The 144,179-nt window shown below is 38.7% G+C and overlaps 1 protein-coding gene across 1 annotated transcript; it reads right to left on the reverse strand.

The window, feature by feature from the left end:
• Window positions 1-43,386: 43,386 nt before the first annotated feature.
• LOC126069864 (eukaryotic translation initiation factor 2 subunit 3, Y-linked) lies at window positions 43,387-108,267 on the reverse strand. Its single transcript, XM_049873498.1, has 12 exons — window positions 108,199-108,267; window positions 107,544-107,607; window positions 106,066-106,193; window positions 105,854-105,975; window positions 101,968-102,062; window positions 100,418-100,576; window positions 99,281-99,415; window positions 96,441-96,535; window positions 95,914-96,058; window positions 91,713-91,882; window positions 90,026-90,198; window positions 43,387-43,818 (listed from the first exon to the last, which is right to left on the reverse strand). The coding sequence occupies exons 1-12, from the start codon at window positions 108,265-108,267 to the stop codon at window positions 43,755-43,757; spliced, it is 1,419 nt and encodes a 472-aa protein (XP_049729455.1). The 3' UTR covers window positions 43,387-43,754.
• Between the last annotated feature and the right edge of the window lie 35,912 nt (window positions 108,268-144,179).

The raw sequence follows: 144,179 nt of genomic DNA on the forward strand, positions 1-144,179 counted from the left end.
TGAACTGACGTGATTTTCCTATGTGATGTAAATCCTACCTCTATGATGTTAATGAGGCTGGACTAGTGGCAGTTATATTAATGAGGCAGGACTTGGTCTACAATTTCGGATTGTATCTTCAATCAGTCTCTTTTGAGATATAACAGAGAGGCGAGCAGAGAAACAAGAGCCAGGAGAATAGCACATCCTTTAGACCAGAGTCTCTGTACTTAGAAGCTCCTAGACCGGGGAAGACTGATGACAAGGATATTCCCCTGGAGCTGACAGAGACAGAAAGCTTTCTCCTGCAACTGGCACCCTGAATTCAGACATCTAGCCTCCTAGACTGTAACAGAATAAACTTCTGTTTGTTAAAGCCATCTACTTGTGGCATTTCTGTTAAGCAACACTAGATAACTAAGACAATCTTTGTACAGGTTCTGTGTGAACACAAAGTCTGGAATTCACGTTCTTTGCATTTTTATCCAAAATTTGTTATGATCCACAGAGTCGAATGTCTTTGTATAGTCAATAAAACACAGAAAAACATCTTTCTAGTATTTTCCGCTTTCAGCTAAGCTCCAACTGACTTTAGCAATGATATCCCTCATTCCATGTCCTTTCTGAATTCAGCTTGAATTTCTGGCAGTTCCCTGTCAATGTATTGTGGCAACAATTTTTGAATTATCTTCAGCAAAATTTTACTAGTGTATGAAATTAATGATATTGTTTGATAATTTTTGCATTCTGTGGCATCACTTTTTTTGGAGTGGGCACAAATATAGATCTCTTCTAGTCAGTTGGCCAGGTAGTTGTCTTCTAAATTTTTTGGCATAGATGAGTGAACAGTTCCATCATTGCATCTGTTTGATGACACAGCTCATAAATCCGTGGGGCCATTTTTTTTACCAATGCCTTCAATGCATCTTGGACTTCTTCCTTCATTACCATCAGTTCTTGTTCGTGTGTTATCTCCTGAAATGTTTTAACATCAGCCAATTCTTTTTAGAACAGTCACTCTGTATTTCTTTCATCTTCTTTTGATGCTCCAGCATTGTTCAGAATTTGCTTATAGAATCCTTCAATATTGCAACTCCAGGCTTTGATTTTTTCCCAAGCCTTGAGAAATGCCAGTTCAAACTAAAACTGAAGAAAACTAGAAAAAATTCACAAGAGTCAAAGAAGACCTTGAGTATATCCTACCTGAACTTAGAGACAATCTCAAGAATAGATTTGACACATTAAACACTAATGACCAAAGGCCAGAGGAGTTATGGGATGACATCAAGGACACATACAAGAAGAAAGCAGAAGGTCATTTAAAAGACAGGAAGGAAAGAAAAGACCAAATTGGATGTCAGAAGAGACCAAAGCTTGCTTTAAAAAGTAGAGTAGCTAAAGCAAATGGAAGAAATGGTTAAGTAAAGAACTGAACAAATGATTTCAAAGGGTGGCTCCAGAAGACCAAGCATTATAATTAATTTGTTTAGTGTTGGTGAAAGAAACTGGAAAAATATATCGAGAAATGTATACAATTTGAAGAATCTAACCAAAATCACTGGATTTTATGTATAGGAATTGTTGAATTTGTGTGCATTTTGTTTTGTATATCTTCAACAAAATTAATTTTTTGAGTTAAAAAAAGGTAAGAAACTGTCTCATCACTGTCATTTTAAATAGGCTTTTGTCATTATTTTAGATGCGTAAGAAAGATTAACTTTGTAGGAAGTGAAGAAAGGATAACATTGATCTATCAACTGTATCAAATAAACTTTTTAAAGCCCAAGAAAGATTAATTTCAAAATGATTTTACAGATGAGGTCAACTATATATTTTTTGAGTTTTCTTAAAAAAAAGGGAAAGTAATTTGTACAACAAATCCATTTATGGAAGTCCATAAAAACCAGAATATGGTTTAAAAATAAAATTCTACTAGCAATATACCAGTAAATAAATAAAACCACTGCTGTCTAGTTGATTCATGACACATAGCAACCCAATACAGCAAAGCAGAACTGCCACCTAAGTTTTCCAAGGCTGTAAATCTTTATGGAAGCAATCTGCCACCATCTTTCTCCTGAGGAGCAGCTGGTGGGTTTGAACCACTGACTTTTTGTTTAGCAGTCAAGCACTTAACAACTGTACTGCCAAGACTCCTACTAGCTGTATACTTAACTAACACTACAAAATACCATGATAAAGTAGGCACAAAGCCTGAAGAGCAAAGATCAGAAAATGTTTGATAATATAATAAAATGCAAAATGTGTTTTATTAAAGTAGTCACAATAAGACCTTGGGTACACCTAACATCACTGAAAACATTTGGTAATCAAGCACTGGGTGATTAGGCATCCTACACTGCCCGTAAAGGACCTAGTACATTCCTATCTTGTGTTGATATTATTATGACTGTTTTAGTATGTGAAGACTGTGGAATTCTAAGCACAGGTGGTAACAAAGATGTGAGGCTCCATGTAGAGTGCTTTAATTTTCTCAATTAAAGAAATACACTAAAGGGAAAATTAACTTAAGACTATTGAAAGGAAAATATTATAAGCATATGCTATGAATACAAAGTTAAGAGGTGTAGAGGTGGTGTCTGACATCCTCCAATTTCATAAAAGGAAGGAGAATCAAGATCAACAACCCAAGGCTGATTCCTGTGGGATGGAGATCAGACATGCCTCCTCTCCGTCTTTACCAATTCTGACACTGAATACCCGTACCACGGCACTCTGTGCTTTTCTCCTGGTTTTGGTAATTCATTGCAATGGCCACACAGAACTCAACAGACAATGCTCGTGATTATGGGGATTATCAGGGAAGTACCTATTAAAAAATAAAAAAAGAACACCGTTAATGCCAAGTTGATTCTGACTTATAACAGGTTGCAATTCAGACTTAGGAACACTCAGGATGCAGTTCCTCCACCAGGATAGCCTCTTTTCAGCTGTGCTCATTGGCACACCTCTCTCTGGTCCTGGGCCTCTTCCTTGCTCAGACAAGTGCTACAAACCCTGCCAGTAAGTGCCCAGAAGCACCCCCCCCCCGCCCCCCGCCAGTAAACCTCATCCCGAAGGCACTTACTTTTCTCACTCCATGGGCCAGGAAGCCCACTGTGTGGTTTCCTGCCAGTATCTTCTGCTACCACTTCTTGAGAATTACAGCTTGCTCTGTCTCCTGAGTCCAGGAGCTTCTCAACACAGCGATCCCACATCCAAAGGATACACTCTCCTCTCCTGGCTGTCCTGCTTTGATGGAGGTGGGATCTTCTATTTCCTGCCTCTGGGGTGGCCCATTTCAAGCCCATCAGGATGGCAAAACTGACCAATACCTCTGGTAGGCCACAATTACCCTATTTGCACAGTCCTATCCAGGCACTTCGGTGGGAGTTACAAGACTATGGTGAGAGAGGCCACACAAAAGCAATCCATCACACCACAATGGGCTTCAAAGCAGTCAAAGGGATTTGATTCTGTACTAAAATGTGTCGGTTCCTTCAAAGCTATTAATGTGAATCACATAGTTATAAGTTCAGAGATATCCAGGCTTTGATACAGATTTTTATCCTATTTATTTAAATTTTTAAGGTGGTAAAGTATATATTAAAAACAGTTTGGTGACTTTAATTAGGCTTACCATGTTGTACAACCGTCATCACATTTTGTCATCTCCCCATCATAAACTCAGTACCCTATAAGTGATACCTTATTTCCCCACAACCTGCCCCTGGTAACCACTAATAAACTTCAGTCTGTACGTATTTATCTGCTCTAGGTATTTCAGATTAGTAGGATCATTACACACTTGTCCTTTTGTGTCTGACACTTCACTAAGCATAATCTTTAGCCCCTCTTTTCTCTTTATGGCTGAGTAGTTATCCATTGTATGTAGATACCATATTTTGTTTATCCATCAATCTTTTGATGGACATTTAGGTTCTCTTTCTCCCATTTCGTTCTCCTACCTACATAGCTCTGTGTGCCATCTCTGCCCCTTCTTGATGCGCTGTGCCACACCACTCAGCTAGAGAGTCACTGGCATAGGCACACAGACTCCCTGGGTCCACACCACCCCTACTGGCAGTCTCCTTCAATGCATTTGTTCTTCCTTTTGTTTGTTTTTGCTTTTGTTGTTTCTTCTCTCTCTCTCTGTCTTTCCAACATTCCTTTCTCCCACCCACCCTGTCCTTGAGCCACACCACCCTTCTTGATGGGCTATGCTGTACTAGGCAGCTGGAGAACCTCTGGTACATGGCCTCCCCAGGTCTGCATTGCCCCCACAGGCCACCTCCCTCAGCACTGTATTTTTTATTTTTCTTTCCCTTTCTCACTTTTCCTTCTCCCTCTCATGTAGGCCCTGTGCTGCCTCCACCCCTACCCAACAGCCTATGCTGCACTGCTCAGTGAGAGAGATACCGGCTCACCAACATACCAATTCCGCTGGCCCCCAATGGTGAGCTCCCGCAGCACCACATTTTTGTTGTTTTGTTTTTTCTTTCTTCTCTTCCCTTTCCCTCTTTCAGCACACCCATTCCCCTTCTTGAAAGGCTGAGATGTACCACTTGGCTAGAGAGCCCCTGGTACACAGCCTTGCTGGATCTGCCCTGGCCCCCCAAGCAAATCCCACTGTGCCATCATTTTATTCACTTTTTTTTTTTCTGTTTTATTTCTTTCTTTCTTTTTTTTAACTTCTGTTTCTCCCTCTTCTTGCTAATCCACTTCAGTCCAAACAGTACATCTTTCCCTTCCCTCCTGTGTATCTGCATCATGTGCTGAGTACCACACCCCTGAGCAGCATGTGCACAAACCATCAGACCCCACCCTGCATTGCCCCTGGCTCCACCCTGTCAGCCCTAGTATGTGCCACAAATGACCCATGCCTGCTCCACCCCCTCCACTACCCTACCCTGCTGCACCATATCTGAGCAGATGGTCCTGTCAACTTGGAAAAGGTGGTGAGAAGTATCATGCCCAGGAATGAGCAAGCAACAAAGCATACCAAACCCCCACCCATATACAACCAAATGAAACTAAAAATCAGGACAAAATAAATAAATCTACAATCAATAAATGAATAAAGTAATTCCTGAATGTCCTGAAGACAGCAGACCACATCAAAATGTATTTTTAAAAAGGACAGGATGGCTCCAGAAAGTGTCCAAAAGAAAATACCAGGTTACCTTCCTGTAGAAGAGGAGGCAGTGGAACTACCTGATAGGGAATTCAAAACTCTACTATTCAGTGCACTTCCAGAGGTGAAGGAAAACACAGACAAAAAAGGAAAAACAGACAAAATCATGGAAAAGACAGACAAACCAATGGAAGAATTCAGGAAAAACATGTCAAAATAAACAACTAGAAATCATACAAAACAGTAATTAGAAATCCAAAAGAAAAAACCATAAGATTTCAGAAATGGGCAATGCAAGGGAAGGTTTTAGGAGCAAATCTGAAACAATGGAAAACATGATCAACAAAATTGAAGATAAATCCTTGACTACCACTTTGTTTCAGGAAAAATCAGACAAAAGAAGAAAAACAAAGAAACCCTGAGAACAATGTGATATACAATCAAAAGAAAAATTTGCATGTGATCAGAGTTACAGAACAGGGGGAGAAAACAGAAAACACAGAGAGGATTACCAAAGAGCTGCTGACAGAAAACTTTCTTAATATCATGAAAGATGAAATGCTGACCATCCAGGAAGCTCAATGAATCCATATATGATACAGCCCAAAAGAAAATCACTAAGACATATCATAATCACACAGTCCAAAACAAAACACGAAGAAAGAAACCTGAGAGCACCTTGAGAAAAACCAAAAGTCACATACAAAGGGGAAACAATAAAACTAAGCTCTGATTACTCAGCAGAAACCATGCAAACAAGAAGGCAATGGGATGATATATATAAACTTCAAAAGAAAAAATTGCCTACTAAAATGTAATATATCCTGCAAAACTCTCACTCAAATATGATGGCAAGATTAAGACATTTCCGATAAACGCAAATTAAGAAAATACGTAAAAACCAAGCCAAGCATTCAAAAATTATCAAAAGAAATCCTTCAGTTAGAGAATGAATGACATCAGACAATAACCTGAATCTAAGACACAGGACAGCATCAGTGAGATATCAACCTACATAATCAACTCTCAAGGATAAAACAAAACTAAAAGATATAAAACAGGGAACCAGAGAGGTCAATCTATAAATGCCAACATTGTCAGAAAAATAAAAGAGGGAATAAATGGTGTAGGTATAAAAACCAAAAAATCAAACCCACTGCCTTCGAGTTGATTCCAACTCATAGCAACACTATGGGACAGAGTAGAACTGCCTCACAGAGCTTCGAAGGAGCGCCTGGTGGATCTGAACGGCTGACCTTTTGGTTAGCAGTCCAAGCACTTAAACACTACACCACCAGGCTTTCCAGTGTTAAGTATAGAACTGTCAAATACAAAGGAAGTCAAGGCAATATCAACTAATAAAATCCTGGTTTAAACTTAGGAAGAGAGGGGTAAATTTCAAGGTAACCACAAGGAAAGTTAACAAACCTGCTCATCAAAATAAAGAAGAAAAATATAAAGTGCCAGTAAATGCAAAATCTACAAAAACAAAAGAAAAGAAAAAAAAAAAATCCACAAACAAATGGAATTCACCGCAGGAGAGTAAGAGGAACAAAGAAAATATCAGATCACAAAAAAAGCACTGTAAAATGACAACAATAAACTCACACCAATCAATAATCACACTAAACATAAATGGCTTCAATGCACCCATAAAGAGAGGATAAAGAATGAATAAAAAATCGGGACTTATCGATATGATGCCTGCAAGAGACACACTTTATAAACAAAGACATGAATATATCAAAAATCAAAGGATGGAAAAAAATACACTGAGCAAACAACACACACACACACACAAAAAGCAGAAGTGGCTCAACTAATGCCAGATAAATTAGACTTTAAAACAAAATCCATCATAAAAGATAAGGAAGGACATTATATAATGATTAAAGGGACAATCCACCCTGAAGACAAAACCATAATAAATACATGAAACAAAATCTAACCGTACTTAAAAGAAAAAATGACAGTTCCACATAAACTCTCAGTAAAGCACAGAACTTCTAGAAAGAAACTCAACAGAGATATAGATGATCAGAAGGCCACAATTAACCAGCTTGACCTCAAAAACATATACTGAGCACTCCACCCACCAGCAGCAAAATATACATTATTTTCCAACATACATGGAACATTCGCCAGAGCAGACCACAACTTAAGCCACTCAGCAACTCTCAACAAAACCCAAAACACTGAAGTAATTATAAAGCATCTTCTCCTATCACAACACTATGAAAGTAGAAATAACGGGAAGAGCAAGGGAAAAAAAAAAAAAAGAGATACATGGAATCTTAAAAACCAACGGGAAATAGAAGAAATCAAAGATGGAGTTAAAAAATTCCTAGAATCAAATAAGAATGAAAATACCACATATCAAAACCTTTGGGACACAGTAAAGGCAGTGCTCAGAGTCAATTTATAGCGATAGAAGCACACATCAAAAAAGAACAAAGGGACAAAATCAAAGCATTAGCAACACAACTCAAAAAAAATAAGAGAACGGCAAAAGAAGCCCACAACCACCAGAAGAAAGGCAATAATAAAAATCAGAGAAAAAATAAATGAAATAGAGAACAGCAAAACAACAGAAAGAATCATCAAAACCAAAAGTTGGTTCTTACAAAGAATCAACAAAATTGACAAAACATTGGCCAAACTGACAAAAGTAAAACAGGAGAGGAAATAAATAACCCAAATAAGAAATAAAATGGGGAACATTACAACAGGCCCAACTGAAATAAAAAGGATCATAACAGAATGCCATGAAAAACAATACTCCTACAAATTTGAGAGCCTAGAGGTAATGGACAGATTTCTAGAATCATGCAACCTACCTAAACTAACGAAAAACTGAAGTCAAAAACCTGAACAAACCCATAACAACAGAAGAGATTCAACATGTAATAAGAAACAACAAAGAAAAAACTTCCAACAACAACAACAACAAAAAAGCCCTGGCCCAGATGGCTTCACTGGTGAATTCTACCAAACATTCACAAAAGAGTTTGTACTGGTACTACACAAGCTATTTCACAGCATAGAAAAGGAATGAATATTTCCAAATCCATTCTATAAAGCCAGCAAATCAGCAATACAAAAACCAGGGAAAGACACCACAAAAGAAGAAAATTACAAACAAACCCTCGTGAATGCAGATGCAAAAATTCTCAACAAAATTCTAGCTAATAAAATCGAGTATATCAAAAAAATAATACACCAGCACCAAGTGGGATTTATATTAAGTATGCGAGGATGTTTCAATATTAGAAAATCAATCAACATAATCCACCTCATAAATAAAAAAAAAGAACCACATGATTATATCAGTCAGCACATAAAAGGCATTCAACAATGTCCAACACCCATTCCTGATAAAAAAAAAAAAACTCAATAAAATTCATATAGAAGACAAATTAAGCAACATAAAAAAGGGCATCTATACAAAAGTAACAGCCAACATCATTCTTAATGGAGAGAGGCTGAAAAATCCCCTGTGAGAACAGGAACAAGACAAGAATGCACCACTACTATTTAACATTGTGCTGCAAGTCCTAGCTAGAGCGATACAGCAAGAAAAATAAATAAATAAAGAGCATTCAAATTTGGTAATGAAGAAGTAAAATTGTCCCTTTCTGCAGATATGATACTATATGTCAAGAACTCAAAAAACCCCACAAGAAAGCTACTGGAACTAATAGATTCAATGGAGTAAGCAGGACACAAGACAAACATACAAAAATCTGTTGGATTCCTATACACCAACAAAGAGAAGAAAAGAAAAACAGGAAAGCAGCTCCTTAAAAAAAAAAAAAGTTATAAATCTAACCGGGGATGTAAAAGACCTATACAAAGAAAATTACAAACCACTAACGCAAGAAACCAAAAGAGACCTACATAAATGGAAAAACATACCATACTCATGTAGTGGTAGACTCAGCATTGTCAAAATGTCAATCCTACCAATAGCGATCTACAAATATAATGCAATCCCAATGCAAATACCAAATAACATTCTTTAATGATATGGAAAAACTAATCATTAACTTTACATAGAAAGGAAAGAGGCCCTACATAAGTAAAGCATTACTGAAGAAGGACAAAATAGGAGGCCCCAAGCTACCTGACCACAGAACCTACCATACAGCTGTAGTAGTTGTGATGGTTAAGATTGTGTATAAAATTGGCTGGGCCATGATTCTCAGGGTTTACATGTGATCACTCCCATGATGGGATCTGCTGTGAGTAGCCAATCAGTTGAAAGGGAGTTTCCTTGGGGGTGTGGCCTGCATCTGAATATAAGCAGACGTTCTGGCTTTTTGCCATTCTGGATCCTACAGCCGCCTCCTGTTCATTTGACCTCCGGTTCTTGGGACTTGAGGTATCCACATATCTGCCAATCTTAGGATTCATGGATCTTCACGGCCTGTGAGTGGAGCCTTGCTTTCTGACCTGCCAATCTTGGGTGTGCCAGCCCCTGCAGCTGTGTGAATCAGGAGAAGAAGCCTTGTGTTTTGCCTGGCAGTTTTGGGACTCCTTGATATTCATAGCCCATGAGAAATAGCCCTGATTTCCAACTGCCAATCTTGGGTTCGCCAGCCCCTGCAGCTGAGTGAACTGGGAGAAGCCTCTATCCTAAACCACGGACTTTAGAGGTTCCAGCCCCTACAATCGTGTGAGCCATTTCTTTGATATAAATCTCTCTCTATATATCTACATGCTTTACTGGTTTTGCTTCTCTAGAGAGCCCAGCCTAAGACAGTAGTCAAAATAGCCTAGTATTGGTACAACGGCAGAAATCGGAAAACGGAATGGAGAACTCAGATGTAAATCCATCACCTGATCTTTGCCAAAGGCCTAAAGTCCATTAAATGAAGAAAAGACAGTCTTTTTAAGAAATGGTGCTAGCAAAACTGGATGTCCATCAGTAAAGAAAGAAACAGGACCCATACCTCACACTATACCAAAAACCTAATTCAAAAGGGATCAAAGACCTAAATATAAAACCAAAAAGTATAAAGATCATGGGGGGAAAAAATAGGGTAAATGCTAGGGGCCCTATTATGCCGCACATATAGGATACAAACCATAACTAACAATATACAAATACTAAAAGGTAACTGGGACCTTCTAAAAATGAAACACATCTGCTCATCAAAAGACTTCACAAAAAAAAGTAAAAAGAGAACCTACAGACTGGGATAAAAATTTTGGCTACGACTTATCTGCCAAAGGTCTAATCTCTAAAATATATAGAAAAACCTCCCAAAATGCAAGAAAAAGACAAATGATCCAATTAAAAAATGGGCAAGGGATATGAACAGACACTTCACTAAAGAAGACATTCAGGCATCTAAGGAAATGCTCTCAATCACTAGCTAATCAAAACTACAATCACACACCACCTCACCCCAACATTATCACTAATAAAAGAAAACAAACAAACAAAAATGGAAAACAACAAATGGAGAAGCTGAGGGGAGATTGGAATTCTTGTGTACTGTAAATGCACTGTAAAATGGTACAATCACTTTGGAAAACGATATGGGCTTCCTTAAAAGCCTAGAAATAGGAATTCCATACGATCCAGCAACTCCACTTCTAGGAATATATCCTAGAGAAATAAGAACCATCACACAAAGAGACATATGCACACCTATGTTCACTGCAGCATTATTCACAATAGCAAAAGACGGAAACAACATAAGTGCTCATAAACAGATGAATGGATAAACAATGGTACATACACACAATGGAATACTATGCAAAGATAAAGAACAATGATGAATCTTTGAAACATCTCACAACATGGATGAATCTGGAGGGCATTATGCTGAACCGAATAAGTTAATCACAAAAGGACTAATATGGTATGAGACCACTGTTAAAAACTCACAAAAAGGTTTACACACAAAAAGAAACAATTTTAATGGTGATGAGGGAGGGAAATGGCAGGGAGGGAAAAACACTAAACAGACAATACATAAGTGGTGACTTTGGTGAAGGGTAAAACAGTACACAGTACTGGGGAAGCCAGCACAACTTGACCAAGGCAAGGCCATAGAAGCTTTGTAGATATATCCAAACTCCCTGAAGGACCAAATTACTAGGCTGAGGGTTGGGACAATGGGATCCAGGGACATCTAGCTCAATTGGAATAACAGTTTATAAAAAAACTATTTGAGACCCTCCTTTGGTGAGTTATGTCTAGGGTCTTAAAAGCTTGTGTGTGTCCATCTAAGATCCCCCACTGGTCCCACTCCATCTGGAGCAAAGGAAAATGATGAAAACCAAAGACACAAGGGAAACATTAGTCCAAAGGTCTTATGGACCACAGCTACCACAACCTTCACCAGACTGAGTCCAGCACAACTAGATGGTACCATTTACCAACTGCTCTGGAAGGTATCACAATAGAGGCTCCTAGACAGAGCTGGAACTAAATGTAGAACAAAATTCTAACTCACAAAAAAAGAAGAGCAGAATTACTGCCCTGACAGAAACCGAAGAAACCCTAAGAGTATGGCCCCTCACACCCTTTTAACTCAATACTGAAGTCCCTCCTGAGGTTCATCCTTCAGCCAAAAATTAGGCAGGCCCATAAAACAAATAAGATTTGATAGGCACACCAACCTAGGGGCAAGGACAAGAAGGCAGAATGGGATAGGAAAGCTGGTAATGGGGAACTCAAGGTTGAGAAGCGCAGAGTGTTGACACATTGCAAGGTTGGTTGGCAACCAATGTCACAGAACAATATGTTTATCAATTGTTTAATGGGAAAGTAATTTGTTCTCTAAACTTCATCTAAAGTGCAATAAAAAAAAATTACAACTCTTAAAAAAAAACACTAAATATAGTGGAAATTTCATACCACACCTTCTGACAAAAAAAAAGAAAGGAGGGTGGGAGGGAGAGAAGAGGGAAGGAAAGAAGAAAAACCAAATGATGTACTGCACTGAGGAAATGTGCTCTAAAACATCTTTAAAGTATTTAAAAACCAAAGATGTCACTTTGGTGACTAAGATACATCTGACCCAAGCCATGATCTTTTCAATCGCCTCATATCAATGAAAATATTGACATTGAAAAAGAACACAGAAAAAGAATTGATGCCTTTGAACTGTGAGCTGCCAAAGAATGTTGAATATACCATGGACTGCAAAAATAACAATCAAACCAGTTAGAAGAAATACAACTAGAATGCTCATTATAAGCAAGTATGACTAGGCTTCCACTGGCTTACTTTAAATACCTTATCTGGAAAGACCAATTGTTAGAAAAGGGCATCATGGTTGGTACAGGGTTTGCAAAAATGAAAGAAACCCTTCATGAGGTGTATTGACACAATAGTTTCAACAATGGACTCAGCATACCAGCAATTATGAAGATGGCAGAGGATTGGGCAACATTTCATTCTGTTATATACAGGTCACCATGAGTTAGAGCTGACTCAAAGGCAACTAACAACAACAAATGTTTTCATGGTTCATCCATGTATCAGAATTTCATTTCTCTTTATGGCTCAGTAATATTCTGCTATATGCAATTACCACATTTTATTTATTCATTCCTCTGTTGATGGAAATTTGGGTTTTTTCCCCTTTGGCTGCCTGAATAATGCTGCAGTGAACACTGATGTAAGAAGTATCTGTTTGAGTCCTTGTTTTCAGGGCTTTTAGGAATATGTCTAGGAGTGAAACTGCTGGGTCATATGGTAATGCTATGTTTGTCTTTTTGAGGAACGACTGATCTATTTTCCACAGTGGTGGAGGAGGGCCAAGATGGCAGAGTAGTTAGATGCTTTCAGTGGTTCCCCTGACAACAAAGGCCCCCCCAAATAAGTGAATCAATTGTGTATGACTATCTAGGAGCCCTTAACATCAAAGGAAAGTTGAGGAATTGGACCAAGCTGCAGGAGGAGGGAGAAACAGTTCAGAAGCAGTGAAGAGTTGCCAGAACTGACCCAGTGGGAACCAGGACCCTGCAGGCTAGATTGGCTGGGATGTGTTGTGATGAAAGCAGTTGTGCTTGGGAAGCATTTTCCACATCAAGAGAGACTGAGCGGCGGTCAGTCTAGTCAAGCCTCCAGTACCAGCGAGAAGCAACACTCAATCGGCAAAGGATAAGTAGTAACTTATCACACAGATCAAAAAACACCCCTTTTGGGTAGAATCTCTCTCCCATTACGTGCTCCCTCCTCACTCTGCACCACTGCCAGGATGGCTTCAGCATTTGCCATGTCCCCTGGGCTAGAAGTAGGGCTCATCTCACACCCTGAACCATTCTCCCAGCTTTGGACAGGGAGCTAGTTAACAACAAGAAAAATAATCTCCCAGCTCCCCTAAGCCAGGAAATCAGGGCAGGCACAGCCCCTTTGGCTAGGCACAGGTATAAGGCATTCACAGACTTTGAATGGTTTTCACCCCTGCGTAGGCCTGTGTGGACCCATTTCAGTAGCATAGGCCCTCAATAGCACAGTACAGCAGAGTATACACCTGAAGCCTATTTTAAACTGTATTAGCTATAAGGTGGAGTAGCAGATTTGTGACGTTTGACGCTGCTTTGCACATTAAGCAGGGTCCTCATCTAAGCACATCAGGGGCAAAAGGGCTGGTGACTCCACCCATGTCACCTAGCCACCCGTGACAGGGGTCCAAGGATAATGGTACCTCGCAGTCTTAAAACCAACAGCATTGGGTGCTCATGGTCCAGCCGCAAAACTCACCCATCTATGTGCTCTAGGGAACAGGGACACACTTGCCTCCCAGACACTCAGGGGCAGCTGTCAGCCCCCTGCCTTGGTCAGCACCTGACCCCCTACTGCAGCCAGATACCTGTGCCTACTCCAATTACCCCTGCCCCTCTAGGGCTGTAGGTGAGAGACGCATCACACACTTGGTGATCGACTACCTGGACCCCTGAGCTAAATCCATACAAGAAAAGTAAAAGGACTCCGGGACTCAATATCTAGTAACATGTCTAACTACTTGATGACAGGACATGAGAGCTTCAAAAGAGTCAACAGTCAAACTAACCCATACCCCTAGCCTATTCGGGTATATCAAAACCAAACAAAACAAGAAGCTAGGACACAGTAAGCAAACATATTTTCCACAGTGGCTATACCATTTTACAGTTCTGTCAGCACCTGATGAAGCTTCCAATTTCTCCATATCCTCATCAGTATTTGTTTTCCATTTTTCTGTTAACAGCGATTGTCTTAGTCATCTAGTATTGCCATAACAGAAATACCACAGTGGATGGCTTTAACAAAGAGAAATTTATTTCCTCACTTTACAAGTAGGCTAAAAGTCCAAATTCAGGGCATCAGCTCCAGAAGAAGTCTTTCTCTGTCTGCCAGCTCTGGAAGAAAGACCTTGCCCTCAATCTTCCCATGGTTAAGAAGCTTCTCAGGCTTAGGGGCCCCAGGTCCAAAGGATGTGCCCTGCTCCTGGTGTTGCTTCCTCGGTAGCATGAGGTCCCCAGCTCTCTGCTTGCTTCCCAAGGTGGTGCAGGCCACACTCCAGAGAAACTCCCTTAACCTTAGATCAGGGAGGTGACCTAAGGACGGGATTATAATCCCACCCTAATCCTCTCAACATAAAATTACAATCACAAAATGGAGGACAACCACACAATATTGGGAATCATGGCCTAACTAAGTTGATATACACATTTTTGGGGGGACAAAATTCAGTCCATGACAGCCATCCTAGTAGGGTCATTATGAGTTGGAATCAAAAGCAACAGTTTTTATGGGTTAGTGGGGGTGAAGCGGTATCTCATTGTTATTTTATTTTTATTGTAATAAAATAATCCAAACATTTATCATTTCAGCCATTTATTATTTATACAATTCAGTGACATGAATTGGGTTCATTGCGTTGTGCAACCATTATCCCTTTCCATAATTTTCCAACACCCTTAATAAAAATTCAGTGCCCCTTAAGCAATGACTGCTCCCACCACGGTAATCTCTAATGAACTTTGGTCTCTATACATTGTCCTTTTGTGACTGCCTTATTTAACCAGCACAATGCTTTCAAGGTTGATCCATATTGTGGCATGTATGAGGACTTCATTTCTTTTTTATACCACAGACTGGCAGAAGAACTACAAATCTGTCTTAGAAGAAGTTCAGGTAGAGTGCTTCTTAGAAGGAAGAATGGTGAGACTTCATCTCACATACTTTGGGCTTGTTATCAGGTGGGACCAGTCCCTGGAGAAAGACATTATGCTTGGTAAAGAGTCATTGAGAGAAAGGAAGACCCTCAATGAGCAGGAATGACACAGTGGCTGCAATGACAGGCTCAAGCATAGCAACCTTTGTGAGGTCCTTGTCATCAATCTTCCCTGGTCAAGGAGCTTCTAGTCCCAGGGACCCTGGTTCCAAAGGATGTGCCGTTCTCCTGGATCTTACTTTCTGGTGGTATGAGGTTCCCATGTCTCTCTTCTCACTTCTTTTTTATTTCAAAGGAAATAGGCTTAAAACATAACCTAGTCATGTAGATTGAGTCTTGCCTCATTAACATAACTGCCTCTAAGCCTGCCTCATTGACTTCTGCTGGTAGAATTTACAACACATAGGAAAATCATATCAGATGACAAAATGGTGGACAATCACACAGTACTGGGATCCATGGCCTAGCCAAGTTGATACATATTTTGGGCGGACAAAATTGAATCCATGACACATAAAAAGTTGAGAATTGGCTTTTCCATTTCTGCAAAAAGGCTGCTGGAATTTTAATGAGGATTGCATTGAATCTATAGATAACTCTGGGTACTATTGATATCTTAAAAATATTGTCTTTTAATTCACGAACACAGAATAGCTTTTCATTTATTTAGGTCTTCTTCAATTTTTCTCGATAATGTTTTGTAGTTTTCAGTGTACACATCTTTCATTTCTTCAGTTAAATTTATTCCTAGGTACTTTGTTCTTTTAGATTTATTATAAATAAAATTGTTTTCTTAATTTCCTTTTGTTTGTTCATTGCTAAAAACCCTGGTGGCATAGTGGTTAAGAGCTATGGGGGCTAACCAAAAGGTTGGCAGTTCGAATCCACCAAGTGCTCTTTGGAGGCCTTATGGGGCACTTCTACTCTGTCCTTTAGGGTCACTGTGAGTCAGAGTTGACTCGATGGCAAAGGGTTTGGTTTTACTTTTATAGTTTTGCCAATCCAGAATGTCGTATTTGGAATCATACAGTATACAGCTTCTTCAGACTGGCTTCTCTCACTTAAAAACATTCATTTAAGGTTCCTCCCTGTCTTTACGTAGCTTGACGGTTCATTTTTTTTTTTTTTTATTGCTGAATATTCCACTGTATGGATGTATCAGTTTATCCATTTACCTACTGACAACTTGGCTGCTTCTAATTTTTTGCAATTATGAATACAGCTGCTATAAACATTTATGTGTAGGTTTTCATATGAACATACATTTTCAGTTGGGTAAACACCTAGCTGCATGATTGCTAGACCATACAGTAAGCCTTTTTTTATCTTTGTAAGAAACAGCCGGACTGTTGTCAAATAAAAACAAACCCAGACTTAGATAGGAAAGGGTATTATTCAGAAAGAAATATCACCATAAGGGAGGAGCGAAGCTACAGGTAGTCCCCAACTTACCATGGGATTCCAGTTCTGAGGACTCCATTATAAGTTGGTTCTGACATAAATTGAATACCTCATTTTTTTTTTTTTTGGTTTTCATTACTATAGCCTTTTATTATCAGTATCGTTGTAAATCATAATATTGAACATCTGTGAGTGAACATCTGACAAAGACAAATCAACAAATTACATGCTGCAACACAGTATGTACTACATATTACTACAATACCAAAAAACCCATTACCTTCTAATGGATTCCAACTTTATAGCAACCCTATAGGACAGAGTAAAACAGCCGCTGAGGGCTTCCAAGCAGTGGCTGGTGATTTCAGTCTGCTGGTGTTTTTCTTAGCAGCCAAGTGCTTACCCACTGTGCCACCAGGACCCCATTACTACAGTAGTCCCCCCTTATCTGTGGGGCGTGTGTTCCAAGATCTCCATGGATGCCTGAAATCTCAGATAGTACTGAACCCTATATACGTTTTGACCTATACATACCTGTGATAAAGCTTAATTTATAAATTAGGCACAGTAAGAGACTAATAACAGTAATGAATAGTAAAACAGAACAATTATATAGCTCCTAATTATAACAACATACTGTAATAAAAATTATGTGAATGTCGTTCCTGGGTGGGACAGAGCTGGACGGTGTGAGATTTCATCACGCTACTCATTTAACATTTTCAGTGCACTGAGGACTGCCAGTAACTGAAGCCTTAGAAAGTGAAACTGGGATAAGGGGAACTACTGTAATGATAAGGTGTACAAAACAAAAACACGGTCATAAGTGCAATTGTCATAACTCAAATACGTCATAAGTCATGGACTACCTGTACATCGTAGTGAAAGACTTCCAATGCAATAGTGTGAATGTTCTGACCATGATTTCAGCTAGCATCTTAATAGTTATGGCAAATGAGTTTTTCCTTTATAGAAACAAGAGTAAATAGGGCTGGAAAGCCAGGTACATGAAAGTGGGATATAAGAGAAAGCCAATCAGATTATAAATCAGAGAATGTTTAATGCTTAAATCAGCTTATTCTCTGCGGTTATATGCAGTTCAGGCTGAGGATGGGCCAAAGTTCAGGAACTTGGGGGAAGAGAGAAGTTTTGTTAACAGGCATTTTGTTTCTGACTGAGCAGGGACAGCACTTCGGTTAATCATTTATGTTGCAGAGAAAGGGAATTTGGAGGGTCTGTGTCTGGCCTTGTCATAGGTGAACATGGGATCATCTGTGCATCTTATCTAAGTTATATGAAAAGGGCGGTTACCTGCAGCAAGTTGTTTTACTGAACACAAAGGTGGAGAGTTTTTTTTTTTTTTAACTATTACTATTTGTTAGGATGATAGGGTTCAGGCAAAATTCAACATTGTCACTGCCTTCCAAAGTGACTATACCACTTTGCATTCCCACCAGTAATGAATAAGACTTTCTGTTATATATACAGAACAAACCATTGTCATATTACCACAATTCACTGATACTTAACATAGTAGGAGGATACACATTTCCTGTAATACTGTTAATCTGCAGTAAGCAAAACAGCATGGTACTGGTATAAGGATGAACATATAGACCAGTGGAATAGAACTGAAAGTCCAGAAATAAACCCACAGATCTTTTAATAAAGATGCCAAGCACATGCATTGGAAAAAGAACAGTCTGTTCCACAAATGGTGCTGAGACAACTGAATTTCCATGTGCAAAAAAATATAGAATATATAACTAACTCCTACAACTGAACAATAACAAAACCACAGTAAAAAATTCGGCAATGGACTTGAACAAACATTTCTCCAAATAAGTATATAAATAACCAATGAAACATGAAAAGATGCTGAACATCATTAGTCATTAGGGAAATACAAATCAAAACCGTAGTGAGATTCCATTTCACCCCCACTAGGTAGGTAATAAGTGGCCCTGGTAGTGCAATGTTTAAGCACTTGGCGGCTAACTAAAAGGTTGCTGGTTCAAACCCACTGGCAGCACTATACAAAAGACCTACTGATCTTCTCCCATAAGATTACAGCCTGGGAAACACTATGAGGCAGTTCTACTCTGTCGTACAGGTCGCTATGAGTTGGATGTGACTCAATAGCACACAACAACAACAGGATGGCTGTCATCGCAAAAGCAGAAAATAAAAAGTGTTGGCGAGCATGTCATAATACTGGTACCCTCATTCACTACTGATGGGATTATAAAATGGTGCAGCCATGTGGAAAACAGTTTGGCAGTTCCTCAACAAAATAAACATAGATTTACCACATAACCCAGCCACTCCACTACTAAGTATATACCTGTCTTGGTAACTGAGTGCCGCTATAACAGAAATACCACAAACAGATGGCTTTGACGAACAGAAGTTTATTCTCTCACAGTCTAGGAGGCTAGAAGTCCAAATTCAGGGCATCAGCTCTGGCAGAAGGCCCTTTCTGCTCTGGAGGAAGGTCTCTGTCATCAATCTTCCCTTGATCTAGGAGTTTCTCTGCACAGGAACCCCAGGTCCAAAAGATACACTCTGCTCCCAGTGATGCCTTCTTCATGGTACGAGCTGCCCTTGTCTCACTGCTTGCTTTTCTCTTCTATATCTCAAAAGAGATTGGCTTTTGACACAATCCAAGCTTGTAGACTGAGTCCTGCCTCATTAACATAACTGCCTTAACACCATCTCATCAACATCATGAAGACAGGATTTACAACACAGAGGAAAATCACATCAGATGACAAAAGGGTGAACAATCACACAATACTGGGAATCATGGTCTAGTCAATTTGAGACACATTTTTGGGGGACAAAATTCAATCCATGACAATACCCAAAAGACTTGAAAGCAAACACTCAAAGAGATACATGTATATTAATGTTCCATATAGCATTATTAACAATAGTCAAAAAGTGGAAACACCCAACTGTCCACCAACAGATGAATGGATAAACAAAATGGGGTTTTATATGGACAATGAAATATTATTATTCATCCATGAATAGAAATTAATTTCTGATTCACAGTACAACATGGAGGAATCTTGAAAACATGCTGAGTGAAGTGAGTCAGAAACAAAAGAACACACATTCAATGGTCCCACTTATGTGAACTTCTAGAATAGGCAAATATATAGAGACCAAAGTTTATTAGTGGTTACCACGGGCTGAGGGAATGGAGAATGGACATTGCTGCTTATGTAGGGTACTGAGTTTCTGACTGGGGTGATGAAAATTTTTGCAAATGGATAGTGGTGATGGTACATAACATGATGAGTTTAATTACTGTACAACGAAAAAATGATTACAGTGTCAATATTTTGTTATAGATATTTTACCAGAATACAAATTTTTAAAAAGGTCCAGATTTCAATAAAACATAAGCAAACTAGAAAATTAAAAAGTATGGCCCATTCACAGGAGAAGCAGAAAATACCCCTGATAAACACAGACACTGGGCTCACTAGACAAAGATTTTATATCAACTGTCATAAAGGCGCTCAAAGGGTTAAAGAAGCCATGGGCAAAGAATTTTTAAAAAAGAAACAGAAGAACAATGTCTGACTAAATAGAAAATACCAATAAAGAGATACAGATTATAAAAAGGAACTAAATACAAATTCCAGAGCCAAAAAGTACAACTGAAGCTAAAAAGTACAAAAGAAATAAAAAACTCACTAAAGGGGTTCAACAGCAGAGTTTCAAGCAGTCAGAAGAAAGAATCTATAAACTTGTATACAGGTCAAATGAAATTATGCAACCTGAGGAGCAGATAGAATAAAAGAAAAATGAAGAGAGTCTAAGAAATGGGAGGGACACAATCAAATGTACCACCTTCATGCATGATAGGAGATCTGAGTGAAGACAAGAAAGGGGGGCAAAAAGGATATGTGAAAAAATTATAGCTGAAACATTCCAATTGATAAAAGGCATTAATCTATACATTTAAGAAGCTCTATAAACTCCAAGTAGGATAAATGCAAAGAGATTCACATTGAGACACATTGTATCAAAATATTGTAAAGCAAAAACAGAGAAACTTGAAAGCGGCAAGAAAGAAGTGACTCACCATTACACAGACCCTCAATAATATTAACAGCTGATTTCTCATAAAAAGCAATGGAAACCAGAAGTGGGAAAATGTGTTGTTGGGAGGGGAAATGCAGGAATTTAACAAAAATTATTCAATTTTATTTTTATTAAAAAATAAAGAGGAAATTGTGACATACCACATAATAGCAGGTAAGGAAGTATGACCTACCCTAGAAGAATAATTTGAAGCCATATAAAAATGAATGGAGCTGTAATAGTTGCAGAATTTTTTTATACTATTAAGGATAAATTCGTATTTATTCAAAATAGATTGCAAAAGGCTTAAGATATTGATTGTAAACCTCCAGGAAAACATTTGTACATTTGTGGAATGTAAGGAGTATGAATCTAGGAAAATTGGAAATCATCAAAAATGAAATGGAACACATTAACATCAATATCCTAGGCATTAGGGAGCTGAAATGGACTATAGTGGTTTTTAATCAGACAATTGTAAGGTCTCCTATTGCCAGGAGTAACAACTTGAAGAGAAATGGCGTTGCTTCATCATCAAAAAGAACATTTCAAGACCTATCCAAAAGTACAACGCTGTCAGTCATAGGATAATATACACACACCTATGAGAAAGTCCAGTCAATACAACTATTGTTCAGATTTACACACCAACCACTAAGGACAAAGGTGACAACACTGAAGATTTTTTACCAACTTCTGCAGTCTGAAATTGATTGAACCTGCAATCAGGATACATTGATTATAACCGGTGATGGCAATGCGAAAGTTGGAAACAAAGGATTGCTACTTGGAAAATATGGCCTTTGTGACAGAAATGATGCAGAAGATTGCATGACAGAAATCTGCATGGCCAGTGACTTCTTCATTGCAAATACCTATTTTCACCAACATAAACAGTGATCATACATGTAGACCCTGCCAAATGGAATACACAGGAATCAAAATGACTATATCTGTGGAAAGAGACAATAGAAAAGCTCAATATCATCATCAAAACAAGGCCAGGGCCTGAGTGTGGAACAGACCATCAATTGCTCATATGAAAGTTCAAGCTGAAAATGAGGAAAATTAGAACAAGTCCACAAGGGCCAAAGAATGACCTTGAGTATATCCCACCTGAATTTAGAGACCATCTCAAGAATAAATGTGACATAATGAACACTAATGACCAAAGAGCAGACCAGCTGTAGAACGACAACAAGGACATCATACATGTAGCAAGAAGTCATTAAAAAGACTGGAAAGAAAAAGACCAAAATGGATGTCAGAAGAGATTCTGAAACTTGCTCTAGAATGTTGAGTATCTAAAGGGAAAGGAAGAAATGATGAAATTAAAGAGCTGAGCAGATTTCAAAGGACAGCTGAGGAAGAAAAAGCAAAGTATTATTATGAAATGTGATAGGGTGGAGTTAGAAAAACAATAGGGAAAAACATACTCGGCATTTCTCATGCTGAAAGAACTCAAGAAAAAATTCATGCCTCAAGTTGCAATGCTGAAGGATTCTACTGGGAAAATATTAAACAATGCAGGAAGCATCAAAAGAAGGTGGAAGGAATACACAGACACTATACCAAAAGAAATGGTCAGGGGTCAACCATTTTAGGAGGTACCATATCATAAGATACCTACAGGACTGAAGGAACAAGTCAAAGCTGTACCAAAGACATTGTCAAAAACAAGGCTTTAGGAACTGTTGGAATACCAACTGAGATGTTTCAAAAAATGGATGCAGCACTGGAAGTGCTCACTCATTTATGCCAAGAAATTTGGAAGACAACTACTTGGCCAACTGACTGGAAGAGATCCGTGTTCATGCCCATCCCAAAGAAAGGTGATCCAACAGAATGCAGAAATTATCGAAGAATATCATTAATATCACATGCAAGTAAAATTTTGCTGAAGATCATTCAAAAGTCCCTGAAGGAGTATAACGACAGGAAACTGCCAGAAATTCAAGCCAGACTCAGAAGAGGACACAGAACCAGGGATACCACAGCTGATGTGAGATGGATCCTCGCTGAAAACACAGAATACCAGAAAGATGTTTAGTTGTGTTTTATTAACTATGCAAAGGTATTCCACTGTGTGAAATCATAATAAATTACGGATAACAGAAGAATGGGAATTCCAGAACCCTGAATTGTGCTCATGAGGAATCTGTACATAAATCAAGAGGCAGTCCGTTTAAAAGAACAAGGGGATACTGCATGGTTTCAAGTCAGAAAAGGTGAGAATCAGGATTGTATCCTTTCACCATACCTATTCAATCTGTACGCTGAGCAAATAATCTGAGAAGCTGAACTATGGGAAGAACCGGGCATCAGGATTGGAGGAAGACTTATTAGCAACCCAAGTGATGCAGATGACACCAACTTGCTTGCTCCAAGTCAAGAGGACTTAAAGCACTTACTGATGAAGATCAAAGACCACAGCCTTCAGTATGGATTATACACCAACATAAAGCAAAAATCCTCACAACTGGACTAACAAGCAACATCATTAAATGGAGAAAAGGATGAAGTTGTCGAGGATTTCATTTTGCTTGGATCCACCCATGGAAGCAGCAGTTAAGAAATCAAAAGATGCATTGTATTGAGCAAATATGCTGCAAAAGACCTCTTCAAAGTGTTAAAAAGCAAAGATGTCAACTTGAAGACTAAGGTGTGCCTGAGTTAAGCCATGATGTTTTCAATCACCTCATATGCATGGGAAAGTTGGATGATGAACAAGGAAGATCAAAGAATTGACGCCTTTGAATTGTGGCATTGGTGAAGAATACTGAATACACCATGGACTGCCAAAAGAACAAAGAAATCTGTCTTAGAAGAGGTACAACCAGAATGCACTTTAGAAGCAAGGATGCTGAGACTTTGCCTCACATTCTTTGGACATGTTATCAGGAGGTATCAGTCCCTGGAAAAGGGCACCATACTTGCTGAAGAAATTGAGCAGATAAGAGGAAGAGGCTTGAAATGGACTGACACAGCTGCAACAATGGACTCAAGCATAAAAACAATTGTGAGGTGGGCTCAGGACCAGGTAGTGTTTCATTCTGATGTACATAGTGTTGCTATGAGTCAGAACCAAATCAATGGCATCTAACAACAACAGGAAAACACTAAATAAAAAAAAATGTAGAAAAGGAGAACATAAAGCTACACTACAAAAAGATAAAATAAAAAACAATGAAATTTAAGAGAAGAACGCCTGGAGAATCTGAAGAACGGAAAAGATACAACATAAAGAAAAAAGTAAAATGGCAGATTTAAGCTCTTTCCTATCAGTACTTACATTAAATTTAATGATTTATTCTAATTAAATTGCAAAAAGGGGTTAAAATACATGCTGTAGATATATTCTGTCTATAAGAGAGACGCTTTAGTTGCAAACACATAAAGAAGTTCAAAGAAAAAGGATGGGAAAAGATATTCCGTGCCAACAGTAACCAGAGAGAGATGGGGGATTTAAAGGAAGGACACATAACATGAATATCAGACAAGATAGACTTTAAGTCAAAAACTTCTATGAGACAAAGGAGAATATATTGATAAAACAGCCATTCATCAAGAAGATGTAACAATTATGGACACATACACACCTAACAGAGCCCAAAACAGATGAAGTAAAAATTAAGTGGAAATAAATAATTCTACAGAATTCAGTAACTTTCAATACCCTAATTTAATGATGAATAGAAATACCACACAGAATATCAGTAAAAGAAGTCTTGAATAAAAGTTTATACCAACCAGATCTAACAGACACATACAGAAAACCCTACCAAGAACAGCAGAATGTACTTTCTTGTTAAGTACATATGGAATGTTCTCCAAGATAGACTGTAAGTTAGGTCACAATAAGAGTGTCAGTAAGACTTCTGGTCAAGATGGCACCACACACAGAAGCACCATGCCATCCCTCCACAGCAAAGACCCAAAAACTAAGTAAAACAGAGACAAACGTCATTCCTGGAACATGAAGCGGCAAATGAAGAGATAAAGAACTCAGCCAAACACTGAATGGAATAAGAAACTGACAGAGGACAGAGTGCAAGGAGAGGTATGAAGCCAGCATAGCCTTGATACCAAAATCAGGCAAAGACCCCACAGAAAAAGAAAATACAGACCAGTATCTCTATAGATGCAAAAATTCTCGACAAAATTCTAGCCAGCAGAATTCAGCGTTGTATCAAAATAAATAAATAAACAAATAATAACAATACACGATGACCAAATATGATTCGTACCAGGTATGCAAGGATGGTGTAACATTAGCAAACCAATCAACGTAATCCACCAAACACAAAAAAGGAAAGAATCACACGACCATCTCAATCAATGCAGAAAGTGCATTTGACAAAGTCCAACATCCATTCCTGACAAAAACTCTCAATAAAATAGGTATAGAAGGGAAATTTCTCAACATAATAAAGGACATCTATGCAAAATGAATGGCCAACATCATTCTTAGTGGACAGAGGCTGAAAACATCCCTCTTGAGAACAGGAACAAGACAAGGATGCCTTTTATCTCCACTCCTATTTAACATCATGTTGGAGTCCTAGCTAGAGCAATAACAAAAGACACAGAGATAAAGGGCATTCAAATTGGTAATGAAGAAGTTACGCTGTCCATATTTGCAGATGATATGAAAACCCAAAAGACTCCATGAGAAATCTACTGGAACTAATAGACTCGGCAGAGCAGCAGGATACAAGATAAACATACAAAAATCAGTTGGATTCCTATTCACCAATAAAGAGAATGATGAAGAGGAAATCAGGAAAACAATGCCATTTATAATAGCCCCTAAAAAAAATAAAATACTTGGGAATAAATCTAACCAGTTGTAAAAGACCTACATAAAGAAAACTATAAAAATCTACTGCAAGAAACCAAAAGATATCTACATAAATGAAAAAACATAGCATGCTCATGGGTATGTAGACTCAACACTGTGACAATTCTACCCAAAGCGATTTACAAATACAATATAATACCGATCCAAATACCAACAACATCCTTTAAAGATGGAAAAACTTATCATAAACTTCATATGCAAAGGGAAGATGCCCCAGATAACTAAAGCACTACTGAAGAAGAATAAAGTAGGACTCGCACTACTTGACTTCAGAACCTACTATGCAGCTACTGTAGTCAAAACAGCCTGGTACTGGTACAATGACAGATACATTGACCAGTGGAACAGAATTGAGAATCCAAATGTAAATCCATCCACCTACAGTCACCTGACCTTTGACAAGGGCCCAAAGTCCACCAAATGAGATAAAGATGGTCTTTTTAACAAATGGTGCTGGCAAAACTGGATGTTCACCTACAAAAAAATGAAACAGTACCCATACCTCACACCACATACAAAAACTAACTGAAAATGGATCAAAGACTTAAATATAAAGCCTAAAACCATGAAGTTCATAGAAGAAAAAACACAATCAATACTAGAGGCCCTAATATACAGCATTAACAAGATACAAACCACAACCAACACAAACGAGCTCCAGAGGATAAGCTAGATAACTGGAATCTCCTAAAAATTAAACAGCTTATCAAAGACTTCACCAAAAGAACAAAAAGAGAACCTACAGACTGGGAAAAAATTTTTTTGGCTATTACAAATCAAAGTTGTAATCTCTCAAATCTACAAGAAAATCCAACGCCTCTACAACAAAAAGACAAATAAGCCAATTAAAAAACTGATAAAGAAAATCAAGTCACTTCACCAAAGAAGACATTCAAATGGCTAACAGACACATGAGGAAATGTTCATGATCTCTAGCCATCAGACAAATGCAAATAAAAACCACAATGAGATTCCACCTCACCCCAGCATTACTGGCACAAATCGATAAAACAGGAAATAACAAATGTTGGAGAGGCTGCAGCAAGATCAGAACTCTCATGCACTGCTGATGGAAATGCAAAATGATACAACCATTCTGGAAAATGATATGGCACTTCCTTAGAAAGCCAGAAACAGAAATACGTTATGATCCAGCAATCCCACTCATAGGAGATATGTCCTAGAGAAATAAGAGTCATCACATGAATAGATATATGTACAGTCATGTTCACTGCAGCACTGTTCACAACAGCAAAAATATGAAAACAACCTAGACGCCCATCAACAGATGAATGGATGAACAAACTGTGGTACATACACACAATGGAGTTTTATGCAACGATAAAGAACACTGATGAATCTGTGAAGCATCTCATAACATGGATGAACCTGGAGGGCGTTATGCTGAGTGAAATAAGTCAACCACAAAAAGATAAGTATTGTATGAGACCACTGCTGTAAAAACTCATGAAAAGGTTTACACAGAAAAAGAAACAATCTTTGATGGTTACAAACGAAGGGAGGAGTAGGGATGGAAAAACACTTAATAGACAAAAGACAATAGACTTTGGAGAAGGGTAAGACAGTACACAATACTGGGGAAACCAGTACAACCTGTACAAAGCAAGGTCGTGGGAGCCCCACAGACACAATCAAACTCCCTGAGGTACTAAACTGTTGGTCTGAGGGCTGTGGGACCATGGACATGCAGAACATCTAGCTCAATTGGCATAACATCATTTATAAAGAATATGTTCTATATTCTACTTTGGTGAGTAGTGTCTAGGGTCTTAAAAGCCTGGAAGCGGCCATGTAGGATACTTCACTGGTCTCAGCCCTTCAGGAGCAAGGAAGAATGAATAAAACTAAACATACAAACGAAAGATTAGTCCAAAGGGCTAATGGACCACAACTACCATGGCCTCCGCCAGACTGGGTCCAGTACAACTAAATGGTGCCTGGCTACCATCAGTGGATGCTCTGACAGGGATCACAATAGAGGGTCCTGGACAGGGCTGGAGGAAAATGTAGAAGAAAATTCTAAACTCAAAAAGGAAGACCAGACTTGCTGGCCTGACAGAGACTGGGGAAACCCTGAGAGTATGGACCCTGGACATCCTTTCAGCTCAGTAGTGAGGCCACTGCTGAGGTTCACTATTCATCCAAAGATTGAACAAGCCCATGGAACAAACAAGAATAAAGTGGTGCGCCGGCCCTGGGCCAGGGACTGGAAGACAGGAGGAATAGGAAAGCTGGTAACAGAGAATCCAGAGTTGACAAGGGAGAGTACTGACACATTGTGGGGTTCTTAACCATGGGGTTGTTAGCAATGAAAGTGTAATGTTTGTGTCATCAGAGTCCCAAAAGGATAGGAAAAAGGGAATGGGGCTGAAAAACTATCTGAAAAAATACTGGCTTAAAAGTTCTAAAACTTGGCGAAAGCCATAAACCTATAAATTCAAGAAGCTGAGCAAATTCAAGCAAATAAACCTGCAGAAATCCACACCAAGACATTTCATAATTAAATATCTTAACATGAAAGACAAAACAAAAGAAATTCTTAAAAGTAGTGAGACAAAAACAATTCATTAATGATAGACAAACAAGTATTCAGAAGACAGTTTCTCATCAGAAATCATGGACACCTGAAGGAAGCGACATATTTTCAAATGCTTAAAACAAAAACACAAACAAGAATCCTTGTCAACTCAAAGTTTTACACCCAACGAAGATATCTTTTAAGAATGGAAATAAAACCCAAGCATTCTCAGGTAAAAGAAATGAAGATGATTTACTGCAAACAGACCTACTTTAAAAAGAACTGCTAAATAAAGTTCTTCAAACAGAAACGGAAAATTTAAAGAAAGAAATGTGAAATATCAGGAATAAAGAGATAACAAAAGAACGGAAATATGGATAAGTAAAATAGATACCCTTCTCTTCCCAAGTGCTCTAAATGATGTCTGAAGAATGAATCAAAATAATAACTGTCTGATATTCTCCGTGGATGTAAAGCAAAATGACTACAGATGGTAAAATAATAACTATATCAGTGTATGGTTGGTGCCTGTTATATTAATTGATATAATACGTATAACAATAACACCACAGCAAGGGGAATATGGAATAGAGCTCTGTACAAGCATGGATAATATATATCAACAGAATTAAGTTAGTATAAGTCTGGAGCTGATTCTAATAAATGAAGAAGAATACTGGCTTCACTAAAAGTGAAACAAAATACAGAGAAAATATATTAAATAAATTTAAAAGTTACATTAGAAAATACTTAATGTAAAATAAAGCATTAAAAACAAAAACACATCACGTAGAAAAGAAGCAGAATGTCAGACTTAAAATCAACTATATCAATAACATTAAATGTGAATGGGGTAAGCAATCCAATAAAATGCAAAGATTGTCAGACTGGTTAAAAACACAATACATTTAAAGCAGTAAAACTATCTGTATGATATTATAATGGCAGATACAAAACAGCAATTGTCGAAACCTCTATGTTTTAGTTCTCTAATGCTGCTGTAACAGAAATTTAGTCTTGTACAGTTCAGGAGGTTAGAAGACTGAATTCAGGGTGCCAGCTCCAGGGAAAGGCTTTGTTTCTCTCTGCTCTGGGGGAGGTCCTTGTTACCAATTTCCTGGTCCAGAGCTTCTCAGTGCAAGGAACCCTGAGCCCAAAGGACACGCTCTGCTCCTGGCTCTTCTTGCTTGGTGGTAATGAGGTCCCACTCCTCTCTGTTCACTCCTATTTTGTATTTCAAAAGATATTGACTCAAGATACAATGTAATCCTGTAGACTGACGCCTGCCTCATTAACATGAACTGCCTCTGACCCTGCCTCATTAACATCATACAGGTCAGGATTTACAATCAGATGACAAAATGGTGGACAACCACACAAAACCAGGAATCACGGCCTAAACATATTAACATACATTTTGTGGGGGTCCCTCAAAATTCATGTGCTTACCACATGTAATAACACATTGACTCCATCATAGCACCCCAAAAGTCTTAAATTGACTCCAAGTCCAAAATCCAAAAGTTCCTCTTCATCTGTGAAATCTAGAATACTAGTTATCTGCTTCCAAAGTACAATGTTGGGATGGGAATAAGGTAGAAATCTCCATTACAAATGGGAGAAACTAGAAGGAAAGAAGGGATCACAGGCACCAAGCAAGTCACCAAAACCAAAAAAAAATACCCTTTGCCATGGAGTCAATTCTGACTCATAGCGACCCTATAGGACACAGTAGAGCTGCCCCACAGAGTTTCCAAGGAGCGCCTGGCAGATTCAAACTGCCAACCCTTAGGTTAGGAGCTGTAGCACTTAACCACTATGCCAGCAAGTCAGCAGAACATACTATATTACTCTCAGGGCTTGAATATAATCCTCTGTTCTCTGAGACCATTTAGGCAATGGCTATGTCCTCCAGACTCTGGGTGTTGGCCATACTGTCTGGATTCTCGGCAGTCCACGGTACGTTCAATATTCTTTGTCAACACCATAATTCAAAGGCATCAATTCTTCTTTGATCTTCCTTATTCACTGTCGAGCATTCACATACATATGAGGCGACTGAAAATATGGCTTCAATCGGCACACCTTAGTCTTCAGGGTGACATCTTTGCTTTTTAACTTTAAAAAGGTCTTTGCAGCAGATCTGCCCAGTACAATGAGTCTTTATATTTCTTGACTGTTGCGTCGATGGGTGTTTGTTGTGGATCCATGTAAAAGGAAATCCTTGACAACCTCAATCTTTTCCCTGTTTATCATGATGATGCTTATTGGTCCAGTTGTGAGGAATGGTTTTCTTTATTTTGAGCTGTAATTCATGGTCTTTCATCTCCATCATTAAGTGCTTCAAGTCTTCTTGATTTTCAGAAAGCAAGGTTGTATCCTCTCCATACCATAAGTTGTTAACGAATCTTCTTTGAATCCTGATGCCACATCATCTTCATATACTCCAGCTTCTCAAATTATTTGCTTAGTATACAAATGAAGTATGGTGAAGGGATACAACCCTGATGCACACCTTTCCTGACTTTAAACCATACAGTATCCCCTTGTTCTGTTTGAATGACAGCTTCTTGGTTTTTGTATATGTTCCTGGAACACTATTAAGTGTTCTGGAATTCCCATTCTTTACAATGTTATCCATAATTTGTTATGATCTACACAGCTGAATGCCTTGCAGAGGCAATAAACCACAGGTAAACATATTTCTGGTATTCTCTCCTTACAGCCAGGGTTCATCTGACGTCAGCAATGACATCCTCATTCCACGTCCTGTTCTGAATCTGGTTTGAGCCGCTGGCAGTTCCCTGCCAAGGAACTGCTGCAACTACTTTTGAACTATTTTCAGCAAAATTTTACCTGTGTGTAATATAAACGATATTGTTGGATTATTTCCACATTCTGTTGGATCACCTTTCTTTGGAATAAGCGTGAATGTGGATCTCTTCCAGTTGGTTGGCCATGTAGTCATCCTCCAAATTTTGTAGCATAGACAAGTGAGCACCTCTAGCATTGCATCTGTTTGTTGAAACAGTTCAAATCCTGGAATCTAGAAAATCTGAAGTCGTCAAAAGAGAAATGAAAAGTCTTTTCACATCTTAGACATTAGTGACCTAAAATGGACTGGTATTGGACATTTTGAATCAGACAATCATATAGCCGACTATGCTGCGGAGGACAAACTGAAGAAGAATGGTGTCACACTGTCAAAAAGGACATTTAAAATCTGTCCTGAAGTACAATCCTGTCTGTGAAAGGATAATATCCATATGCCTAAAAAGACCAGTTAATACGACGATTATTCAAATTTATACACCAACCACTAAGACCAAAGATGAAGAAACTGAAGATTTTTACCAACTTCTGCAAAATGAAATTGGTCAAAGTATTACAATGAGATGTGCAAAGACCTGCAGTTAGAAAATCAAAAGAGATGAACACACTCACAATTTTTCAAGCTGAAAGAAGGGAAGAAAAAAATTCAAGCCTTAAGTTCTATGGGGAAAACATTAAACGATGAAGGCGCATCAAAATAAGATGGAAGGAATAGAGTTCCTGTACCAAAAAGAATTGGTCTACGCTCAACCATTTCAGGGGATAGCATAAGAGCAAGAACTGATGGATCATCTTGCTTGGTGGTAATGAAGCCTCCTCTCTAGTTCTCTCTTTTATATCTCAAAAGATAGTGACTCAGGATACAACCTAATCCTGTAGATTGAGGCCTGCCTTATTCACATAACTGCCGCTTCTTGCTGTCTTCAGGGTTAAAGCTCGCTGTCTTTCTCCTGCGTCCAGAAGCTTCTCAGTGCAGAGATCTCCTGGATGTGCTAGCTCCTGACTGCTCTTCCTTGGTGGTGTTGGGATTTTCTCTTCTCTCTCTTGCCTCTGGAGTGGCTCATTTCAAGCCCAGAGGGATGGCAAAACTGATCAATCCACTTGAGGGGCCACACTTACCCTATCTGCATGTCCTGCCCAATAACCTGGATGGGAGTTACAACACCATGGGAAGAAATGCCACATAAAAATGTTCCATCACATTGAAGGCTGGAATGTTCCACGTTCATGACAGAGGTTTCTCTTGTCAAACCACTAAGAATCAAGGTCCCGCAAAGTTGACACAAAGCCTTAATGATCACAGGCCACCCCTTGTTAACTTGGCACCTGTACGCATCACCTTAATCCAGACATAACCTCTGAATAAAAACAATTATAAAGTCATACTTGTACCTAACGTGATACAACCAAAAACACACTAGCCCGGTTTATATATTTTATGTGAAGAAAACAAAAATATTTGATGCACACATGGAAAGCAGGAATACTCATAACGATTACAGACCTCATTTCTGAAAACTGGTCACATATTCATAAGTGCCATTTAGAACTACCTTCTTCAATACCATATATTGGACACCAGTTTGGAGGACACTCAGCCTCCTGGAGAACATTGCCCCAACTTTTTAAGGTATTGCCATCACATTGCTCTATGAAGCCAGCTGCTTCAGGGTGATGGGTGACACGGTTAAGACCAATGAATTCCATGCTCATAGGTACACTGCTGTGCTTCATTTGCTGTGAAGTCCCTTGATCTATCTCAGCACATCCCATATACTGAACCCCTAGAAATTTTACTGAAGTGGATGGTTCCTGAATTTCTGTCAGATTTTCCACTCTGTAGCACACCAATGTCCAGAGATATTGAAACTTCTTCCTTACTAAGTCAGTCAGCATGATGTCAGCAATCTAATGGACCAGTGTGACATCTTGTGGAAGGGAAAGGCAATCAAAGTCCCTTCAAACTAAATTATGACATAGGTTTGGAGAGTTGACATAGTCCTGAGGTATGACACTGAAGATGTATTGCTAACCTTGCCAGCTGACGGCAAACCTTCAAAACAGGTATGGAGAAAAAAGCGTCAGCCTGATCCACAGCTGCATACCAGGTACCAGATTTATTAATTTGCTCATGGAATGAAACTACATCTGGAACAATTATCCACTGTCATTCTCCAAGATCCATCTATTACTCGCACAGGCCAAACAGGCAAGTTGAACGAGGATATGTTGGGAATCACTATTCTTGCATCCTTCAAGTCCTTGATGGTGGCGGTAACCTTTGTGATCCCTTCTTTTGGTTTACTATTTTCCTAGGTAATGACAGTTCTAATGACGTTCACTTTGCTTTCCCTACCACAACAGCCCTTACTCCATATGTCCAGGATCCAATGTGTGGGTTCTGCCAGTTGCTGAGCATATCTCTTTCAATTATGCACTGTGGAACTGGGGAAGTCACTACAGAATGGGCTCAGGAAGCTAGTAGACCCACTGTTAGACAGATATGGGCTAAGACTGAACTAATAACCTAACTTCCATATGCCCGCACCCCGACTGATGGGCCACAGTGATGTTTTGGGTCTCCTGGAATTAATATCAGCACCCAGCAATCCCTGAAAAATCTAATAGTTTCCTTTTCCCCAGTGGACAGTCACTCTCACAAAAGGCCATAGATACCTTTGGGGAAATTAAGGAAAAGATTAACAGTATCAATTTTTGGCAGTGTATTGGAGTCCTTCCTCAAGGGTATCTGGTGTCCCCTTCATTCAAGGGGCTGTGAGTCTGTAAACTCGCTCAAGTCTAGAAATTGATTGAGAGACCAGGATTCCATTCCAGCAATTCAAGATACCATGTTGTTCAATTGATGTAGAATTCTTCCACTCGCATAGATCAAATAAGTATTTATAAGACTTCCCAACTATTTCACTCCTAGGGACATCATGACTAAGTAGCAAATCCCGTGAGTTCAGACATATGAGTCAGACTATTGAGAATACGGCTTTGACCCTGCTATCATTACAGTAACCACACCCACCTTGTTTTTGTCTACTGATTGTCACTACGTGTCCCCTAACACCACAGGGTCCAATCAACCCCATTGCAGTTAGGTGTCTTAATTCAGGGCAGTTCCCACTGTCAAATCTTAGTTACATAAAAGAGCAACCACAACAGTCTTCAAGGATGCTGGGCCTCCCTCCACAAATTCGTTCCTCATGATTGTGGTAAAAGGTGTGTCCTCTGGGCACTCCATGAGCAGGTTTGTGCGTGTAACCTGATAAATCCACTCTAACATGCCAATTTCCTAAGCCCTTGGGTACCTTCTCCTACAGTATATCAAGGCACATCTGGTACTTTAACTCAATTTTGCATAGGCCGCTGCGTAATACATGCTTCAGCGACCCAACCAAATAAACTATTAGATCCTTTCCTAGTCTCTCCAGCTGAAACACTGAAGAATTTGTGCTTAGTAGCCAGTATCGATAAACTCAGACTGATTCATCTCTACGTTACTTACACCATTATCCCACATCCATAACAGCCATTACCACACATATTCCCCAGGTTTCTAATATAAACAGGTTTCTGTTTATATTAGAAAAGTCAAACAGTTCTTTTGGAGGGTGGCATACGTCCTCCTGGGTCACACTTTTTACTTCACCTTTTGGGGCTGACTGGGACTTAAGTCTAGACTTACAGGTCTATAAGCCAAAATTGGCGGAGTGAATGTTTTGAGAACATTCAGCATTTTCTTGCAATGCATCTGCCTCAGGATATGTCCCAGGCAATGACTCAAAGGCTCTTCAAACACTTAATATCATTAAGTAGGAGTGGAGGGGATAATGGCTTTACTAGAGAGGGTGGCTTAGCAGGCAAACATGGAGAAATCTCTTCAGATGGGAGTGAGAAATCTGATTTTATTGGTGGGAATGAGTCAATAGAATTCAGCAGCTCAGTGTCTCCAGCTTCCTGATTATATACCCCCCCATGTCCCCATCCCAAGTTTCAGGATTCCATTTTTTCCCCAATCAATGCCCTCAGTTTAACTTCAGACACTACTTGAGGGTGAGAACTGAGTTGGTGTTGTACCTCAGCAACTCCTATGATAAAGACTCTGGGTTTGGTTTTTGGCTATATCAGCTTGTTATTATAATAAATCTTTCTTTCAAGGCAGAAGTGGAAACGTTGAGGTCATTTATTTGACTCTGAAGCCCTGAGCTCATCTCTTTTTTTCCCCACTTTGCCTAGCAAAAGCAGGATCCACTAACCAGCTTCCACCTATTCCTCATTATTACAAAAATGTAGAAAGGTATCAAACATGCAATCATCCAGAGCCTTGCTTCTCACCAATACCTGATCTATTGGTGGTAATTTTGTGTATTTCCATTGCCACTTCATGCCATGGATTAGCAATGCCCTCTTTACTGTGGGAAGCGCAGTCAGCAACACCTTTCAGACTAACCAAATTTGAGAATCAATTTTAAAAACTCACCCTTATAATTTTTTTTTTTCTCTAGAACTATTCTCAGCACCAAATGTCTTAGGCTGAGTTCTCTAAAGAAGCAAAACGAGTAAAGCATTTAAGATTTATATCAAGGATGTAGCTCATGTGGATGTAGAGGCTGGAACGTCTCAAGTCCCTAGGTCTGGCTGCAGGATTCTCCTGATGTATGCCGCTGCAGGGGCTGGTGAACAAATGGTAGCTGTGCATGCGGTGCACTAGTCACACACCAGGGCTCTTGCTTACAGACTGTGAAGACTGACAAACCCCAGACTGGCAGGGAAGATGGAAGGTAAGATGCTAGCTTAAGTCCGAAGAACCAGAGGTCAGATGAACAAAAGCCAGCTGCAGGATCCAGAGTGAGAAAAAGTCCTTGAACCCTGCCAGAAAGTCCAAAACCTCAAGAAAACTCCCTTGCAATTGACTGGCTACGCACAGCAGATCGCATCATGGAGGTGAAGACATTATATCAAATCTCATCATGGAAGTGATCACACCATCATATGACTACCAAACCACTGAGAATCACGGCCCAGGCAAAATGACACACAAACTTAAAAACCACAGCATCTCAGCAACATGTAAGCCTCAACTGACAGATGAATGATAACTGTGCATGAGGTGCACTGGGCAGAAACCAAAACTGTGTCGCCTGCATGGAAGATGAGATTTCTGCCACTGAACTATCAGCACTTGTATTTACACAAAAAAAAAAAAAAAAAAAATCACAATTGATATGAAATGTACAAGTGCCCTGAAAGACAATGTTATGGACTGAATTGTTTCTCCTAAAAAGGTATTTTGTCCAGAGACTCCACAAGCCTGAGACCAGAACTAGATGATGCCCAGCTACCACCAATGATCACTCTGACAGGGATCACAACAGAGTGTCCTGGATAAAGTGAAAGAAAAATGTACAAGAGAATGCAAGGTCACAAAAAAAGACCAGACTAACTGGTCTGCCAGAGACTGGAGGAACCCCTGCAACTGTGGCCCCCAGACACTCTGCTAACCCTGAAGCCGCCTTTGAAGGCAAAGGTTAGATAGGCCTATACAACAAAAAATAGCAACTGGTGCTGGTAAAATTGAACTTTCACATACAGAAAAATGAAGCAGGACCCATAAACCATACACAGAAACTAAGGGAAAATATATCAAGGACCTAAATGATAAAAACTAAAACAACAGAGTTCTGGAAAAAATACAGGGGCAAAACTAACGGACCTACTTTTCTTTAATGACACCAAAAAAACAATAAATGCATGAGTAGTAGAAGACAAAACAGATTAGGACCTCATGAAAATTAAAATACTTCTGTTCATCAAAACTTTTTAAAAATAATTTTTATTGTGCTTTAAGTGAAAGTTTACAAACCAAGTCAGTCTCTCACACAAAAACTTACATATACCTTGCTACATACTCCCAATTACTCTCCCCCTAATGAGACAGCCCACTCCCTCCCTCCACTCTCTTCGTGTCCATTTTATCAGCTTCTAACCCCCTCTACCTTCTCATCTCCCCTCCAGGTAGGAGATGCCAACATAGTCTCAAGTGTCCACCTGATCCAAGCAGCTCACTCACCCGCATCTCTCTCCAACCCATTGTCCAGTCCAATCCATGTCTGAAGAGTTGGCTTTGGGAATGGTTCCTGTCCTGGGCCAACAGAAGGTCTGGGGGCCATGACCACCGGGATCCTTCTACTCTGTCAGACCAGTCTAGTCTCTTTATTAGAACTTGGGGTCTGCATCCCACTGCTCTCCTGCTGCCTCAGGGGTTCTCTGTTGTCTTCCCTGTCAGTCATTGGTTGTAGCCAGGCACCATCTAGTTCTTCTGGTCTCAGGATGTAGTCGTCTCTGGCTCAAGTGGCCCTTTCTGTCTCTTGGGCTTGTAATTACCTCGTGTCCCTGATGTTCTTCATTCTCCTTTGATCCAGGTGGGTTGAGACTCATTGATGCACCTTAGATGGCCGCTTGATAGTGTTAAAGACACCAAACACCACTCTCCAAAGTGGGATGCAGAATGTTTTCTTAAAATATTTTATTATGCCAATTGACTTATATGTCCCCTGAAACCCCAGTCCCCAAACCCCTGCAGCTGCTATGCTGGTCTTCATTCAGTTTATTCAGGAATCTTCTTTGCTTTTGGTTTAGTCCAGTTGTGCTGCTCTCTCCTGTATTGTGTGTTGTCTATTCCCTTCACCTAAATAAAGTTCTTATCTACTAATTAGTGAAAACCCCTCTCCCATCCTCTCTCCCTCCCCCCCCCATAACCACAATGAAGTGTTTTCTTCCTCAAGTTTTTATAATAGTGGTCTTACACAGTATTTGTCCTTTTGCAACTAATTTCACTCAGCATAATGCCTTCCAGGCTCCTCCATGTTATGAAATGTTCATCATGGTTCTTTATCGATGCGTAGTATTCCATTGTGTGAATATACCATAATTTATCCATTAATCTGTTGATGGGCACCTTGGTTGCTTCCCTCTTTTTGCTATTGTAAACACTGCTGCAATAAACATGGGTGTGCATGCATCTGTTCGTGTAAAGGTCTCATTTCTCTAGGATATATTCCAAGGAATGGGATTGCTGGATCATATATGGTAGTTTGATTTCTAGCTTTTTAAGGATCAAATCAATTACCAAAGTGGTTGTACCATTCTACATTTCCACCAACAGTGTGTAAGTGTCCCACTCTCTCCACAACCTCTCCAACATTTATTATTTCATGATTTTTGGATTAATGCCAGCCTTGTTGGAGATGGAATCTCATTGTAGTTTTGATTTGCATTTCACGAATGGCTAAAGATCGTGAGCATTTCCTCATGTATCTGTTAGCTACCTGAATGTCTTCTTTAGTGAAGTGTCTGTTCATATCTTTTGCCCATTTTTTAATTGGGTTGTCTTTTTGTAGTTGAGTTTTTGCAGTATCATGTAGATTTTAGAGATCAGGCACCAAAACGCTTTTTTAAAAGTGTAAAAAGACAATCTAAAGACAGAAAAAAACTTTGGGATCATGTATCTAAGGGCTTAATATCTAAAACATAAACTTAAAAAGACAACTCAATCAAAAAGTGAACGAAGGACATAAACAGACATTTCTGTAAAGAGGGTACTCAAGTAGCAAACAAAAAATAATGCTCATCGTTATCCGCCATTAGTGAGGTGTAAATAAAAACTACAATGAGAAACCACCTCACTCCTACTAGAATGGTAATTGTAATAAAAACAAACTAATGTAAAATGGTCCAGCCACTGTGGAAAACAGTATGGTTATTCCTCAAAAAACTAGAAACAAGCTACCATATAACCTAGCAATCCTATTCTGAAGGATATACCCTAGGGATATGAACTGATATACATACACTGATGTTTACTAAACCACTACTCACAACAGCAAAAAGGAGGAAACAACCCAAATATCCTTTAGCAAATGAATAGTCCTAACTTCTGTTATCTGGGAATGTAACCCTGTTTGGAAATAAGAGCAAGGAAAGTTCTAAATTGAATCCCTTCTAAGTGGTTCTTATAAAATTTTAGGGCAGATTCTGAGAAACACATACAGGACAAAACAAACACAATGTGTGGACTGAGGCTGATGTATATATGAGATATTGCTAGCAGCTATTAGAAACTGAAAAAGGCATATTAGGACCTACCTCTAGAGCAGATGGTCTGATTTCAGACTTCTACTGTAAAATAACTACAACCGTGAGAAAATAAATTCCTGCACTTTACAGGTTTTGGTATTTTGCCATGGCAGTCCTAGGAAACTAAGATACAAACTACTGAAGCTTGCTCAAGAAGAGACAGCCTAAATAGCTTTACATACAAATAAAATTGTAGATTAAGAATACTCCCGCAACAAAAAAAGTTCAAAATGGCTTCGCTGAATTCTTCCAAACATCGAAGAAATAATACCAGTTTTACATAACCTCTTCCAAAATGTTAAAGAATACTCTTGAACTTATTCCATGAAGTCAGCAGAACTCTGATATGAAAACAGTACTATTACAGAAAAGCCAACTACAGACCAATATTCCTCAACAACTTGAAGACAAAATTATAAACAAAATTTAAGCAAATACAATATATTTAAAGACTAATATATTGGTTATTTCAGGAATGCAGAGATGGATCAACATTAGAAAACACGTCAGTACAATTATATAGTTACGCATTGCCTTACATCCAAAATGGATCAAATAGGATGGGTATGTGATTTGGACGGTATGCCAATACTGAGGTTCACTGGCAGGTGTCTGTGTGGGGAAGGGAGGAAAACAGCACCTGTGTAGCTCATGCCCCCTGTAACACTGCAGACATCTTAGGAGAGTCCTAGGTGGGTTTTGCGCTGCAAAATGTACCCCTAAGCCCTATAAAGGTCATACCCTAGAGGCTGCTGGTGCTACAGGGCAGCAGGGAGGCGTCTCCTCTGCCTAGAGCCCACATCAGGGCCAGGCCTTACTGCTTGCTGACCTGGAGCACTGGAGAGGACAGGGTGCCTGCTCCTTCCATTGAGAGGGACACCTGTTCCTGAGGGTGGGGTGTTGTGGGTAGGCTCTTGTTGTCCTGTACCAGGATGTGGGCAACTCTGTAAAAAAGAATGTTTTAATGTTTTCCTTCTCTTTTTGGGAAAGTAGTCATTCACTGTGGGAGTGGGGGGGGGTGGAGGCACGGAAAGAGCCCCTTTATAAAAGGCAACAGAAGGCTGAACTTGGGAGTCCTATGGGAGCCCTAGGCTGTGGCCTTGCTGAGGCTCAGGCTAGGGCCCTCCCTTAGGCTGCTGCACCCATCCTGCACACAGCCCCAGGCAACCCTGCTAGACCCCAGCTTGGCCTGGGCTCGGCAAGACTGGCCCTTGGGCTTCGGAGGCCTCCAGTTACCCCCTTGGTCTGGTCTGCCATCTTTTTTACCTGCCACTTCTTTCACAGAGGCCTGGTGGATCATCTTCTCTTGATCAGCCTGGGAAACACGTCATCAGGTTCCTCACCCACCGCACAGCAAGAAATACTCAGCTTCATCCTCCTTCTCCTCAGGTTGGAGAGGAGGCTCCCGGCAGGGCACTGTCCTCAGCATGACTATCCCCATCGGCCTCTTCCCATGACGTCTTCATGGCTGCCAGGCTCTTCTTGTGGACCTCTCGCAGCTCCCACTTTCACCGGATGCGTCTCTCGTACCCTCTTCCCCAGCAGTTCCACCATTCACACTTACACAGCTCCCACCTGTGCTGCTTGCTGTGGGCCTTTTGGTCCTGCCTCTGGGCCTTTTCAGCTGCAGCCTTTCCTCCTTGACAGCCAGCATGACCTGCAGCTCCTCCTCCCTCTTGTACACACAACAGCACATTCAGCTCCCTCCCTGACACCCTCCTGGATTTTAGTTACCCAAGGACCTATCTAACTGAGCCTGGAGAGTCTGCATGTTGCCATGCTATGGGATGGCCTGGAGCAGCTCCATAATTCTGTGTTTGTCTGTTGGGCTCTGCCTCACACCTTGACAGCTCTGATTGTGGCCACCGCCAGCAGCTCTGGCACAGCTTGCTGATGTTCTGCAAATGGCTGATATTGGGGAATTCTCCTGAAGAATTTCTGTTCACACTTGTACCCCACAGGAATGACTGTGATGCTATAATGGAAGAAATACACCTCCTATGAGTTGGATGATGAGATAGCACTTGGTGTTCAGTTTTACTTTGTGTATGCTGATGGAGGGCAACAGGTTCTGAACACAGTGGCCACGAGCTTCATGTGCAAGCCATGGGATTGAAGCTGTTGAACACCAGGAGGGGCAGATGGGTGTGCCCTGAATGTGGGCACACAGGACCAGGGACATATACATTGGGAGCACTGCCCTGATGTTATGCAATGCATGACTGTGTATCAAGACTAGAAAATAACCAACCACCTGAGTAGCTGAAAACTCTCAGCAAACCTGAGTTCAGCCTACCCGTTTAACTTATTTTATTCTTTGATCACTTGCCTCCTTTGATCAGTATTTCAGATTGAGTTTTTCATTCTATGATAGTATTCCAGAGAAACTACCTGTAAACACTGTCCTTTCAATGATCAAAGGATATTCAGTTAATGTATCTGAATAAACCACAGAGTTGAAGACTCCAACTCTTTTAGATGTGATCCCTTTTTGTAAAAGTAAAAATATTAATAGTTTAGGCAAACATATGAGCAAGCAGTTTTTGCTGCTACTCTTTAAGAGTGTACAGTCAATAAAGGAAAAGATAGTGAGAGCTGAATTTCTCGTGTCCATTTTTACCACCTCCCAGATAAAAAATTTCAGCCTTTTAGGTTTGTATGTTTGTATCATCAAGAACAAAACTGGAGCTCCCTCTTACTGAAATGGTATCATCATGCCTCCTCAGATTCCAAATAATTATCTCTGTCACTCCCAACCAGTGATATCCTTCATAAATGTTACTATTTCCTTTTATCTCTTCATTTTTAAATTAAAACAATAAAATTTTCTGTTTGGGGCTCTTCTACATTACCGATATGGCCCTAAACATTAGCTAAACCTATATACCTTTCGGCTCCCTGCTGGCTACCAGTGATAAATGGATAAGTAAACATCTCTCAAGCACTATTTTCACCATTCTGACTTTTTAAAGCAAGAAGAAATATTAAAGGAGAAATGGTAGGAAAGCCAAATATTTTTCTCCTCTGCCCAAGTTTTGAAACCAACACCAACCCCCAAACTCCTCCAAGTCTAAAGAATTAAAACTTTTTATGGCCATAAAGAATTACATTCTGAGCACATGTCCCCTCTGGGAAAGAACATTTTATTCCCTGTATCTCAATGGTATGAGGCTTTCATACAGGAGTACCTTTTCTACCAATACAAGTATGGAATTATCACGTCTTTAGGGAGGATTATACAAAAAGCTCTTATATGTTCTCCCTAGAATCTTACTGGGGGCTAAGTCCTACTATGGATACAGAGTTCATGACCTATAGCATGTCTACCAGTGGACTGTTAGTGAAGAGATAACACATCATATCCTATGCTCCTGTCCTCACAAGAATGTAAATACCCCGAGCTACTCTGTAATGTCATAGAAAATCAAGAACCTAAAATGTTGTAATTTAGTCTTGGTTAAAATTGTGGTCAAATAATTCTCTAGACTTTCTGCATAATTTCTCTATAAACCTTAAACGGTTCTTTAAAAAAAAAAAAACCTATTAAAAAATAATTAAGAAAACACTAATGAACTTAAGAGGCAAAAGACAAAAACACAAAAAACTCATTTCTTTATGATAAAACTATTCTTTTTCTCAAAAAAGGAAAGTTACATCTGAAACCATTACTTCAAAGTATAGTCAAAATCACATATTAATTATAACTTTTTAACCAAAGTAACTAACTTCTAATTCACAAAATTAGTAAGTGGGTAACTGTGCACTGGCTGTCACACACAGGCATTCTGCATTGAACCAGCAGAGCTTATGAATACACATTACAGCTTGATACAGCCATAAACATCATTACTTATCTAAAATAATTTTGTGTAACAGTGTTTTTCAACGATGGAAGACTGCTGGGTTTCAGGGATTACTGCAGAAATAATCTCAGGGAATCACTGGTAGAGAATGAGCACAACTTCTAGCTCTAGTTTCCTGTATTCCAGTCTAATGACAGAGTAAGAGGAAAAAGATTTATCCATATGAACAAGCACTTATACTCTGAAAGATACAAACTTACTAATTTTCTTTTCACTCTAAATTTCAAAGATAAAGCAACAAAAAACATGGAAGAGAAAAGGAGCTGATCTTCAAGGAGAATTTGTGTTTTCAAGAGTTTATGGTACAACATTCCTTTATGCCTGAACCTGATCAAAGACAAAACATAAAAAAATAAGAAGAAAAACTTTATTTCAAAACAGGTTCAGTGGGTATGTGTACTACAGTAAAGACTGACTATGGTACTTTCATTTTATGTCTGCATTGATATATCAATTAGACACTGGTTAGGAATGATCTGTTTCTGGAAAAGTTGGGTTAACTCCATCAATATGCCACTTATGATATTTACCCTAGTACTATTTCAGTACTAGAGGTTAAATTTTCATCACCGAAAAAAAAATTTTTTTTTTTTTTTTGTTGAGAATAACCTTACAGTTTCAACAAAGGAATGAGCTGACTTCCCAGTTCTGCTTGGAAAATATACACCTAATTTAAGAGAAATTCCAACTCCATCTAAATGCATTATTTAACTGGGAGTCTTTAGTCATCATCTACTGTTGGCTTGATTGTCACTCCTCTTCTTATCTGACCCCAACCAATTAAACTGCAAATAAAAATAAAAGAAATTATGAGTTTACATTCATTTCATTATCATTACCACATAATCATGACATAATTGGTTTTACTTAACTATCTTGTAAATTCAAACTTCTTCACATAGCCTGCTCTGCCCTAAAGAAATGCCCATACTTTCTTACAATTCCTAGAACATTATGGATGGGTTCTTGGGAGCAAGAATGACAAGAAAAGCAAACAAAAAGCTGTCTCCACACACATTTGTTTTAACCCTAGCAAAATACACCTACACCTTCAGAATCACCATGAGCACTTTAGGTCCACCTAAGGAATCATGCTATCACACAAAACTTCAGCATGAGTTTTCTAAAAAATCTCATTCTCTACCCCTTTCTCCTGAAAAAAATGCTATCCTACTTTTCACAGCAGCCCCACAGACTACAATAATTTTTATCAGGTTACTCTTGATAGCAGAGAGAACTCTGCTGTCTCTTTCAATGTCTGCTGTAGTAAATGATCAGACTAGACTGCTATTTTACTGTACCTTCTTCTAGAACAAAACCCACCTTAAACATGGGTTGCTGTTGGTAGGCACCAGTGAGTTAATTCTAACACATGGTGATCCTATATGACATAGCAGAACTTCCCCATAGAGTTTTCTGGGCTGTAATCTTTATGGAAGGAGCCAATTAGGTCTTTACCCTGTGGGGTATCTAGGTGCGTATGACCCACCAAACTTTCAGTTAGCAGCCAAGCTAACTGAAGCTTGGATGGATGGGTTCAAGTTGTGCCACTAGTGTTCCTTAAATGTGGATAAAACCGATCCCAATTTAAGGAATGTACAGGATTCCTTACAAAAGACGGTCCCTTATTACAACACATTTTAAACTTTTCTAGCAAAGACTGAAATTTTATATGGATAGAATTCTTTTACATTATTAGCTGACAGATACAAGAAAGACCCTTTTTAGAACACCCAACCAACAGAATGTACTAATTGTATTCGGAATTGATTGTGGTTTTTGGAAGTCTTATGTTACTTATATTTACTTTAAAACATACTTGAAATATTTATAACCATTTAAGAGAGGCAGTATTAAAATCACACAAGAGTAAAATCAAATAGCATTTATCACCAAGAAGTAGGATTATTTACATAAGAGGCAACAAAACTTAAAATGAATCAGATAAATCTTTTAGACAATAAATAATGACATATTACTACGATGCACAGTATTCCAGAATGGCTTATATAAGGAAGTTAGATAATGAGCAAAGAAGATTCAAAGTTAATGCAAATAATTATGGGACAAAAAGAACACAAGAGAGTACAATTTAAAGGACTTATTTTGGACGAAGCAGGAAAAAAGGTTAGATAAGTTGTGTCAGGCTTCCCTAAAGACTTGGAATAATGGAGGAAGTGAGGAAGTACTAGAAATTATTTAGAACAGCAAGATGGAAACTGTGATGGTTAAGGCTGTGTGTTAACTTGGCTGTGCCATGATTCTCAGTGGTTTGACAATTATGTACTGATGTAGTTTAATGGTTATGTAATGATGTAATCAACTTTCATGATCTCCTGTAGTCACTCCCCATTTTGTGATCTGATGTGAGCAGCCAATCAGTTGAAAACAGAGTTTCCTTGGGGGCGTGGCCTGTATCCAATATATATACAGATGTTCCGGAAAAGCTCACTTGCCCTGGATCATGCATGAAGCTCATCATTATCTGGCCTCAGTTATTGAGCCAGCAATCTGTTGTCTGACGTGCTGATTCTGAATTTCATCAGCCCCTGCGACCATGTGAGTGAGGAGAAGCCTTCAGCCCCATGTCTGACCCATGGACTTGGCACGTGCTTACTTTTGCAACTGCATGAGCCACTTTCTTGAGATAAATCTTTGTATACACACATACGTCCACACACAGATGCTTCATTGCCTTTACTTCTCCAGACAACCCAGCCTAAGACAAAAGTATTTCATTTCAGGAAGGTTAAATATTGCCAAGCATTGAATTCAGTAACTTACAAGTGGGAAATGTGGGAAATGATGACGGTACAATGTTACTCATAACGGAAACAGGTAAACTAAGTAATCAATATGTGAAAAACAAAAAGCACAATCAGGAATCAAGTACATAAACATATGCACATCAACTTCCTGGTCTTTTCACTGAGAGAACCTAGAAATCCTGGAACAATGAGCACACCTACTAGCATCCAGGGTCTTCTTTTCTATACATGGAGAAATGGCTGATTCCGGGGCTGAAACAGGGAGTGAACAGGATGAGCATGGAACATTTTCTATGGCAAAGTAAGGAAGTGTTTAAATAATAGAGTTACGTCAAAAAGACATAACATGAGTATCTCAATGGCCAAACTGGGACTAATCTGAACATCAAAATAAAGGCAGTAATGGATAAATACCTTATACAGTAAAACAGACATCTAAGTCCATATATTATTATCTAAATAAGTACATAAATAATTATAAGTAAAGAGGCACCAAATGCACAAAGTGGTGGAACTGGAAAAAAATTCACTGTTTTGCTATTGTGACAGTTAAAATCAACTGGAATAATAATGAGGTAGGAAGGGGAGGTGGATTTGATGAGGAGCAGGCTATATGTGAAGTCTCAAGGGGCATCCCCACAGATTTTGCATTAGGTGTAAAAATAAAGAGAAACTCTGCAACACAGAAAACATGCTAACCCCATGAACAAAATTAACCACACCAATTAGAAACACCTAGATAGCATGTACCTCTGAATCTGATTCTCTGAAAGAACATATTACCATTTATACATAGCATGCTGGCCAAGACTACATAACCTTAGCAAAGCCAAAATGGTGGCTTACTCACCAGCACCATAACATGCCCCCTGCATCAAAGACCCCCAAAACCAAGCAAAACAGAAGCAGATAACAATCTGGGAACCATAAGCATCAAAAATGGTCTAAGGGCTGAACTGTATACCAAGTGGAGAGGAAAAGTGAGTTGAACAACACAGGAGGATGACTGCCAGATATTGGCCCAGACAACGAACTCTAAAAAAGGAAACAAAGCTAAAAGACGGGAAACAATGAATCAGGTATGTCAATCTGTAACTGACAAGCACTTTAAAACATAAAGGCGGGATAATGGGTATAGGATTAGAACTTCTATAAGGAGAGGAAGTCAAGGCAATATCAATCAATAAATGGCTATTTTAAACTGAAGAACATAAAGGTACATTCAGGGTAATCACAAAGAAAGTTAACAACCTATTCATCAAAATATAAAAGAAGAAAATCATAAAGACTGAGTACACATAAAACCAACGACAACAAAGTAAATGAAAACCCACAATCAAAAAGAACTCAGCACAGAAAATGAAGCAGCACGAAGAAACCGTCACCACAGACATGCAAAAAAAAAAAGGCATAACAAAACTACAGCAGTAACTCATACTTACCAATAATCTCACTGAATGTAAGTGGCTTAAACACACCAGTAAAGAGATGGAGACTGGCAGAATGGACAAAAAAAATGAGCCATCAATATACTGCTTAAATGGGACACAACTTAGACACAAAGATAAAATAAACCACAACTTAAAGGATGGAAAAGGATGTATCAAATTAACAGTAAAAAAAAAAAAGGCAGAAGTGGCAATGATAATCTCTGATAAAATAGTCTTTAAGCAAAATTGAACATAAAAGCCAAGGAAGCACATTATATAATGATTAAAGGGCCAATCCACAAAGGGGGCATAACCATAGTAAACATATATGTACCCAATGACAGAGCTCCCAGTACATAAAACAAACTCTAACAGCACTGAAAAAAGAAACAGACACTTGTACTACGATACCAGGAGGCTTTAACACACCACTCTCAGTGAAGGACAAAACTAGAAACTAAACAAAGTCACAGAAGACGTAAATACTACAATCAACCAACTAAAACTCATAAATATATATACAGAGCACTTCACTTAAAAAGTGGCAAAGTAAACATAGTTTTTCCAATGCTCATGGATCATGCTCTAGAACAGACCACATTTTAGGCCACAAAGTGGGCATCAACAAATTCAAAACCATGAAAATAACGCAAAGCATCTTCTCTCATCACAACAATGTACAGGCAGAAATCAGTCGACAGAAAAAAGCAAGGGAAAAAAACTGAATACATGGAAGCTGAAAAACACCCTGCTTAAAAATCACTGAGTAATAAAGAAACACACACACAAAAAAAAATTCATAGAATCAAATGAGAATGAAAACATACCACACCAAAACCTTTGAGATACAGCAAAAGTAGTGCCGAGAGGTCAACTGATAGCAATAAACACACACATCAAAACACTAACCCTAAAACGTGAACAATTAGAAAGAAGGGAGCAAAAGAAGTCTAAAGATGTGAGAAGAAACAAGATAATAAAAACTACAGCAGAAATAAAACAGAACATGGAAAAACAAAAGAAAGAAATACAGCTAAAAGCTGGTTCACTAAAAAGATCAATTAAATCTACAAACCACTGGCCAAACTGAAAACAAAGCAAAACAAAAACAGGAGAAGATGTAAATAACCCAAATAAGAAATGAGATGGGTAATAATACCACAGAATCGACTGAAATAAAAATGATCATAACAGAATACTATGAAATATTATACTCTAACAAACATGAAAACCTAGAAGAAATGGACAACTTTCTAGAAACACACTACTCTCCTGAACTGACACAAACCGAGGTAGAAAATCTGAACAGACCCATGACAAAAAAGGAAACTGAAGGGGTCATTTAAAAAAAAAAAAAGGCCACAACAACAACAAAAAAAAGCCCAGCCAACAATGCTTCACTGGAGAATTCTACCAAAAATTCAGAGAACAGCTGACATCAATTTTACTCAAACTATTCCACAACAACTATTCTATCCTGATGTACAACACTGTCACTGATAGGATAATATCCATACGGCTACAAGGAAGACCAGTTAATATGTTATTATTCAAATTTACACATTAAGGACAAAAATAAAGACACTGACAAGTTTTATTAATTTCTGCAGTCGGAGACTGACCAAACACACAATCAAGGCACACTGATAATTACCAGTGATGGAATGCGAAAGTTGAAAACAAAGAAGGCAGCCTGGTAGTTGGAAAACACGGCTTTGGTGTTAGACATGATGCCGGAGATTGCATGACCGAATTTTGCAAGGCCCAACAACTTCTTCATTGCAAACACCTTTTTGCCACCAACATAAGCAGTGACGTAAAATGTGGACCTCACTAAATGGAATACACAAGAACAAAATCAATTACATCTATGGAAAGAGACAATGGAAAAGGTCGATATCCTAAGTCAAAACACGGCCATGCGCCAACTCTGGATCAGAACTACTCCTATGCAAGTTCATGTTAAGCAAAATTGTAACAAGTCCATGAGAGCCAAAGTAAGACCTTGAGTATATTCCACCTGAATGTAGAGACCATCTCAAGAACAGACGACACACTGAATACTCAGGATGGAAGACAAGATGACTGTGGAATGACAAAAAGGACATCGTACATGAAGAAAGCAACAGTCATTAAAAAGACAGTCAAAGCAAAGACCAAAATGGATGTCAGCAAATACACTGAAAAAGTTGCTCTTGAATGTAGAGTGACTACAGAGAAAGAAAGAATGGATGACGTCCAAGAGCTGAACAGATTTCAAAAGATGGCTCCAGAAAATAAAGTATTATAATAAATAATACTGGACATAGAATACCAAAAGAAAAGAACACACTCTCCTTTTGTCAAGCTGAAAGAACTTAAGAAAAAAATCAAGTCTCAAGTTGTAATCCTGAAGGATTCTACAGGGAAGCCATAAAACACCTAAGTTTAAGTATCAAAACAAGACAGGAGGAATACACAGAGTCACTGTACCAAACAGAATTGACAGAAGTTCAACCGTTTCAGAAGTTACCATATGATCAAGAACTGATGGTAGTGAAGGAAGAAGTCCAAGCTGCACTGAAGATACTGATGAAAAACAAGACTCCAGGAATTGATGGAATACCAATTGAGATGTTTCAACAAACAAATGCAATGCTTAAAGTGCTCACTCATCTATGCCAGGAAATTTGGAAGACAGTAACCTAGTCAACTGACTAGAAGAGAACCACATTTGTACCAAATCCAAAGAAAAGTGATCCAAAAGAATTCAGAAATTATCAAACAATATCATTAATATCATGTGCAAGTAAAATTTTGTGGAAGATCATTCGAGAGCAGCTATTGCAGTATACCGATAGGGAACTAAGAGAAATTCAAGCAGATTCAGAAAAGATGTGGAACTGTAAACTGATGTTCTATGTAAATAGTAACTGAAACAATGCTGGGGTTGGCTAAACTAATAACAACAGGCATAAGAGTCATTAAGGCAAAAATTGCTACAAGAGGGAAATGGTGATTTATATATTGATAAAAGGGTGAATCCAACTAGAACATACAGCATTGTATATTCTATACACAGCAACAAAACAGCCCTAAAAGGTAAAAACTATGTATTGACGACATGGAAAGGAGAAACGGACATTTCTATTATAATAATTCAAGACATCAACACAAGTAGTCCCTGATTTATGACATATTGAAGTTATGACCAGCCATGATTGCAACCAACCTTTTCTTTTACATCTGTTAGTAATATGTACTACATACAATGTTGCTGCATGAAATTTGCTGCTCTTATCATTCTCAGTTGTTCTTTCACAGATGTTCAATGTCACGATTTACTCTCCAAAACACTGCCGTATAGTAGGCTATGGCCTGGTATACAACGAAGTCAGGGTCAGGAGTTGTTAGCATTATTCTCCAACTTGTCTTCATATTGCTGGACTAAATTTTTAAGATGTGCATTTTTTTAATCTATGTATGTATTGAAACATATCTGTAAGTGTATATGTAATGATCCCAACCCCAATGAAAAATAAACATCAGATTTATAAAGATACTGATAATAAAAGGGAGTAATAATGAAAACTTAAAAAAAAAAAAGAGGTATCTGACTTACATCAGAATGGACTTATGACAGAATCATTGAAATGGAATCCCACTGTAAGTCAAGGACTACATATAATCTGCTTTCAATAAAGGATAGAATATTTAGACAGAAGATCAATAAGGAATTTGAGACCTGAACAATATTATAAACTAACTTGACCTAACAGGCATGTATGGAATTTTCTTAGTTATCCACTATGGCTTTCACAAACAGAAATTTATTTTCTAACACTCTTGGAGGCTAGAAGTCCGAATTTAGAGCGGTAGCTCCAGGGGAAGGCTTTCTCTCTCTGTCACCTCTGGGAAAGGCCCTTGTCATCAATCTTCCCTGGACTAGAAAGAAGCTTCTCAAAACAGGAACCCGAGGTACAAAGAATGCACTCCTCTCCTGGCCCTACTTTCTTGGTAGTAACAGGACCTCCTGTCTCTCTGCTTGCTTCTCTAATATCTCAAAAAAAGATTTACTTGAGACACAAGCTTATCTTGAAGATTGAGTCCTACCTTGTTAACATAACTGCCTCATTAATGTCATAGAGGTAAGATTTACAAGGATAGGAAAATCAGGACAGATGATAAAATGGTGGACAATCACACAATACTGGAAATCATGGCCAAACCAAGTTGACACACATTTTGGGGGAAGAGAATTCAATCCATGACAGAACAGACAACTCAGAAACAGCAGATTACACATTCTCTTCAAATGAACATGGAACCTTGTCCAGGATAGACCATATGTTAGGTCATAAAACAAACCTCCACAAATTTTAAAAAGATTGAAATCATACAAAGTATCTTCTCCAACCACTCTGCAATGAAGATAGGATTCAATAACATAAAGAAAACCAGAAAATGCACAAATATGGGAAAATTAAAAAACAGAGTATTAAGCAACCAATTGCCAAAAGGAAAATTAGAAAATACTCAGAGGCAAAGGAAAATTAAAACATAACACACCAAGGCTTATGGGATGCATAAAAAGTAGTGCAAACAGAAATTTATAGTTGTAAATGTACACATTAAATTTTTAAAACACTTCTGATGGCTAGTAGTATTTCTCAACACGGCTAAGCTTAGGTCCAGATATTTAGCAAAGCACTGTCTACATGTTGCTATGAAGGTATTTAGACATGATTAACATTTATAATCAGGTAAACTTACCCTTCATAATATGAGTGGGCTTCACCCAATCAGTAAAAAAGCATTAAAAGCAAAAACTGAGGTTTTCCTGAAGGTAGAAATTCTGCCTTGAACAGTATAACAGAAATCTTGCTGAGCTTCCATCCTCCTGGCCTGTCCTATGGATTTTGGAACTCGCAACAGACAGCATGATTCAATACATATATGTGTGTGTATATGCATGCTATATATATGTGTGTGTATGTTTGCATGTGTATATGTATGTGCATATTCATACGCACGTTTGCTTTCGTGTGTGTGTGTGCGTTTGCATGTGTGTATTTGTACAATATGTAGATCTCTTATTGGTTCTTCTGGAGAATCCTGACAGATACAGATCTCAAATTGGTAACTGAAAGCTAGAAAAAGAAAATCAAACTCAAACCAGTTAGGAAAAAGAAAGAAATAACAAAGATTAGAGCAGGGCAGATGGTGGACAGTCCTATCTACTCCGCCAACAACTAATACACTGAGCAACGAATAAAAACAAGCACATATTGAGATACTGAAATGCCAGACAGCAGCTGAGAAATTGGAGAATTAGGGTGAATCCAGAAGCAAGAGAAAGGAGGAACAGGGTCAGCACGGTAATTAAGAGACCCTACCCACTAACACTGGGAGCACAAGCTCATTGCAGGCATTATGCGACAGGACTGGGAAACGCCCTAAACAGAGAACACAGGAAGGGAGCTTATCTGAGGAAGCTCTAGCTGGCTTTTTTTTAAGGTGGTGCAAACTGGCCTTCAGAGTTCATAAGCCATGCAAATGGGATGGGGTGAGGAAAGATCTGAACACTTCACTAGAGTACTGTTGGACCTTTATGAGGCATGAAATTAATGGGCACCAGGACTAGGAAGACCTGCAAGGACAGCAGGGCGAGGGGAGCAGTCCAGACTGACAGGCAAGCAGGAGGTCACCCGAGTGAGGTGCCTGGGGAGTGAGGGTGCCAGTGCAGGGGTGCCAGTGAGAAACCCTGTAAAGTCTATCTCCATCACACACAACAGCGAGGCATCTAGTGGAATCCTCCTCCTGCTCATGCATATCGAATCCTAGAGACCAAGCATACAGAACTCTTGAATTTTCCCACTAGAAAGAGAAATAAAACATTAAAGAAAAGATAATAAAATGGCTTGAGTTCCACAAAAACTACTAAAAAACACAAAAGCGCAAGAGAAGAAGGAACACTCTAAAGAAAAAGATGAAGAAGAGGAAATCTCTCCTGTGGAGGCCACGATAATGCAAAGAATTGATAATTTTCAGACTTTGGGGCAAATATGTTTAAAAAAGGCAAAAAACAAAAACACACAAAGTAAACAAACCAGCAGAGTTCAGGAAGCAAATGGAGGAACAAAATGTAAGATTTAACACGGAATATGAAACATTAAAAAAAATTACTGGGACTGAAGAATAAAATATCTGCATCAGAAAAAGTAAGAGGAAGATGCAACAATAGATTCGAACAAGTAGAACCTTAAGAGAAGCAAGAGAAAAGAATAAAGAAAAGAAATCCAAAAAGAAATGTCGGATTCAATTAAGAAACCTCACATCAGAACTACTGGAATTCCAGCGCACCACCACAATAGTAAAGGCATAGAAACAATTTTCCAAGAGAGAACTAGAGAGGATTTCTCTGACCTGAGCAGAGAATCAAGGCTGTAGATATAGGAAGCTACATGAAGCCCAATCAAAAGAGACACAGAAAGATCAACTCTGTGACATGTCCTGAAAAAATCCTTAAAGACCAAACATAAGGAGAAAATTCTTAAAGCAGCAAAAGAAAAATGTAACTTAACATAACAGTGTTCTTTCATAAGAATCTGTGTGTATTTCTCCCCAGCAACTCTGCAAGCCAGAAGACAATGGAGAGATGTATACAAAATACTAAGCCAAAGCAACTGCCAACCAAGAATACTTTACTCAGCAAAGCTGTAATTCCGAAACTAGGGGTAATCAAGAAATTCTCAAACAAACAGAGGCTCTGGGAATTTGCCCCTACCAGTACAGGATGACAGGTATTACTCAAGGGAGGACTTCCAGTTGGAAAGGCAAGAACATTAAAAAACAAGTAGAAACTAAACGTATCAAATATAGGTTTTACACTGATGTTAATGAAGACACATTAACAGAAATGGGGTGGGGAGAAGCATAGCAGGAATAGATTTATTATGTTAAGCTTCTATGTTAACATTTGTTCTTGGGCTAGATGCAGCAGTAATTGGTAGCTATGTAATGTAACATGTAATTACTGAGAACTGACTAAGAAGAAACACTAAGGAGAAAGGAAGCAAGTAAACAAAAAGATTCATCACAAGAAAGCAGTCAAACACAAAAAAAGATTAAAAAGATCAGGATAATACATAAACAAGATACAAACCACTCAAAAAATAATTAACAAAATGAGTGAGGTAGAGAATTAGTTTTTAGTACGAACTTTAAATATAAATTGATTAACATCACATGCAACAGGCAGAGTGGCAGAATAGATTAAAAAAGAGAAAAAACCATGATCCATCCTTTCGCTCTCTACAAGAAACCCATTTAGACACAAGGACACAAGCAGACTTAAAAAGAAAAAAAAAAAGGATGAAGAATAATATTCCATGCAGACACTAAACTAAATAGAGCAGAGGTAGCCATACTGATATCAATAAAATAGACTTTAAATCAAAATATGTTACAAGAGATAAAGAAGAACATCACACAATAATAAAAGGGTGAATTTGACAAGAAGATATAACAGTTATAATATATATGCACCTAACAGCAATGCACCAAAATACATGAAACAAACTCCAACTAATATGGAAGGAGAAATAGACAACTGCACCATAATAGGAGGAAACCTCAACACATTGCTTTCACTTAGAGGTACAACATCTAAAAAGAAAATCACTAAAGAGATTTAGAACTTAAATAAAACCATAAGCCAACTGGCCCTAACAGACATAAACAGAACACTCTACCCAACATCAGAACAATACACTTTCTTCTCCAGTGCACATGGATCATTTTCCAGAACAGCCATATGCTAAACACAAACATACCTCAACAAATTTATAAAAGACTGAAATCAAAGAAAGTATCTTCTAAGACCATAAAGGTATAAAACTAGAAATCAACAACAGAATAAAGAAAAAAATAATTGCATGCAAACTAAATATTATACTACTAAAATCAAAACAGAAATTAAAAAATTCCTAGAATCAAATGAAAATGAAAACACAATACACCAAAACTTTTAGGACACAGCAAAAGCAGCACTCAGAGGGAAATTTACAGCAATAAATACATAAAAAAGAAGAAAGGTCTAAAATCATTTCCTTAAACTGACAACATGAACACAGACAAAAGAAAAATGAACAAAGAACAAAAGAAACCAAAAGCCACCAGAAAAAGAAAAGAAAAAATAAAAAGCAGGGCAGAGACAAATGATTTAGAAAGCAGAAAAACAACTGAAAGAATTAACAAAATCAGAAGTTGGTTCTTTGAAAGGATCAACAAAATATACAAACCACTAGCTAGTCTGACAAAAATCCAGAAGAGGCAAATAAACAAATTAAGAAATGAAACTGGTTATGTTAGAGAAAGAAGGCTGTAACAGATTACTATAAAAATTATGCTCCAATAAATTTGAAAACATAGGCAAAATGAACAAATCCCTAGAAACATACAATCTACCCAAATTACCACAAACAGAAACAGAAAATTTGAAGAGACACATCAGAAGAGATTGGAGATGTCATTTAAAAAAAATTAAAAAACAACAAAACCACAACAGGACCAGATGACTACACTGGAGAATCCTACCAAACATTTAGAGAACAGGTGACACTAATCAATCGTACTCCATCTCTGCCAAAACACAGAAGAGGAAGGAACACTGCCAAAATCCTTCTATCAAGCCAGGATAACCCTGATACCAAAGACATCACATGAAAAGAAAACTACAGACCAATACTCCTTATGAACATAGATGCAATTTTTTTCAACAAAACTCTAGTCAACAGACTACAGAAACATAAAAAAAGATCCATACACCATGATCAAGTGGGATTCACACCAAGATTACAAGGTGGTTCAACATCAGAGATGAATCAATGTAATCCGCCACATAAACAAAACAAAGGGCAAAATAAAACAAAAAACTCATGATCCTATCAATTGATGCAGACAAGGCATCTGATAAAATGCAACACCCTTTCCTGATAAAAACTCTTAGCAAAATAGGAACAAAAGCAAAACTCAACATAATTAAGCCTAAATATGGAAAACCAACAACCAACATCAAACTCCATGGAGAAAGGCTTAGAATTCTCTCTTTAAGACCGGGAATGAGACAAGGATGCCCATTATCACCATTCTTTTCAAGATTATACTCCAAGTCCTAGACAGAGCAATAAGACAAGAAAGCGAAATAAAAGGTGTTCAGTCAGAAAGTGAGAAGTAAAACTATATTTGCAGATGGCATGATCCTATGCATAGCATACCCTAAAGATGCCTCAAGAAATCTGCTGGAACTAACAGAAGAATTTAGCAACACTGCAGGACACAAATACAACACACAAAAATCAGTTGGGTTCCTGTACTCTAAAGCACAGCACTTCAAAAAGAAATCAAGAAAATACCAGTTACAATAGCCCCAAATCAATAAAATATCTAGAAATTAACTGTAACAGAAAACTAACAGGCTCATAGAATGAAAATTATAAAACACTGTTACAAGAGAACAAGAGAGACCTATCTAAAAAATGGAAAAGCATCCTTGCCCACAAATAGGAAGGATTAATACAGTGAAAATGTCAATACTACCTAAAGTGATCTACAAATTCAATGCATTCCTGAAAAATTTCCAACATTCTTTACTTAAGCAGAGAAAAAGAACAAAGCAGTAGGCCTCACACTTCCTGATATCAAAACATACCATACAGCCACTGAAACCAAAACAACCAGGTCTTGCTTCAGCAAAAGACAAGCTGACCACTGGAACAAAATTGAGAACTCAGAATTAAAACCCAGCCATCTATAAACAACTGATCTTCAACATCTAGTCAAAATCGATTCAGTGAGCCAAAACCAGTCTCTATACAGTGCTGGTAAATTCAATATCTACCTGCAGAAAAATGACCAATACCTCACACCATGCACAAAAGCTAACTCAAAATGGACCAAACAACCTAAAATTCCTAGAAGGAAACATCAGAGGAAAACCATGGGACCTAATCTTTTATGAAAACAGGAAACAAACAAAATAAATCCAAGAATAGAGAAACACAAATGGAACCTCATAAAAATAAAAATGTGTTAATTCGAAAATTTTATTAAAAGAATAAAGAGTCAACCTGAAGACTGAGAAAAATCTTTGGAAATGATTCATCTAAGGGTCTAATCTCTAGAACCTACAGAAAACTAGAACAACAAAAAGACAAAAAATCCAGTTACAAAATGAGGAAAGGATGTGAATAAAACCTTCACCAAAGAGGACTTCCAAGTAGGCAGCGAACATATGAAAGATGTTCATGATCAGTAGCCATTAGAGATGCAAATGAAAATTACAATGAGTTATCATCTTACTCCAGCTAAAATGGCACTGAAAAAAAAAAACAAAACATAACAAGTGTCGATGAGAATACAGGAAGATTGGAACCCTTATCCATTGATGCTGAAACTTATGCTTGAACACAGGGTAGTGTCTCAGTTATCCAGTGCTGCTACAGCAGACATAATCACAAGTGGATGTCTTTCTCTCTTGTGCCTCTGGAGAAAGGTCCTTGTCATTAATCTTCAAATGGACTAGGAGCTTCTCACGGGAATTCTGTGTATAAAGGATACACTCCTCCCCGGGTGCTTTCTTTGTGGTATGAAGTCCATGACTCTGCTCTTCTCTCCTTTATATCTCAAAAGAGTTTGGTTTATGACACAATTTAATCTTGTAGAATGAGTCTGCCCTCATTAACATTACTGCCACTAATTCCAGCCTATTAACATCACAGAGGTTTACAAGACACAGGAAAATCACAGAAGATGACAAAATGGTGGACAATCACATAATACTAGGAATCACAGAGTAGCCAAGTTGACAACACGTTTTAGGGGAATACAATTCAACCCATAATAAGAATTTAAAGTAAATGGAAGAAGTGATAAAGTAAGAGAACTGAACGGAAGATTTTAAACATTGGCTCAAGAAAACAAAGTAAAGTATTATAATCACAAGTGCAAAGACCTGGAGATAGAAAACCCAAAAGGGAGAATCACACTCTGCATTTCCCAAGCTGAAAGAACTGAAGAAAAACTCAAGCCTCAACTAATAATACCAAAGGATTATAAAAAGAAAATACTAAACAATGCAAGAAGAATCAAAAAAGATGGCAGGAATATACAAACACACTATAACATAAAGAACTCGTCAACATTCAACCATTTCAGGAGGTACCATATAAGCAGGAACCAATGGTGCTGAAAGAAGAAAAGTCAACCTGTACTGAAGGCACTAGTGAAAAGCAAGACTCCAGGAATTGAAGGAATACCAACTGAGATGTTTTAACAAATGGATGCAGGGCTGGAAATACTGTCTCTACCAAGAAATTTGGAAGACAGCTACCTGGCCATCTAACTGGAAAAGATCTATATTTATACCTATTCCCAAAAAAGGTGATTCGATTGGATGTGGAAATTATCAAGCAATATCATTAATATCACACAGATAAAATTTTACGGAAGGTCATTTAAAAGCGGCTGCAGCTGTACATCCACAGGGAACTACCAAAAGTTCAAGATGGATTCAGAAAAGGAAGTAGAAAGAGGGATATCATTGCTACTGTCAGATGGATCCTGGCTGAGAGCAGAGAATAGCAGAAAGATGTTTACCTGTGTTTTACTGACTGTGCAAATGCACTTGACTGTGTGGATCGTAACAACTTATGGATAACACTGAGAAGAGTGGGAATTCCAGAACATTTAATGTTGCTCACATAGATCAAAAGGCAGTCGTTCAAACAGAACAAGAGGATAGATACTGTGTGGTTTAAAGTCTGGAAAGGTGTGCATCATGGTTGTATCCTTTCACTATACCTATTCAATCTGTATGCTGAGCAAATAATCTGAGAAACTGGACTATATGAAGAAGAACGAGGCATTGGGATTGGAGGGAGACTCATCATTAACAACCAGTGATACGCAGATGACATGACCTTGCTTGCTGAAAGTGAAGAGGACTTAAAGCACTTACTAATGAAGATCAAAGACCACAGATGCCAGTATGGGTTACACCTCAATGTAAAGAAAACAAAAATCCTCACAACTGGACCAATAAGCAACATTGTGAAAAAAGGGAAAATACTGAGGTTCTCCAGGATTTAATTTTACTTGGATCCACAATCATCATCCATGGAAACAGCAGTAAAGAAATCATATGATGTACTGCATAGGGCAAATCCACTGCAAAACATCTCTTTAAAGTACTGAAAAGTGAAGATGTGTCTTTGAGGACGAAGGTATGCCTGACCCACATCATTATCTTTTTCATTTCCTCATTTATATGAAAAGCTGGATAATGAATAAGGAAGACCTAAGAAGAATTGATGCCTTTGAATTATGGTGCTGGGGAACTATATTGAATATACCACGACTGCCAGAAAAATGGAGCCCTGTTGCGAAGTGGTTAAGCATGTGGCTGCTAATCAAAAGGTTGGCAGTTCAAATCCACTAGCTGCTCCTTGGAAACCCTATAGAGCAGTTCTGTCCCACAGGGTTGCTATGAGTTGGAATCAACTCGATGGCAATGGGTTTTTGGTTTGGCCAGAAGAATGAACAAGTCTGTCTTCGAAGAAGTACAGCCAGAAATGCTCCTTGGACATGAGGATGGCAAGATTTCATCTCAAGTACTTTGGACATCTTATCAGGAGGGACCATTCCCTGGAGAAGGACATCGTGCCTGGTAACACAGAGGGTCAGTGAAAAAGAGGAAGACTCTAGACAAAACGGATGGACACAATGACTCAAGCATAGCAATGTCTGTGTGGATGGTCAAAGACTGAGCAGTGTTTTGGTTTATTCTGCATATGGTTGCTATCAGTGAGAACTGACTCAATGGCACCTAACAATGACAGCAGTTCACAAAAAATCATAACCTACATCCGATTAAGTGAGTAGTCTCTGATCTTAAAAGCTCACAAGCAGTTATCTAAGATACAACTACTGATCTCTACGCACAGAATAGTAAGAAGGTAACCAAAACTTCAGAAAAGAAACAAGCCTACAGCAGCCACAACTTCATCCACCCTGAGACGAGAACTAGACGGTGCCTGGCTACTACTACTGACTGTTCTGACTGGGGTCACAACAGACAGTTCCAGATAAAATGGGAGAAAAACGTGAAGCTGACACCAAATTCTTTAAAAGAAAAAGAAAAAAGACAAGCTGATACAGTAGAAAACAGAGAACTCCCTGAAACTATCGCCTAGAAACACTCCTTAAACATAGAACTGTGCCCATTGCCTGAGATTATGTTTTACCCAAATAGCAAAGTGGCACACAAAATATATACCTTATATCACATAAGATCAGTGCTCTACTTAAAAACTCAAAAGCAAAGATGAAAAGAAAAGAAGTGAGGGAAACTAGCATATGGTAAATGAAACAAAGAGAATACAACCAAAGAGAATGGTAATGCATTGTGATAAATGTAACTATGATTGAACAATTTTTCTGAAAATTTTCAAAGGGGAACCTAACTTGCTGCATAAATTTTCACCAAAAACTCATTAAAATGTTTTTTTTTTTTTAAAAAAGGGAGAAAATCAAGGAATAATAGAGACAGAGGTAAAGAAATCACAGAAACAGATTATCGAGGGATTCAAAGTGAAGGAAGATAAGAGTCTCAGTTAAGAAAGAAGCTAACGCTAGAGTCAGGAAGTAGGGGAATCACGAACACAGAAGCTGGGACAGTCATGAAGATGGAAGGTTAGGGAATTACATAGGTAGAAGATACCACAAAACCTCAACAAAAACAAGCCAATAAAAAATGGGCAAAGTATATGAACAGCCATTTCACCAAAGATGACATTCAAGCCACTAACAGATAGATGAGGAAATGTTCACAATCATTAGCCATTACAGAAATGGATATCGAAACTGGAATGAAATACCATCTCACACCAACAAAGCTAGCATTAATCCAAAAAGCACAAAACAATAAATGTTCGAGAGGTTGTGGAAAGACTGGAACACTTATACACTGCTGATGAGAATGTAAAATTGTACAACCACGTTGGAAACTCATTTGGTGCTTCTGTAAAAAGTCAGAAATAGAAGTACCATACAATCCAGCAAGCCTACTCCTTGGAATATACCCTAGAGTAATAAAAGCCCTCACAGGAACAGACACATGCACACGCATGTTCACTGCAGCACTGTTTACAACAGCAAAAAGATGGAAGCAACCAAGGTGCCCATCAACAGGTGAATGGATAAATTATGGTATATTCACAAAACGGAATACTATACATCGATAAAGAACAGTGAAGAAATCTGTGAAACACCGCATAACATGGAATCTGCAACGCATTATGCTGAATGAAATGAGTCAGCTGCAAAATGACAAATATAAGACCAAGACCACTATTATAAGAACTCAAGAAACAGTTTAAACAGAGAAGAAAATATTCTTTGACAGTTACGGGGGAGGAGGGGGGAAAGGGGTATTCACTAATTAGATAGTATATAAGAACTACTTTAGGTGACGGGAAAGGCAACACAATACAGGTGAGGTCAGCAATGATGAATACATGAAACATAACATGGAAGACTCTGGAAGGCAATGTGCTGAAACTGTTGTTGTTGTCACTAGGTGTCAATGAGTTACTTCCAACTGATAGCGACCCTATGCATGACAGAATAAAACACTGCCCAGTCCTGTGCCATCCTCACAATAGTTTTTATGCTTGAGTCCACTCTTAAAGCCACTGTATCAATCCATTTCTTTGAGGGCCTGCCTCGTTTTTTTTTTTTTCCTCTTTTTTGCTGACCTTTCACTTACCAACCATGATGTCCTTCTCCGGGGACTGGTTCCTCCTAGTGACATGTTCAAAGTACATGACATGAAGTCTCACCATCCTTGCTTCTAATGAGCATTCTGGCTATTACTTCTTAAAAGACAGACTTGTTTGTTCTTCGGGCAGTCCATGGTATATTCAATTTTTTTGCCAACACCATAATCCAAAGGCATCAATTCTTTGGTCTCTCTTACTTATTGTCCAGCTTTCACATACATATGAGGTGATGGAAAACGCAATGGCTTAGGTCCGACACACCTTAGTCCTTAAAGTGACATCTTTGCTTTTAACACTTTAAAGAGACCTTTTGAAGCAGATTTCCCCAATATGAATGCATTACTTGATTTCTTGACTACTGCTTTCATGGCATTGGTTGTGGATCCAAGTAAAATAAAATCCTTGACAGCTTCAATCTTTTCTCCGTTTATCACCATGGTGCTTACTGGTCCAGTTGTAAGGATTTTTGTTTTCTTTATACTCAGTGTCGCTATGAGTTGGAATCAACTTGACGGCACTGAGTTTGGTTTTTTTTTTTTTTTTGGTAATCCGTACTGAAAGCTGTGGTCCTTGATCTTCATCAGTAAGTGCTTCAAGTCCTCCTCACTTTCAGCAAGCAAGGTTATATCATCTGGATAATTCAGGTTGTTGATGAGTTTTCCTCCAACCCTGACGCCCCATTGTTCTTCACATAGTCCAGCTTCTCAGATTATTTGCTCAGCATACAGATTGAATCGGTATGGTGAAAGGATGCAATCCTGACACATACCTTTCCTGACTTTAAACCACGCAGTATTCCCTTATTCTGTTCAAACAACTGCCTCTTGGTATAAGTACATACTCCTCATGAGCACAATTAAGTCTTTATGGACTTCCCATTCTCTGCAATGCTATCCATAATTTTTTATAATTCACACTGTCAAATGCCTTTGCGTGGTTAATAAAACAGAGGTAAATACCCTTCTGCATTGGCCATTAGCCATTTGAAAGATCCAAATCAAAATTACAATGAGCTACCACCTCACTCCTATTAAAATAGCCCTGATTATTAAAAAAAAAAAAAAACAGCAAATGTTGGCAAGTATGTGGGAAGACGGGAACCCTTATTCATTGCTGTTCAGACTGTAAAACGGTACCACTACTATGGAAAATGGTTTGGTGCTTCCTAAAAAACTAGAAATAGAGCTACTATAATATTATCCATTACTAGGAATATGCCCTACAGACTAAAAATACTGATGCAACCAGATATATGCCCACCTGTGTTCATTACACTGGGCAAATCTGCTGCAAACGTCCTCTTTAAAATGTTGAAAAGCAGAAATGTTACTATGAAGAATAATGTGCACCTGACCCAAGCCATGACATTTTCAATCATCTCTTATGCGTGCAAACTGGACAATGAATAAGGAAGACTGAAGAACTGACACATATGAATTATGGTACTGGTGAAGAATACTGAATGTACCATGGAATTGCAGAGGAATGAGTAAGTCTGTTTTGGAAGAAGTGCCACCAAAGCGCTCCTTGGAAGCAAGGATGGTGCAACGCTGTTTCGTGTATCTCACGTACTTCAGACATGTTATCAGGAAGGACCACTCTCTGGGGAAGGACATGATGGTTGGTGTTATAGGCTGAATTGTACCCCCCCAAAATGTGTGTCAACTTGCCTAGGCCATGATTCCCAGAACTATATGGTTGTCTTCCATTTTATGATCTGATACAATTATCTTATGCATTTTAAATCCTAACTTCTATGATGTTAATAAGGCAGTAGTAGAGACAGTAACATGAATGAGGCAGGACTCAATGTACAGGATTAAGCTGCATCTTGATTCAACCTCTTTTGAGACATGAAAAAGGGGAGCTGACTGATAGGAAAGGGATCTCCTACTACCTAGAGAAAAAAGTGCCAGGAGTGTAGCATCTCCTTTGGATCTGCGATCCCTGAGCTGAGAAACCCCTAGACCCAGAAGACTGGTGACAAAGGCCTTCACCCAGGCCCAAAAGAGACAGAAAGTCTTCCCCTGGAGCTGAAGCCCTGAATTTGGACTTGTAGCCTCCTAGACTGTGAGAGAACACAGTCCTGTTTGTTAAATCCAACTTCTTGGGGTATTTCTGTCAGAGCAGCACTAAATAACTAAGACAACTGGTAAGACAGAGGGTCAGTGTAAAAGAGAAAGTCTCAATTAGATCATTTGACACAGCAGCTGCAACAATGGGCTCAAACGCTGCAACAATTGTGAGGACTGGGCAAAACTGGGCAATGTTTCATTCTGTTTTACACAATGCTGCTATTAGAATAAATGACGGCACATAACAACTACAATGTTCACTGCAGCTTTATTCACAATAGCAAAACAATGGAAACAATAAAGTGCCCACCCACAAATGAATGGATAAGCAAGTTATGATACATACACACAATGGGATATGATGCAACCTTGAAGAATAATGCTGAGTCCGCGAAACGTATTATAATATGGATGGACCTGGGGGTCACAATACTATGTGAAATATAAGGAGAAATATTGAATGATCCCTCTTTTATAAGAAGACAAGAACAGATAAATATAGAGAGAGACCAATATTCATTGGTGGTTACCAGGGGAAGTAGGGGTAAAGGTAAGTATGCTTCAGACCTAAGACACGTGTTATGCTTGGTGATGGGAAATGTCTCCCCCAGTTTAGAAGTAGTAAGCACAGCACAACTATAGTAAGGTTGACTGTCTGGTCACATACAGAAGAATATAGACACAATTAAAGAGAATGCTGACAAACTGAGATAAATGTAACTAATGTCAATGAACAATGTATATGAAAATTTGTAAAAATAAATTCATTGGGGAGACACTATTTTGCAACAACAGTAATAACAACTAAACAATGTGTTTGGTTACACAGACATACGAGTATGTGTATTTATGTAAAGGAAAGCTTATATGAGTAATTGTAGGCACGTACAGGTGCATGTTTATATACACGGCATATATTTTCAAGTATAAAATAAAGCACATGGGGCACTTCAAAAAACCCACTGCTGTCAAGTCGATTCTGACTCATAGCGACCGTACAGGACAGAGTAGAACTGCCCTGTAGAATTTCCAAGGAGCGCCTGGTGGAACATAAGGGCACAGTTATGTATATTTCCTAGACACAATCAAACATCTCAGAGGATTGGTCTATTGGCTCTGAATGGTTAGGACCATCGTCTCACAGTATAACTCAGTCAAATGACATAGTTCATAAAGACAGTGTTCTACATCCTTGTTTGCAGAGTAGTATCTGGCGTGTTAAAAGCTTATGAATAGGCATCTAAGATACAATTACTGATTTCTACTAGTCCAGAGTTAAAGAGAAAGAAGGAAACCAAAGACCCTAGGAAGAGGCTAGTCTAAAGAACCAATATCTTTATAAAAAATGACATCACCTACCTTGAGACCAGAACAACTAGATGGTGCCTGGCTACCACTAGCCACCATTTTGACCAGGGACCCAACAGATGGTCATGAGTAGAATCAGACAAATATGTACAACAAAACTCAGATTTCTAAGGAAATTAAAAAGCCAGACTAACTAGACCAGCAGAGACTCGATAACCCCCTGAGACTATCACCCTGAGGTACTCTGTAAACCTGGAAATCAAACCACTCCCAGGGACAAATGACACACTGGCCCATAAAATAAATAATACTATCTGGGAGTACTATGCTCTTCAAAATAATCATTTAGATGAAATCACAAGGATAACATTTACTCCAGACCAAAGATGAGAAGGCTAAGAGGGACAGGGAAGCTAGATTAATGGAAATAGAGCATCCAATGCAAATGCTGATACATTAAGAACATAACCAATATCACCAAATGATGTGTACACAAATTGTTAAATGAAAACCCAATTTCTTGTGTAAACTTTCACCAAAAACAGAAGATATTTAAAAGTAAAAAAGATTAAAAGACATTGAAAAGTAGAATAAATAAAACTAAAAGTTACTTCTTTGAAAAGATCAACAAAATCGACAAACCTCTACTAGATTAGCCAAGAAAGAAATAAGACATAAATAACTCTAATATTGAACTAAATTTGAGACTGGTAATATTGCTATCAACCTGACAGAAATAAAAAGGATTATAAGAAAATACTATGAACAACCGTACACCAACAAGTTAGATAACTTTGATTAAATGGGTAAATTCCTCGAAACACATAAACTACCTCAACTGACCAAAAACAGAAACAGAAAATTTCAACAGACCCATAACAAGTGAAGAGCAAGTAAGCTTTGCCAGAACACTCATATTTATTGCATGTAAGCCATACCCTCAAGGAAATTCCCCTTTCAATTGACTGGCTGCTCACATCAGATCACAAAATGGAGAATGATTACATAATAGCTACCAAACCATTGTTCATCATGCCCTAGCCGAGGTGACAAATAACCAAAACTATCACACTCCTCACCACATATTCAACAATTAACTCACAATATATGAAAGACTTAAATGTAAGAGTTTAATCTGTAGAAGTCACAGAATAAAACAGGGGTAAATCTCACGGAATTACTATGTGACCTAGGATTTTTAACAGGTGGTAAATATATATAGTAAAAAATGTTACCATTTTCATCATTTTAAGATTACAGCCCACTGATATTAATTACACTTACCATGTTTGGCAACTACAACCAATATCCATTTCCAAATGTTTTTCATCACCTCAAGCATTAACTTTTCGTTTTTTTCTCACCCTGGACCCTGACAACCATAAAGCATTAATTTTTTTAAGATTTTAAAATAAAATCTCTAAAATCTACCTGATTCTGCTAAAACTCAACCACAGAGAGACAAACAACCCAATTAAAAAATGGGCAAAGGATATGAACAGCCACTTCACTGAAGAAGACATTCAGGCAGCTAACACATACATGAGGAAATGCTCTTGATCATTAGCCTTTAGAGAAATGCACATTAGAACAAACATGAGATTTCATCTCACTCCAATAAGGCTGGCATTAATCCAAAAAACACAAAATAATAAATGTCGGAGAGGCTGTGGAGAGATTTGAACATTTCTACACTGCTGGTGGGAACGTCAAATGGTACAACCACTTGGGAAATTGATTTGGCGCTTTCTTAAAAAATTAGAAATAGAACTACCATACGACCCAGCAATCCCACTCCTCGGAATACATCCTAGAGAAATAAGAGCCTTTACATGAACAGATATATGCACACCCATGTTTACTGCAGCACTGTTTACAATAGCAAAAAATGGAAGGAACCAAGGTGGCCATCATGGGATGAATGGATTAATAAATTATGGTATATTCACACAATGGAATACCACACGTGGATAAAGAACAGTGATTAATCTGTGAAACATTTCATAACATGGAGGAACCTGGAAGGCATTATGCTGAGTGAAATCAGTCAGTTGCAAAAGGACAAATATTGTATAAGACCACTATTATAAGACCTTGAGAAACAGTTTAAACTGAGAAGAACACACAAATAATATTTTGCTGAACATCATTCAAAAGTGGCTGGAGGAGGTGGAGCCAAGATGGCGGAACAGACAGACATTTCCGCCGAGCCCTTTTTACAACAAAGACCCAAAAAAACAAGAGAAACGAGTATATGTGTGACAAGCTGGGAGCCCTGAGCATCAAAGGTAAGCTCAGACCACGAACTGAGAGGCAGGGAGAGGAAGAGGCCATTGAGAAGTGAAGAGGAGTTACAGGCCCTGAAACGCAGGAGACCTCAGGCACCATTCCCGGAGCAGCAGTAGTGGTGGCGGCGGGCTGGTCCTAGCATTCAGCCGCGGTTTCCTCCGGGAGAAGCAGTTAGCCACACAGCCTACTCATCCCTCCGGAACATGAGGAGAATGGCGCTGTCAGCAAATGCAAAGCACTTGTGTATATTTTACCGCGCTCCCCCGCAAGCCCAAGCTGGCTTTAGTGGCTGAATCCCTGTGCCTGAGATAGACCCTGGTGAGCATCTACAGCCATCCTCCCGGCCTTGGGGAATGAAAAAATTTGCAACTGGGGTGAAAAGATAATTTGCTAGCTCCATAAACTGGGGGAGCTCAGGACAGAAGCGACTCCTGTCCAGGCATAAACCGTCCGTGGACCTTGAGCAACTTTCCCTTCTGCATGGACCTCTGTGGACCTATTTCGGGAGAACAGGCCCTTGTTGGCAAACTCCAACCATTTTAGCTGTGTGGTGGAGAGGTGGGTGTTTCATGTTTGACATTGCTTTGCCTATTAAACAAGGACCTCACCTACCCACATCAGGGACCTAAGGACTGGTAGCTCCACTTAGGTCATCCAGCACCTGCGACAGGAGTCCAAAGATAGTTAGTACCTCGCAGTCATTACAACCCAAAACTTTGGGTGCCCATGGTCCCTCTGCAGAACCCACCCACCAGCACACTCTACAAAACAGAGATGCGTTTTCCTCAGAGCCACTTGGGGGTTGGTTCTCTGCCCCTGCCCTGTTCAGACCGTGACCCCCTGCTGCAATCAGATACCAGTATATACGCCAATCACCTCTGCCCCTCTAAGACTGTACAACAGAGCCTGTACCACACGCTTGGTATCAGCTACCTGGAAACCTGAGCTGAATTCATACAAGAAAACTGAATGGACTCCTAGACTGACATACCTGATAGCAGCTCTAGCCAGCTGGGGACAGGACACCTGAGCTCCAAAGTCGAAAATAAGCTAGCTCACTCAAGCAACCCATAGGGGTATACTAAAAAAGAACAAAGCAAGCAGCTATGACACAGTAAGCAAGCATAAACTAATACAATAACTTATAGATGGCTTGGAGACAACAGTCAATATCGAGTCACATAAAGAAACAGACGATGATCACCTCAACAGGCTCTCAAAACAAAGAATCCAGAGATCTTCTAGATGAAAGTGCATACCTGGAACTACCAGATGCAGAATACAAAAGTTTAATACACAGAACCCTTCAAGACATCAGGAAGGAAATGAGGCAATATGCAGAACAAGCCCAGGAACACAGAGATAAAGCAACTGAAGAAATTAGAAAGATTATTCATGAACAGAATGAAAAGTTTAATAAGCTGGAAAAATCCACAGACAGACAGCAATGAGAAATTCAGAAGATTAACAATAAAATTACAGAATTAGATAACTCGAAAGTCAGAAGAGCAGAATTGAGCAACTAGAAGCTAGAATTTCTGAACTCGGAGATAAATCACTTGGCACTAATATATTTGAAGAAAAATCAGATAAAAGAATTTTAAAAAAATGAAGAAACCTTAAGAATCATGTGGGACTCTATCAAAAGAAAAAAACCACGAGTGATTGGAGTATCAGAACAGGGAGGGATAAAAGAAAATACAGAGAAAATTGTTGAATATTTGTTGGCAGAAAACTTCCCTCATATGGTGAAAGACGAGAAGATATCTGTCCAAGATGCTCAGCGAACTCATATAAGGTAGATGTTAAAAGAAGGTCACCAATAAATCTTATAAACAAACTTGCCAAAATCAAACATAAAGAGAAAATTTTAAGAGCAGTGAGAAATAAACAAAAAGTCACCTACAAGGGAGAGCCAATATGAATAAACTTAAGACTACTCGGCAGAAACCATGCAGGCAAGAAGGCAATGGGATAACGTATTTAAAAACTGAAGGAAAAAAACTGCCAATAATCATATATCCATCAAAACCGTCTCTTAAATACAAATGTGAAATTAAGACATTCCTGGGTAAACGCAAGTTGAGGGAATTCATAAAAACCAAAGCAAAACTATAAGAAATACTAACGGGAGTTCTTTGATAGAAAATCAATAGTATCAAGTACCAACTCAAGACTAGAACACTGGGCAGAGCAACCAGAAGTCAACCCAGACAGGGAAATCCAAAAAAAAAAAAAAGCATGAAGAAAAAAAAAAAACCCAAAACAGGGTAACGGCGATGTTATTATATAAAAGAAGACAACATTTAAATAATAAAGACGGTCTAAGAAATGTAATTATACACCTTCCACATGGACAGGAAGATATGGCGAAACAAAGAAGTAAAAGTTAGCTTTAAATTTAGAGAAACAGGGGTAAATAATAAGGTAACCACAAAGGAGACAAACTATTCTACTCATCAAAATGAAATACAAGGAAAAAATATATACTCACCAGAAACAAAATCAACAACAACAAATATGAGGAAAGGACAATATTGAAAGAAAATCTACTCAGCATGTAAAATCAAGTGGGAAAAACAAACTCTCAACACACAAAAGACATCAAAATGATGGCACTAAATTCATATCTATCCATAATTACCCTGTAACGGGATTAAATCAACCAATAAAGAGACAGAGAGTGGCAGAATGGATTACAAAACAAGATCCATCTATATGCTGCCTACAAGAGACACACCTTAGACTCAGAGCCACAAACAAAAATAAACTCAAAGAACGGAAAAAAATATATCAACCAAACAACAATCAACACAGAGCAGGAGTGGCAATATTAATTTCTGACAAAATAGACTTTAAAGTTAAATCCATCAGAAAGGATAAGGAAGGGCACTATATAGTGATTAAAGGGACAATACACCAAGAAGATATAACCATATTAAATATTTATGCACCCAATGACAGGGCTCCAAGATACATAAAACGAACTATCAGCATTGAAAAGTGAGATAGACAGCTCCACAATAATAGTAGGAGACTTCAAAACACCACTTTCGGTGAAGGACACGACATCCAGAAAGAAGCTCAATAAAGACATGGAAGATCTAAATGCCACCATCAACCAACTTGACTTCGTAGACGTATGTAGAACACTCCACCCAACAGCAGCCAAGTATACATTCTTTTCTAGTGCACATGGAACATTCTGTGGAATAGACCATGCATTAGGTCACAAGGCAAGCCTTAGCAGAATCCAAAACACTGAAATATTAAAAAGCATCTTCTCTGACCATAAGGCCATAGAAGTAGAAATCAATAGCGGGAAAGGTTATCAAACATTTGGAAACTGAACAATAATACCCTGCTCAAAAAAAACTGGATTATAGAGGACATTAAGGAAGGAATAAAGAAATTCAGAGACTCCAATGAGAATGAAAACACTTCCTATCAGAACCTTTGGGACACAGCAAAAATGGTGCTCAGAGGCCTATTTATATCACTAAATGCACACATCCAAAAAGAAGAAAGGGCCAAAATCAAAGCATTATCCCTACAACTTGAACAAACAGAAAGATGGCAACGAAAGAAACCCACAGGCACCAGAAGAAAACAAATAATAAAAATGAGAGCTGAGCTAAGTAAAAGTAAATTTTTAAAAAATCAACAAAATTTATAAACCACTGAACAAAGTGACAAAAGAAAAACAGGAGAGGAAGCAAATAACCTGAATAAGAAATGAGAGGGGTGATATTACAACAGACCCAACTGAAATGAAAAGAATCATATCAGATTACTACGAAAAACTATACTCAAACAAATTTGAAAACCTAGAAGAAATGGATGAATTCCTAGAAACACACTACCTAGCTCAGCTAACACAAACAGAGGTAAAAGAACTAAATAGACCCATAATAAGAAAAGAGATTGAAAAGGTAATCAAAAAACTCCCAAAAAAAAAAAGACCCTGGTCTGGACCGCCTCACTGCAGAGTTCTACCAAACTTTCAGAAAAGAGTTTAACACCACTACTACCAAAGGTATTTCAGAGCATAGAGAAGGATGGAATACTCCCAAACTCATTCCAAGAAGCCACCATATCCCTGATACCAAAACCAGGTAAGGACACCACAAGAAAAGAAAATTATAGACCTATATCCCTCATGAATGTAGATGCAAAAATCCTCAACAAAATTATAGCCAATAGAATTCAACAACATATCAAAAAAATAATTCACCATGACCTAGTGGGGTTCATACCAGGTATGCAGGGATCGTTCAACATAAGAAAAACAATTAATGTAATCCACCACATAAACAGAAGATAAGAATCACATGATTTTATCAACTGATGCAGAAAATGCACTTGACAAAGTTCAACACTCGTTCATGATAAAAACTCTCAGCAGAATAGGAATTGATGGAAAATTCCTCAAGATAATAAAGGGCATTTATACAAAGCCAACAGCCAGCATCAGCCCAAATGGAGAGAGCCTAAAAATATTCCCAGTGAGATCGGGAACCAGACAAGGATGCCCTTTATCACCACGCTTATTCAACATTGTGCTGGAAGACCTAGCCAGAGCAATCAGGTTAGGTAAAGAAATAAAGGGTATCCAGGTTGGCAAGGAAAAAGTAAAAGTATCTCTATTTGCAGATGACATACATGATCTTATACACAGAAAACCCTAAGGAATCCTCCAGAAAACTACTGAAACTAATAGAAGATTTCAGCAGATTATCAGCATACAAGACAAACATACAAAAATCAGTTGGATTCCTCTACACCAGCAAAAAGAACATCAAAGTTGAAATCACCAAATCAATGCCATTTGTATTAGTCCCCAAGAAGACAAAACACTTAGGAATAAATCTTACCAGAGATGTAAAAGACCTATACAAAGAAAACTACAGTACAGTTCTGCAAGAAACCAAAAGAGACTTATATAAGTGGAAGAATATACCTTGCTCGTGGATAGGAAGACTTAATATTATAAAAATGTCTATTCTACCAAAAGCAATCTATACATTTAATGCAATTCCGATTCAAATCCCAGTGACATTCTTTAAAGAGATGGAAAACAAATCACCAACTTCGTATGAAAGGGTAAAAGGCCCCAGATAAATAAGGCATTACTGAAAAAGAAGAACAAAGTGGGAGGCCTTACTTTACCTGATTTTAGAACCTATTATACTGCCACAGTAGTCAAAACAGCCTGGTACTGGTACAACAACAGATATACGGACTGATGGAACAGAATTGAGAATCCAGACATAAATCCATCTACATATAAGCAGCTGATATTTGACAAAGGCCCCAAAACAGTTAAATGGGGAAAAGACAGTCTTTTTAACAAATGGTGCTGGTATAACTGGATAACCATCTGCAAAAAAATGAAACAAGACCCATACCTCACCCCATGCACAAAAACTAACTCAAAATGGATCAAAGACCTATACATAAAATCTAAAATAATAAAGATCATGGAAGAAAAAATAGGGACAACGTTATGAGCCCTAATACAAGGCAGAAACAGTATACAAAGCATTATAAAGAATGTACAAGAAAAACTAGATAACTGAGAGCTCCTAAAAATCAAACACCTGGAGGCGGGGCCGAGATGGCGACTAGGTAGACGCTACCTCGGATCCCTCTTGCAACAAAGACTCGGAAAAACAAGTGAATCGATCACATACATAACAATCTACGAACCCTGAACAACAAACACAAATGTAGAGATGGAAAACGAACAAATACGGGGAAGCAGCGACTGTTTTTGGAGCCTGGAGCCAGCAACCCAGCCAGGTAACATTGGCGCCCGGTTTAGGTCAGGACCCAGGGGAGCTGACGGCACAAACAAGGGGCGCAGCCCTACTCCCTGAACTCACCCCGGGACGGGGCCCAGCCAGCCCGCACGGGCGGCGTGGCGACGCAGCCTGCGGGAGAAGTCCCCAGGAGGCAGTGACTACTCTTGGAGCTGGGAGTGCAGCATCCCAGCAGGGGAATTTTGCCGCCGGGCATTTGACTGGGCGCTGTCATGGAGCAAGCACGGGGCGCAGCTCCACTCCCATGAACTAACCCCGGGAGGGGGCCCAGCCGGTCCGCAGAGGCGGCACGGCGACGCGGCTGGCGGGACGAGAAGTCCCCGGGAGGCAGCGACTGATTTTGGAGTCGGGAGTGCAGCGTCCCAGCAGAGGAACCTTGACGCTGGGTTTTGGACTGGCAGCGGAGGATCTGACCGCGGCTTCAGCAGGCCAGATCCCCGGAGGCAATCTCCACACAGCCAGCACACATAGGTGACACGCCCCTCGGGAATCTCAGATAAAATAGTCATTCCAAGCAAGACAAGCAACTCTGGCTATATTCTGAGGTGCTACTCTCCTATCGCTCTGATCCCTCCCCAGGCGGCTTCATTAACATTGGAATTTCCTGAGCCAGAGGGAGAATGGCTCCGGCTCCGCGGTGGCTTTGCTCCCCCCCTCCTTTTTTTTTTCTTTTGGTCTTTTCCTAACCCACTCTTCCAGCCTGAGAGAAGGAGCCACAAAAAACCCAGGGACCAAAAATCCATCCCTAATTGGACTAAAAACACAGAACCAGCTACAGCCAAGCATATATGTTCCAAATCTCAGACTTTCATCCTTACAGGGAACAAGGTGACGGTTATAATACAAAGGCAGTTCTGACAGGGATCTGACTGCATTTATTTTTAGCGGATTTTCTGGAAACACAAGTTTCCCAGTGATAGCTCGGAGACAGCCGTCCATATCAAACCACATAAAGCACACCATGACAGCTTCTACAACCCCCCAAACAAAAGAATCAAAATCTTTCCCAAATGAAGATATAATTCCAGAATTATCAGATACAGAATATAAAAAACTAATTTACAGAATGCTTCAAGACATCAGAAACGAAATAAGGCAAACTGCAGAAAAAGCCAAGGAACACACTGATAAAACTGTTGAAGAACTCAAAAAAATTATTCAAGAACATAGTGGAAAAATTAATAAGTTGCAAGAATCCATAGAGAGACAGCATGCAGAAATCCAAAAGATTAACAATGAAATTACAGAATTAGACAACGCAATAGGAAGTCAGAGGAGCAGACTCGTGCAATTAGAATGCAGACTTGGAAATCTGGAGGACCAGGGAATTAACACCAACATAGCTGAAAAAAAAAAAAAATGATAAAAGAATTAAAAAAAATGAAGAAACCCTAAGAATCATGTGGGACTCTACCAAGAAGGATAACTTGCATGTGATTGGAGTCCCAGAACAGGGAGGGAGGACAGAAAAAATAGTTGAAGATCTCCTGACAGAAAACTTCCCTGACATCATGAAAGATGAAACGATATCTATCCAAGATGCTCATCGAACCCCATTTAAGATTGATCCAAAAAGAAAAACACCAAGACATATTATCACCAAACTTGCCAAAACCAAAGATAAAGAGAAAATTTTAAAAGCAGCTAGGGAGAAAAGAAAGGTTTCCTTCAAGGGAGAATCAATAAGAATAAGTTCAGACTACTCAGCAGAAACCATGCAGGCAAGAAGGGAATGGGACGACATATACAGAGCACTGAAGGAGAAAAACTGCCAGCCAAGGATCATATATCCAGCAAAACTCTCTCAAATATGAAGGCGAAATTAAGATATTTACAGATAAACACAAGCTTAGAGAATTTGCAAAAACCAAACCAAAGCTACAAGAAATATTAAAGGATATTGTTTGGTCAGAAAACCAGTAATATCAGATACCAGCACAACACAAGGTCACAAAACAGAACATCCTGATATCAACTCAAATAAGGAAATCACAAAAACAAACAAATTAAAATTAATTAAAAAAAAAATACACATAACAGGGAATCATGGAAGTCAATAGGTAAAAGATCACAATAATCAAAAAGAGGGACTAAATACAGGAGGCATTGAACTGCCATATGCAGAGTGATACAAGGCGATATAGAATGATACAAGTTAGCTTTTTACTTAGAAAAATAGGGGTAAATAATAAGGTAACCACAAAAAGGTATAACAACTCCGTAACTCAAGATAAAAGCCAAGAAAAACGTAACGACTCAACTAACGTAAGGTCAAACACTATGAAAATGAGGATCTCACAATTTACTAAGAAAAACGTCTCAGCACAAAAAAGTATGTGGAAAAATGAAATTGTCAACAACACACATAAAAAGGCATCAAAATGACAACACTAAACACTTATTTATCTATAATTACGCTGAATGTAAATGGACTAAAAGCACCAATAAAGAGACAGACAGTCTCGGACTGGATAAAGAAATACGATCCCTCTTTATGCTGCCTACAAGAGACACACTGTAGACTTAAAGACACAAACAAACTAAAACTCAAAGGATGGAAAAAATATATCAAGCAAACAATAAACAAAAAAGAAGAGGAGTAGCAGTATTAATTTCTGACAAAATAGACTTTAGACTTAAATCCACCACAAAGGATAAAGAAGGACACTACATAATGATAAAAGGGACAATTGATCAGGAAGACATAACCATATTAAATATTTATGCACCCAATGACAGGCCTGCAAGATACATAAATCAAATTTTAACAGAACTGAAAAGTGAGATAGACACCTCCACAATTATAGTAGGAGACTTCAACACACCACTTTCGGAGAAGGACAGGACATCCAGTAAGAAGCTCAATAGAGACACGGAAGACCTAATTACAACAATCAACCAACTTGACCTCATTGACTTAAACAAAACCCTCCACCCAACTGCTGCAAAGTATACTTTTTTTTCTAGCGCACATGGAACATTCTCTAGAATAGACCACATATTAGGTCATAAAACAAACCTTTGCAGAATCCAAAACATCGAAATATTACAAAGCATCTTCTCAGACCACAAGGCAATAAAACTAGAGATCAATAACAGAAAAACTAGGGAAAAGAAATCAAATACTTGGAAACTGAACAATACCCTCCTGAAAAAAGACTGGGTTATAGAAGACATCAAGGAGGGAATAAGGAAATTCATAGAATGCAACGAGAACGAAAATACTTCCTAACAAAACCTCTGGGATGCAGCAAAAGCAGTGCTCAGAGGCCAATTTATATCGATAAATGCACACATACAAAAAGAAGAAAGAGCCAAAATCAGAGAACTGACCCTACAACTTGAACAAATAGAAAGTGAGCAAGAAAAGAATCCATCAGGCACCAGAAGAAAACAAATAATAAAAATTAGAGCTGAACTAAATGAATTAGAGAACAGAAAAACAACTGAAAGAATTAACAAACCAAAAGCTGTTCTTCGAAAAAATTAACAAAATTGATAAACCACTGGCTAGACTGACTAAAGAAATACAGGAAACAACCCGAATAAGAAACGAGAAGGGCCACATCACAACAGACCTAACTGAAATTAAAAGAATCATATCAGATTATTACGAAAAATTGTACTCTAACAAATTTGCAAACCTAGAAGAAATGGATGAATTCCTGGAAAAACACTACCTACCTAAACTAACACATTCAGAAGTAGAACTAAATAGACCCATAACAAAAAAAGAGATTGAAACGGTAATCAAAAAACTCCCCAAAAAAAAAAAGCCCTGGCCCGGATGGCTTCCCTGCAGAGTTCTACCAAACTTTCAGAGAAGAGTTAACACCACTACTACTAAAGGTATTTCAAAGCATAGAAAATGACGGAATACTACCCAACTCATTCTATGAAGCCACCATCTCCCTGATACCAAACCAGGTAAAGACATTACAAAAAAGGAAAATTACAGACCTATATCCCTCATGAACATAGATGCAAAAATCCTCAACAAAATTCTAGCCAATAGAATTCAACAACATATCAAAAAAATAATTCACCACGATCAAGTGGGATTTATACCAGGTATGCAAGGCTGGTTTAATATTAGAAAAACCATTAATGTAATCCACCACATAAATAAAACAAAAGACAAAAACCACATGATCTTATCCATTGATGCAGAAAAGGCATTTGACAAAGTCCAACACCCATTTATGATAAAAACCCTCACCAAAATAGGAATTGAAGGAAAATTCCTCAACATAATAAAGGGCATCTATGCAAAGCCAACAGCCAACATCACTCTAAATGGAGAGAGCCTGAAAGCATTTCCCTTGAGAACAGGAACCAGACAAGGATGCCCTTTATCACCGCTCTTATTCAACATCGTACTTGAAGTCCTAGCCAGGGCAATGAGGCAAGACAAAGAAATAAAGGGCATCCCCATTGGCAAGGAGGAAGTAAAATTATCTCTATTTGCAGATGACATGATCTTATACACAGAAAACCCTATGGAATCCTCCAGAAAACTACTGAAACTAATAGAAGAGTTTGGCAGAGTCTCAGGTTATAAGATAAACATACAAAAATCACTTGGATTCCTCTACATCAACAAAAAGAACATCGAAGAGGAAATCACCAAATCAATACCATTCACAGTAGCCCCCAAGAAGATAAAATACTTAGGAATAAATCCTACCAAGGCTGTAAAAGACCTATACAAAGAAAACTACAAAGCTCTACTACAAGAAATTACAAAGGACATACTTAAGTGGAAAAACATACCTTGCTCATGGATAGGAAGACTTAACATAGTAAAAATGTCTATTCTACCAAAAGCCATCTATACATATAACGCACTTCCGATCCAAATTCCAATGTCATTTTTTAAGATGAAAGAGAAACAAATCACCAATTTCATATGGAAGGGCAAGAAGCCTCGGATAAGCAAAGCATTACTGACAAAGAAGAAAGTGGGAGGCCTCACTCTACTTGATTTCAGAAGCTATTATGCAGCCACAGTAGTCAAAACGGCCTGGTACTGGTACAACAACAGGCACATAGACCAGTGGAACTCAATTGAGAACCCAGATATACATCCATCCACATATAAGCAGCTGATATTTGACAAAGGCCCAGTGTCAGTTAATTGGGGAAAAGATAGTCTTTTTAACAAACGGTGCTGGCATAACTGGATATCCACTTGCAAAAAAATGAAACAGGACCCATACCTCACAGCATGCACAAAAACTAACTTCAAGTGGATCAAAGACCTAAACATAAAGACTAAAACGATAAAGATCATGGAAGAAAAAATAGGGACAACCCTAGGTGCCCTAATACAAGGCAGAAAGAGAATACAAAACATTACCAAAAATGACGAAGAGAAACCAGATAACTGGGAGCTCCTAAAAATCAAACACCTATGCTCATCTAAAGACTTCACCAAAAGAGTAAAAAGACCACCTACAGATTGCGAAAAAATTTTCAGCTATGACATCTCCAACCAGCGCCTGATCTCTAAAATCTATATGATTCTGTCAAAACTCAACCACAAAAAGACAAACAACCCAATCAAGAAGTGGAGAAAGGATATGAACACACACTTCACGAAAGAAGATATTCAGGCAGCTAACAGATACATGAGAAAATGCTCTTGATCATTAGCCATTAGAGAAATGCAGATTAAAACTACGATGAGATTCCATCTCACACCAACAAGGCTGGCATTAATCCAAAAAACACAAACTAATAAATGTTGGAGAGGCTGCGGAGAGATTGGAACTCTTATACACTGCTGGTGGGAATGTCAAATGGTACAACCACTTTCGAAATCTATCTGGCGTTATCTTAAACAGTTAGAAATAGAGCTACCATACAACCCAGAAATCCCATTCCTCGGAATATACCCTAGAGAAATAAGAGCCTTCACACAAACAGATATATGCACACCAATGTTTATTGCAGCTCTGTTTACAATAGCAAAAAGCTGGAAGCAACCAAGGTCTCCATCAACGGATGAATGGGTAAATAAATTGTGGTATATTCACTCAATGGAATACTATGCATCGATAAAGAACAGTGACGAACCTGTGAAACATTTCATAACATGAAGGAACCTGGAAGGCATTATGCTGAGCGAAATCAGTCAGAGGCAAAAGGACAAATATTTGTTTAAGACCACTATTATAAGATCTTGAGAAATTGTATAAACTGAGAAGAACAGATACTTTTGTGGTTACGAGGTGGAGAGGGAGGGAGGGGAGAGGGTTCTTTACTGATTAATTAGTAGATAAGAACTGCTTTAGGTGAAGGGAAGGACAACACTCAATACATGGAAGGTCAGCTCAACTGGACTGGACTGGACCAAAAGCAAAGAAGTTTCCGGGATAAACTGAATACTTCAAAGGTCAGCGGAGCAAGGGTGGGGGTTTGGGAACCATGGTTTTAGGGGACTTCTAAGTCAATTGGCAAAATAATTCTATTATGAAAACATTCTGCATCCCACTTTGAAATGTGGCGTCTGGGGTCTTAAATGCTAACAAGCAGCCATCTAAGATGCATCAATTGGTCTCAACCCACCTGGAGCAAAGGAGAATGAAGAACACCAAGGTCACATGACAACTAAGCGCCCAAGAGACAGAAAAGGCCACAAGAACCAGAGACCCACATCATCCTGAGACCAGAAGAACTAGTTGGTGCCCAGCCACAATCGATGACTGCCCTGACAGGGAGCACAACAGAGAACCCCTGAGGGAGCAGATCAGTGGGATGCAGACCCCAAATTCTCATAAAAAGACCATACTTAATGGGCTGACTGGGACTAGAGGAATCCCGGTGGCCATGGTCCCCAAACCTTCTGTTGGCACAGGACGGGAACCATCCCCTTAGACAATTCATCAGACATGAAAGGGACTGGACAGTGGGTGGGAGAGAGATGCTGATGAAGAGTGAGCTACTTGTATCAGGTGGACACTTGAGACTGTGTTGTCATCTCCTGTCTGGAGGGGGGATGGGAGGATAGAGAGAGTGGGAGCCTGGCAAAATTGTCACGAAAAGGAGAGACTAGAAGGGCTGACTAATTAGGGGGAGAGCAAGTGGGAGTACGGAGTAAGATGTATGTAAACTTATATGTGACAGACTTGATTTGTAAACGTTCACTTGAAGCTCAATAAAAGTTAATTAAAAAAAAAAAAAAAGCATGGCAGGCCAACTCCAGTGTAAATAAAGATTTTCCCAGGAAAACAGAAAATCTCTCACTCTGTGATGGAACGGCATTTCAAGGAGAGGAATCTCATTAATCAGTATCTGGTTGAAGTAATAATAGAGAGAAGAAGAGGATTTGAATAGGAGAAAACAAGGACAAAATGAAGCTGATTAAAATGACTTTCTGGCCTGAGAACTTGTTGACTGCTATCTCTATCAGCAAAAGAATTTATTATGCACCTATACATTCATTCCAGCATGTAAATCACTGCACAAAACCCTTGCCCTTCAAGAATTTACTATGCTGATACAGAAAGTCATGTAGAGATAAAGCTGCTTCCCCTTTGATCTGCTCTTACTGAGATTTCTCAAGTTAATCAGTCTCTCTTTGGGAGCCAGAGCTATCTTTTATTGACTCAATAACAATTAACTCTTTAACAATTAACCATAGCCTTTAACCACAAATATACCACAACTTAAACACCCTCATAATTAGGGCATAGATACATCACGCTCCAAGTGCTTGTTAATTAGGGAATTTTATCCTCGAAGCACTGAAGTTGGCAGGTCTCTAAAAGTTTGACAATTCGATAAATAACAGATATTCGAAAATGAAAAGAAAAAAAAAAAAATCAAACACCTATGCTTATCCAAAGACTTCACCGAGAGTAAAAAGACTACCTACAGACTGGAAGAAAGTTTATAGCTATGACATTTCTGATCAGCACCTGATTTCTAAAATCTACATGATAGTGCAAAAACTCATCTGCAAAAAGACAAACAACGCAATTAAAAAATGGGCAAAAGATATGAATAGACACTTCACTAAAGAAGACATTCAGGTAGCTAACAGATACATGAGGAAATGTTCACGATCATTAGCCATTAGAGAAATGCAAATCAAAACTACAATGAGATTTCATCTCACTCCAATGAGGCTGACATTAACCCAAAAGACACAAAATAATAAATGTTGGAGAGGCTGTGGAGAGATTGGAACACTTAAACACTGCTGGTGGGAATGTCAAATGGTACAACCACTTTGGAAATCGATTTGGCACTTCCTTAAAAAAGCCAGAAATAGAACTACCATACGATCCAGCAATCCCACTCCTTGGAATATATCCTAGCGAAATAAGAGCCTTTACACAAACAGGTATATGCACACCCGTGTTTACTACAGCACTGTTCACAATAGCAAAAAGATGGAAGCCATTAAGGTGCCCATCAACGGATGAATGGATAAATACATTATGGTATATTCACACAATGGAATGCTACACATCGATAAAGAACAGTGAGGAATCTGTGAAACATATCATAACATGGAGGAACCTGGAAGGCATTATGCTGAGTGAAATTAGTCAGTTGCAAAAGGACAAATATTGTGTAAGAACAGTATTATAAGAACTTGAGAAATGGTTTAAACAGAGAAGAAAACATTCTTTTGTGATTATACGAGGGGGGAGGGGGGAGGGGGGGAGGGGGCGGGAGAGGGGTATTCACTAATTAGACAGTAAATAAAAAGTACTCTAGGTGAGGGGAAAGACTGCACAACAATACAGGGAAGGTTAGCACAATTGGACTAAACCAAAAGCAAAGAAGTTTCCTGACTAAACTGAATGCTTTGAAGGCCAGTGCAGGAGAGACAGGGGTCTGGGGACCATGGTTTCAGGGGACATCTTAGTCAACTGGCATAATAAAATCGATTAAGAATACGTTCTGCATCCCACTTTGAAGAGTGGCGTCTAGGGTCTTAAACGCCAGCAAACAGCCATCTAAGATGGATCAATTGGTCTCAACCCACCTGGATCAAAGGAGAATGAAGAACACCAAGGACACAAGGCGATTAGGAGCACAAATGACAGAAAGGGCCACATGAACCAGAGATGACAAGTTCCTGAGACCAGAAGAACTAGATGGTGCCCGGCTACAACCGATGACTGCCCTGACAGGGAACACAACAGAGAACCCCTGAGGGAGGAGAGCAGTGGGATACAGACCCCAAATTCTCATAAGACCAGACTTAATTGTCTGACTGAGACTAGAAGAGCCCCAGCGGTCATGGCCCCCAGATCTTCTGTTGGCCCAGGACAAGAACCATTCCCAAAGCCAACTCTTCAGACATGGATTGGACTGGACAGTGGGTTGGAGAGGGATGCTGGTGAGGAGTGAGCTTATTGGGTCAGGTGGACACTTGAGACTATGCTGGCATCTCCTGCCTGGAGGGGAGATGAGAGGGTGGAGGGGGTTAGAAGCTCGTGAAATGGACACGAAAAGAGAGAGCAGAGGGAGAGAGCAAGCTGTCTCATTAAGGGGAGAGTAATTGGGAGTGTGTAGCAAGGTGTATATGGGTTTTTGTGTGAGAGACTGACTTGATTTGTAAACTTTCACTTAAAGGACAATAAAAATTATTAAAAAAAAAAAAAAAGTGGCTGGAGCATTATACTGACAGGGAACTGCCAGAAATTCAAGCCAGATTCAGAAGAGGATGTGGAAAGAGGCATATTATTGTTGATGTCATATTGATCATGGCTGAAAGCAGAGAACACCAGAAGGATGCTTACCTGCGTTTTACTGACTATGCAAAGGCATTCAACTGTGTGGATCATAACAAATTATGCATAACACTGCGAAGAATTGGATTCCAGAATACTCACTGTGCTCATGAGGAAACTGTACACAGATCAGGAGGCAGTTATTCAAACACAACAAGGGAATACTGAGTGGTTTAAAGTCAGGAAAGGTGTGTATCCTTTTACTATAGTTATTCAACCTGTATGCTGAACAAGTAATCCAAGGAGCTGGACTATATGAGGAAGAGCGGGGCACCAGGATTGCGGGAACACTCATTAATAACCTACCATATGCAGATGACACCACCTTGCTTTCTGAAAGTGAAGGGGGCTTGAAGCACTTACTAATGAAGGTCAGAGACCAAAGCCTTCACTACTGATTACACCTCAACATTAAGAAAACAAAAATTCTCACAACTGAACCAATCAGCAACATCATGATAAGCGAAGAAAAGATTCATGCTGCCAAAGACTTTATTTTCCTTGGATACACTATCAATGCCCATGGACTCAGATATCAAGAAATCAAAAGATGCATTTTATTGGTAAAATCTGCTACAAAAGACCTCTTTAAAGTGTTAAAAACCAAACATGTCACTTTAACGATAAGGCATAGCTGACTCAAGCCATGGTGTTTTCAAAAGCCTCATATGCATGCAAAAGCTGGGAAATGAATATGGAAAACCGAAGAAGAACTGATACTTCTGAATTATGATGCTGGCGAAGAGTACCGAATAAACCATGGACTGCCAAAAGAATGGAACAAATCTGTATTGCAAAAAGTATAGCCAGAATGCTTTTCAGACTCAAGGATGGCAAGACTGCATCTGAAACACACTTTGGACGTGTTATCAGGACAGATCAGTACCTGGAGAAGGACATCATGCTTGGTAAAGCAGTGGATAGCAGAAAAAGAGGACGATCTTCAAAGAGATGGCTTGACTCAGAAATAAGAACCTAAACAGGAAAAGACACATGCACACCCAAGTTCTTTGCAGCAGTATTCACAATAGCAAAAAGATGGAAACAACCTATGCGCTTATCAACAGATGGATAGATTAAGAACCCGTGGTGTGTACAAATAACGGAATACTACAAAATGATAAAGAATAATGATGAATCTGAGAAACATCTCACAACATGGATTGATTTGGAGGACATTATGCTGAATGAAGTAAGTCAACCATGAGAAGACAAATACTGTATGATACCACCATTATAAAGTAACAACAAAAGGTTTACACACAGGAAAAGAAAAAGAAAATTCTTTGATTGTTACCAGGGATTGCAACAGAGCATTCTTGTATAAGCGGAGGAAGGGAAAATTACCAAACAGATGGAAGACATGTACTAATACTGGTGAAGGGGAAGAATATGCATTATTGGAGAAGCACAACATGACCAATGCGAGAGATGACAATGAGAGGAATGCAAGGATAAAAGGCAACTACTTTGTCCTACTGAGTTGCTCTGAGTCAGAGTCAAATAGACGGTTACGTATTTGATTTCTGTTGACGGTAACTACCACAGCACAATCACAAAACAATAGTATTAAACTATAATTAATAAATGGCTATATAAAATAAAATAAATACCTATTGCCACTGAGTCAATTCCAACTCATAGCGACCCTATACGACAGAACAGAACTGACCCTTAATGTTTCCAAGGAGCGCCTGGTAGATTCGAACTGCTGACCTTTTGGTTAGCAGCTATAGCTCTTAACCACTACATCACTAGGGTTTCCAAATAGAAACAAATGGATATATAGGTAGATACATATGCCAAGAGGCATGCGAGGGTATAAAAGAGCACACTGACCAGCAGATACAGGTTTGGTGGTGGATTTTCCCACATGCATGACTGTAAGTTCTCTTCACATATTAACAGACAATAGAGCACACAAGGTCCACAGTCAGAGCAACTTCTTAGACACAGCCAAACATCTCACAAAATGAAGTTCCTAGGCTCAAAGGCAAAGGACTATAAACTCGGGCGACATCTATGTTAATCGGCACAACATATTTCATAAGGACAGTGTTCTGCATCCTACTTTGGTGAGTAACGTCTGGGGTCCTAAACCTTGTGAGTGGCCACCTAAGATGCAAGGACTGGTCTCTTCCTGTCCAGAGCAAAACAGAGTGAAGAAAACCAAAGACTCAAGAGGTCAATTAGTCCAAATGACTCATGGACCACATGAACCACAGCCTACGATCCCTCAGACCAGAAGAACGAGATGGTGCCCAGCCTGGCTATCACTACAGACTGCTCTGACTGGGATCACAGCAGAGTGTCCTGGATACAGCAGGAAAAAAATGTAAACCAAAAAATTTGAAATCACAAATAAGCCCAGACTTAATAGCCTGACAGACACCAGAGGAAACTCCAAGACTGTGGACCTACAAGACCCTTCCAGGCTGGAAATGAAGCCATTCCGGGAGACCACCCTTCAACCAAACAATAGGCAAGCCTATAAAACAAGCAATAACACATACTTCTCAGAACAATCAATTATGCAAGATCAAAAGAGCAATATTTGCCCAAAAGCAAACATAAGACAGGAAGGAGTAGAAAATCAGAACAAAATGTAAAGGGGAACCCAGGACAGAAATTGGGAAAGTTCTGACACATTGTAGCAAATGAACCACTGTATGTACACTCTATCAAATGTGAATCTAACTTGCTCAATAAACTTATGCCTAATGCACAATAAAAATTTTTAAAAAGACTACATAATCTCAGTCTTATCTGACAAACTCAAATAAGAAACATATATTATATTCTTTAAACGTGAATTCACCTAAGACAAAGAAAGGCTGAGTAAACTTCATATTAAAAGAAACTTTATAAACAAAATGAAATGTGTGATCCAGAGAAATTACTATAAATGGCATTACTGTAACAAATAACAAAACTGGAACATGCACAGCTTAACTAAAGAAAATGATGTCACTAAATAGTACACAAGAAAAATAAACCTGTTGGTAATTGGTATGGTATATACAGTAAAACCCGTGAAAACCAGAACGTGTGTAAGGCAGAAACCTGTCAGAGAAGGAAAACTAAAATATTTTCCACTAATCAAGAGTGACAGAAGAGTGGTAAGACTGTACCCTGTCTAAGGCAGAAAACTTGTGAGATCCAGAAAAATAAGGCAGTCCCATGAAGTTCTAGCTCTCACAGATTTTACTGTATAACTGCAAAACAGCAGTAACAACCAAAGCATACATATGCAGTTATATATGTAGGCATGTAAGTGCAGAGATATATACACATTTGCATATACAGATGTATGCACCTAGTGACTGTATGCACATTTATTCACATATATAATGAAGCACATTGGGGGCAGTTACGAACACCTTGGAAGACTGAATTTCTGCATTTGAAGATTAGCACCACAGTCTCATGGGGCAAGTCGGTCAATTGTCCTAATACAGCTCATCAAGTTATGTTCTACATCCTAGTTTGAGCTTCTAAGTTCTTTAGATGGAAACAGCTAGGTAATACTAGCAAAACATGCATCCTTGGCTTCTGACTGTTTTGGTTTTTCCCGGATTAGTAACTTAATTCATTCTGAGTGACACCATAGCATCATCATTTCCCATTTTTAAGGTATTGAAAAGTGTTTTTAATGCCTGGCTCAATTTAATCTTGTCCAGAGTCTTAAAAGCTTGCAAGCAGCCATGTAAAATAAAACTATCAGTCTCTACTCTTACATGGCAATAGAAAAAGAAGGAAACCAAAGACTCAAAGAAAAAAACCTCGTCTACAGGACAGTCTACAGAAACCATGGCCTCATCGACATTGAGAGCAGATGAACTAGTATTGCCCAGCTACCACTACTGTTCTGACCATGGACACAAGAGGTGGCCCTGTTGGAATGGGAGAAAAATGTGGAATAGAACCTCGAAATTCTTAAAAACGGACAAAACAGACTTACAGCACCAGTTGAGACTGGAGGACTTATCGAGACTACCACCCTGAGATACTCTTCAAACTTTGAACCAAAACTAACCTGCGGTCACGATTCAGCTAAATAACTAATGGGCTAAAAAATAATGAATACCACCCACAAGTACTGTGCTCCTTTAAAAAAAATTCACCTATATGAGATCAGTCATAAATTACTTTAAAACAAAGATGAGAAGGTAAGGGGGAAGGGAAGCTAGATTAATCGAAATGGAACAATGGAAATAATGAGGATGCTCATGCATTGTAAGGGATGGAACCAATGTCACTGAACAACTTGAGAAGAAATTGCTGAATGAGAGCCGGAACTGCTTTTGTCAAGGTTTAACCAAAAACACAATACGGTATTATACAGATTAAAAAACAAAAAGTATTAATTTTAGTATGTTATCAACATTAAATTCCTGAACCAGTTATGAAAGAAAATATATTCTTAGAAAGCGCATACTGAAGTATTACGTGATCAAGGGGCAAAATGCAAGCAACCTACTCTCAAACAGATCAGAAATAAAAAAGATATACCAAATCAAACCAACTGTCATCGAGCTGACTCTTACAGCGAGTCCACGTGTTTGAGAGTACAACACTGCTCCACAGGGTGTTCAATGGCTGATTTTTCAAAGCACTTCATCAGGTCTTTCTTCCTAGGTGCCTCAGGTGGACTCAGCCCCTCAATGTTCCAGCCAGCAGTTGAGGACCTAAACATTTGTGCCACTCAGAGACATTCACCCCCAACAAGCAACGATTTACGTATATTTAAGAAGTCAAAGACATCTGAAGTTTTTATTAAAGCAGAATTGTTTGATTTTATAAGGAATAGACCTGAGATGAAGGGAAGGAAGTTTCTGTGTTTACACACTGAGTACAGCCTTAACAACGAGGGTTGGAACAAACTATGGTACACATTCACAAGGGAGTATTAGACAACACTAAAGAACAATGATCAATCTGTGCAGCATCTCACAACATGCATGAATCTGAGTGAAATAAGTCAACCACAAAAAGGCAAATATTACATGAGACTACTTCTGTAAAAACTCATGAAAAAGCTTACACTGAAAAAGAAACAATCTTTGATGGCTACGAGGGAGGGGAAAACACTACATAGACAATAGATAAGTATTAACTTTGATGAAGGTTAAGACAGTACACAATAATGGGGAAACCATCACCACCTGTACAAGGTAGGATCATGGTAGCTCCATGGACACATCCAAACCCCCTGAGGGACTGAATTGCTGGCTGGAGGGCTGTGGGAATCACGGTCTCAGGGAACATCTCGCTCAAGTGGTATAATATAGTTAATACAGAAAATGTCCTAAATTTTACTTAGGTGAGTAGCATCTGGGGTCTTAAAAGCCTGTGAGCAGCCATCTAGGATACTCCATTGGTCTCAACCCTTTAGGAGCAAGGAAGAATGAAGAAAACTAAAAATACAAGGGAAAGATTAGTCCAAAGGACTCATGGACCACATCTACCATGGCCTCCACCAGACTGGGTCCAGTACAACGAGATGATACCCAGCTACCACCACTGACTGCTTTGACAGGGATCACAATAGGGGGTCACAGACAGAGCTGGAGAAAAATGTGGAACAAAATTCCAACTCAAAAAGATAAACCAGATTTGGTGGCCTGACAGAGACTGGAGAAACTCTGACAGTATGGCCCCAGACACCCTTTCAGCTCATTAATGAAGTCACTTCTGAGGTTCACCCTTCAGCCAAAGATTGAACAGGCCCATTCAACAAAACAAGACTAAGGGGATGTGCCAGCCCAGTGGCAAGGACTAGGAGGCAAGAAGGAACAGGAAAACTGTCAATAGGGAACCCAAGCCTGAGAAGGGAGAATGCTGATATGTCGCAGGGTTGTTAACCAATGTCATAAAACAATGTGTACTGACTGTTTAATGAGAAACTGGTTTTTCCTGTAAACCTCCATGTAAAGTACAATAAATAAATACATAGCCAAGAATTAAAGCTACAAGAACTCCTGGATTCAAGAAAAAGTATTTGTATCTATACACCATCAAGAATTAAGTCCCCAAGGAGAATGAAGAACACCAAGGACATGAGGAAATTATAAGCCCAAGAGACAGAAAAGTCCCCATAAACCAGAGAGTACACTAGCCTGAGACCAGAAGAACTACATGGTACCTGGCTACAACCAATGACTGCCCTGATAAGGAACACAACAGAGAACCCCTGAGGGAACAGGACAGCAGTGGGATGCAGACCCCAAGTTCTCGTGAAAAGGCCAGACTTAATGGTCTGACTGAGACTAGAAGGACCCTGGTGGTCATGGCCCCCAGACCTTCTGCTGGCCCAGGGCAGGAACCATTCCCAAAGCCAACTTCTTCAGACAGGGACTGGACTGGACAATGGGTTGGAGAGGGATGCTGGTGAGTAGTGAGCTTCTTGGATCAGGTGGACACTTGAGACTATGTTAGCATCTCCTGCCTGGAGGGGAGATGAGAGGGTAGAGGGGGTTAGAAGCTGGTGAAATGGACACGAAAAGAGAGTGGAGGGAGAGAGCGGGCTGTCTCATTAGGGGGAGACCAATCGGGAGTATGTAGCAAGGCATATATAAGTTTTTGTATGAGAGACTGACTTGATTTGTAAACTTTCACTTAAAGCACAATAAAAATTAAAAAAAAAAAAATAGAGAAGAATTAAGTCCCACAAGAAAAAAATTCTTTTTTTTTTTTTTTTTAAATTAGATACTGGCTATGCTAACTTACCGCCAGTGTTTCTCAACTCTTCGGCTAAGGGCAATTTTTTCTCCTACTTCTGTGCACACAGGATTAGTCAAAACGATTTTGCCCAGATCAGCCTTCACTGCACTAACTCTTCCTCCTGTTGACAGGGATCCTATGTTCACCATAAGCACTTCATTCTTAGATAGCTTCTGCACCTATGGAAATAAATTAGGAAAAAACCACAAATCTCTAAACAAAGAAAATGCATTTTAATAATTAAGTGCGAATTTGCAAATTTCTGTAGGATATTTCATTATTTTGGGATTTGAATTACTGTGAAACCTGTGAAAGCTGGAACTTGCAAAAGGCAGAAACCTGTCAGTGAAGGCCAGTTCAAATGTCTTCCACAAAAATGAATGACAGAAAAGTGGTAAGACTACATCCTGTCAAAGGGGGAAAACTTGTGAGATGCAGAGAAACAACGCAGTCCCACTGAGTTCATCTCAAAGATTCACTGCATACATAGTTTATATGCGGAAAACAGCTCATTTGGCAATCAATACAGTTATATAAGGCCCACCTCTAAAATAAGCTAGTAAATATAGAAGAGACCAATGGAAGAAAACTTTAAAATTCTCATGTTGCTGTGTGGAAGAAAGAAGTCACAAACTTTCGTGGAGCGTGCAGCTGGACAAGAGTAATAAAACAGTTAACTGGGTTCTCAAAGTTTAATTCCACTTATGTAACCTAAGGTACGTACTGAAATGTTCTGAGCTTTTATAAAATTGAGAAACACCTACCACATAAGTGAATTATTAGATATCAGTCCTATAAGGAGCACTGGTGGTGCACAAGTTAAGCGCTCAGCTGCTAACTGAAAGGTTGGTGGTTTGACCCCACCTGCTGCTCTGCAGGAGAAAAATATAGCAATCTGCTTCTGTAAAGATTACTGCCTTGAAAACCCTTTGGGGCAGATCTACTCCATTATACATGGTTTCTATGAGTTGAATCAACTCAATGGCAATGGGTTAGTCTATTACTGCTTTTGCCTTCATTTATAGCCTAGTGCCCAAATTCAGATCAGTATTTTTAAGGGCTTCATGTGTTACTGAAAGTTGGAAAGTAAGAAAAATAAGCCTTATTTAAAAAACATGACAAATCTAAGTTTCATTAGCCCAGTGTCAAAACAGGCAATATAGAACTCTATATTGCTCTTCTGTTTTTCTCTCCAGAAGCTTAATATCTTGGATATCCTTTAATGTCAAAATACACACAACCTCCCTCATTCTCTGTAAAATGATATATTTTCCTAGTGTTATTAAAAAATGAAAAAGCAATAAACAAAAACAAAATCTCTGCAGTGAAATTATTGGGGCTAAGTGCTTGCACTTTCGAAATTCTGGTAACAATCAAATTGATTAAAAAAATTATGCTATGAATTTACACTTTCTCATTTTGAATGCTTTTTTCCTTATATCCTCGCTAAGAGCTGACAATTTTTATTTTTTAAGTCACAAGGCACGTTAGGAATAGTAATACATGACAAGTATTTCCCTTGCTTTGTTTTTTAACTTTTGACTAGCTTTGTTTATTGGGTCATTGATATATAGGAATTTTTATTCACTTTTTCTTTTTTGTTTTTCTTAACTGTAGAAGAATGAAACTCAAAATGGACAGTAACATCACTACTTGTCTCTTTTTTTAAATAGGCATTATGAAAAGCATTTACCTTTGCTGCTTTTTTGTCGCCTTCAGTGCGCACACCTAGAAGCCGTCTGAGTAGGAAATAGGAAATTTCCAATTCTGTGAAGATTTCAGGTAAAGCTCCAACTGCACCAAGTACCTGCCCCACCATTCTGTCAGCCCGGCACAAAGTGGGGTCAATTTTTGTTCCAACTCCTAATACAAAATAAAATGTCTATGTTCCAACTTTTCATTTCTTAAAATGCTTGCAAAAACGAAACTTTATTAAATCATTATAGCCTATATCTATATGTTTAAACAAGTTATATTCTGCTTATGCTCATGTAATAGCAACATAGTTCATGTTTTATCTAAAGAGACAAGAAAATGAGAAACTTGCTGGAAATTTCAGTAAAGATTTTCTTGATTTAAATTATCCGTAAGGGGTGGATGTAATCAATTTTCTTATTACCAAAACAAACAAAAATCAATCGTAATTACATAGAGTAAACTGTTAGTTGCGAGGATTAAAAAAAGAGAGAGAGAAATGAGACATATAGCTAAAAAAGAACATCAGTGAAAACGATGAAGTAAGGGCCTCCAAAACTTCTCACATATGCAAAAGAAACAAGAAAGCTGGCTAAATTTGTTAGAATCCATTTTCCTTTTCCAAAAATCTGGAAATTAACCAAAGGTTTGCAGCAATCAAAAGAATGAATCTCAGTAAAAATAGTGAACTTTGCAGCATTTTAACTTGCCCCATTGCCTTTCCCCGTTCCACAGCTCTGTGTTAGCAGAGAAACCAACCAACCTACACATTTGTGGTAAAAATCAGCAGACTGGCAGTCACTGAAGGGAAGAGAATGGTAATGGCGCTTCTTAAATCCTCAATTCCATTGTCCGTATGCCTAGTGAAAAGACCTTTTGAAAAGCAAGAAAGTTTGCCAAAAATATCAGAGGCAATTTTTCTTTAACATCTGTGGGTAACATCTGGGGCACAACAACAGACTATATACCAAAACTGCTGCCGCTCAGTAAAGTCTGATTCATAGCAACCCTACAGGACAGAGAAGACCTGCCCCATAGTGTTTCCAAGGAGCACCTGGTGGATCTGAAATTCCGACCTTTTGGTTAGCAGCTGTAGCTTGCCGTACCTCTTCAACACTATACCACCATAGCTCCATCTGTAGATAATAGCTGAGGCAAAACAACAGACTATACAACGAGCTTAAAGGCAGACTCCGCTTTGAGGATGCAGCTCTTCCCCAGTGGTATTCTGAATGCCTTTCAACCTGAGAGGGTCATCTTCTGGCACTATATCAGATAATGTTCCACTGCTAATTTGTAAGGTTTTCACTGGCTAATTCTTTTCACAAGTAGATCGCCAGGTCCTTCTTCCTAGTCTGTCTTAGTCTAGAAGCTCAGCTGAAACCTGTCCTCCATGGGTGACCCTGCTGGTGTCTGAATATTGGTGGCAGAGCTCCTAGCATCACAGCAACACACAAGCCCTCACACTACAACAAACTGACAGATGCGTGGAGATCTATCACTTTGGAAGGGTGGAAGGCACTCAAAAGATGACTGGGGAAGAGCTGCCCCTCAAAGCAGAGCCAACCTTAATGTGGAAGGAGTCAAGCTTTCAGGACCTTCACTTGCTGATGTGGCACTACCAAAAATAAGAACAAACAGCTGCAAATATCTATTAATAACAGCAACATGGAATGTACAAAGTATGAATCTAAGGAAATTGGAAATGGTCAAAAAATGAAACGGAACGCATCAACATTGATATCCTAGGCATTAGTGAGCTGAAACGGACTGGTATTGGCCGCTGTGAATAGGACAATGATATGGTCTGCTATGCCAGGAATAACAACTTAAAGATGAATGCTGTTGCTTTCTTTGCAAAAAAGAACATTTCAGTATCTATCCTGGAGTACAACGCTGTCAGTGACAGCATACTATCAATTCACCTACAAGGAAGACCAGTTAATACAACTATTATTCAAATTTATGTACCAAACACTAAGGCCAAAGATGAAGAAATTAAAGATTTTTACCAGCTTCTGCAATATGAAGTTGATCGAACATGCAATAAGGATGTACTGATAATTACTGGTAATTGCAATGCAAAAGTTGGAAATAAAGAAGAATCAGTAGTTGGAAAATACAGACTTGGTGATAAAAATGATGCCGGAGATGGCATGATTAAATTTCGCAAGATCAACAATTTCTTCATTGCAAATACCTTCTTTCACCAACATAAACAGCGACTATGAGTCGGAGAAGACTGAAGTTGTAAAGGATTTCGTTTCACTTGGATCTGCAATCAATAGTCATGGGAGCAGTCATCAAGATCCCAAAAGACACGCTGCATTAAGCAAATCTGCCGCAAAAGACCTCCTTAAAGTGTTGAAAAGCAAAGAGGTCACCTGAGGACTAAGATGAACTTGACCCAAGTCATAGTGTTTTCAACTGCCTCATACGCGTGGACAACTGCCTCATAAGCTGGACAATGACTAAGGAAGACCAAAGAATTAATGCTTTTAAATTATGGTGTTGGTGAACACTGTTGACTATACACCGTGGACTGTCAAAAGAACGAACAAATCTGTCCTGGAAGAAGTACAACCAGAAAGCTCCTTAGAAACAAGGATGGTGAGCTTACGTCTCACATTCTTTGGATGCATTATCAGGAGGGGTCAGTTCCTGGTAAAGGACATCATGCTAAGTAAAGTAGAGGGTCATAGGAAAAGAGGAAGAACGTCAAAGAAATGGATTCACACAGTGGCTGCAACGATGGGCTTAAGCACAGCAACAACTGTGAGGATGGTGCAGGGCCATGCAGTGTTTCATTCTGTTGTGCATAGGGTCGCTGTGAGTCAGAACCAAGTGGATGGCACCTAGCAACAACAATACAAAAAGGTTAAAAGGAAAAGCTTTAGAACATCCCTAGGGGTCTCTGAAAAGCTCTAACATCAGAAAAGACTGAGAAACTCTAAGGTCTCACTTCTGGCCGACCTGGAGTGTCTGTGCAAACATGAAATAAATGCTAAGGCAAAGTTGTCAACTTCCTGGTGAGTGTTAAAGGCATGCCCCAAAACACACGCAGAGCCCCTTGGCAAAGACTGGGAGATTTACTTGTTGTAGGTGTTTAAGGAAATCTATGTTTGATCACTAGCTAACCATTAAGCTAACAACTGATTTCAGCAGCCACAAAGAACAAAGAATACCCACCTTAAAGAATTAGGTCAGAAATGGTTAAGTGCTTGACTACTAGTCAAAAAGTTGGTGGTTTGAACCCATATAGAGAAACCTCAGAAGACAGGCCTAGTTATTTGCTTACGAAAGGTCACAGCTTTGAAAACCCTATGAAGCACACTTCTACTTCGCACTCCTGGAGAAATCATAAGTTGGAATCAACTTCACGGCGACAAACAACAAAAAAGTCACTAAAGAAACAAACCACAACTACCACAGCAAGCTGCAACAACAAACCCTCTGAAAGCAGAAGAATCCAATTTCCAGAGTTGCCACGTTATAAATTTAAGATATACAGGTGTGAAAACAGAGAACCAAAGGACAAATTCTTCCTTCACCTAATATTTTCTTCTCTAATACAAAGGTGAAAGGTAGTAGAAACTCTTAAAACTATAAACTCTCACAAAACCTTTTAATTCCCTGGGACTAGAAACAAAGTTATTTCAGCAAGTTGTACAAAACAGAAACTACGTTCTCTTTTATTCTCACCACCAGTATAAATAAGATCTGACACAATCCAGATGCTACCTGTGGACAACTTTCCATTTATAAGAAAGCACACTAAACGTAACGATTTCTAGTGCAAAAACTGGGTAGGTAAAATATGTGTTCTATATATACATATATGTATATCTAGTGATTAAGAGTAAATGCTAAATCATAAAAGTCTGTTACTGCTGAAGCTATACCATATATAAAACCAAAACATCTATATGTATTTCATGCATCTTTAAAGCATAAAAATAATTTTCTGCAAAAAATACCTAAAATCAGTAACATAGCCACATCAACATCTCTCCATCCCACCCTTCCATGTTGTTGCTGTTGTTAGTTGCTCTTGAGTTTATTCGGACTTATGGAGGCCCCATGTGCCTCATAGATTAAAATATCTACTTATGGACATATCCTCTTGGGTAATCCATTTCATACGAAAATACTATGAACAATCACAAATAAAAGTTTACAGATGAAAGTAAAATCCTTACCAATAAGACCCCCTGGAGCAGCATACTGAAGATCATTGTGCTCTGCAAAAAGTGATACAATTTTGGAAAATATTGGTTTACACATGAGTTTTCCTTCACCATCTTTGGAAACAATACCAGGTCTGACTTCTATCTCCTGGCCCACCTGAAATATACAAATAAGTAATTAAAATATTTGGGTCAATACAATTAACCATTTGCAGGCAAAAAGTCCAGAGAGTTTTAAACTAAAAAGGCAAGACTTCCTCTATTTGTAAAAATTATTTCACACATCATTAAAAAAAAAAAAAAACTAAAAATGTGAGAAATTTTTTATGAAGTCACAACCAACAAATTATAAATAACTATTTACAAAACATTATATTTCCACAAAAACCTATGATTCAGCTAAAACACACTTTTAAAAGATATGGTAGTAAATAAAAAATATATTTTTAAAATACTTCAAGTTTTAGATTTGCTTTACCGATTAAAAAAAATTTTTTTTTCTGGCTAAGAAGATGACAAAAGATTAAAGACCAGTTTACCTTTAATACTCCTTTTAGAATACTACCACCAGCTACACCTCCCTTAAGATCATCAACCTCACAACCAGGCTTGTTGACATCAAAGGACCTAATAACTAGAAGGCAAGGAAAGAAGGTAGAAAAAAAGAGGTTAAGGGAAAACAGAGACGGAAAATTACATCTTTTAAAACCATTGTGATATCTGAATTAGAAGAAACAGTTTTTAAAGTTAACTTTTGAAAATGTGTAGCCACTTAAAATTATACCATACAGGTGGCTTTGTGACAAAATAAAATATTATTATTAAAACCAGTACTGCAGTCTTATAGTGGAAAAAATGATCTGATCAAAAGGTGGCACACCACGGTACATTCACACTATGCAGTACCACGCAACCATTATAAAAGAATCTAAGAGTTAAATAATGATTTGGAAGGATGATGCTGAAAAATGTTAAAAGAAAAAAAAAAAAAGTGGTTATAAAATTAAGCTCCAGAGTGCAACCCTATCTCCATTAAAAAAAAAAAAAGGAAAATAACACATACAAACACACACACCTACACTCATATGATTACATTAACAGAGACAGAAATGAGGCAATACACAGAAATTTACTTCAAGGTTGTGGGAAGTAAAAACAAAAATTTATACACATCTCTGTATGCCCTGTAACACATACTCAGTTTTAAATGTCCAAAACAATTCTAGGAATACAGTCTGCATGTCAGTACAAAGAGCAGTAATCCTCAACAAAGAAGGTACATCCCAATAACCCAAGAGATTTCCCATAAACACAGAAGGCCTGGATGAAAAGGGACTCAAGTATCAGTTCTGAAAAGGCTCCTACATCCCTATGGAACCACAAGCTTAAATGATTAAATTATAGCAGTATCGGAACTGCTAACACAAGCCAAGGTAAAATGAACATAAAAATCTCCGTTAATGCTACAATGAAATCATTTGTGCCGAAGCTGTAGTACTACTTTCCTGACTAAAACATTACATTTCCATAGAAAACATTGTGTTACTCTAATCTTGACCACAGAACACACCATATACTCAGCACAAAAAGGGTTATGATTCCTATTATATTAAGAATTTTCTCCCTCACCTAATAACACAATCTAGCATTGCCAATACACTCTTAGAATTAATCAATATATACACTTTAATTTCACTCCACTGCGTTCACAAATGCAATGTTTCCCCAGCTCCCTGTAACTCTCCTGCTTTGGGTGTATCCAAGTCCACACAGCCTCACTTGTCACCAGCAGTCTGTATTAAGGATGCCTGCGCATTCATGTCTGGGCCTTTCCGTGAGACAGCACACTCCTGGGTGTGGGAGCCACCTTCCTTGTCACTCTTCTTAAGAGATTTTTGAACACAAAAACTCTTGCCTAGTGGTGATTATTGCAACACAAGGTGAATATAATTGTTACATTTAAAAATGGTTAAAAAGGCATTTTTTTGATGTATTTTTCCACAATACATTTTTTAAGAAAGGAAAAAAAAAATTGCCATTTGCTATAAACTACAAAAATGAAAGATGTCAGTTCTGATGTCAGTCAATAAGCTGGGATGGTTTCTTCCTGACATTTCCAGAAGCTCCAGAATAAGACGGGGCAATTAACTAGGAAAGCCTCCGGTGAACAACAGGAATAGATTATTTCCACAAACAGAACAAACCAACATCAGGGAGGGGTTCAGCATGGATCTGGGGTGTTGTTCATGGATGGTGCTAAAGTCTTCCTCATTTGCAGGCTCGGCTCTTAATGTAGTCTGGTGCAAACCACTGACAAGGTGAGTGCTGGCTGGATAGACACACTAAATCTGGGTCCAATTTATGTCCATGCTACAGGCCATGTGATCTCATACAACAAGAAACCCTGACCAGCTCCCCGGAGTTTTCATGAGAACCTTGACATGAGGGAGACTGAAGGCAGAACAATGTTTCACGAAATTTCACAACCTCCCTGTAACTGCACTTCTCACACAACACAAGGGCAGCTGCTCACTGTTTTGCTCCCCCTGCTTGGGCCCATAAAGTAGAGGGAGAAATATGACAAAGGTATTCCTGTCATTTTCTGCCAAAAGCATTTCAGGAAAGCCAGGCACACACCACAGCCCCTCATCTCTAAGCTTCTACTCTTCAGCTATGCTCTCCTCAGGGGAAGGACTGAGAACCAGCACACTGTTGGCTTTGTTTATTTCTTACTCTTCCCTGGATCCAGTTCTTACTGAGGATGGCCACAAGGGTGGCAGACTTTTACTCTCTTATCTTTATTAAAGTGTTTTTTAAAGCCGCTGGAACATTTTCCTATCTGTACTCTGACCTGTGACTAAATAGTCAGAAGCCACAGCACTCAGCATGGCGAGTTTCTGCTGTGTCACAGAAAGAATGAGACATGGAGCTACTCCTGCCAACTCTAAAACCATCCTCTGACTCAGCATTAAATTTAGTTATCAGCACCTGCTGTATGGCAGGTGCTCAGAATGCACACACTGAATGAATGAATGCCGAGATGAGAAGGGGAAGGGTGTCCAAAGCTGAGGACACACAAATTTCAATGAACCTTCCCTGGACAGCCTAGAGGATAAGAGCAAACAGTCTTTTTTTAGACCTTTATACATACCCTTTCTACCACCCATCCCTCAATTTGTCATACTGTGGTAGCTTGCATTTTGCTATGATGATAGAAGCTATGCTACCATCCAAAAAAAAAAAAAAAAGTTTCCCTTGTATTTCATATACCTACTCCCTTTCTTAAAATTCAAAAAAATTTACAGTGATTGTAATTTACTAACACCTCTGCACAATATAAAAAAGATCAAACTTAAAGGTCAAGAGGTTAGATCCTCACCAATAAGTCGGGGTTCTGAAGTAAAGTCTCTTGGAGGTACTGGAATTTTCTTAACTATGTACTCACAGACAACTTCAATATTGTACTTCAGTTGAGCAGATATTGGAATAATAGGAGCTCCCTCTGCTACTGTACCTACATGACAAAATTCAGAAAAATAATATCCTTCATTTTTACAGAAATCACTTCACATGCCTATTTTACAGCTGTAAAAATTAGTAAAAAAAAAAATGCCCAAACATTCTGACAAAAATGTTAACAAGTGGGAAGTGGTTATTCTGTCTAGAAAGACAGCAATATTCTAAGTTTGTTCTCTCTTTTGAAAATGAATACTAGCCCCTTTAAAAGAAAAGAAAAAGAAAAATGCTTACAAAATACTAGCATTACTAACAGACTTTGCTAATCAAAAAGATTTCCAAGACCACATAATTTACCCCCCAATAAATACCAAAATAAAATTACAGACCTTTAATTAAATGTCAAACATAATGAGATTTTATAGGCAGAACCTTTTTTTTTAATATAAACAGCTTCTAAAGTCAATCTTTGCAACAAGAAATAAGGACAAGAAATCAAAAGCCAAAAATGAAACATGTCATGTCTTCCCCAAAACGAAAAATATTCTGCTGCTAAAAAAAGGGATACTATAAAGATTAAATCCTAGTCATTCCAGTTCTGGAAGTAAGTACTTAATGAGAATAAATGAGGGCAAAATAAAAACCAACCAACCAACAAGAAAAGTGCTTTCATTCATTTCACTGGGAAAGATTTTTAAAACAAATTTAATGGAGTTTTCCAAGCATAACTTCATTGCTAGCCGAAATGTTTTTGAGCACGTCAAATTCAAAGCTAATCTTATTACTTATATTAAGTAACTAAAAGCAAAAGAGGTGTTAAGTGGCATGTAGAGAAACAGAGCTTATGACTCACATGTACAGTTTAAAAAAACTGTTGTTTTTGGTGAAGGTTTACACAGCAGTTGAGGTTCCCTTCAACAATTTCCACACAAGTTGTTCAGTGACATCAGTTACACAGCACACTCTGTTTTAAATAATCTACTAAAATAATCTATAAAAATACCTAGATTAAACACTCCTCAAAACCAACTCAAATTTATCAGACAGTATGATTTCTCACCTTGTACAAATGCCAGAATCTGTTCATACTGTTCTTTAGCCTGACTTTCTTTCACCAGATCAATTTTATTTTGTAGAATTAAAATATGTTTCAGTTTCATGATTTCTATAGCAGCCAGGTGTTCAGAAGTCTGAGGTTGAGGACAAGATTCATTACCAGCTATATTAATGAAGAAAAATTAAAAAAATAAAAAATAAAATGAGTAATAAGAACTAGACAGCACCTAACAGAGATGTTTGGATGTCCCAGCCCTATTCGAGGCAAAAAATTACACATAGTTACCAAGGTGCAAACACCTCTGTTTAAACTCTACCCCTGATTTCCCTGGTAACTCCAGGCCTTTGGACACCCTTTCCTGTTCCTAAGCACAATGCTTGGAATGAGTAAATTTGTCTTTCCAGGGTCTACTCTCAACTTCTGCTTAGGCTCTAATCTTGTCTCTGGGATATTCTGGCTCATGCTGGGTCCTGAGAGCCAGGTTAGTTAAGACAGGAAGTTACTTAATGCAGTCTATGAATTAAAACTATACAAAGCTACTGAAATAGAGAAAGAAATTTCCTCCCCTTAAGTGGTCTTAACTGTTAACTTCTGCCAAACAGAACACTGCGAAGTGACAGAACCTCACTTACCAAATTAGGTTACAAAGGCTCCGGTTTCCATCTTAGGGATCTCTCAAACCACTAGCTGCCATAGCAACAACCGTGAGAGGGCCTCATGAAGAGGAACAAAGGCTTATACTGGAAACAGATTCTGTAGCCTCAGATTAACTTGGGATGATTACAGCCACTGCAAACACTTTAATGCAACCTCACAAGAGACCTCTGGCCAGGGGAACCCAAGCTCCTAACCCACAGAGCTCAAAATACTAAATGTTTGTTTTAAGTCACTATATTTTTGGGGTAACATGTTGCACAGCAATAGGTAACAAATACAACTATTCATTAACAAAAGGGGAGAACACCCTCTGGAAAGATAACCTATGATATATTACTAAAAAATTGTTTTGTTCAGCATTACAAAGATCATCTTCCTTAATTGGCAATGTTCAGCTGAAAAATTACAGCCTCCAATATCATCACGGCAGCCCGTATAGGGAAGAAAACACAATTATGGCATTGAATACCTCCGCAAAGGTCTAGACCTCAATACTTCAAATGAATGCGATTTGTATCTAAATTAAACCCTTCTATGTAGATGTTGCAGTGGACAGGTCAGAAACATTAAAAACGTAAAAGTACACACATACACTTACATACATAATATTTGAATTGAAACTATACATTACTTTATATGATTTAACACTGTTAATTTTTTCTTTTTTTTTGCACGATACCGTAAAAAATCTTGTAAGACATCAGTCCAGGTCCATCTTGTTTAATATTTTGTGAAAACTGGCAGAGGAATGCTTTCCTGAATGATATCTTAGTTTCCATTTATGTCACTCTTAGGAGGTAATGATACGGCTCTTAAATGCTCTAGTTCCCCTTTAAATATTCCACCTTGGACTAGCTCCACACTAGATTTATCCAAACCAATTCAGACATTATTACCTATCAACAGAAGGGCCGCATCCATCACTGCTGCACCATTCAGCATAGTAGCCATCAAAATATCATGGCCAGGACAGTCAACAAATGAAACATGCCTAAATATTGAGAAGTAATAATCAACTTTAATATCTATCAAAATGTAAACATGCAAATCATAGATTTTCTAATGTTAAGTCACATAGAAAACAATTCATATTGCTGCAGAGTAAAGTGGCTACAAAACTTGGCGCTTCCAGAACCTGGAAGAGAAATTATTAAAATAAAATAGGTGTTGATCACTGTAAAGTAGAAGAAACTATGTTTATATATAACTTACTCAAAGACAAGGCTCTAAAAAGCCTTGAAAACCATTACACGTCAATATTGCAGTGGATAACCGGGAGACATTCAAGACACACAAATACAGACTTTGACATATGTGATTCACACTAAAAAAAAAAAATCACCTCGTATGATTTAATAGTTAATTTTTAAAATTACAAACTGAACTTCTCTAATAATTAAAATATCAGCAACCTGTGTCTTTTTTAAATGTGTAAGTCTTGATAGCAGTCTGTCAATTTTTTTAGCTTTTTGAAGAATTTTTTTTTCATTGATTTTCTCTACCGTGCTTTTTTAGGCCTTAATGATGCAGTGTTTAAGAGCTCAGGTTGCTAACCAAAAGGCCAGCAGTTTGCACCCACCAGCCACTCCTGGTAACCCTATGGGCAATTCTACTATCTTACAGGGTCACTATGAATCAGAACTGACTCAGTGGCAATAGGTTATTGAACATTGCACTAAAAGTCCTCGCCAGTTATTAGAAAAGAAAAAGAAATTGGAAGTCACCCAAATGGAAATGTAGAACTATTTCTATTCACAGGTGACATGAGGATATAAAATTGCCAAGTATCTGCAAGAAAGCCATTTCAGCTAATGAACAAATTTAGCAAAATTTCAGGGTACATGATCAACACAGAGAAATCAGTTTTCCCTTTACACACACCAGCAATGAACAATCTGAAAAGCAAACTATGAAAAAAATAAAATACCTAGAAATAAATGTAACCAAAGAGGTAAACGAAAACTATGTAACAGAGCTGAATGAATCAAAAGACATCTAAACAAACGGAAAAATATTTCATGTTCATGGATCTGTTGGCTTACTATTGTTAAGATGTCAACTCTTGTGAAGTGATCCACAGAAAAAGCAAACCAAAACCAAATCTGTTGCCATCGAGTCAATTCTGACTCATAGTGAACCTACAGGACAGAATAAAACTGCCCCATAGGGTTTCTAAGGAGTGGCTTGTGGATTTGAACTGCGGGCCTTTTGGTTAGCCGCCAAACTCTTAACCACTATGCTAACAGGACCCCAGATATAACACAATTCCTATTAAAATTCTAAGACTTTTTTGCAGAATTACAAACGGTGATCCTTAAATTCACATGAAATTTAAAGTGGCCCTGAATATCCAAAACAATCATAAAAAAAAAAGAAGTAGGACCCACACCTCCTGATTTTAAAACACACTACAAGGCTATACTAACACAAGCAGTGCTATACTGATATAAAGATCAACACATAGACCAAGAGAACAGAACTCAGAATGCAAAATTAAAACTATGCATCTATGGCCAACTGATTTTTGATAATGATGCTAAATCTAGCAATAAGGGAAAGGAAAGTCTCTTCAACAAACAGTGCTGGAACGACCAGACTTACACATGCGAAAAAATGAGTCCAGATCTATACATCACACCACTTATAAAAATCACCTCAAAAGTTTATCAATGACCATAAAAATAGAGATGAAACCATAAAACTTTTATAGGGGTAAAGTGTCAAGATATTTCTTTCAGGGAGTGGATTTTTAGATATGAGACAAAATATGCACACGACATGGGAGAAAACAGAAACTTGACCACCAAAATTTACCAATTTTTGTACATCAAGGACATTAAGAGAGTAAAGAGACAACCTAGAGAACGGAATAAAGTATGTGGAAACCACATATCCAGAGTTCATAAAGCTCTCTTAAAACTCAACAACAAAGACTAAGGAGTCAATTAAACATGAACAGACAATTCTCCAAAGACATACAAATGGCCAAAAGTACATAAAAAGATGGTTAACATCATTAGTCATTGAAAAATGTGGGTCAAAATCACAGTAAGATATGAACTGCCACCATTAGGAACAGCTATTATCAAAAAACAGAAAATAAGTGTCAGCAAAAATGTGCGGAAATGGGAATCGTGCTCACGGAAATTAAAATGGTACAGGCCCTATGGAAAAGACCTTCGTGGTCTCTACAGCAGTAAAACATATAAATACTACATGATTCAGCAGCTTTACTCCTAAACATCACTTGGGGACTGAAGGCAGCTACTCAAAAACACGCAAGTACCTCAGTGTTCACTGCAGCATTATTTACAATAGCCAAAAGGTGGAAACAACTCAAGAGCCCATCAACAGACGAATGTACAAATACTAGTATATATACACAATGAATATTATCCAGCTATAATGAAGTTCTGATACACGTTACCACGTGGAAGAACCAAAATAATCTACGTAAAACAAGTCAAGACATAAAAGGACAAACACCACAAGATCCTACTTACAGGAAGGAACATCTAGAACAGGTCAATCCATGCGGACAAAACATGATTGATGATTACTAGGGAGAGGGGAGGGACGGATGGGGAAAACTATATTTGATGTGAATATTCAAATCTCTTTTTTTTTTTTCTTAAAAGGAGTTACACAGGAGGAAGACACCATATGAGGACCTGTCCACAAGCTAAAAGCTAAAAGAGATGATGAAGGACCCCCTCCCCTAGAGCTAACAGGGAAAGCATAGCTCTACCAATGCCAACAATGAAAGCAAATGAATCTATAAATGCAAAGAAGATCAAGGATTGCCAGCAATCAGGAAAGCTAGGAGAGAGACCAGAACAGCTCTGAGCCTACAAGGCTAATACCTCGACTTGGACTTCTAGCCTCCTGAACTGAGAAAATAAATGTCTATTCTTTTTTGTTATGGGAGCCCTAGGCAATAGAACAATGTGCGAAGATTTGTAATTTTAGGTGCTAAACGATTTTAATAATAAAATGTATTAAGAACATATAGATTTTAGACTAATTTTACTGCAATTCTTTAAAAATTACCAGAAAAAGCTTAAGAGTTTTTTAATATGAGTCCACAGGAAAACCTGTGATCGCATGATGAAAATACTTGAACCAAAAAGTGTATTAACAGAAGAGAGAAAAAGGAATTTATCAAAGTATCTCTCACACCTTGAAAAGCTAAGTACAACTGCCAGTCTAATACGAAGACGGCAGCACTTTAAAAAAAATTATTCTATGCACTGCATACAGAACTAGTTACCCTTTTAAAACACAATATGCTTATACTGCTGTAATCTAAATTTTACTTGGTGTTCCTAACACCCATATATAGCACTTGGTGGCTGTCAAGTGTCTTCTTATGAAGAACCACAATTTTAAAAACAGGACAGGGATAAGCCAATATGTTAAAATGCAATTAAGAATGTCTAGGATGTTCTCAGGTCTGGAGAAAGAAACCATCAAATCTAAAGATTTCATTCTGCTTAAGTGGTAATTTTCCTTTAGAGAACTTTCAAGTGATCATTTTTAAATACTGTACCTTTCATATTATAAGTAACATTAATACACAAAAACAAAAATAAAACTTAACTATTATTGTAAAGACCCTTCCTTCTTACCCAGAAAACACTCTTTCAAGTTCCTTACCCATATATTACCAGACATGCATCTGCATCAAGCTTAAGTTTAAATTATTGCTTAATAACTCAAATATTACAAAAAGCACTTCACAAAAAAAAAAAAAAAAAGGTGTGTTTGGCACAAAATTATTACCTGACTAATCTGAAGTTCCCTTTGGTTCCTGGTATGTCTGTAGGAAACTCATCAGGTGTACTACTTCCACAGGATCTGTAACATTCTGGCCTAGGACAACTTGCATCATCAAGTTTATAAATCTGAAAGTTTCAATGAAAAGGCCGAATGTGTCATCTGTATAGTCTGCAATTACAGTAAAAAGGATTCTAGTTTCGCTGCATATCACTCACCTTGGCATTAGCATATCCAAGCTTGATTGTAATATTTCTTTCCAGCTCATTTTTGAACCTGACAGTGTGAACTCCAGAAATAGCTTTTACAACTGTAGATTTTCCGTGAGCGACATGACCAATTGTACCTAACAAAAACAAAAATATTAATTTACATCCAACCAACCACACCAAATATTTCATCAGTTAGAAAAAATAACTCACTGCAAATATGTCATGCTATACCAAACCAAAACCAAACCCGTTGCCTTGAAGTTGATTCCAACTCATAAAGACCGTTCAGGACAAAGCAGAACTGCACCAAAAGGTTTCTAAGGCCGTAATTTTTGTGGAATAAGGCTGCCACATTTCTCCTATGGAACAGATAGTAGATTTGAAACCCTGACCTTCGGTTAGCAGCCAAGACCTTAATCACTGTACCACCAGGGTTCCTTTGTCAATCTATAACCGATAATAATTTCATTTGTAATTCCCAAATATCTTTTCCTACCCAAAACTTGTTCCAACTTGTTCACTTTGAAGAGCAGTGTCCATGTCACCGAGTATATTTAAAAACATACTCAATGTAACAAAAGGTATTCAACTTGTTACTAATTTCAGAAAAAATTACCTACACCTAAAATAGTTTGTGAAAGGTACACAAAACATTGTATGCTGAGAAACTTTCTAGCAGTGAAGTAAATAGGTATGAAAATCCCTGACACCAAAAAACAAGAAATCCATGAAAACCTGAGTTTAGTTATAATAATGATGTTAACACTAGCATCTTTCAACTTTTAAATAACTTTACGACAATCTTACTGGGGTTTATTGTTTGTACATACCTTACATACCAAAATGTACGCTTAGTGCTGTCATATTATACAGCGAGCAACTAGACTCAGATAATATTGTATACATTTTTGCAGTAGAAACTAACTTGAACTGTAAACTTTCATTTAAAGCATGATAAAAATAAATAACAAAAGTGAACTTCTCTAAATTACTAAGGATAACAAAAAGATAGAGTCCCTTTAATACCAGTTTACATATCAAATAAGATCTTCACAAACCATACACTTATAATAATCCTGTGAAGTAAACATTATCACATGCTGCCTTTTCATGAATCTTGTCTTTCCTTGCCATCTTGTAAGAAAGGTGCCCTAGTGGCACAATGTTTACAGTGATAGGCTGCAAACCAGGTCGGTGGCAGCTCCACAGGAGAAAGAACTGGTGATCAGCCAAGGTACAGCTCTACTGTCACATGGGTCAGTATTAATCAAAACCGGAATCCAAAGCATCTTAACAACAAGAAATTAGAAATAGGGAGCATTCTTTGAACTTACCAAGACATCCAGCAGATTCTTTACTCACAAACTCTCAAATGTATTTCTCGAATATCTAAAATCTCGCATAATCACCCCAAAAAGAGGTTAAAATCACTTGCTGGAGATGAGGCGAGTCAACTCAACCACTCCGTATTCAGTTATTCTTACCTATATTAATTGTGGCTTGTCTGCTGATAACTTCGCGGGAAAGTGGAGTTAACTTGTTAACATCCTGTAATGAAACAATTTTATTATGGTATGTACGACAAACTAGGACTTTTCCTTTGACTTTGTCATTTACAGCCAGCAACGACCTATATATAACTGGCTATAGGAAGCGCCTTTCCGGCAAAAGCAGTCTTCATTTGAAAAACTGAATCTTAGGGCTGGGAAGCCCTAGGAGCATTTCATCGTTAAAAAAATAAAAAATGATTTCCATTGACTGCGTATAGTAGGTCTAGAATTCCGAAATCTCCAATCTAAAGAGAATCAACATCGATGAGTGCAGATACTTCCATGGACTTTATAAATCAAGGCCGTCATACAGGCCCCCTCTTTCCAGGCTTTCATAAATGAAAGCCTTGCCGGCATTTCACACCTTGACTATGAGCCGAATCCTTCTGGAGCTGGAAGTACCACAACCGCACACACCCACACCAAGCCCACGTGCGAAGCCCGAGCACGGCTTACCGCGTCCAGATCCGCGGCTTTCTCCTAACTGAGGCTCTGTAGGGCCCGGCACCGCCTAACCCCAACGCCTCCAGGAGAGCAGACCACCCCCACTCCCAACCTCATTCCGCGTCCCCCCAAAGCTAAACCTCACCAAAGTGGCGAGATCCTGGCGAGAAAGATGAGGCTGCCCTAGAGTAACTCCACTTTCGCCCCCCGCCATCTTGCCCAGAGAGGAAGGAAGTCGCCCACGATACCGCCTGACAGCATGCAGGCCCTCTTGTTAAAAGGGCGGGGGAGCGGAGGTGGGAAGACAGACAAGGGCCCAAGCCTAGGAAAGGCAGAGAATTGGTGCAGCAGGGGCTCACTAAGATACACGATGCAATTTTCCGAATCTACTAATCGCAGACCCCTGGGATATTTGTGCAGGCAACGCTGAAGGCAGCCCAAGAAAGGTCCCCTGCATTGCTGATTATGACGCCAAATACGCGCGGTTCCGGGCAGAGGTCATTTCTGTTCCTGGTGGGGTCCTACCTGGGGATGTGAGAGCAGAGAAAAGATGGAACATCGTTGTTGGTATACTGAGTTTTATAATTGGTTGAGGCGAGGTTGGCTCGGGCTCCGCGCCCGTCTGTGAGGAGCTTCAGGGAGGGCAGCCTGGTGCATGCACAGGTATCTCTATTTGGAAATCCTAGTGGCATAGGTGTTAAGAGCTGCGGCTGTTAACCAAAAGGTCAACAGTTTGAATCCACCAGCTGCTCCTTGGAAACACTATGAGGCAGTTCTAGTCTTTCCTACAGGGTCGCTATGACGCCAAATCGACTGGACAGCAGTGGTTTTTGTTTGTTTTTGTTTTTTAATTTCTAATTTTTTTTATTAAAAATACCCGTTAGGGATAGTTTGGGGGAAAGGCTCAGAGGCGCCAGAATGACAAAAGCAAAGACCTTATTTCCTGAGATAGGTTTCTAGGGCCAAGAAGGTGGTTCTGTTACCTAAAGCAAGTTTCCCTCAGTGGCAGCTTCATGTCAATAAAAACATACCAAGGTGAGTAGGAAGAGCGTTTATTGTACGTGACCAGGCAAGGAGCAAGGAGGTGTATACCTCAGATCAAGCTCTCCAGCAAAGGGAGGCAGAACTTTTTATACTGTTTTTCACAGAAAGTACTTACAGACATTTTGGACTACTTAGGTTATGAGGACACCAGATGCAGTAAAACAAATGGCATTTTTTGCTGGATATATAGGCAAGTAAACTGGGTTTGACTGCTTCGAGCCATACCCAGCGCTTTGAGGACAGTGGACAGAAGGGGGCAGACTGTGCTTGGTCTGAGCAGCTCCCAGTTGAGCCACACTCATCATTGCCAGGTAAGGCTTTGTCTGATAACGGTCAAGCAGTTCTTGGCTGTGTTGGCTGTAAGTCCCTGGTGACAGTAGACTACATAAGGAATTAGCAGAGGGAGAAGCCACACGGCATCAAAGCACCCAAAGTTAGAAGGATTTTGTTAAAGCAGATCCAAGAAAACCCCTTCTTTCATAGCAAGGTTAATAAAATTAATATCTTAAAATTTAAAGACACTTTCAAATTAATCCTTTTCCCATTATGTGTTTAAAAAGTAGAGGTGAAACGATGCTAACAATGGTTATCTCTAATTGCATAAAGTTGCATATGATTTTGTTTTTCTCAAACATTTCTGTATCTTACAAACTTTTTTATTTATAAACAAGTATTTCGAATGAAAATTAAAAAAAAACAAACCCCATGCAATCGAGTCGATTCCATCTCATAGCAACATTCTAGGACAGAGAAGACCTACCCCATAGTTTCAAAGGAACTCCTGGTGGACTCAAACTGCTGTCTTTTTGGTTAGTAGCTGTAGTACATAACCACTTAGCCACCTGAGTTTCCAATAAAAACTTAAGTACAGTTAAATAACTGTAAATCTGCTTTACAAATACTGGTTTTATTTAGTCTTTGTAACAGTGTATTCAGGTAGATTCCCAGTTTATTGTTGAGAAACAATCCCAGAAAGCTTATCTTGCCAAACTCCTCTGGCTAATGTTGTTATTAGATGCCATTGAGTGAGTTCCAATTTATAGCTACCTTATGTTCAACTAAATGAAGCATTGCCTGGTCCTGCACCATCCTCACAATCATTGTTACATTTGAGCCCTGTTGTTGCAGCCACTGTGTCAGTCCATCTCGTTGAGGGTCTTCCTCTTTTTTTGCTAACCCTCTACCAAGCGTGGTGTCCTCCACGGAGTGATCCCCCCTGGTAACATGTCCAAAGTATGTTTGAGACACGGTTTCCCTATACTTGCTTCTAATGAGGATTCTGGTTGTACTTCTTCAGGACAGATTTTTTTGTTCTTCTGACAGTCCATGGTATAGTCAATATTTTTTGCCAACACCACAGTTGAAAGGTATCAATTCTTCTGTTTTTCTTACTCATCATCCAGCTTTTGCATGCTTACGAGGTGACTGAAAACACCACAGCTTGGGTCAGGTGCACCTTAGTCCTGAAGGTGACATCTTTGCTTTTTAACACTTTAAAGAGGTATTTTGCAGCAGATTTGCGTAATGCAATGTGTCTTTCGATTTCTTGATCTGCTGTTTCCATCATTATTGATTGCAGACCCAAGTAAAATGAAATCCTTGACAACTTCAATCTTCTGTCCATTTATCATGATGTTACTGATTGGTCCATTTGTGATGTTTTGTTTCCTTTATCTTGAGGTGCAATCCATACTGAAGGCTGTGGTCTTTGATCATCAGTAAGTGCTCCAAGTCCTCTTGACTTTCAGCAAGCAGGGTTGTATCATGTGCATAACACGGGTTGTATCATGTGCGTAACACAGGTTGTTAATGAGTCTCCAGTACGATGCCCTATTCTTTATATCGCCAGCTTCTCGGATTATTTGCTCAGCAGCGAATGAGTAGTGCAGCTGAAATGCATAGCCAAGCAGCTTGATTTGGAAGTTTATACTATACTATATACTACCTTATTCAGTGTTTTGGTATATTAATATCCCTCCTCAAGGCAGTGGTCTCTCCAAAGTCACTAGACAGTGAAACTCAGCCCTCCTTTCAAAAAAGTATGGATCCGGAAGTTCTTATGCGAAACTAGGAACACAGCTTTCCACTTCAGGAACTCCCATCCAAAGCCTAGGAGGCCAGAATTGACTTAACTAAGATTTTTTCTGCCCTGTATTTACAAAAATAAAAGCCCTGAACTAATAACCACAGAGCCTAGTTTCAATCATCTTTCCTCAACCTTAGTTCCCTAACCCTAAAATCATACCTTTAGTAACCAAAATTACTGGGGGTCTTCCCATTTCAATTCACAAATACAATATACACCCTCTGCCTGCCACTGCCGCAGAGTAGATTGTGACTCACAGTGACCCTATAGGAGAGAGTAGAACTGCCGCATGGGGTTTTTAAGGAGCAGCTGGTAAATTCGAACTGCTGACTTTTTGGTTAGCATCTGAACTCGTAACCAGTATACTACCAGGGCTTCATACAACAGTTCTTCATTGCCACCACTCATCTCAGCTGTAAGGCAAGTCCATGCTTAGGATGTGTACGTGTGTGTTCATTGTTCTTAGCTTGTCTCTTGAGTTTTCTAAAGCATAGTATTACTTTTACCCATCCATAAAGAGCATAAAAATAATTCAAGTAATTTTTTTTGTTTTTTTTTTTTTTTAACTCTTACAAAGTGGTATTGTCAACAGTGTTTCAAAGGAAATACAGCCATTTAAAATGGTGACATTTTATCTTTTAATAATAGTTCATGCTTAGCAACTTAGTATTTTTCTCTTCAGTTTCCGGCACCCCATAGTCTTTATCTGGTCTCCTTGACTAGTTCCCTGTATTCTTACAGAGGACCACCTCACATTTGCATGCCCCAGGGCCCTGTCCTTGGCACTTTTTCTTTTCCATACTTAAACCAGCTCTTGGTAAACTCATAAATACCACCTGTCTGCTAATAAATCCCAAATGTTTACACATTTCCAGCTCTCAACTTTACTAATACGGTTGAATTAACATCTGACATTTTACCATTTAGCTTTTATATGTCTCATGCACTTTTCATGTCATGCCATTTTCCCTTTAGTAATGTGGGCCAGCTGAAATCTGCAGATAAACGAATTTAGTGAGTTTTTCATTTTGCTTTTTCAAACCTTTCAATTCCAAGATTTGTTTATTAATGTTCTTAATTTGATTAGGTAATGCTTATATTCCCATCATTTTTCCCTTGATTTCCTCTAATTCTTTGAACATTTTTTTGATAGCTGCTTTAAAGTCATTGTCTACTAAGTCTATCATTGGAGATCCTTAAATATTCAAAATAGACAATGTGCTAGCCATAAAACAGGTTTCAGTTAAAACAACTAAAAGAATGACTATTTTTCTCTAATAATTGAAGAAAATCTGGGTAAAATAATAAATAGTGGAAATTTGGCAATTCTAAGTAATCTATGAATAAAAAAATTATGAGTAAATATTTTGATGGCATGAAAATGGAAACATCAGCTATTAAAACTTACAGGATACAACTAAATGCTTGGAGGTAAACTTATAGCTTTAAATGGCTATATTAAAACAAGAAATATTTCAAATCAATAATCAAAGCTGACATATTAAGAACCTAGAAAAGGCAAAGCAAACGAAACCCAAATCAAGCTGAAGGAAGGAAATAAATATAGAGTGAAAATAAATTAAATAAATTAAAAATAAAAAGGAGAAGCAAATCAATGCAACCCAAAGGTGATTCTTGGAAAGATCAATGAAATTGATGAACTTTCAGCTAGACTGACCAGAAAAAACAATAGAGAAAATGCAAATTACTAAAATCAAAAATTTACTGCAGGTCTTAGAATGATAATAAGGGAACATTATGAACAGTAGTAAGCATGGGCAAATTCCTGAAGTCAAAAAGTATGGAAATTGACTAAAGAAGAAATAGTCTAATACACCTCAGACAAGTGAAGAGATTGGATTAGTAGTAAAAATATTTCCCGGAGGGTAAAACCCAGGATAAGATGGTTTTATGGGGAATCCTATCAACTATTTAAAGAACACTTGTCCCCTGCAGTCCTTTTCTGTCCAAAAAATAAAACAGAAGAGAACAGTTCCCAACTCGTTTTATGAGGCCAGCATTATACTGATACTAAAACCAAACAACAACATCGTATTGAAAAGAAGTAATTTTTAAGAAAACATCCAGGCCAATATGTCTTATGAACAAACACACGAAAACCCTATCAAGATATTAGGAAGTGAAATTAACAGATGAAAAGGATAACACTACTGATAAGGACATCAATATAATACAGCACATTAATAAAATCAAGGGAAAGAAAATCCCATGGTCATCCAAATAAGTGCAGGAAAGCATTTGACAAAATTCAAAATGCTTTCATGATACAACTACTCAACACATGAGGAAAAGAAGTGAATTTCCTCAACCAGATAAAGAGCATCTGTGAAAAAGCCACGGCTCTGGCACACAGTTCTGCTCTGAACATGAGTCAGCTGGCAATTGGTTGAACATTATACTTAACAGTGAAAGGCTGAAAGCCCTTCCGCTATCAGAAGACAAAGATGTCCATTCTCACCACTGCTATTTAATGCTGTACTGGAAGTTCTAGCAAGGGTAATTAGGCAAGAAAATAATAAAGTTACCCAAATCGGAAAGGAAAAAATAGTGCTCTCTCCATCTGCAGATGACATGACCTTATATTTAAGATATTCTAAAGTATTCATATCCCCTCCAAAGCTATTAAAACAAAACAAAACAAAAAAACCCAGTGCTGTCATTTCTGACTCATAGCAACCCTATAGGACAGAACAGAGCTGCCCCATAGAGTTTCCAAGGAGTGCCTGGCAGATTCAAACTGCCCACCATTTGGTTAGCAGCCGTAGCACTTAACAACTACATCACCAGGGTTTCCAAACCTATTAGCACTAATAAATGAGTTCAGCCAGGCTAAAAGGTCAATAGACAAAAATCAATTGTATTTCTATACACTGGCAATTAACAAAAGTTCCTGGATGGTACAATGGTTAAGAATTCAAACCTACCCAGACACACTTTGGAAGAAAGTTTTGGTAGTCTACTTCCAAAATGTCACAGCCTTGAAAACTCTGTACAGTTCTACTCCACAACACATGGGGTTGTGAGTTGGAGTCAACTTGGCAGCAACTGGTCTGTTTGCTTGTAGCAATGAACAATCTAACAGTAAAATTAAGGAAATGATGCCATTTAAAATAGCATCATACAGAAGAAAATATTTAGTAATTTAACCAAACCAAAAAAGTGAATCAAGGAAATGAAAGAATTGTAAAATTCAGAGCTGAAAACTACAAAACATTATTAAAAACTGAAACGAGACCTAAATAATTGAAAAGAAATCCTTTGGGCATGGATTGAAAGAGTTAATATCACTCAGCATTCCCAAAATTGCTCTACAGACTGGAGGCGTCCTGATAAAATGCCAACTATTTGCATAAATTGACAGGGTAATACTAAAATTTGTATGGAAATGCAAGAGACACAGAATAGACAAAACAATCTTAAAAGCATAAAGTACCCCATTTCTAAGTTTCAATTTAAAACTTACTTCAAAGCTACAGTAATGAAGCCTACGTGGTCATAGAGAGAGACATTGAGACTAATGGAATTCAGTGGAGAGCCAAGAAATAAAACCTTGCCTACAAGGTCAATTGATTTTTTAAAATTGTTTTATTATTGTAAGTATATATACATATAAAACATTTATAAATTTAACATTTTTTACATGTACAATTCTGCGAAACTGGTTATGTTCATCGTATTGTACAACCATTACCACTGTCTTTTTCCAAATTATTCTACCACCATTAACGAACTCAGTGCAGACTAAACTAAAACTCCTTCTGGCTCCTTTCCTCCCACTCCTGGTAACCACTAATAAAATTTGGTTTCCATACTTTTGCCTATTTGATATTAGTGGGATCGTGCAGTATGGTGACTGACATTTCGCTCAGCATAATTTTGAAGGTTCATCCATGATGTAGCATGAATCAGGACTTCATTGCTCTTCATATTCCGTTATGTGAATATATCACATTTTCTTTATCCATTTTCTGTTGCTGGACACTTGGGTTGTTTCCATATTTTGGCTATCGTGAATAGTTCTGTAGTCAACATTGGTGCATATATGTCTGTTTTCCTCACTGATTTCAAGTCTCTTGAATGTATACTTAAGTGTGAAATTGCTGGAACATATGTTTACCTTTTTTTTTCTTTACTTATTGTACTTAGATGAATAGTATAGAGCAAATTAGTTTCTCATTAAAGAATTAATACACATATTGCTTTGCGACATCAGTTGCCAACCCATGACATGTCAGCACTCTCAACCTTGGATTCCTCATTAACAGCTTTACTGTCCCCCCCTGCCTGCTTATCCTTGCCTCTAGGTTCATGTGCCATTTAGTCTCATTTTGTTTTATGGGCCTGTCTAATCTTTAGCTGAAGAGTGAACCTCAGGAGCGAATTCATTACTGAGCTAGAAGGGTGTCTGGGGGCCATACTCTCAGGGTTTCTCCAATCTCTGTTAGACAAGTAAGGCTGGTCTATTTTTTTGTAAGTTAGAATTTTGCTCTACATTTTTCTTCAAATGTGTATAGGACCCTCTGTTGTGATCCCTGTCAGAGCAGTCAGTGGTGGTGGCTGGGCACCTTCTAGTTGTGCTGACTCAGTTAGGTGGAGCCTGTGATAGTTGTGGTCCATTAGTCCTTCGGAGTTATCTTTTCCTTTGTCTTTGGTTTTCTTCATTCTCCCCTGCTCCAGATGGTATGGGACCAGTGGATTATCTTAGATGGCCAGTCACAAGTTTTCAAGGCCCCAGACGTTGCTTATCAAAGTAGAATGTAGAACAATTTCTTTATAAGGTATGTTAGGCCAATTGAGCTACATGTCCCCCGAGACCATGGTCCCAAGCCCTCAGCCCGGTAATTCAGTTTCTCAGGAGTCTGGATTTGTCTGTGAAGCTTCCATGACCTTGGCTTGGTCAAGTTGTGCTGACTTACCCAGTTCTCTTCAACTTTCTGAGGAAGGAAACACCAAACTGTTTTCCACAGTGGCTGTACCAGTTTACAAAACACCAGTAGTGAATGAGGGTTCCTATTTCTCCACATCCTTACCAACATTTATTATGTCCATTTTTTTAATCTTAGCTATCCTACCAGGGATGAAGTGATATCTCATTGTGATTTTGCTTTGCATTTTCCTAGTGGCTATAGGGTCGCTATGAGTCAGAGTTCACTCAACAGCAGTGGGTGTGGGTATGGTAATGGCTAATGATGATGACCATCTTTTCATGTGCTTGTTAGCCATTTGTATATCCTCTTTGATGAAATGTTTATTCAATGTCTTTGCCTGTTTTTTGCTTGTATTGTCTTTTAAGCTAAGTTGCAAGAGTCTTTATAAATTCTGGATATCAAACCTTTATTGTATTAATGGATTTTTCAAATTTTCCCCCAATCTGGAAGTTGTCTCTACGTTTTGTTAGTAAAGTTAATCGATTTTTTTAGAAGAATACCAACACCATTTACTAGAGAAAGAACAATGTTTTCAACAAAAAGTCAGTGAAAACTATTTCCACATGCAAATGAATGAAGCTGGACCCATAACTCATACCATATAAAAAACCTAACTCAAAATGGAACAAAGACCTGTTGTTACAGAAGAAAAACAGGTGAAATATTTGTGACTTTAGATAATGCAGTAGTTGCCTTGATAAGGCATCAGAAGCACAAGCAAATACAGAAAGTATACCGTGATAAAATCAAAATTAATTTTTGTCTTTCAAAGAACACTATCAAAAAAAGTAAAAAGGTAATCCACAGAATGAGAGGAAATACTTAGAAATACATATATCTGATTAATGGCTTGTGTCCACAATACATACAGAACTCTTACAACTCAGCCACAAAAAGGGATACAGCCCATGAAAAACGGGCCAAGATCCAGAATAAACATATCTACAGAAGTAGACAGGCGGCCAATCAGCATAGGAAAAGCTGTTCAGCATCAATAGTCATTAAGGAAACACAAGTGAAACCCACAATGAGATGCCCCTTCAGACCCACTAGGAAGGCTATAATAACCAAGAAAAACCATTGCTGTTGGGTCGATTCTGACTCAACGACCCTATAGGTCAGAGTAGAGCTGCCCCATAGAGTTTCCAAGGAGTGCCTGGTGGATTTGAACTGCCGACGTTTTTGTTAGCAGCCATAGCACTTAACTACTATGCCACCAGGGTTTCCGAAGGCTATAATGGGGGGAAAAATGGAAGATAACAGGTGTTGGCCAGGATATGGAAAACTTGGAAACTTTGTACATCGTTGGTGGAATTGGAAATTGGTATACCTGTTTCACGGCTTTTTAGAAAATTGGATACATATTTACTATTTGACTCAGGAATTTCACACTTACGTATGTCCCCAAAAGGAGCCCTGGTAGAGAAGTGTTTACACACTGGGCTGCTAACTGAAAGATGGGCGGATGGAATCCAGTAGCATCCTTTGACTGAAAGATGTGACCATTTGCTTCTGTAAAGATTTACAGCCTTGTAAATTCTGTAGGGAAGTTCTACTTTGTTCTACAGGGTGGCTGTGAGTCAGAATTGACTTAATGGCAGTGGGTTTACTTTTTGGGGGGTTTGGTATATTCCCAAAGATTTGAAAACAGGGATTCAAACAAAAACAGCTCTCCAGGACTGCACTGGGAACTCCCAAAGTTACAGGTGTTAATATGGTTCTGGATGGAAAGATGGTGGTACTGGCATGCCACCAAGGCAAAGGTAGATACCCTCCCCTCCTGGACACTGGCTCTGGGAACTGAAGGTGCTGCTTGAGCTGCTCCCTTTCCACTCTCTCAATGTCCTTTCTGGGTGGCAGGCTTCAGAGTTTTGAGGACTGTTCACAGAGCCTCCTCTCCACCACTATCCGTGGACAGGCCTGTTATCGAGTAGAAACCACACATTCTACTCAGCATGACTTGAATTAGCCAATAAAAGAGAGACCAAGATGGGAGACCAGAAAAGGAAATTTTATGTCCTTGAACAGGAAAAGGAGCCACTCAAGAGATATTGCCCCCAAGATTGCTCCCTTGAGGGTGAGGGGAAATGTTACTTTTCAGGGGTAGGGAATCTATATGAGTTACATCAGCAACACGCTTAATCATACTATGCAGACGCAAAGGGGTTTACATGTAACTTCATGTATCACCAGGCCAAGCAAAGCAAACAAGATTCTAATGCAAACCTGCAGAGTGAGCAAAGCTGCCTGAGGCAGTGGCCTGGGGATCTCTGCCTTACTCCCTTCGTTTTCTTTTGGTCATTGGTCATTCAGGACCAGTGTCCACTTTTAAGTATAGCCCAGCTTGGAATTGTTTGGCATGTTCTCAGGGAGGGACAAATACTGGACGGGGGCTTGAACGCTGGCCTTTCAAATTGGCTACTGACCTGCTCTTGACTTACAATTGGACTATTTACTAAACTTTAAAATAAAAAAATTAGAGCGGCCTTTAGCTCTGTTTATATGAATGGTTAGCCTTATTTTCGAAGAGCTTCAGATATAACACATTACATAATACCTTTGAGATATAATACCACATAGGATATACCATGATCGTCAAGGCACTAAATACCTAAATGGAAACCCTAGTGCTGTAATGGTTAACTGCTATAGCTGCTGACCAAAAAGGTGGCAGTTCGAATCCACCAGGTACTCCTTGAAAACCCTGTGGGGCAGTTCTACTCTGTCTTGTAAGGTCGCTAGGAGTCAGAATTGACTCGATGGCTATGGGTTTGGTTTTTTGTTAAGTACCTGAACAGTAAATTAAAAAAAAAAAGATTTCATAGGTAAACGTTGTGAATTCCCCAGTCAAACTTATAGCCAAAGCAGCCAGGAGCTTCTTACCTTCTCCCCCTGTCCATTAGCAAACAAAATGACTGTAGTGGGTGTGTTCAGCTGGGAGCTGCTCAGACCAAATCGAACCTGCCCCCTCCAGCCCACTGTTCTCAAAGCACAGAGTGTGGCTCAGGCCAGTCAAACCCAGTTTACTAGCCTATTGCTGAAGAAAAAATGCCTTTTGTCTTAGTGCATCTGCATGCCAAGATAACCTATGTACTCCATAATGTTTGTATGTACTTCCTTTGAGAGATGGTATAAAAGGTTCTGCCTGCCTTTGGGGGGCTTGATTTGAGGTATACACCTCATTGCTTCTTGTCTACTCGCTACGCTAAACGTTCTTTACTGATGAGAAGCCACACTGAGCAGGACCACCTTTGGGTAACAAAACCATTGCCTTTGATGCTAAATAAAATAATTGAATAAAGTTAAGACTAAGTTACCAATAAAGAAATAATAAAATTATGGCATAATATTGTGCATTTGCTGTCTAGTATTACACAAAAAAACTGAGAGGAAATACACACGTTTTGACCCAAAGAAAATCAGGTGTTTCTCTTAATCTTGACAACCCATTTAGAGTAACTTATAGCATACTAAATGGACCTTTCCTTTATTTAAAAAAAAAAATTTATTTTGTGAATTTTCATGAAATTTCAAAGTTGGCAGGAGTTTATTATAGATCCCTATGAAACAACATTTAAGTTATTTACCCAAAATTCTTAAACATAAAAACTTTATTATGTGTATTTTTTTCCCTAAAGCCGTGTAGCTTGGTTTTTGACTCAGGGATCTTATTCTAATGACAGACCAAAGCTTTCTCTTCAAAACAGGTTACACAAAGAATAAACTAACCCTCAACTCAGAAATCAAAGAAAATTTTGGTACTTTAGCAGTGAGAAACCCAATTGTTTGTTTATATATTATTTAACATTAAAGCTTCTAAAAAAATCATAAGCCATTAAAATTTCAGTCAGACAGATAAAACTTTCAACCCTTATCAAATAAATTTATTTTTAATAAACTTCTTAAATATTATCTTTGTTGCACTTCTTATAATGCATTACTTTAAAATGGTAAAAAGAACATACATTAGCAGATGCAGAGATATATGTGTATATACATATTTTCCTTCTCTTGTGTCATAAGAAACAAAAGTATATAGCTTAAATTATTAAATATCTATTAAATCAATTTAACATCAGCAAGTTACCTAAAAGGCCTTAGAAATTATCGTAAGCCTGTATATCATAAAGCATAACTGTTGGAACAATGTTTGTTTAAATTGTCTAAGTTTTTATTTAACTTTACCACTTCTCATATTTTTCCCAATCTAATTTTAACCCTTAAAGATTTTATCAACTGGCTTTTGAGAATCACAAAAATCTCTATTCAACTGGCTAATTAATTAATATGGACATAACCTTAAGTCTCTGGCTACCATTGGAAATTTTTCCAGGGCATTTCAAATGTGTCTCATTGTGATTTCCATTTTTTTTCCCCCCAGCTTCTTCGAGTTCCCCTACAATAGAGAGAACTTGTTTATAGATCTTTTATGATTGAGATCCACCCAATTTCTGATAGCCTACTCAGACAGTAATTGTTTCTTCTTCTTTTTTGTCTTAAAATGCCTCTACCTAGTTGGAAGTGGTCTTTCAAAAGGTCCCTGGAGCTATATAACTTCAGAGACTGGGGGCTGCGGAGGCCTGATTTTGCCCCACTCTCACAATCTTAGCTCATGGAATACAAGGTTAGGTCATCCCAATTCACTTACGTATGTTTAAGTTGACCTTGGCATTTTGAAAGGCTATCAACCCGGTAAATACTAAAGCTTTTTACCAATTTTGTAAATGAGTACATCAGTTCATCACTAGCCTTTCCTCCCCGGCCTTGTCCTATGCTTCCTTTTTTCCATTCTGGACTGCTGGTTTTACTATAAGGCAAAATTATCCTTTTCCTTAAATGAAACAGTTATAATATCTAGGTTAAGTTACTTAGAAGGGTTTTGCTTTAGACTGACATACAGAACATAAAGTTTTTCAAAGTACTACTAAAAATCTAACTCATAAGACAGACACAAGACACAGTTTTTCTTTGGACTAGGAAATAAGACAGCCTTACAAAAATCAACAATTTTCATCCACACCCACCAATCTGTCATAAGGAAGAAACTCGGACAACACTCTAAACCAGAAGCAAGCCCTCAGGACAAAAGGAGACAGACCACATAAACTCACTGAAAACTGACATACAAAACAAGGATAGGAAATCCTAGTTTTTTGATGTGTATACAGCAATTTTTGGTAAAATCAACTAAATTCAACAACAACGAAAACAGGTTCTAGATAAAGCTTATTAATCTGCTAGAGCCTCAGATGGAGGAATATTAGACCTTTTGACAAAATCTGAGCATCAAGCAAAAGTTCTCCAAAAAGGAAAGACAGGACAACCAAAAATGGAAGCTCATTTTCCCAAAGTGGCCACTGAAATTACAAATTGCTTCTAGTAGCTTTTAGTTTATAATGTTTTTAAATATGAACCCCAAACCAGTGTCTCAGTAGTGGAGGAGAAATCCAGGCGCATTTATCAAAAATGTTATACCCTAAGGTTCAAGCTTTTGGTTTTCTTCCTTTTAAATTTAATTCTGCTATCTAGAGAACTAGCCTCTTATTTTAGACATTAAATATACTAGGTCCTTCAATTAGTATATTAAAGTAGCTACTGAAGATTTTAACATTGTGATTCTTAATTATAATGTTGTGATTGTGAGAAACTATTTCATAAGAGGTCAAGAGCTACTGTTTCTCCCTGAGAACTTCATAAAATAGGGCAGGAGCTACCATTTCTCCCTTAGAACTTCATAATACAGATAAGAAGCTGTTATTTCTCCCTGCAAATTTGGCAACACAGACCACTATCTCCCAGGTTGTCTCTGACTTACAAGAACTCTGACAGGGAATCCCATGGGGTTCAGGCAGTGTTTTGGTTGGACTAATATGTACCTCCATTCTGTGAGAGTATGCTTGTGCGTGGCAGGCAGCCTAGTGCTCTAGCCTGTGCTGTGACCACCTTATTCTGTCATGGGAGTCATTAATGCTCACGATGGTCACCAGCTACAGCCCTAATGGCTTTTACTTGTCAACCCATGCCAGAATTTTGCAGCTTATAATGACCCAGAGCTCTTTGAAAATAGAATTACCTCTTTAGTGTTTCAAGTGCCTGAATCCGGACACTAAACTACAATTCACCAAAACAATCAATGTCACTTTTAACCAAATGATCAAACAAAAATCTAAGAAAGAGTCCGCTTAATCAACTTGTTTTCAAAACAAATATGCCAAACAAAACTTATGAAAACATGAGAAAGAACACAAAGAATAAGCAAAGGCTTGTTTTCTGAGACCACTCACCCCATTGATCTTGAAGAACATGGAGTGTGAAAGCGTGAGTCCAGAAGATAGGACCTCACTTTGCCAGTTTCTGCTCCTCAGTACAGGTCTTCTAGAGGTCGACTGGATTCATGGTTTTAGAACCCCTGCAGTGACTACACCATCAACTGTTGTAGGATGAAAATGAGACAGGCAGCCTCAGAGCCCAACTCTTCTAAGACACACCTGCTTTGGCATATCCTCCTACACCAAGCAAAATAGGGTACGCATTGTTCTGAAATTATTCTTGACAAAAGAACTACATATAGGACCATAGCATATCATCACTCAACCAGTTTTAGCAAGTTTTCTATGCCATCTTAACACTTTGAATGACCTATCAGCTCATTAACTGAAAGATACATATAAGTACCCTGCCTCTGGGGGGAAAATTAACAGGCTAATGAAGGAAAATTGTTTGAGCCCTTATCTAGAGAAAAGGCATAGTAATCCACAAGCTATGAGTGCCTTCCTGAAGGTCAATCATGATTAATTTTCATTCCCTTGTCTGCTCTCCATAAAAGCTCACATCCCCAAGCTGCCTGTAAGCAGTCTTGGAGGCAGTAACCCCAATTACTCCTTTCCGTGCACAACAAAATAAAGGTGCCTATCTTCTCCTAACTTAGCCTCTTGTTCATTGGCTGTAACAAGTCATGCCGAACAGAACCTAGGGTTTCCATCCAGCAACAAAAGCACCACAAAATTTAGTAAAGCAAAGACAAAGGTTTTATTTAGCATGTTTATAGTGTTGTTGTTGTTAGGTGCTGTCTAGTCAGTTCTGACTCGTACGACCCTATGTACCACAGAAAGAAATGCTGCCCAGTCCTGCACCATGCTCACAATCATTGATATGCTTGAGCCCACTGTTGTAGCCGCTGTGTCAATCCACCTTGTTCAGGGTTTTCCTCTTTTCCACTGACCCTGTACTTTACCAAGCATGATGTCCTTCTCCAGGCACTTATCCTTCCTGACAACATGTCCAAAATATGTAAGACACAGTCTCCCTATCCTTCTTTCTAAGGAGCATCCTGCTTGTACTTTTTTCAAGACAGATTTGTTCATCCTTTTGGCAGTCCATGGTATATTATTATATTCTTCTCTAACACCACAATTCAAAGGCGTCAATTCTTCTTCAATCTTCCTTATTCATCGTCCAGCTTTCACATGCATATGATGCATTCGAAAATGCCATGGCATGGGTCAGGCGCACCTTAAGTCTTCAAGGTAGTATCTTTGCTTTTTGACATTTTAAAGAGGTCTTCTGCAGCACGTTTGCCTAGTGCAATGCATCTTTGAATTTCTTGACTGTGGCTTCTATAGGTGTTCATTGTGGATCCAAGCAAAATGAAATCCTTGACAACTTCAGTATTTTTCCCATTTATCTGATGTTGCTTATTGGCCCAGTTGTGAGGTTTTTTGTTTTATGTTGAGATGTAACCCATACTGAAGGCTATGGTCTTTGATCTTCATCAGTAAGCGCTCAAAGTCCTCTTCATTTTCAGCAAAGTTGTGTCATCTGCATATGGTTAATGAATCTTTCTCCAAACCTGATGCCCCATTCTTCTTCTTATAATCCAGTTTCGTGGATTATTTGCTTAGTATACAGATCGAATAGGTATGGTCAAAGGATACAACCCTAACGCACACCGTTCCTGACTTTAAACCACTCAGTATCCCCTTGTTCTGTCTGGACAACTGCCTCTTGATCTACGTAGAGCTTCCTCATGAGCACAATTAAGTGTTCTGGAATTCCCATTCTTTGCAATGTTTTCCATAATTTGTTATGATCCATTTGCATAGTCAATAAAACACAGGTAAACATCTTCCTGGTACTCCCTGCTTTCAGCTGGGATCCATCCGACATCAGCAACGCCATCTCTCATTCCAAGTCTTCTTCTGAACCTGGCATGAATTTCTGGCAGTTCCCTGCTGATATACTGCAGCAGCCACTTTTGAAAGATCTGCAGCAAAATTTTACAAGCTTGTGAAATTAATGATATTGTTCAGTAATTTCTGCATTTGGCTGGATCACCTTTCTTGGAAATAGGCATAAATATGGATCTCTTCAAGTCAGTTGGCCAGGTAGCTGTCTCCCAAATTTTTTGGCGTAGATGAGTAAGCACTTCCATTGCTGCATCCATTTATTGAAACAACTGATATTCCATCAATACCTAAATCCTTGTTTTCTGCCTATGCCTTCAGTGCAGCTTGGACTTCTACCTTCAGTACCATTGGTTCCTGATCATATGCTACCTCTCGAAATGGTTGAACCATTCTTTTTAGCATAATGACTCTGTGTATTACTTCCATCTTCTTTTGATGCTTCCTGTGTCATTTAATACTTTCTGCATAGAATTCTTCACTTTTGGAACTCGAGGCTTGAATTTTTTGTTCAATTCTTTCAGCTTGAGAAATGCTGAGTGTGTTCTTCCCTTTTGGTTTTCTATCTCCACGCCTTTGCACATGTCATTATAATACTTTGTCTTCTCAAGCCGCCCTTTGAAATCTTCTGTTCAGGTCTTTTACTTCATCATTTCTTCCTTTTGCTTTAGCTGCTTGATGTTCAAAAGATTTCATCTGGCAAGGTCCATACGTATTGTCACCATTTATGTAGGTGAAAAAGGTATTTGCAATGAAGTCTTTTTAATGACCTCTTGCTTTCTTCACGTATCTTCACGTATCACGTCCTTGAAGTTATTCCACGACTCTTCTGGTCTTCAGTCGTTAGTATTTAACACATCAAATCTGTTCTTGAGATAGTCTCTAAATTCAGGTGGGATATACTCAAGGTAGTATGTTGGCTCTCATGAACTTGTTCTAATTTTCTTCAGCTTCAACTTGAACTTGCGTATAAGAAATTGATGGTCAGTTTCACAGCTCGCTGCTGGCCTCATTCTGACTGATGATATTGAGCTTTTCCGTTGTGTCTTCCCACAGATGTACTTGATTTCATCTGGCAAGGTCCATACATATTGTGACCATTTATGTAGGTGAAAAAGGTATTTGCAATGAAGTCGTTGGTCTTGCAAAATTCTATCATTTGATCTCTGGCATCATGTCTATCATCAAGGCCATATTTTCCAAATACCAATCCTTTGTTTCCAACTTGTGCATTTCAGTCACCAGTAATTATCAATGCACCCTGACTGCATGTTTGATCAATTTCAGACTGCAGAAGCTGGTAAAAATCTTGAATTTATTCGTCTTTGGCCTTCATGGTTGGTGCATAAATTTGAATAACAATCATGTTAACTAGCCTTCCTTGTAGGTGTATGGATATTATCCTGTCACTGACAGCATTGTATTTTCAGAATAGATCTGGAAATGTTCTTTTTGATGACGAATGCAGTGCCATTCCTCTTCAAGTTGTCATTCCTGGCATAGTTGACCATATGATTGTCTGATTAAAAATGGCCAAAACCAGCTCATTTTGTCTCAGTAATGCCTAGGATATCAATGCTTATGTGTCCCATTTCATTGTTGACCATTTCCAATTTTCCTAGATTCATACTATGTGCATTCCATGTTCCTATTCATGGATGTCTGTAGCTGCTGCTTCTCTTTTTGAGTCATGCCACATTAGCAAATGAAGGTCCCACAAGCTTGACTCCATCAACATCATTAAGGCCAACTCTGCTTCAAGGAGGCAGATTTCCCCAGTTGTTTTCTGAGTGCCTTCCAATTGGGGGGTTGGGGGGGTGCTCATCTTCCAGCACTGTATAAGACAATGTTCTGCTGCTATTCATAAGGTTTTCACCAGCTAATTCTTTTCCGAAGTGGACTGCTAAGTCCTTCTTCCTAGCCTGTTTTAGTCTGGAAGCTCAGCTGAAACCTGTCTGCCATGGGTGTCCCTGTTGGTATTTGGATACTGGTGGCCTATCATCCAGCATCACAGCAACATGCAAGCCGCCACAGTGTGATAAACTGACAGACACATGGGGGTGGCATATATTTAAAGAGGCAAAAGAAGGAAATGGAGAAACATGCTGCCAGAGCCATGTATCTGAGTCCCTCTTCTCAGTTCTTGAAGATGCATCCTATGGGCTGCATTCCAGGATTCCTTGAATGAGTATTCCTTGTTCTCTGGATACAGGCACTTACATACTCACATAACTTAATCTAGTGCACCAACCTAACGGGTACCTAGAGCCTTTAATGCCCTTATCCATCAATTCCTCCCGCTTCTTGGGACTTTTTTTAAGGCCTTACCCAGGAATTACTCCGTTATTTACCTAATAACCTGAGATACCTAATGCCCTCAATGGTTAGTTCCTCCTGCTTCTTGGGACTCTTCCAAGGCTTTACCTATGTACTTATGAAATAACCCAGGTGCATTTTGTGTCTTCCATGGAGGACTCACCATTGGTCTCAGGTAGATCAACTGCCAGAGTTGCTACAAGGTCTCCAGGAGAAATTCTATGGTGGCACCAGATATCAGGGCCAGTCTGTTATCCGATCCACCTCGGGAAATGTTACCAGGTGGAAACTCCAGGTTCTACTCTAATTCACCAAAAAAGGAGAGTCTGAAGTGGGAGAGCAGAAAAGGCACTTTTATTTTCTTGCATGAGGAAAGGAATCAATCAGAGCTGTGGCCACCAAGATTGCTCCACAAGGGAGAGGGGAAAGGTTCCTTTAAAGGGGGTTGCAAGTAAGGAGTTCATACAAGTTATAGTCAGCAACATCTTAGTCATACTACACAGGCACAATGGGGCTCACATACAACTTTATTCAGCACCAGACCAAGCAAAGAAACAGGATTCTAATGTAAAGCTGGGGGTGAGCAGTGGGGAAGGGCAGGGAGAAGCAAAGCAAAGCAAACAAGATTCTAATGCAAAACTGCAGGGCAAGCAAAGAGAACAGGATTCTGGTGCAAAGCCACTGAAGACAGTGGCCTGGGGAACTCTGCCTTAGGACCTGGGCAGTTCCAGCACCCCTAAGAGGGGCTAGTCGCTAAAGTTGCAGCAGACTGGTAACCCAGCACATTTTACCCCTTGTCTTGCTCATCTGCTTCACTCTGGATGTTGGCAGAAGCCCAGACATTTTGTTTGAGGCTACCTCTGCTATGAGCTCTTGAGGTCTCTAGCGCTATGCTGCTCCTCATGTCGAGCCCTGCTGGGTGTTGCAAGGCCCAGGATGTTGGCGACGCGCACCACCCCATGCCAAGCACAAAGGCCTGGACTTGTGACTCAGAGCTGCCTTTTTTCACAGGAGTGGTTCTGAGGGGGCCATAATGTTACCTGATTAGGGTCTGGGCCCTGGAGCAGTCGAGAGATTGAAACATGCTCCAAGTCAGAAAGAGTGAGAAAGTTTATTAAGCTTGCATACATCTCCAGGGACCTGGCAGCAACACAGCCTGTCTCTGTGCAGTCCCAAAGAGCAGTTTTACATTACGGCTTATATAGAATCTTACAAGGGTTACAAGTGTCTTTGTAGTCCCCTGCCAGACATTTTTATTACGCTAAAGATATACATATCAGATACCAGGGCTCTGATTTTCCTGTAGGGACTGTAGGCCACAGGTGGTTGGACATAACAAAGGTTATTTGCATCAGTTTAAAACAAAGAACAAAGTCATTAACATCTGGTCAAAACAAAGTCAGTTAGCAGAGGTATGTGAAGGAGGAGGCAGGCAGAGCAAGGAGAAGAACTTACAGGTTCACCGTGGCATTAGTTATGTCAAGCTTTCAGTTGCGCATTTTGAGAAAGGAGATAACGTGCTGGGAAGTATTGGGGTCACACAGGCATGCAGACTTGCCCCTGACAGAGTGCACCGGCCTGGGAGCGGCCCCAGGTAAAGGCTGAAGGAACCCCAGCTAAGCCAAGTGCCGGTGCCTCACCCATTGTGGCAGGTGGTTTGGGATGAGGGGTGAACTTGGCTTTGTCTGCTGCCCTGAAATAGGCATGTTTTCGGAAGTCTCTCCTGAGGAGTCTCAGCTGTGATTTACCCAGACCCGAGTCCAACATTCGAGAGAGTGCAGTCCCTAGTCTGCCTTTGGTTTACTTAAATTGTTTGAAATTTAATTTTTTTTCAGAAGGAAAAGGAAGCAAAATTCAGCCACTGTTTTGCAGCACAGCTGAAAGTATCATAATTATTTCTCCAGAACCATTTGTCCCTTGTATTGTTTTTCTTCCTTCACACCTTGACAATTCTATTTATGCTTGAAATAGAACTACTCTAAACGAGGGGCAAACAAAAACCAAAAAAAGTAAAGTCAAAGTGGAGTCAAGTTTTGGGTTCCATTGTGTGGCTCTGAAATAGTCCTTCAAAGAAATTTGGTTTGCTGACCTGTGAAATTCAGTCAGACCTGTGTACTTAAATCGCTGTGTAGTAAGGACTGTACAAAGTTTAAGACAGGAAATAGAGGGGCCCCCAAATCTGCAAACAAAGTAACAGAAAGTGGGCCATGACACAGAAACAAAGTCATTCCCCAGAACAACAGGGCAGGTTATGAAAAAATACCTGGCAAACTTCTTTGGAGTTGTCTTTCAGAAGCAGGTCTATAAAACCAGTCCCAGGAACATGTGCAGAACATCCACCTATGACCGCTGTGTGACTTTCCACCAGGGGCTGTGAGGGGCTGAAGCAGCAGCAGCAGCAGCCAGGAAATCTAACTCAGGGAGAGAGAGACTGCGCTAGTGCGACACCCCATAGTTAAGTTCTGCTAAAAATCCCAGAGGCCTCCAGGACAGGAGCCATCTCAGAAAGCTGATGAACGCACACATAGCTAACACATCCCTGCCTACGCTTTTGAATGAACATGAATTTTTTCCCTGCCCAAGAACTTAAAAAACCCCGGGCAAGCCTTTTGTTCTCTGAGACAAGATAAGTGTAGCTTAGGCCCTCATTGTCTCTGCTTGAAAGCCTTTTCAATAAAGCTTTGCTCCCGTGGAAAACTGTTCATACCTTACCTGCTCATTCTTGACCAGTGAGAGGCAAGAACCGTATTTGGTTCCAGCAACAAGTCACCCTGGTTGCACAGTGTTTAAAGTGATCAGCTGTTAACCAAAAGGTTGGAAGCTCAAAACTGAAGGGGAAAATATCTGTAGACATTTACAGTCTTGGAAACCCTATGGGGTCGGTATGAGTCGGAATCAATTGGCAGTGGTTTTGAAAATCCTATGTGGCTGTAAAGAGTTATAAAAATGCAGGCCAGTTTTTAAAGTAACCCTTTCCAGAGTGTTTTATTTTGTAGTGGTTAACTGTCTTGTTATTCAGTATTAAAACTGTGTGTTTAAAGTGTGGAAAGCAAACCAGTATGGTGAATTAACTAGATCCATAGTACAGTAGTGGCTGCCTGGCCTTCTTACTATGAAGTGGTTACTATTTAGGTTACAGTGCTCTATTCAAATGTAATATTACTGTAGTGCTTTGCTTTTTTTCTAGGACATTTATGCCTGTCTTTACTGTGGGTTTTTATTTTACACATTTTATATTTTCTGAAGTAATTTTGTTACTAATATCCAGTTGACATAAAGGGTCCTTGTCTTTCCTAGAGCAAGAATACATGAGGGAGACAGAGTTGATCATAACTTTGGCAGGTTTATTTTACTTGTGACAAGCAAAAGGACTCCTCAGGGGACTAAGCCTCTCCAAAAGACTGACTTCACTGGGGGCAGGGAGGTCACACCTCTGACAGTTTAGGGTAGGATAATTGTGTCATCTTTAGTCATGTGTTTTCTGGGAATAGGTATGGTCTTCTAGAAAGGGGCATAGTTTATTACAATGAAGTGCACAGGCATATTTCTTTCAAGATGGAGTCGCTCTTATTCAGCGTAACGTCCGCCAAGTCACTTTTGCTCAGGCCCAGTTGAAGTCCTTTTGTTAAAATCGTAGTTTGATTCCTTGTGAAGGACATTAGCTCGCTCCTGTCTCTAGTGGAGGGTCATATAGTGGTCATCTCATTCTTCACAGTGCACGCTCTGTACCTGGTTGCTCAAGAGAAACAGTGTTGCAGTTATGTGAGCTAAGCAAGCCCTGATCAATGCTGCTGATAATAGGTTCTTTCCCTGGTTGTGGCGGTGTGTTGTTTGCTTGAGGCTTATGATGTTCCCTCATGAAAATCCCTACCATTCCTGACATTCCACCCTGTTCTCAATTTTACATCTGCTAATCTGATGTAATTAACATTTGAAAAATATTCTTGTTTATTACACTTTTAGGTATTCCGTAATTTCATCAGCAATTAAAAAAAAATGTCTGGAAAACAGGATAATTAAGTATTTCTACTGAAAGTAAGAGGAGCTCTGGTGGTACAGTGGTTAAGCCTAGCTGAAAAGTTGGTGGTTAGACCCCAGCAGCACCTCCGGGGGGAAAAGATGAGGGAGAAAGATGTGGTAGTCTGCTTCGGTACAGATTTACAGCCTTGAAAACTCTAAGAGGTCATTCTACTGTGACCTATCAGGTTGCTATGAGTAAATGGACAGCGTTTCTGGGGGCCATACTCTCGGGGTTTCTCCAATCTCTGTCAGGCCAGCAAGTCTCCTCTTCTTTGAGAGTTAGAATTTTGTTCTACATTTTTCTCCAGCTCTGTCCAGGACCCTGTATTGTGATCCCTGTCAGAGCAGTCAGTAGTGGTAGCCAGGCACCATCTAGCTCTACTGGACTCAGTCAGGTAGAGGCTGCAGTGGTTGTGGTCTGTTAGTCCTTTGGACTAATCTTTCCCTTGTCTTTGGTCTTCTTCATTCTTCTTTACTTCAGACAGGGTGAGACCAGCGGGGTATCTTAGAAGACAGCTCACAAGCTTTTAAGATCCCAGGCAGGACTCACCAAAGTAGAATGTAGAACATTTTCTTTTTAAGCTGTGTTATGCTGGTTGAGCTAGATGTCCCCCAAGACCACAGTCTCAAGCCCTCAGCCCAGTAACTCGGTTCCTCAGGGAGTTTAGATGTGTCTGTGAAGCTTCTATGACTTTGTCTTGGTCAAGTTGTACTGATTTCCCCAGTATTGTGTACTGTCTTACTCTTCATGAAAATTACCACTCTTCTCTTGTCTAGTTAGTGTTTTTCCCTACCCACTCCTGCTGTCCTTTGTAACCATAGAGATGGTTTCTTTGTGTAAACCTTTCCTTAATTTTTATAATAGTGGTTTTTATACAGTATTTGTCCTTTTGTGATTGACTTCTTTTCCTCAGTGTAATGCCCTCCAGATTTGTCCATGTTGTGAGATGTTTTACAGATTCATCATTGTTCTTTATGGCTGAATACTATTCCATTGTGTTTATGGAGCCCTAGTGGTACAGTGGTTAAGAGCTCTGACTACTAACCAAAAGGTCAGCAGTTCAAATCCACCAGCCACTCCTTGGAAACCCTATGAGGTAGTTCTCCTTTCCCATATAGGGTTGCTATGAGTTGCAATCAACCCAACAGCAACAGGTTTGCTTTTTCGTATGTACCATCGTTTGTTTATTCATTCATCTGTTGGTGGGCGCTTTTGTTGTATCCACTTTTGTTGCTGCAATGAAAATAGGTGTGCATAAATCTATTCATGTGATGGCTTTCGTTTACAATATATTCCTAGGAGTGGGATTGCTGTTCATATGGTATTTGTTTTTAGCTTTTTAAGGAATCACAATATCATTTTCCAAAATGGCTGTACCATTTTGCATTCCCACCTGCAGTGTATAAGAATTCTAATTTCCTTGCAGCCTCTTCAGCATCGGCTATCTTCTTTTCTTTCTTTTATTTTGATTCATTTGAGTAATATTAGGGGCAGATGGTATCTAATCCTAGTTTTGATTTGAGTTTCTCTTTGGCTAGTAATCACAAGCATTTCCTCATGTGTCTGTTAGCTGCTTGAATATCCTTTTTGGTGAAGTGTCTGTTCATATTCTTTACCAACTTTTTAATTGCTTATTTGTCTCTTTGTTGTAGAGGTGTTGTATTTTCCATAGATTTTAGAGATTAGAGCTTTGTCAGATGTATCATAGGCAAACATTTTTCCCCAGTCTGTAGGTTCTCTTTTTACTCTTTTGATGAGGTCAAGTAGTGCGAGGGCTCCTCTTCTGTTCTTCTTCAATAATGCTTTACTTGTCTGGGGCCTCTTTCCTTTCCATGTAAAGGTAATGATTAGTTTTGCCATCTCTTTAAAGAATGCTTTATTCCTAAATATTTTGATGCTGTTGGATGGTTTTCTTGATTCCATTTTCCAGTTGTTCATTGTTGGTTTATAAAAACAGAGTTGATTTTTATGTGTTGATCTTGCACCTGAAATTTTGATGATTTTATTATGTCTAGTATCTTTCTTCTAATTTGCATGTTTTTTTTTTTCCTCACCTGATTGTTCTGGTTATAGGTACACTGTTGAATCGTAGTACAGAAAATAGGTACCCTTTTCTTGTTCCAGATCTTAGGGATCATTTTTAGTCTTTCATTACTGAGTATCAGATTGTTGTTGTTAGGTGCTGTCAAGTCACTTCTGACCCATAGTGACTCTGTGTACAACAGAACAAAACACTGCCCAGTCCTGCATCATCCTCACAATCATTGCTATGTCTGAGCCTGCTGTTGCAGCCACTGTGTCAGTCCATCTCATTGAGCATCTTCCTCTTTTTTGCTGACCCTCTGCTTTTCCAAGCAAAGTAACCTGGCCCCTCCAGATAACACGTCCAAAGTATGTTAGATGAAGTCTTGCCATTCTCACTTCTAAGAAGCATTGGGCTATACTTCTTCCAGGATGAATTTGTTCTTCTTCTGGCAGTACTCTTTGTCAACACAAGAATTCAAACTTGTCAATTTTCTTTCAGTCTTCCTTATTCATCGTCCAGCTTTCTTGTGCATATGAGGTTGAAAATACCATGGCTTGGGTCAAGCGCCTCTTAGTCCTCAAAGTGCAGTTTTTGCTTTTTAACACTTGAAAGAGGTCTCTTGCAGCAGATTTGCCCAGTGCAGTACATCATTTGATTTCTTAACTACTGCTTCCATGGGCATTGATTGTGGATCCAAGTAAAATGAAATCCTTGACAACTTTAATCTTTTCTCCATTTATCATGATGGTACTTATTGGTCCAGTTGTGAGGACTTTTGTTTTCTTTATGTTGAGGTGTAATCCATACTGAAGGCTGTGGTCTTTGATCTTCATCAGTAAGTGCTTTAGGTACCCTTTGTTTTCAGCAAGCAAAGTAGTGTCATCTGCGTATTGCAGGTTGTTAATGAGCCTTCCGTCTAATTCTAATGCCACATTCTTCTCTATTATTTGCTCAGGATACGGGTAGAATAAATACGGTGAAAGATACACCCCTCATGCACACATTTCCTGATTTTAAAGCACACAATAGTCCCTTGTTCTGTTTGAACAACTGCCACTTGGTATATGTGTAGATACCTCATGAGCCCAGTTAAGCGTTCTGGAATTCCCATTCTTTTCAATATTATCTGTAACTTGTTATGATCCACATAGTCAGATGCCTTTTCATAGTCAGTAAAACACAGGTAGACATCTTTCTGGTGTTCTCTACCTTTAACCAAGATCTAACAGCAGTGGTATCCCACATTCCATGTCCTCTTCTGATTCCAGTCTGAATTCCTGGCAGTTCCCTGTCAGCATACTGCTACAACCCTTTTTGAATTTTAATTATGTGTGATATTAATGATATTGTTTGATAATTTCTGGATTCCGTTGGATCACATTTCTTTCAAATAGGCACAAATATGGATCTGTTCCAGTCCTTTGGGTGGGTAGCCCTCTTCCAAATTTCTTGGCATAGACAATGAGCACTTCCAGCATTGTATCCATTTATTGAAGCTGGTATTCTCTCAATTCCATCAGTTTTGAGGAAGCTAGCTGTGGGTTTCATAAATTCCCTTTATAGAGATGAAGTATTCTGGGTGTTTTTTAATCATGAATAGGAGTTGCTTTTGTCATTTCCTTTTTTGAATCACTTGAGATGATCATGTGTTTCTCTTCTTTATATTAATGTGGTGTATCACATTGTCTTAGGGTTCTCTAGAGAAGCATAAGAGTGAAATATATGTATGTTGTACACACACACACACACAAGTAAATGGTAAAGCAGTGAACTACTAGGAATAAGGTGAAGGTTCAAACTCAACCAGAGGTGCTTTGAAAGACAGGCCCGATGGTCTATTTCTGAAGTCACAGTTATGAAAAACCTATGAAGCAGTTCTATTCTGCACACATGGAATAGCCATGAATGAGAATAAACTTGATAGCAACTAACAAGAACAACTAACAGCAACAGCATGTGTACCTATGTTATGTACATATACATGCACCTACACATAGAGAGATAGAGAGACATAGAGAACAGAGACAGATAAAGAGAGAAACAAAAAATTTAAGACATTGGCTCATGCAGTTGCATGGAGCTGGACAGGTTGAATAATCCTTCAGGTTTGTATCCCAAAATTCATAGGTCATGAGATGAGAAGATTTAAATATGAAAGAATTCTGGCAAAATGTCTATTTATAGACTGGAGGCAGAACAAACCCTACATAAATTCCTTTTCTTTTTGTCCTAAATACATCCACCCACCTACATTATGGAAGGTGATCCCCTTTACTTAAGGTCAGCTGATTTTAATTACATGTAACTACTTCGTAACAGACTCTAGTGCATGGCCAAACAACTGGGTACCATAACCTTCTCAAGGTGAACCATAGAATTAACCAATGTTTCACCTTTTGTCAACTTCAAACCCATACACATTTCCTTAAGCTATGCATTTTCTTCAAATAAAGACAATAACAAAGCCATGTTTTTATCTAATGGGATATAACTATCCTCTGTACAAAAGAAAACACAAAAACCCCTTTATTAAAGAGGGTGTAAAGTTAATACTTCTTACGTTTTATGACTACCACTCTGCTGTCAGTTTGTTCTACTACGGTGGCTTGCATGTTGCTTTGATGCTGGAAACTATGCCACCAGTATTTCAGATACCAGTGGAGTCACCCATATTAGACAGGGTTCAGTGGAGCTTCTAGACTAAGGCAAGGAAGAAGGACTTGGAGATCTACTTCCAAAAAAAAAAAAAAAAACTGGCTAGTGAAAAACTTACAAATAACAACAGAACATCATCTGATATAGTGCTGAAAGATGAGCCCCTTAGGTTGGAAGACACTCAAAATATGACTGAGGAAGAGCTGACTCCTCAAAGTGCAGGCACCCTTAATGACACGGATGGGATAAAGCTTTTGGGATCTTGATTAGCTGAGTGGTACAACTCAAAATTGAGAAGAAATAGCAGCAAACATCCATTAATAATTAGAATAAGGATTGTATGACATATGAAGCTAGAAAAATTGGAAGCCATCAAAAATGAAATTGAACTCATAAAGAAGATCAGCATCTGAGGCATTAGTGAACAGAATTAGATTGGCCTTTTTGAATCTGACAATTATATGGTGTACTATGCCAGGAATGACAAAATGAAGAGGAACAGCACCACGTTCATCTTCAAAAAAGAATATTTTGAGACTTAACCTGAAGTACAATACTGGCAGCGATGGATTATACCCATACTCCTATATGGAAGACAGCTAATGGGGCTGTTATTAAAATTTACACACCAGCCACACTAATACCAAAGGTAAGAAAATTGAAGATTTTTACCAACTTCTGCAGTCTGAAATTAATTTTAAAAAATGCATTGATAATTACTCATGATTGGAATGCAAAAGTTGAAAACAAAGAAGGGTTGCTAGTTAGAAAATATGGCATTGGTGATAGAAAGGATGCCAGAGAACTCATGATAGAATTTTGCAAAACCAGCAACTTATTACAAGTCCTTTTTTTTTCAACAGCATAAACTGGATCTCACTGGGAGGAATATACAGGAATCAAATCAGCTACTTAGGTGGAACAACACAATGGAGAAGGTCAATATCAGTCAGAGCAAGGCCAGAGGCTGACTGTGGAACAGACCAGGAATTGCTCATATGAAAGTCCAAGTTGAAACTGAAAAAATTAGAGAAAGTCCACAAGGCCAAAGTACAAGCTTGAGTATATATCACTGAATTTAGCGACCACCTAAAGAGTAGATCTGAAGCAATGAGCCCTACTGGCTGAAGACCAGGTGACTTGTGATATTAAATCAATGATGCAATAAATAAAAAAGCAAAAGGTCATTAAGAAGACAGGAAAGAAAGAAAAGACCAAAATGGATGTCAGAACAGACTCTGAAACTTGCTTTTGAACATGTTGTTATTGTTAGGTGCTGTTTGAGTCACATCCAACTCATAACAACCATATGTACAACAGAAAGAAACACCATCTGGTCCTGAGCCATCCTCAAAATCATAATTATACTTGAACCCACTGTTGCAGCCACTGTGATAATCCATCACATTGAGGGTCTTCCTTTTTTGCTGAACCTCTATTTTACTAAGCATGATGTCTTTCTCCAGGGACTGATCCCTCCTAATAACATGTCCAAACTATGTGAGATGTAATCTCACCGTTCTTGCTTCTAAGGAACATTCTGGTTGTATTTCTTCTGAGGCAGGTTTGTTCATTCTTTTGGAATTTCATGGTATACTCAATATTCTTCTCCAATATCGTAATTTAAAGGCATCAATTCTTCAGTCTTCCTTACTCATTGGCCTACCTTCCCATGCACATGAATGATTGAAAACACCATGGCTTGGGTCGGACAACCTTAGTCTTCAAGGTGACATACTTTTAACACTTTAAAGCGGTGTCTTGCAGCAGATTTGCCCAATGCAATACCTCTTTTTTTTTTTTTTTAATTTTTAAAAAGTTTAATTGTGCTTTAAGTGAAAGTTTACAAATAGTCTTTCATACAAAAACATATACACACATTGCTATATACTCCTAGTTGCTCTCTCCCTAATGAGACAGCACACTCCTTCTCTCCACCCTGTATTCCCACCCATTCAGCCAGCTTCTGACCTCCTCTGCGTTTTCATCTTCCCTCCAGACAGGAGCTGCCCACATAGTCTCATGTGTCTACTTGACCCAAGAAGCTCACTCCTCACCAGTATCATTTTCTATTTTTAAGTTCAGTCTTAGAGCCTGTCTGAAGGGTTGGCTTTGGGAATGATTCCAGGCTTGGGCTAACAGGAGGTCTGGGGGCCATGACCTCTGGGGTCATTCTAGTCTCAGTCAGACCATTATGTCTGGTCTACTTACGAGAATTTGAGGTATGCATCCCACTACTCTTTTACTTCATCAGGATTCTGTGTTGTGTTCCCTGTCAGGGCAGTCATCAGTTATAGCCAGACACCATCTAGTTCTTCTGGTCTCAGACTGATGTAGCCTCTGATTTATGTAGCCCTTTCTGTCTCTTGGGCTCATAATTACCTTGTGTCTTTGATGTTCTTCATTCTACTTTGCTCCAGATGGGTTGAGACGAATTGATGAAGCTTAGACAGCTGCTTGCTAGCTTTTAAGCATCTTTTGATTTCTTGACTGCTGCTTCCATAAGCATTGATTGTGGAGCCAAGTAAAATGAAGTCCTTAACAATTTCAGTCTCTTCTCCGTTTATCATTATGTTCCTTACTGGTCCAGATGTGAGGGTTTTTTTTTTTTTTTTTTTAATGTTGAGGTGTAATTCATGCTGAGGGCTGTGGTCCTTGATCTTCATCAGTAAGTGGTTCAAGTCCTCATCTTCAGCAAGCCAAAGTTGTGTCATCTGCATAACACAACTTGTTAATGAGTCATCCTCCAATTCTGATGCTACGTTCCTTTTCAAACAGCCCAGCTGCTCAGATTGTTTGTTCAGCATACAGACTGAATAAGTGTGGTGAAAGGATATAGCCCTGATGCACTCCTTTCCTGACTTTAAACCAACCAGTATCTCCTTGTTCTGTTTGAACAACTGCTTCTTGAACCATGTACAGGTTCCTCATGAGCACAATTATATGTTCTGGAATTCCTGTTCTTTGCATTGTTATCCATAATTTGTTATGGTCCACACAGCCGAATGCCTTTGCATAGTCTAAAACACAGGTAAACATCTTTCTAGTATTCTCTTCTTTCTGCCAGGATCCATGGGACATCAGCAATGATATATGCCTGGTTTCATGTCCTCTTCTGATTTTGGATTGAGTAGACTTCTCTGAATGATCACCAGGAAAATTTTACTAGTGTGTGGTATTAATGATACTGTTCTATAATTTCCACACTTGGTTGATCACCTTTCTTGGAAGTAGACATATATATGGGTCTCTTCTAGTTGGTTCGCCAGGAAGCTGTCTTCCAGATTTCTTGGCATACATGAATGAGCACTTGCAGTGCTGCTTCAGGTTTTTGAAACATCTAAGTTGGCATTCTGCCAAATCCTGGAGCTCTAAAATGTTGAGTAGCTAAAGTGAATGAAAGAAATGATGAAGCGAAAGTGCTGAAAAGATTTCAAAGGGTGGATTGAGAAGAAAAAATAAAGTATTTTAAGGGGAACTGCAAAGACCTGGAGTTAGAAAACCAAAGGGGAAGAACACGCTCAGCATTTCTCTAGCTGAAAGAACTGGAGAAAAATTTAAGACTCGAGTTGCACTGTTGAAAGATTCTATGGTAAAAATATTGAATGACACAGGAACCATTAAAGATGGAAAGAATACACAAAGTCACTGTACTGAAAAGAATTGGTTGACATTCAGCCATTTCAGGACGTAGCATATGATCAGAAACAGATGATATTGAAAGAAGCCCAAGCTGCACTGAAGGCATTTGTGAAAAACAAGTCTCCAGGAATTGATGGAATACCAGTTGAGGTGGTTCCAGAAATGGATCCAATGCTGGAACCACTCACTCCTCTATGCTAAGGAATTTGGAAGACAGCTATGTGACCAATCAACTGGAAGAGATCTTATTTGTGCCCATTCCAAAGAAAGGTGATCCAATAGAATGCAGAAATTATTTTTTAATTGTGCTTTATGTGGATATTTATAATTCAAGTCAGTTTCTCCTACAAAAACTTATACACACATTGTTAATGTGACCCCAGTTACTCTCCCCATAATGTGACAGCACATTCCTTCTCTCCACCCTATATTTCCCATGTCCATTCAACCATCTCCTGTCCCCCTCTGCCTTCTCACTTCACCTCCAGACAAAAGCTGTCCACATAATTTCCTATGTCTGCTTGAGCTAAGAAGTACATACCTCACCAGAAGAGTTGGTATGAGAATGGTTTTATTGTTGGGCTAACACAGAGTCTGGGGGACATGACCTCTGGAGTCCCTGCAGTCTCAGTCAGACCATTAAGTCTGGTCGTTTTATTAGAATTTAAGGTCTGCATTCCAATTTTCTCTTGCTCCATCAGGGACTCTCTGTTGTGTTCCCTGTCAACACAGTCATTGGTGGTAGCCAGGTACCATCTAGTTCTTCCAGTCTCAGGCCGATGAAGGATCTGGTTTATGTGGCCCGTTCTTTTTCTTGGGCTCATGTTTTTCTTGTGTCTTTGGTATTCTTTATTCTCCCTTGCTCCAACTGGGTTGAGACCAACTGATGCATCTTAGATGGCTGCTTGCTACCTTTAAGACCTCAGACACCACTCACCAAAGTGGGATGCAGAACATTTTCTTAATATACTTTGTTATGCCAATTGGCCTAGATGTCCGCTGAAACCATAGTCCCCAGGCCCCTGCCCTTGCTACTCTGTTGCTTGAAGTGTTCAGTTGTATTCAGGAAACTTCTTAACTTTTGGATTAGTCCACTTGTGCACACTTCCCTTGTATTGTCTGTTGTCCTTCCCTTCACCTAAAATAATACTTATCTATTGTCTAATTAGCAAATACCCCTCTCCCCTGCTCCCTTCCCACCCTTGTAACCATCAGAGAAGGTTTTCTTCCGAGTTTAAACCTTTTCTTGAATTCTTATAGTGGTCTCATACAATATTTGTCCTTTTGTGACTGACTAATTTTACCCAGTATTCATTTTACTCAGATTCATCCATGTTATGAGATGTTTCGTGGATTCATCATTCTTTATTGTTGCGTTGTATTCTGTTCTGTGAACATACTGTAATTTGTTTACGCATTCATCCGTTGATGGACACCTTGCTTGTTTCCATCTTTTTGCTGTTCTAAACAGTGCTGCAGTGATCACGCACCTGCATTTTTCTATTCGTGTGAAGGCTCTTATTTCTCTAGGATATAGTCCAAAGAGTTGGATTGCTGGATTGTATGGTAGTTCTGTTTCTGGTTTTCTAAGGAAGCACGAAATCAGTTTCCAAAGTACTTGTACCATTTTACATTCCCAACAGCAGTGTATAAGTATTCCAATCTCTCCGTAACCTCTCCAACACGTATTACTTTTTTTTTTTTTGCATTAATGCCAGCCTCATTGGTATGTGATACTGTCTCATTGTAGTTTTGATTTGTATTGCTCTAATGGCTAATGATAATGAGCATTTCCTCATGTATCTGTTAGTCACCTGAATGTCCTTTGATGAACTGCCTGTTCATATCCTTTGCCCATTTTTAATTGACTTATTTGTCTTTTCCTTGAGGTTTTGCAGTGTGTTGTAGATTTTAGAAATTAGAGGCTGGCTGGATTTGTTGTAGCCCCAAATTTTTTCCTAGTCTGTAGGTTGTCTTTTTACTCCTTTGGTGCAGTCTTTGTATGAGCATAAGTGTTCGATTTTTAGGAGATCCCAGTTATTTAGTTTCTTTTCTGGTGTTTGTGCATTGTTAATAATGTTTTGTATACCATTTATGCCACATATTAGGACTCCTAGCATCATCCCTATTTTTTCTCCATGATCTTTATCATTTTAGATTATATATTTGGGTCTTTGATCCATTTTCAGTTAGTTTTTGTCCATGGTGTGAGGTATGGGTCTTGTTTCAATTTTTTGCCAATGAATCTCCAGTTATGCCAGCACCATTTGTTAAAGAGACTGTCTTCCCCATTTAACAGACTTTGGACCCTTGTCAAATGTCAGCTGCACATAGGTGGATGAATTTATGCCTAGATTCTCAACTCTGTTCCACTGATGTATGTAGGTATCTGTTGTTTTACCAGTGCCAGGCTGTTTTGACTACTGTGGCAGTAGAATAGATTCTAAAATCAGGTAGTGTGAGACCTCCCACTTCGTTCTTTTTCTTTAATGCTTTACTTATCCAGGTCTCTTCCCTTTCAATATGAAGCTGGTGATTTATTTCTCCTTCTCGTTAAAAAATGCCTTTGGAATTCAGATGGGGTTTGCATTGTATCTGTAAATCACTTTTGGTAGAATAGACATTTTCACAATGTTGAGTCTTCTATCCACGAGCAAGGTATGTTTTTCCACTTATGTAGTCCCTTTTGGTTTCTTTGAGTAGTATCTTGTAGTTTTCTTTGTATAGGACTTTTACGTGTCTGGTTAGATTTACTCCTAAGTATTTTATCCTCTAGAGGGCTATTGTAAATTGTATTGATTTGATGATTTCTTTTTTGATGCTCTTTTTGTCGGTATCGAGGAGTCTGCATGATTTTTGTATGTGTATCTTGTGTCCTGATACTTTGCTGCACTTTTCTATTAATTCCAGTAGATTTCTTGTGGATTCTTTAGGGACTCTCTATGTATAAGATCATGTCATCTGCAAATAGAGATCCTTTTGTTTTTCCCTTAACAATTTGGATGCCCTTTATTTCTGTTTCTAGCCTAATTGCTCTGGCTAGGACCTCCAGCACAATGTTGAATAAAAGTGGTAGTAAAGGGCATCCATGTCAGGCTCTCATTCTCAAGGGGAATGCCTTCAGATTCTCTCCATAGAGGGTGATATTGGCTCTTGGCTTTGTATACGTGCCCTTTATTGTGTTGAGAAATTTCCTTTCTGTTCATATTTTGCTTAGAGTGTTTATTATGAATGTGTGTGTTGCTCTGTCTAATGCCTTTTCTGCACCAATTGATAGGATTGTGTGGTTCTTCTCTTTTGTTTCATTTATGTGGTGGATTACATTGATTGTTTTCTGACTTTGAACCATCCCTGCATACCTGGTATGACTCTCACTCAGTCATGGTGAATTATTTTTTTGATATGTTGTTGAATTCTAGCTCCTAGGACTTTATTGAGGATTTTTGTATCTGTGTTGATTAGGGATATTTGTACGTAATTTTCTTTTGGTCTTGTTAACTCTTTCAATTGTTTTTGTATTCTTTATTTCATTTAATTCTGCTAATTTTTATTATATGCTGGAGAGTTTCTTTTTCTGTTCTCTGTTCTAGTTCTCAGGTTAATTCTTTGATTTTGGCACTTCTTTTGAGATATGTGCATTTATTGCTATAAATTGACCTCTGAGCACTGCTTTTGCTGTGTCCCAAAAGTTCTGGTAGGATGTGTTTTCATTTTCTTTTGATTCTATGAATTTCTTTATTTCATCCTTAGTTTCTTCTGTAACCCAATAGTTTTTGAGCAAGGTGTTGTTCAGTTTCCATGTGTTTATTTTTTTCCTTCCTTTTTTTGTGAAGTGATTTCTACTTTTTTGGCCTTCAATGGTCAGAAAAGATGCTTTGTAATATTTCAACATTTTGGATTTTGTTAAGCCTTGCTTTATCCCCTAATATGTGGTCTATTCTGGAGAATGTTCCATGTGTGTTGGAAAAGAAAGCATACTTGGCTGTTTTTAGGTAGAGTATTCTGTATGTATCTACGAGGTCACGTTGGTTGATTCTGGCATTTAGATCTTCCACGTCATTATTGAGCTTCTTTCTGGATGTTCTCACCTTCACTGAAAGTGGTGTGTTGCAGTCTTCTGCTATTATTGTAGAGATGTCTAGGTCTCTTTTCAGTGCTGTTGGAGTTTATTTTACGTATTTTGGAACCATGTCATTGGGTGCATAAATATTTATTATGGCTAGGTCCTCCTGGTGTATTGATCCTTTAATCATTATATAGTGTCTTTCCTTACCCTTTCTGGTATATTTTAAAGACTGTTTTGTCAGAAATTAGTATTGCCACTCCTCCTTGATATATTTTTTCCCATCCTTTGAGTGTTTGTTTGTGTCTCTAAGTCTAAGGTGTGTCTCTTGTAGGCAGCATATAGATGGATCACATTTTTTTATTCATTCTGCCACTCTCTGTCTCTTTATTGGTGCATTTAGTCCATTTACATTCAGTGTAATTATGGATAGGTATGAATTTAGTGATATCATCTTGACGTCTTTTTTTGTGTGTTGTTGACTTTCTTTTTTCCACTTAATTTTATGTGCTGAGTAGATTATCTTTATATATTGTCCTTTTCTCTTATTTGTTGTTGCTGCCTTTGTTTCTGCTGAGTCTCTATTTTTTTCTTGTATTTTATTTGATGAGTAGAATGGTTTGTCTCCTTTTTGGCTACCTTATTATTTACCCCTATTTTTCTAAATTTAAACCTAACTTTTATTTCTTTGTATCACCATATCTTCCTCTCCATATGGAATATCTATAATTACATTTCTTAGTCCCTCTTTATTGCTTTAATGTTGTCTTCTTTTATATAATAACATTGCCGTTACCTTGTTTTGAGCTTTTTTTTTTTTTTTTTAATCTTGCTTCGTTTTTTCTAATTTCTCTGTCGGGGCTGACTTCTGATTGCTCTGCCCAGTGTTCTAGTCTTGGGTTGATATCTGATATTATTGATTTTCTAACCAAAGAACTCCCTTTAGTATTTCTTGTAGTTTTGGTTTGGTTTTTATGAATTCCCTAAACTTCTGTTTACCTGGAAATGTCCTGATTTCACCTTCATATTTAAGAGACAGTTTTGATGGATATATGATTCTTTGCTGGCAATCTTTTTCCTTCAATTTTTTAAATATGTCATCCCATTGCCTTCTTGCCTGCATGGTTTCTGCCAAGTAGTC

The sequence above is a fragment of the Elephas maximus genome, chromosome Y, assembly GCF_024166365.1.
Source record: "Elephas maximus indicus isolate mEleMax1 chromosome Y, mEleMax1 primary haplotype, whole genome shotgun sequence".
In the NCBI taxonomy this organism is placed as follows: Eukaryota; Metazoa; Chordata; class Mammalia; order Proboscidea; family Elephantidae; genus Elephas; species Elephas maximus.

Coding starts and splice junctions, on each gene's coding strand:
- LOC126069864 (XM_049873498.1), bottom strand. CDS start 108,267: ATGGCGGGGGGCGAAAGTGGAGTTACTCTAGGGCAGCCTCATCTTTCT. Junction 105,976..106,065: donor TTGGATATGCTAATGCCAAG/GTGAGTGATATG, acceptor TGAAACTTTCAG/ATTTATAAACTTGATGATGC. Junction 90,199..91,712: donor GCGACAAAAAAGCAGCAAAG/GTAAATGCTTTT, acceptor TTATTTCCATAG/GTGCAGAAGCTATCTAAGAA.